The sequence below is a fragment of the Haliotis asinina genome, chromosome 4, assembly GCF_037392515.1.
Source record: "Haliotis asinina isolate JCU_RB_2024 chromosome 4, JCU_Hal_asi_v2, whole genome shotgun sequence".
Taxonomy (NCBI): domain Eukaryota; kingdom Metazoa; phylum Mollusca; class Gastropoda; order Lepetellida; family Haliotidae; genus Haliotis; species Haliotis asinina.
The window spans coordinates 58,804,377-58,948,555 of record NC_090283.1 but is presented as its reverse complement, the minus strand read 5'-3'; the positions used below and the strand labels follow the sequence as shown (position 1 = coordinate 58,948,555).

The following is a 144,179-nucleotide window of genomic DNA, read 5'->3' as shown; positions in this document are numbered from 1 at the left end:
ACGGAATGCCTAAACGCATCCGGCATTACGCAAAATGCCTAAACACTGATTTCACAGATTGACTGTAACATATATATATTTATCATTTGCACAAGTCGGAGATAATGAACTGCCCGACAAATGATCATGCCCTGAAAAATAGTTTTATCGTTATTATAGCTAAACTGGATAGAATTTTTTATAAAATAAGAATATGAAAGACACAGAAGTTTTGAAACATTTGCTGTAACTGACAACAAACGACGGAGGTCACTGGCACGCTTTTTACACATATTTTGGTTCACTTAATTTCTAAGGTCATGGCGACACTTTGAAGATTTCTAAATGTTATCGGTTATCGACGTCATCAGTGATGCTCCTCAAGCTGAAAACACAACACAGTTGATGGACAATTGTTACGGTTAGTAAATTGCCGTGACAAAAGGTATAAGAAATTCCCTCTGAACCAGAAAAATACAACACATGCAAGTCTGAAATATTCAATCATATATTGGACAAACAATGAACAAGTTACAACGAATCACAATACAGATTTCTAGTACAATGCAACCGAGTCACAAGTCTAAGGTAATGGGTCACAAATATAAAATATTCACTGACACGAATATTGGCATTTTAAACTGAGACCTGATAAACTAAATGAAGCTTGTTTAGAAAGTTAGTTGTCAGGCAGACCGTGTCAAATGATGGTGATGCACTGATGTAGACGAAGGCAAACAATCAGTGTGGACTGACGGACGACGAACTCCAGCGTAATTCCGTGTGTTAGTCCATGTATGACTCGGTGTCGGGAACATTCGAGCAAAGTGAGGCTGTTGCCATTCACTTAAAGCAAAGACGTATGTACGTCTTTGCTTAAAGCTTTCTCGAACAGGAAGTAAACTATAGATTGCCAAAGGCAGGCAACTCAACTCAAAGGCCTGTCGCTAAAAATACTATTGCCATTATACATATAAGATACGAAATGTGATCCACACATCCACGCATAAAACTCTAAACATTGTGACCCAAAGATAACTATCACTTAATCAATGATAATACAAACTACAGAAAACACACGCTATGTCACGTCAACCTGGATTGAAAGTTCTATGTGGAGCCTTTTGGCAATGATAGACATCGTACCAACAACAATCATGACACCTGGCACCATAAAACAAAACAAATTTGCAAAGAAAACCCATCCGAACATCTATGAATCCGTACGTCTCATTCAGAAAGAACATTTAATGGCTGAGGTTAAGATTCAGCAGATCCACTGACCTGTTAGGAAGAGGAAGTATCGGCAAACTGACATGAGAATCAGGGCCCTGTTTCGCAAAACTCTCGTAAACCTAAGATCTCGCAATTTTTCTCGTGGGATTTGTGTCTGGCATGCTATAACATAGCAGGTGCAAATGCTACGAGAAAAGTTACGAGATCTTAGGCTTACGAGAGTTTTGTGAAACGGGGCCCAGATCTCTAAAGGATGACTTGATCGCCCAGAGACAGTGTGAGATGTACTACACACAGATGACGTCTCAGAACTCCTTCACCTGGGATAAACATTGCAGACTATGTGGGTAGGTATAAATGCTTTTTCAGTTGTATCAATCCTAGTTTTCAGCGAAAGACCGATGTTTACAATTTACACTTGTCGATCATGCTCGCTGTATGTTTTATAAGTGTTAGAAACATTTCGCATAATCAGATTACATTAAATGTTTAAACCAGTGCTAATCCTTGTTGTGTTCACTGTGTGCCTATCAGATTAAATCAGTGGGGGTGAAACCAGCCGAGCGCAACAATAGTCCCCGATTAGAGTCGATACAAATGTTTGGGTGGTAAATGTTCATTTATCGACTTCCCGGGCTTGAACCACAGAAAGTGTGTAACAAGCTCGTCAATTTCAGTCATCCTCAGGACCAAATGAAAATGCCTGGTCCGCCCTCCCCACCATGCGTCCCAAGGAGGGACAACACACCGTTGGGAAGGGTAACAGGACAAAAGAGAGTAGCTCCGAAAGCGAGTAGGGAGCGGCGTGTCCGCTTCCCACAATGAAGACATGTAAGGGGCCGTATCCACTCCCAATGGTGAACTCAGGTAAGTAGTCGTGTCGACTCCCCATGGTGAAGTCAGGTAAGTAGCCGTGTCCACTCCCCCATGGGGAAGTCGGAGGAGCAGTAGTGTCTGCTCCCTGTGGTGAGGATGGGAAGTGGCCGAGCCCACTTCTTATGATTAAGTCAGGTGAGTAGCCGTGACTACTTTCAACAGTGAGGTAGGGGAAGTGGCTTTGACCGCTTCCCACGGTGAAGTCAGCGGAGTGAAGTCCACTTCCCATGGATAAGTCGGAGGAGGTGTAGTGTCTGCTCCCCACGGTGAGGAGAGGGGAGTGGCCTTGCCCGCTCCCCATGGTGAGGTCAGCAGAGTACACGTGCCTTCACATGTACACACACACGAACGCACGCACACACACACACGTGTGCAATGTATGTATACCATGCGACCCGAGGAGTGTCAACCCGTCACGCGTCCCAAGGAGGGACACACCAACCCAAACACAGGTCCCATGGAGGGACACACCAACAGCGAGGCAAAGCACGTGACATGATTAAATGACAGTTGATTTTGAAAACATATTTAGCTTTCATTTTTCACGACAGTTGTCACGATTTCAGGGTTAGACAAAATCGCAAACAAGATAACTTAACCCCGGAAATGTATATGAATTCTACAGAGGCCCGCATATAAGCATAACTCACAATTAAGTCACAGAGTCTCACCCCTCACATTGGTTGAAATTTCGTTCGCGGTAGAGAATTATGAACTGTTGTCCAAAAGGTCGATTTAAGGTAAATAAGTGTCGAAGTTACTAGTTTTAATGTCGGGATGTCATTTATAACGATGCCAATAAATGATATATGTATTTGTACCCCCATAGAGTACATGTGATCAGAGACCTTATAATAAGGTCTCTGATGTGATCTTTAAAATTGACTTCGTATTTCGCGGTAAATGTTCCGGTTTCTGTAAGCGAGAGGTTTCGTATTCGGTAACCACTTTACAAAGTAACATGGGATTCGCCAACAGTAGCACCCCCTTCCGTAAACTGTAAAATATTGGCTGTAGACGTGTACGCATATGAGTCAGTACATTCACACTGGAAAGGAAAGAATGTCTCTTTTTCTGCTGGTACTGACAGTACGGTTTATGGCATCTACGACTAGAGAGATATACTCTAAGTTTTGTGTCAGTGCGGTATTCTGGTTTGGTTTAGGACATTCTGCGATTCACAAACCTAATACTGACCACAATAGGTGGTGTCTAATAATATTTGTTAGCATAATTATCTCTTTCAGGAAAATAGTATCGTTAGCTGATACAAGCTCATTGCAGCGCTTTGAGCATTAATGCGTACATGGAGATTGCAGTCGGATGTATTCATGGGAGTTTTCTGTGGATTGCAGGTGCTGCAATGATAGCGAGAAGAGATGTCTGTCTGTAGCCTCGAATTTTCATTCCCACGTTCGTTTCTTGTGAAAATATACCAAAAGAGATTCAGTGCACCTTTTGTCGAATACTCAGCATCATACCTAAGTGCAAACTTCGACTTGAAGCGTTGTGCGGTAAGGACGATAAATGACGATCGTCTCGCAAAGCAATGCCAGTTGAGAACAGAACATTATGACCCCTTGGCTCAGTCGGCCTCAAGTTCTGAAGGCAAGATCGTTGTGGAATTAAGGAAACTCGCCGTAGATGTGTCAAAATCTGCAATTCGAATTAGCTTGTTTGACATTATTGATCAGCCATTCAGGGCTGAACAGTCAGACACTGACAATGAGAATACGGCAACCATAGATCGCATCAACTTTACTCTCCCACATTCCTATGTTTTGAAAAGCGTGAAGAATACGGCAGGGTCGAGTTTCCATCTTGAAGCATGGTACCTTGGTCAAGGTGGAGTTGTACTTCCTTGCATGTTGAACACAACATGCGAGTGTCTTGACGATGGAGGGGGTGAGCAGCTGACATTTGTCTTCGATGGTCTGATCTTAAACACCCAGACCAGACCTTTAACTATGAAGTTTTTATCAGCAAGTATTAATTCAAAGGACTACAGTAGTGAGAAAGCATCAAAGTCTTCACAGGGCGCTGAACTTGCAAAGATACCAAGCAACTCAGAAACTGTAACTACACAAAGAGAACAAGCATTGGATTCACTACAAAGTTCTGAAACTGGATCAGCACAGGAAGGGGAATCTCAAGTTACACCAACCTTATGTCCGTTGATCGCGTCCAGCATGACTCCAAGTGATGAGGCTGCCCCTGTTATTGACCCATTATTACAAGTATCAGCTTGTCCAAACACTTCAACAGTCGGTAGTAATGATAGTAACAGTCACAGTCCAAAAGAGAGTGATCCTACATGTGATCCAAGTTACAGCTCTCTTGTTCATATTGAAGAAATAATTGCCAATGACTTTTCTACATCCAAAACCAGTGATACAGATTCTGAGTCAGTGGAAAAAATTGAGATAATGCAGGAAAAGCCAGGTACAATTTCGGAAAGTGTTAAAGAAAATATACCTGCATCCATATCAGAGTCACAGAAAAATGGTAAAACATCTGATCAGAACACTAATGACTCTGGTTTACAAGGAAGTAAGGACGGTGATGCTGTTATTGATGTTGATCATGATGCTTCTTGTTCAGTTGAAAAGACAACTGACAAGGGAGAAAATGGCGATTGTCTCGCTAAGGGACACAGTATGGAACTTGTCGACCCAGTAAGTGGGATCATGACTATTATGAGGGTTAGTGATGATGAAGATGAGGAAGAAGTTGAAATAGTTGGTGTGGAAGACAGTGTCAAATCAAAAGAGGGTCAGAAACCCAACAAAACACCTAAAAAGGTAGCAGAGGATAATTCTGATTTACATAAGATTGTTGCCAGTATTGTTGAATCGTTAAATGTTGATAATGCTCAAAAAGGAAGCAGCTCAGTTTCAGCATCTAATGATTCCTTGATGACCATGGATTCCCGTTTGAAGTCACCAGAAGAGTGTCAGTCCACTGCTGATAAGTTAATTGGGTTGCCCCCAGTTCGTCTGGACATGTTGCCAGGTGTGATAGGGAGTGTACTTGGCCCAAGTGCAACACCGGGACAAGTGTGTCTACCACTTAGTGCTAATTCTAAACAGGATCCACTAAATAAGGGTAAGACCTCAAGATATTATGGATAGATGTCTGTGAATGGCATCGAGAAATGTTATTAAGAAGTGAAAATTTATGCAATCTCAGCTTCTTTATTTTAAGACGCTATAAGTGAAAAACATTCAGAAATGTTTGTCCTTCAGTCTGGGAATGAAAGCGAGGATGAAGAGCTGGAACATATGCATAGCTGGGGAAATCATGTAATAGTGCAATGAAGGATGACATTCACTCAATCACTGCCCGAATGTTTTCTATTCAATGTGTACCCAAGGCATATATATTTAGCAGTCATCATGACACCCTGTTGTCAAGAGTCATGGATGTGTTTGGGAGTCATCTTTAATCAGTGTTTGCCCTTGCCATAAGAAGTTAGGAGTCATCATGACTCTGGTGTCATGAGAGGGAGTCAGGGACATGTATTGGGGAGTCAAATACACAAATTTTCTGTGTCATGGGGAACACTGCTATTGAAACCCTGCAAAAGCACATTGTTTTATATTCAAAATCAAGATATTTCTTGGTTTCAAATCCCATTTAACAACATATATTACCAGCATGCAATCCCATTTTATAATTATGGCTACCATATTTACAAAATGTTTTCCATGATTTGATAATGTGCTTTTTTTAAACATAGTCTGATAGACATTGGCTCATGTCAAGTTTTTGTGTGGCGGAAACTGGTTCACAAAGTGTGAACTCACATGTTTGTATGTGTCCAAAGTAAGTGTTGATACTTTGTTGTAATAGGGAAGAGCAGCCATGTTGGAGAGTTTGATCCAGAGTGGGCAGACCACTTTCCCTGGCTTATGTATGATCGGAACCAACACATCATGTACTGTCAGGTGAGAAATGACTCATCTCAAACATATCAGTTTATATGAACCATTTTTCATCTTGCTGGTATCCAGGGATTATCAGGACGCAAATTTCTGCAACCTATACCAGGGCTCGATTTTTAAAGATGTTAACCTACATACACAAGGTGCTACCTAAGATAAAAACCTAATTGCACCAGCCAAATTTCAGTGTCAACGTAGTGTGCTAAGGTGTCAGGTTTCAGTGCGCATAAACATATTTCTGTGATGTAGTACCCATGAAACCATAGTAACCATAGCAATACATGGCTGAGATGTGTCCATATATAGTAATGTTTCGGTGCCGAACCTGTTCAAAGTTAGAAGAGAACATGAGCTGACATATTTATGCTTATGATGTTAGATTTCATGTCAATATATTTCTCATAAATTGGCTGATAACTAGGTTGCTCTTGGTAATTTGTGGTTGCAATTAAAAAAGCGAAAGATCAAGCTCTGTATATGTGTAAAAATTGACAATGAGTGCAACAAAATCTGTCACTGCATCCACAGGGATGCAGAAAAAGTCAAAATTCTTTTTGTAAGATTTCAGTTAAATAACAATAAGTTATCGAAGAGTTTGCCACTTACGGTATTATTTGCAATTCAGTGACTGTAACAGTTAATGTGATGATTATGATAACAGTGTCAATACTAATATTAACAGTTAGCATCTGGGACTCCAGATAAATCCCTGCATATCTATGTGTACAGCCAGATTAAGTGAACATGCTCAATGTGCTGTTTGACCCTAAGTCAGTCAAAATTACCTATGAAGATAGGGGTTAGAATAGGGCTTCAGTAGGAGGCAAGTAATGTGATTGGGTGGTCAGGCTTGTTGACATTATTGACAGTTAATGACACGTGTTGTCATATCCCGTTGTGTAGTTTGCAGACTCTCTAGAGTACACAACCCTGTGCACTTAAAAGAACCCACGAATCTGTTGGTATATGACCAGATGGTGGCCACATGAACACATGCATACACCTAGTTGCGGGTACAGCAACGTGCAGTAAACTTGGACAAAGTGCTGTGACTATGTGTCCCAGTCCACCCAGCTGTCAACTGGGTACCTCGTTAGGATGAGAGAGCCACAATAAACTCGGTGCGCCTAGTGGCAGCAAGAGTTGTATACTCCCCAGGGAGTTGAGATTGAATTACGATGTGCTGTTGAGATTGACATCTGGTGATCGAGGGAAAAATACTTTAGCGCCTAGAGAAATTGCCTTGCAGTTTGATTTGTGCGCTATACAAGAACACTTAACTAACTAACTAACTAGTCTGATGCTTGTGCTGTGGATAATTGGATCACTGGATTGTCTGGTCCAGACATGATTATTTACAGACAGCCGGAATATTGCTGGAATGTTGCTGATTGTGGCATAAAACAACAAACCAAACAAATAATATTAGTGAAAATGTTATTAATGTCAATAAATTCCAGTTTAAGTACTAAAGAAATTCCCAGTTTGTGAGAAATACATGCATGACTAATTTCATTGTGATAACCTGTATTGTTCTGACAGCAGGATCAGTGAACCGGGAGAGTGAGTGAGTTTAGTTTTACATCACTGTCAGCGATATTCCAGCACCGTCACTGCAGACAAACCCAGAAATGGGTTTCACACATTGTAACAATGTGGGGAATCGAACCCAGATTTTTGGCGTGAGGTGCCAAAGCGTTAGCTTAATTTGTTAAGCCTCACCAAACCTTAAACAGTAGATGTTGTCTCATTGGTTAAATCTGTTTGGCCTTGTCACATTTGATTGGATGGTCATTGGTTGCTCAAAGGTAATCTGACCCGACCTCCCATAAGGTTTTGTTAGATTCAGTAGTGGAGTGTAACATAAAGTACTGAGACTAAGTTTACTTAGACTGGCCGCTAGGCCACCCCACGGCCTCCAAACAGGACAAAGATGCAATTCTTACTTACATATGTATTGAATACAGTTTCTAAATATGGTGTGACAATCCTTTTTTGTATGATTTAAGTCAAGAGATAACGAAGAATAACTCAATTTCAACTCTTTTCAATATGTTTTTGTCCCCCTCTGTAACACGGAACAGGGGACTATGTTTTCAGCAGCGTCTGTGCGTATGTACATAAACTCATAAACTGTTATACCAAATGTCTTCTAATTTGGTGACAGTCTGAATTGAGGGATTACACAGACATCAGTCAATTTTGTTGATCTTGACCTTATTTTCAAGGTCACCTCATCTCTTTGACCACTGACCTGTGAAGGTCCATGCTTGCCATAAAAGGCAACCCTGCTTATCGTAAGAGGCGACTGACTGGATAGGGTGGTCAGACTCACTAGTTGACACATGTCATAGGTTCCCAATTGTGCAGAGCAGTGCTGATCATGCTGTTGATCACTGGATTGTCTGGTCCAGACTCGATTATTTGCAGACCCAATGCCATATGGCTGGAATTGTGCTGAGTGCAGTGTAAAACTAAACTCACTCACTCACTTTGACCACTGTTCAAACTCTTGTTAGCACGATTTCTTGTGAACTGTTGTACCCAATGTCTTCAAATTTGGTAACAGCCTACATTTAGGACTTAAGCAGACACCGGTTGATTCAGGTTACCTTGATCTTATTTTCAGTATGACCACAATGCTTTGTCCACTTTTCGAACTTACGTTAACACAATATTCCATAAAACATTGCAACCAGTATCCTCAATTTTGTCAACAGCCTACATTGGGTCATTATCCAGACACCAGTCATTTCACGCATGTTGTGTGTGAGTAAAAGCAGTGAACTTGTTATAAATATTTCATTCTTCTTTAACAGCGGGGTACATTGCCATGATAGTGGCAAACGCTTGTTAATGTCGCCTTCATGGTGACATAGAGGCAGTGAGGTAGCCTAGTGGTTGAAGCATTCGCCTGTCACACCAAAGGCACGAATTTGATTCTCCATATGGGTTAAAAATAATATGGTTAATGTGTAACATGCATTAATGGTGTCATGATATTGCTGAAATAATTCTAAAAACAACATAAAACCACACTCACTCATGCTGACATATGGAAGTCTTTCTTTCAGGTGTGCATATATTCAAAGAAGAGCAACATTTTCACAGCGGGCTCCCACTTTTTCATGAGAGATCCACTGATAACCCACACTAAGTCACAGCAACACATCGATGCATTGCGGATAGTACAAGGTTAGTGGCTGTTAAAGAATTGCTTTGGAGACTCCAGTTTTTTTTTCAAATACCAGATCAGAGCATTGGTGTAGATGGTACTTCACTGGTTCTCGGTTTTCAGAAATCATGCATCTTTAGTGTGTTGACATCTCAAGGATATTTTGTGCTTTTTCATGTGTGCTGACTATGTCTCATTTATTGATTAACATCTTGCATGTCTTTCTTTCATGAAGTTTATGTTAATATATGTACAAGAGTATGATACTTGATACCCGTAAAAAAGCATTGTATTAAATGTCTCAAAATATATAGGTGGCATGACCACCCAAAGATATACAGGACTGGATATATATATAGATAGATATAGATATAGATATAGATAGATAGATAGATAGATAGATAGATAGATAGATAGATAAAAATGGTACGACATGCCGTGTACTTTTGTGACTGTCACCAGTTTGCTTCGCAGAAACTGCTAGTGCTGGCCAGTCACCTCAGTGGCTTGAAATGGTGCACCGATGTCAGGAACAGATCCAGAGCATCATGGGATTGCAAAACGTGTTTGACTACGCATGGCTCATTGACTTCCCCTGGCTGAAGTATGACGAGGTCGACCATAAGGTATTCTGTAAGGTCAGTGTCCAACTCCAAACAACTGGCTGATCTAAAGGGTTGTGTAGGAGTGTGTACCCTCTCCTTTTGTATTGAAAGTGAATTAAATTACCACTGAAACTCAGGTGAATATGAAGTGTGCACTCCTCAATTTTCTCAGTAATGTCTTTCCCACCTTCTTCTACCACCACCACCCCACCCCCCTCCCCTCCTTGCCTCTTTCTCTTCTCACTCTCTTTCTATGAAACTAAGGCTCCAGAGGACAACTATACTAATTTCAAAGGTCCTTACAGGAAATATGATTGTTTGGTTTGTTGTTAAAAGCCACATTCAGCATCATTCAAGATTGTTCAGTGCCTACACGATGAGTATGTTTGTCAACAGCTACGAGATGAGCTGCTGAGATGTAGTGCTGAGCAGTGTTCAGTACAAACTAAGTCACATGGCCTGGTGCCTAAATTATTCATCATGCCAAAGACCTAGGTTTGATTGCGTACATGGGTGTGGAGCCCATTTCTAGTGTCCCCCGCTGAGATATTACTGGAGTATTGCTAAAAGCAGCGTAATACTAAACTAAATGTTGTTGTGTTTGAGAATGTTGAATTTCGTTATGCAATAACGTAAAGTGTATGTTAATGCTTTTCTTGCAGATCTGTCAAAAGCACAAACGAAAAACTTTGTTTGCACAGGGCGTCACCCTTTTCAGCCGACGTCGTATCCGCGAACACCAGAAAAACAAATGCCACGTGGATGCTTTGCTGTTAGAGAATGCAACATTGGAAAGTAATGGTGAGAAGGTTGCACATTAACTTGATTAAGAATATTGCAGTGATACATTTTGACAAAATGTGTCCAATATTACAGAAATACATTTGGTTTGGTGAACTTAAATGTGAAGAAAGAAAATGTGACAGAACCAAACTCAGTCCTTATTCAGTGTTCACCAAGTCCTACTTGTTAAGACAAAGAGACTGGGAGCACAAAAATTTCTCTATGAGTACATGTTTCAATTATATCAATTCATCATTTTTTGATAATAGATGCAGGATAATTATAAATCTAGGATATTTAAATTGGCACAAAAGACGTGAAGTGTGTTGTGCAGCTGAGGTCTACCATTGTCAAGTTTGACTTGAAAAGATCTTGGTCGAAATTGGTCTTTGGCAACCCATGCTTGTCGTAAGAGGCAACTAACAGGATTGAGCGGTCAGACTCACTCATTTGGTTGGCATGTAATTGTGACCCAATCAGTGCTCATGTTGTTAATCACTGGATTGTCTCGTTCAGACTCGATTATTTACAGACTGTCGACATATAGCTGGAATATTGCCAAGTGCGGTGTTAAAGAATAAACAATACCAAGCTGAATTGGTTGATCTGTCATAAATGTTCCCAACAAAAATCCTTCTCAAATTTAAGAAGGCCTCTGAAAGTGTGAAGCGAGTGCAGAACATTATCGTCATGCCTTGCAGGCCAAGTTGTGTCAGAGAAATGTTAAGGTCTTTTTACCATGCCCTGCTAGACATCCTTTGTATGGTATTGTGTGAGAAGTAACGTCTTCAAGAAAATATCAAACATTCCAACTGGTTTTAATGTTGTGTACTGGGCACACATGGGCCAGTTGTGTGAGGGTTCAAGATTGTGGATAGTTACAACTGCAGGTTTGAATCCTGGTTGGCCAGGGTGGTTTCTAGGTTTGAATCCTGGTTGGCTAGGGTGGTGTCTACGTTTCAATCCTCATCGGCCAGGATGGCTTCTAGATTTGAATCCTGGTTGGCGAGGGTGGTTTCTAGATTTGAATCCTGGTTGGCGAGGGTGGTTTCTAGATTTGAATCCTGGTTGGCGAGGGTGGTTTCTAGATTTGAATCCTGGTTGGCGAGGGTGGTTTCTAGATTTGAATCCTGGTTGGCCAGGGTGGTTTCTAGATTCGAATCCTGGTTGGCGAGGGTGGTTTCTAGATTTGAATCCTGGTTGGCGAGGGTGGTTTCTAGATTTGAATCCTGGTTGGCGAGGGTGGTTTCTAGATTTGAATCCTGGTTGGCCAGGGTGGTTTCTAGATTCGAATCCTGGTCGGCTCGGGTGGTTTCTAGGTTTGAATCCTGGTTGGCTAGGGTGGTGTCTACGTTTCAATCCTCATCGGCCAGGATGGCTTCTAGATTTGAATCCTGGTTGGCGAGGGTGGTTTCTAGATTTGAATCCTGGTTGGCCAGGGTGGTTTCTAGATTTGAATCCTGGTTGGCGAGGGTGGTTTCTAGATTTGAATCCTGGTTGGCGAGGGTGGTTTCTAGATTTGAATCCTGGTTGGCCAGGGTGGTTTCTAGATTCGAATCCTGGTTGGCGAGGGTGGTTTCTAGATTTGAATCCTGGTTGGCGAGGGTGGTTTCTAGATTTGAATCCTGGTTGGCGAGGGTGGTTTCTAGATTTGAATCCTGGTTGGCCAGGGTGGTTTCTAGATTCGAATCCTGGTCGGCTCGGGTGGTTTCTAGATTTGAATCCTGGTTGGCCAGGGTGGTTTCTAGATTCGAATCCTGGTTGGCCAGGGTGGCTTCTAGATTTGAATCCTGGTTGGCCAGGGTGGCTTCTAGATTTGAATCCTGGTTGGCCAGGGTGGTTTCTAGATTCGAATCCTGGTCGGCTCGGGTGGTTTCTAGGTTTGAATCCTGGTTGGCTAGGGTGGTGTCTACGTTTCAATCCTCATCGGCCAGGATGGCTTCTAGATTTGAATCCTGGTTGGCGAGGGTGGTTTCTAGATTTGAATCCTGGTTGGCCAGGGTGGTTTCTAGATTTGAATCCTGGTTGGCGAGGGTGGTTTCTAGATTTGAATCCTGGTTGGCGAGGGTGGTTTCTAGATTTGAATCCTGGTTGGCCAGGGTGGTTTCTAGATTCGAATCCTGGTTGGCCAGGGTGGTTTCTAGATTTGAATCCTGGTTGGCGAGGGTGGTTTCTAGATTTGAATCCTGGTTGGCGAGGGTGGTTTCTAGATTTGAATCCTGGTTGGCCAGGGTGGTTTCTAGATTCGAATCCTGGTCGGCTCGGGTGGTTTCTAGATTCGAATCCTGGTTGGCCAGGATGGCTTCTAGGTTTGAATCCTGGTTGGCTAGGGTGGTGTCTACGTTTCAATCCTCATCGGCCAGGATGGCTTCTAGATTTGAATCCTGGTTGGCGAGGGTGGTTTCTAGGTTTGAATCCTGGTTGGCCAGGGTGGTTTCTAGATTTGAATCCTGGTTGGCTAGGGTGGTGTCTACGTTTCAATCCTCATCGGCCAGGATGGCTTCTAGATTTGAATCCTGGTCGGCTCGGGTGGTTTCTAGATTCGAATCCTGGTTGGCGAGGGTGGTTTCTAGATTTGAATCCTGGTTGGCCAGGGTGGTTTCTAGATTCGAATCCTGGTTGGCGAGGGTGGTTTCTAGATTTGAATCCTGGTTGGCGAGGGTGGTTTCTAGATTCGAATCCTGGTTGGCTAGGGTGGTGTCTACGTTTCAATCCTCATCGGCCAGGATGGCTTCTAGATTTGAATCCTGGTTGGCCAGGGTGGTTTCTAGATTTGAATCCTGGTTGGCCAGGGTGGTTTCTAGATTTGAATCCTGGTTGGCCAGGGTGGTTTCTAGATTTGAATCCTGGTTGGCCAGCGTGGTTTCTAGATTTGAATCCTGGTTGGCTAGGGTGGTGTCTACGTTTCAATCCTCATCGGCCAGGATGGCTTCTAGATTTGAATCCTGGTTGGCGAGGGTGGTTTCTAGATTTGAATCCTGGTTGGCCAGGGTGGTTTCTAGGTTTGAATCCTGGTTGGCTAGGGTGGTGTCTACGTTTCAATCCTCATCGGCCAGGATGGTTTCTAGATTTGAATCCTGGTTGGCGAGGGTGGTTTCTAGATTTGAATCCTGGTTGGCGAGGGTGGTTTCTAGATTTGAATCCTGGTTGGCCAGGGTGGTTTCTAGATTCGAATCCTGGTTGGCTAGGGTGGTGTCTACGTTTCAATCCTCATCGGCCAGGATGGCTTCTAGATTTGAATCCTGGTTGGCGAGGGTGGTTTCTAGATTTGAATCCTGGTTGGCCAGGGTGGTTTCTAGATTCGAATCCTGGTTGGCGAGGGTGGTTTCTAGATTTGAATCCTGGTTGGCCAGGGTGGTTTCTAGATTCGAATCCTGGTTGGCGAGGGTGGTTTCTAGATTTGAATCCTGGTTGGCCAGGGTGGTTTCTAGATTCGAATCCTGGTTGGCTAGGGTGGTGTCTACGTTTCAATCCTCATCGGCCAGGATGGCTTCTAGATTTGAATCCTGGTTGGCCAGGGTGGTTTCTAGATTTGAATCCTGGTTGGCGAGGGTGGTTTCTAGATTCGAATCCTGGTTGGCTAGGGTGGTGTCTACGTTTCAATCCTCATCGGCCAGGATGGCTTCTAGATTTGAATCCTGGTTGGCGAGGGTGGTTTCTAGATTTGAATCCTGGTTGGCCAGGGTGGTTTCTAGATTTGAATCCTGGTTGGCCAGGGTGGTTTCTAGATTTGAATCCTGGTTGGCCAGGGTGGTTTCTAGATTCGAATCCTGGTTGGCCAGGGTGGTTTCTAGATTTGAATCCTGGTTGGCCAGGATGGCTTCTAGATTTGAATCCTGGTTGGCCAGGGTGGTTTCTAGATTTGAATCCTGGTTGGCTAGGGTGGTGTCTACGTTTCAATCCTCATCGGCCAGGATGGCTTCTAGATTTGAATCCTGGTTGGCGAGGGTGGTTTCTAGGTTTGAATCCTTATCGGCCATGGTGGTTTCTAGATTCGAATCCTTTTCGGCCCGGGTGGTTTCTAGGTTTGAATCCTGTTTGGCCCGGGTGGTTTCTAGGTTTGAATCCTGGTTGGCCCGGGTGGTTTCTAGGTTTGAATCCTGGTTGGCCAGGGTGGTTTCTATGTTTAAATCTTGGTCGGCTCGGGTGGTTTCTAGGTTTGAATCCTGGTCGGCAAGGGTGGTTTCTAGGTTTGAATCCTGGTTGGCCAGGGTGGTTTCTAGGTTTGAATCCTGGTTGGCCTGGGTGGTTTCTAGGTTTGAATCCTTGTCAGCCAGGGTGGTTTCTAGGTTTAAATCCTGGTTGGCCTGGGTGGTTTCTAGGTTTGAATCCTGGTTGGCCAGGGTGGTTTCTATGTTTCAGGTGCCATACCTATGCTATTGCAAGCTGCCAGCTTGTATATGATTTCTTTGAGTGGCCTTTATGGATATGCAATATCTTTCATACAAAGGGAGGATAGATCAGTGGATATGCAATATCTTTCATGCAAAGGGGGATAGTTCTATGGATATGCAATATCTTTCATACAAAGGGGATAGTTCAATGGATATGCAATATCTTTCATACAAAGGGGGATAGTTTTATGGATATGCAATATCTTTCATACAAAGGGGGAATAGTTCAATGGATATGCAATATCTTTCATACAAAGGGGGGATAGTTCAATGGATATGCAATATCTTTCATACAAAGGGGAATAGTTCAATGGATATGCAATATCTTTCGTACTGAGGGATATAGTTCTATGGATATGCAATATCTTTCTTACTGAGGGGGATAGTTCTATGGATATGCAATATCTTTCATACAAAGGGGAATAGTTCAATGGATATGCAATATCTTTCATACAAAGGGGGATAGTTCTATGGATATGCAATATCTTTCATACAAAGGGAGGATAGTTCAATGGATATGCAATATCTTCATACAAAGGGGGATAGTTCTATGGATATGCAATATCTTTCATACAAAGGGGAATAGTTCTATGGATGTGCAATATCTTTCGTACTGAGGGATATAGTTCTATGGTTATGCAATATCTTTCTTACTGAGGGGGATAGTTCAATGGATATGCAATATCTTTCATACAAAGGGGAATAGTTCTATGGATTTGCAATATCTTTCATACAATGCAACGTTTCAACCTCATTTCAACCTCATGCTAACCTCATTATCATTACGTTAGAAGACAGGACATATGTGTTTTGAATATATTTCTACTCAGCCTCAAGAGAGAGTGAGTGAGTTTTGTTTTATTCCAGCTATGTGGCGGCGGTCTAAATAATCGAGTCTGGCCGAGACAATCCAGTGATCAGCAGCATGAGCATTAATCTGCACTATTGGGAGCCAATGACGTGTTGACCAAGTCAGCGAGCCTGACCACCTGGTCCCATTAGTTGCCTATTTCAACAAGCATAATCGCCTTTTATGGCTAGCATGGGTTGCTGAAGGCCTATTCTACCCCAGACTTTCACAGGGTTATGACTGGTCCCTATATGTTATTGTTAATTTTCAGCAACTCAGAATGATTTCGTTTGTCAATAATTTCAGGTGAGATCAAGTCCAAGACTGTTATGAGACTGGATGCAAATTCGGAACTTATATTCAGTATGGAGACAATGGACACTGAAAAGGAGCCACTTCACTGGAACAGAATAGTTCCACCTGAAGAAGACAACAAAACTCCACAGAAGGAACCTGATATGGATATCATCAGTATTAAGAGCGAAGACTCATTCCATAGTCCCAAATTAGTTGCCTCTGGCCCATACAAAGTGTCTCCCGCCTTGTCCCCAGTTGTTATCCTTACGGACGTGAGAAAGAGTCCTCCTGATACTCCCCTCAGTGATGGCAGACGGACATCATTGTCCAGACACGGCAGCTCCCAGAGTCAGAGCAGCAAAACCAGAAGTAAACAGCCCAGAGATGTGTCCAAGAAATGTGTCACTACTGGCGACTCAGGAAGTGAAAAAAGCCTTTCCTCAAAGCGAAACAGACGTCCAGTAACACCATGTTCACCAGCTTCATCTCTTGGGAGTCCTCCTGTGGATGTGGATGCAGACATTAATACATTGTTACCTCTTGTGGTGATGGACAACGTTGACACTTTACCAAAGTCTGTGGCTAAGAGGTTGTCTTTCAATAACCTATCCGATTCCAGTCTGGCTAATGGTTTGTCCAGCAGTGATTCAAGCAGGCAGAAAAGATCTGCTGTTAATGGTGAAAAGAAGTTGAAGGAAGATCCAGATAAAATCCTTATAAACTATCTGTCTTGTACTGCTGATACTCCGAAAAAGAAGTGGTTGGAAAATGTAGATGCATCTTTGTGGAAACCAGTTGTTGTGCTTGATGACATTTCAGAGGATTTGTCCATTCTGAATGCACCTTCTGTTCGAAGAAGACATTGTAGTCAGACTAAAGAGAAAACTATAGGTAAATCCAAGAAAACGTTCAAACGGTTAGTTTCAACTGACACTGAATCTGTGGCATCCAAGAAAAGCAAGCAAGAAGATCATGATTTAGATGATGACACACCTTTCAGTGTCAGAATTGAGGCTAGTAAGGCAAATAAAAGTAAGACTACGAGAACTTCAGATCTTGTTGATGTTGGAGATAGTGAAATTGTTGGATTCAGTGAAATAAAATCAAATACTAGCAAGAATGGATTCAGTGAAATAAAATCTAATACTGGCAAGAAATTAATGAATGCAGCTGAGACTTCAGTGGATGTTTTCCTTGAGACTGGAAGGTGTCGAAGTAGTCGAAAGAAAGGTGCCATGTCTCCGCGATCAGACACAGAGTCAGTTGAACCTCCTCAATTGACATTTAGGAAAGACTCAAAGTCTCCGCAGGTGGACACAGAGACAGCCAAACCTTCACAAGTGACATTTAAGAAAGATTCAAAGTCTCCGCAGATGGACACAGAGACCGCCAAACCTCCACAAGTGACATTTGAAAACAGTTACGATATGATGGAGATTCTCGATGGACTTGATCTAACCGACATGATGATGTGTCACGTTGTCCTCAAGCGGATAGCTGTTTAATACATTCGGAGCCGTGAGTAGAGCTTGTCACAGGCCCACTTCCGGGGACAAAACCAAAGAATCGAAGAAATAGTATTTGTTTGTCAGAATGAGCTGCCTGAATATTGATCTGTTGGTTTGAATAAATTTTCTTCAATTTGTATGCCACTTAGGAATCTTCATAAATCATCTCAATAAATTAACAAACTGATTAAAAATTAATATTTTTACAAAAAATTCTGTTATTTGGTTTGTGATACTGATGGGTAGGAATATAATTCACACTTAGTGGAGAAGATAGCACTATTTTTTCTGTATTTTCCATCTCCAGCCTGCCCGGAATAAATATTTCAACATGAAATGATAATAAAGTGGCTATGATCCCAATTGCTGTTTGCACCCTCATATGATAAAAATGCAATTCCCTACACACTCAGGGGCGGTGGGATTGCCTACTGGTTAAGGACTTTGGTCATCATGCTGAAACCTGTGTTCCATTCACCACATGGGTACAATGTGTGAAGCCCATTTCTGGTGTCCCCTGCTTTGATATTGCTAACAGTGAATAAAGGCTAACTCACGTTTACACTTCTGAACAAAAGCAATGAGAAGGATCTTTCTTCATCTACATGCATTGATATGTTGTTGCCATTGGAAAGTGACATGGTCTACAACATGAATTTATTTGAAAGATTAAAGTTTATACATTTCATAAAAGAAGGTAAGAGGTAATGTAAAAATATTTTATTATTTTTTTATTTTATTTATTTGTTTGCTTTTTTTTACTGTTGTTGCCTTTCTGGTTGCTCATGATTAACACAAAAAATATTTTGACTCAGAACTGATAATTTTTATGATTTTTATCATAAAAGTTTACTTTTAAAGTGTAATTTCAATGGGTGTTAAACTGTTCACGGATATTTGTTATCACTGATACATTCTTTTTTTAAACAAGAATATTTCATGACACACTTGCAGTGCACAAAGTCTGTGGTCATTTCTGGTGTCATTCTTCTTTGTTTTATTCTGCTTCTGTTGTGTTTATTGTAATAATTATATTCCTTTAGCATGGGTGAGATTGGTCATCTGAGTGTTATTTACTCATGTTTTGTGCTCCATGGCGCAAGGCTTAGGATGTTATGCATTGATAGTTATAGATATGCGGTATATATCAAGCCCATTTCTGGTGTCCCTTGCCATGATGTTGCTGGAATATTGCTAAAACTGATGAAAAATGAAATATATTTGACATATTCCACATCAAGGTCTGCTGTTGAGATCATGTGATTGGTCCAGTGTTGTCAGCTGATTGGGGAAAGTCCAGCCTTCAGCATCAGATTATGTTGTAAGAAAGTAAAGAATGATAACTACAGTTGAAGCAATTATACTATTTCCCTGTAAACTCCAGTTTAGTCACTGTACATGTGCTGTCAATCTGAAGAAATCTGAAAATGGATAGGCAGATACTTACGTATGACCCCACTACATCTTATTGCCCTTCTTGAAATAGAGCAGGGATGTAGTTCTGGGCCCGGTTTCATAAACTCTTGTAAGCCTAAGACCTTGTAACTTTACTGTACCATTTGTACCTCTTATATTGTAAAATAGGAGGTAGGAATGCTACTAGAAAAGTTATGAGATCTTAAGCTTACGAGAGATTTGTGAAACAGGGCCCTGGACTTCTATCAACTTACATTAGCAACCACTCTGTTAGACTAACAGCTAGTCCCTGAAATGAACAGTTTTTCAGAAAATACAAGGTTTGGAATTAAAATTAAATACAATAGAAAAGAGACTTTCTTCGTTTTCCTGAAATTGCAGTAATCTAGACTTGCCACAGTTACTAGGCTTGTTTGGGGTGCATTGGGTATATTTGTTTCAGGGTCCACACAACAAACTAACTCTGGATACAAGGCAGTTAAAGTCTCAGTATTATTCATTACACTCTTCTACTGAATCCAGCAAACCTGAGTAGGAGGTCACGTCAGGTAACCTTTCAGAACACAGCTTACCAAATTGTGAAAGTGGACATTGGCTCATACCTTTTAAACTTTTACCTCTAAAAGGTTTGTATCTGAAAGATTCTGAATGCTATTTTCCATACAATCAGTTGTGGGTAATGCAACTGTGAGTAAACAGTCACTGAGAATAGTGCTTTTGTCAGTATTCAAGGATGTCTGCTTGTGGAAATATTAGCTACTGCAGGTCAAATATCTGTATTTTATGTGTATTTCCATTTGTTGAGGGTTCAGTGTCAATGACTGGGGACCTCCTTCAAGGGTTTGTTTGACTCAGAAGTAGAGTGCAACAAAAAGAACTGAGACTAAATTTCCTTATACTGTTATTCATTATTTCTTAGCTCGGATACAAGGACACGTGTGTCTTTATGGGACTTTTATTTTGACTAAGTTTGAAAACCAGCAGAAAGTATTGATTTATAGTACCACTTATGGTCCTAGTTTGATCTTTTCGACAGGAGGCACAGGACAGCTGTGAAGTCAGGAACCATTGTGGATACATGGGTGATAGTTTGCGCAAAGGAATTCATATTCAGATCAGCCTGAAAATCCAGCTTTAAAAAAGTTTTACAGAGTTATGACCCTTGTCTCTTTTTTGGACAAGGTGTGCTGTGCTCAAAATGGGACACAATTTCTTTCACACCACTTTAGAGTCAAGGATGGCATTTTACGTACATTATCTTTGAAGAAATGGCAAGAGTCATGGTCCGTGCTTTACCTATTTTGGGCTTGATGAAGAGTTCCACCTGTTTGGAAATCACTTTATACAGCATTTTGAAAAATATGAGATAAATATGTTGAGTTAAAAAATTATATGTATAACAATTAGGGCACTTATTGAAGGTCTTCCTGAGTAACAAGGCAAATGAAGGTAGTGTTTCCTTCCTGTGCCAGTCTCTGTCATTTCTCCAAGTAACCTTTGACTCAATTCCTTGAATTGCAATTAATGCGTCAACTGTACATAAATTTTGTATACTTTCTATGTACAATCATCAGTGGATAGATAATTGTCTTGCTGTGACAACGCTGCATAACGCAGATGCCCCCTCGCATGTCTTATCGGGATCCTCTAAATATGAGTTTGAATCCCAGAAAAACTTGTATTATAATCCATGGTTTGTGTGCACCAAACTTCACCCAGGTGAAAATAGTGAATGACATGATCGTGTTGGACTTGACTACTTGACACTAATGACAGGCTGCTATGGATAAAATCTGTAAGCAGAAAAAATAATGGTAAGATAGTAAGGTCAGTAATTTTGTAGAAATAACTAAACCAGGCTAGCTATTCTCGAAACGTTCCTGTGAACTTCTTAATCCCATTCTTAACACATTGGCTATGATCAAAGTTAAGAATTTTTAGGGCTACGAACGTTTTGAGAATAAGGGCTCAGGTGTGTCAGGGAGTATTCTGGTGAAACTTTTAAATCAAATATATATATTTATCTTTGTACTAAACTGATAGATCTGTCATGATTATTTCTATGTAATTGTCTGTCCAAACGAGTGTAACCATTACAGGTTCTCATCAGTGCATCCTGCTTTTTACTGAGACGGATAGTTGTTAAACCGATTGCTTCCAAATAAAAAAAAATCAAGTATAAAATAAGGCTAATTTTATGTTATGGATTGTTTGCATAAGTAAGATATGCGTAAACTTGAATGAATTAATTTCTGTTGTAGTAACCATGGCAACACTTCTCAGAAGTTTTCATAGTCGACCTGACAAGGATATTTTAGGATTCTTGTCCAAGCATCTCCTCTGTTTTTGTGTTCGATGTAATTGTTTTTAATGTTCATGTTCTAAATCAGATCTGGTGACATCCACGAAGGTACTGTTTATGTTCCTGTGAAATGTTGATTTAACTATTATTATGAATAAATTTTGAATATGAATTAATTTTGCTGCAAAATGTATGTATCATGTAAGTGATGTGTAATTGTAGATTTTTACATCCTGGAAGCATCTCAACCAAATGTGGTGTTCATATTTTGTTGAGTATCTACAATTAAAGGTGTGCGTTATCTCTTTGTGTGTGTGATGAAATAAGACTTGTCCCAGCAAAGAGTCTGTCTTCATTTGAATCTAAAACGTCAATGGTTAAAATACACTGCCTTGAAAAGCTTAAAGCTGACTGCCATTTTGCCCCAGGTTTTAGCTCATTTTTCAGAGTACTCTGTAGTTTGCAGGCAAAATGTAAATGTAGACTTTGCCAGTCACCTAAAAAGGTACTGGTGCAAGCAGGAGTCTTTATCAGTACTTTTCGCTACCCTCCACTACTGAGTTTAACAAAACCTTATTGGAGGTCGTGTCAGGTAACCTTTGAGATTGACCAATCAGAACAAAACTTACCAAATTGTGAAAGTGGACATTCCAACATGCCTTTTGAATTTTTTATCTTGAAAAGGTTCGTGCCTGAATGATTCTGCATGCTGTTTTGATCGCTTGTGGGTGATGCACATGGTGCATGTTACAACCATGATAAGAGTGAGTAAACAGTGTTTTGGGGCAATATTCAAGGATGTCTTCTTGCAGAAATATTAGTTAATGGCATCCATGTCAACAGAAACCACAAGGCGTATATACTGCAGGTCAAACAACTTTGTTATTTGCGGATTTTTGTTTGTGGAGAGATGTGTGTCAGTGACCTGAATATTTTGTAAGTCCCTCCGATTTCTAAGTAGTAGGCGTTGTCTGATTGGTTAAATATATTTAACCGTCTCGCTATTGTTTGGATGGACGCAACCATCTACTAGGGTTTGTTAGAGTCAGTGGTGGAGTGTAACGAATAACACTGAGATTAAGTTTACTTAGACTGCTTATTACTTGTTCGTTATTCTTTTTGTCAAGGATTGTATGAAACCATTCTTCCTTAAAAAATTGTACAGAGCTATTCTAAAATGCAAAGTTTTGTAGTTTTCATATTCCTTAACTCATTACAAAACATAGTGTATCATAATGACAACCTTTAAAACTGATTTATATTTGTCTGCGACAATATTTTGTATATAATAAACTTGGAGGTCAACTTCTATCTTTACTTGTCTGCAAAAATGTTCTGCTTCAGAGCTTTGAAGATTTTAATGATATTTGTTCATAAGGAAATGCCACTGGTCCTATATGATGTACTTGTATCTGACAAGGGGGATTTTGTTACTTTAAACTCTGCTTGCAGCCGTATATCATTCAATTCTTCCTAATTATTGTCAAAGATCAGGATTCAGAAGTTACTTGGCTTAAATTTCAGTAGCCATTTGATTAGGAACTTAACTATTGTTGTAGGCTGTGTAGGTTAAACTGCTTTTGATGTTGAAATTAAGTAAAACTGTCTTAATCAAAATGATAGATGCAAGTAAAATTGTCTATGCCAGCATTGTTTAGTTTAACATACACTGAGAGAGGTATTATCCTTTTCCAAACATCTCAAGGGGAGGTTAGATGGCGTAGTGTTTAAAGGCATTTGCTTGTCACTCCAAAGACCCGGGTTCGATTCCCCACATGGGTACCTGGTAGTATTATATGGGTGGGTTTTACTCTACTTTTATCAATATTCCAACCATATCATGGCGGGGGGACACCAGAAATGGGCCTCCACATTGTACCTTGTGGATCATTGGCATGACGAGTGAATACTTGAATCACGAGACTACCCTAGTAGTATTGAAACAAATGTTCCCAGCCATGATATTACTAGAATACTGCTACTTTATTGTCGTGATAAGTTTGGATTATAGATCGCAAGGAATGGTGGGGTAGCCTAGTGGTTAACATGTTCGCTTGTCATACTGAAGGCCTGGGTTCGATTGCCCACCTGGCTTTTAAGTGTGAAGCCCATTTCTGGTGTACCCCACCTTGATATTGCTAGAATATGGCTAAGAGCGATGTAAAGTCCTCACTCACTTACTCAATCTTTTTCATCTCATGTTCCCAAATTCTGTTATCTAGCAGGTTATCAGTGAAGAGTTGGCTCCCTTAGACGTATCGCACAAATGATTGTGGGTTTTTAAGGCCAGACCATTTTTTTTTTTTTTTTACGGATTCCCGCTTGTATTTTTTCATTAAGTGGGGGCAGGGTAGGGTGTGAGAAGTACCCGCACAAAATATCAAATCCTAATGTTAATGTGATACAAGTGATATACTCTTGAAATCAGTGTGAAACTTTAACTCACTTAACCTATTTTTAGTTGATACAAAAAGATTTAACATGGAAATTCTTGTGGCATCTTGCTTTAAATGATTTTTTAATTATAGTATATATAAGATAGATAGATAGATACCCTTCGGCCTTTATGTTAATTTATAATGCAAGAAATAAGATTGGTTTGACATAGTATGAAATTTGTGCTAAATCTGTTTCTGGTTTTGTCAGTTACATCACACACACACTGTGATACGACTGACAACTGTGAAATGACTAGATACTGTGAAAATAGCCTGAAGTCAAACATTGTCACTCGCCCTGAACTTACAGCGTGCAGATTAAAAGGAGTTCACTGTATTAGTCATGTGAGTATATTTTAATTTTAGATATCCCGGTTAAACATCCCAGTTATACATACCATGGTCTGTAGTCATTTGTAAATGGAAATCTCTTTTCTCATCTGAACATTAGTTGTGATTTTGAAGGACAGTTTTGCTGTTGAATGTATATTTTGAGTTGGTTGTGAGGAACTGTCAAAAGTTCACTGTGATAATGTTTCAAAAAGGACTACTATTGCAGTTTGAATGAGACAAATATTAATCTGTGCGTCGTCATCATAGATGGCTTGCAGTGAGACATTAAATAATGTGGCTTAAAGTCTAGTTACGGTTATGTATATCTGGTCTTGTCAACTCGCGTAGGCAAGATTCGATGGTCAAGTTGTCCAGATGTAAGGCAACAGCAATTCATTATGGGATTGGGTGGGTCAGGGGTTCATCAGAAATGACTGCTACAAGAATCCATCAGTGTGTTGAAACATGACGTAACACTACATTACAGTCTGAATGAGACAATGTTCCTATGTACATTGTCATCAAAGATGACAAGCTGTGAGATATTTGACATTATGGCTTAAAGTCTAGTGATAATGTATGGTCACATCAGGATATAGGTGCATGGGCAAGAATAGATCATGATTGGTCCCAAGCCCATGTCAGTGACACAGATTTTAAAATGTAGACCGATGTGTTCCTTGTGTGGAGACAAAGAAAAGATGTTGTCCTTGACTCCTTGTCGGTAATTGAAGTGATACAATCAAAGTGTAAACCGTGTGTGTACTACAGGCTGAAGCAATAATCATGTTCTTCTTGTCAAAATAAATATATGGATATGAATGATGTTATGTTGATAATGCAATATATGCTGCTTGTGAGAGATAATTTTGTGAAAGACGTTAGAATATTTGTCTAGTGCTTTTAGTTTAGTATCCATACATATTACCAGTACCCAATGTCTCAGTATGGGTTGAATTCTGTTAATATTCCAAAAATTGGATCAGACTTTGCAGCCATGTTATTTGTGTATGTTTGTGTCAGTACATTTTTCAATGATTTTTGACATTGAGAAATGTTTGTGAGGACCACAAAACAGGCCAGGCAAGAAGGACAAGGTTGTGATAGGATGTGAAAGACATGTGACAATCTTGTCTGTCTAACCCTGAAAGGAAATTGACCCAATTAAGTTACTGTACACAGTGAGGATGGTGGGGTTGCACATTGATTAAAGCATTTGCTCATCACATTGAAGACCTGGGTTTGACTCGCCACATGGGTGCAATGTGTGAAGCCCATTTGTGGTTACCCTGATTTGATGAGGGAATATTGCTAAAAGCAGCTTAAAACTAAACTCCTTCACACACTAATGCACTTGCTATGATGCCCACATTTCCCTGAGATGACTTCAGGTTTTAATCTGACATCAAACTAACATGCCATGATATATCTTTCGTCACCATGCAAAATTGACATTCATCAGTATCAGAATAGCGGTCTTGAATGTTTGTGGGACATGGAGAAAAAGCTTTTTCTTCCTTGAATTGTCTCATTTGAAGTCATTTGCCAAACATGTGAAGTTTATGTTGAATGGAAGCAAGCTGAAGGACTTGCAGTTCCTTTTACTAACTGACAGGAAACTTAAAGCCCAAAGTAAATCCAAATCAGTTTCATGCACCTATTCAACTTACCGTGTTGTGTTCAGCTATAGCACTTTTCTGTTTTACCTTTTTATGTTTGTAGCTCACCTTCAGTCAAAAGGGCTTATGTTGTGGCTTCTTTCTCGTGTGTATATACTTTCCAGAAACCTCTGACCTTGACACGCTTGATGACAATCCATTTTTGTCTAGACATTGTCATGCCCAAGACCAAGGTTCATTCACCACAAGGGTCCGATGTGTGAAGCCCATTCCTGGTGTGCCCCACACAGATATTGCTGGAATATTGCTAAAAGCTCTTTTCACAGTGAAATTTGGTATGTGTCGTGGGTACTGGGCCTCAACATGCAGGGTTAGGTTTGTAAGTGTTTTACTTGTTTCCTCCAATTTGATCTGACCTTTGTCAGCTGGAAAGTCAATGTTTGTTCCAAATGCAAAGTAATCTGGTATTTGTTTCTTGAAAACACATTCCATTTTGTGGAATTTTTTTTTTTTTTGACCTTGTTTTCACCCTTCTCTTAAATTGCCTCAGAAGAGTTATTTGGTTAGAGAGCTGATGGATCTTCCTATGAAAGGGTACACTTTATTCAGATCAGATATGCTTCGTTCGGATCCACAGTTTTAGTCTTCTGCATTTATGAAGAACATGTTGAATATTAATTTTGACATATTTGTTATGTGGCTTCTTTGTTGACATTTTACCCTGTTTGCTACAGTATTTTTGAATTGTGATTTTTACATGCATTTCTGTAGCATGAACCTCTTCAGTATTAATATGAGAACGTGAGCTAAAACACCGTGCAGAACTTCATCTCATGAGTATGCCAGGACCCTGTGGTTCTGGTTTGGTTTTAGTTTTGTCAGCAGACTCAGCACCATATACCTGCGATTTTAGGTTTTTACATCTTATCAAACGTTCCTCCCATGTTGTGCCTACAGGTTGTTATGTAACTGTACTATTGTACTATTGTTTCACAGCTGTGTTAGTCCCACAAATTTTAACAAGGCATTTTTGCATTAGTATGGCTGCAGCTGTCATAAGAATTTTAAAATATGCAGATGTTGAATGTCAGAATTAAAGAATTCAGACTTTATGAAAGTCTCTTCATTGTTGTCTGCGTGAATGCATTCAGGATGACAAATTCAGTGATGTTATAATCTTCTAGTATTTTGCTTCTTTCATCAGAGCCAGTATTAATGTTTCCTTCACGTTATGAGCCAGAAGACTTGTTTCGAAAAAGCAGGGAATGAAATGAGCGACTGGTCATTGATGCAGCATAGGGTGGACATGAAAGATGACACAGATCACATCTACATCAGGGTGGGTACCTGGTAGTATTAAAAGGGGGGGTTTACTCCACTTTTATCAATATTCCAGCTATATCATGGCAGGGGGGACACCAGAAATGGGCTTCACACATTGTATCCATGTGGGGAATCGAACCTGGATCTTTGCCATGACAAGTGATTACTTGAACCACTAGGCTACCCCATTAGTATTGAAAAAATGTTGCATGTATTGGTCTTTCTGCATAGTAGGTGTCCTACAGTTTTTATACCCTTGAAATTGGCCTCATTTTATCAATTTCTCTGCAGTATATATATGAGCTTTAGAACAAGCACATTTTGAAGAGAAAAGAAATGTTGTTTCAGAAAGTTTCAACATCCAAATTTCTGGGTTTCTTTGAAAACCAAGGAGCAGGAGGTAGTGGTTTGCTCATTTTGGGTGAACACTGGGTTCGATTCCACATACATTTCTGGTTTTCCCCCTCCTTGATATTGCTGTAATATTGCTAAAAGTGGCATAAAACTATTCTCACTCACTCACTCATGTAACACCTCACTCTTTCTGTTCTGGGTATGTTTTTAATCACTTTACTTCGACATTATTTTGTATATTTCTGGTGAAGATATTTGTCACATGTTACATGTTTTTGTGGTGATAATAATATTTACCTCACAGTGGGTAAGGATGACATCAGTTGATATGACAGGGTTAAATTTAAGGTGCAAACTTAAAATTTCGGTAGATTCTGTTTTCAGTGTTATGTTTTTTGACAGAAAAGTCAGAACTGGCCATCAGGGAAACTGTACCTCTTACTTGCAAAATTATTTTAATAATGAAAATAATAAATCAGGATAGTGTAAAACAATATGGCATCTTACAAGTTTTGGCAATTTATTACACAAAATTGTAAAATAATTGAGCTGGATCAGTTGCCAAGGTGCTGTTGTAGACAACAACCTTAGCACAAAGATCACCTTAAGGCTTTGTTAGGGTAAGGGAGTTACAGTCATCTTAGTGTTAAGATCACTTTGTACAGCTGCACTCAAACCTGTTTCTGAATTGTAGGTATTTTCTGTATGTAGTGTACCAATACTAAAACAGGTTTTGGTGTAGTTGCTATTTTTATTCTCATCATTGAGTGACAGTGATTACTTTACTTCTGAATGCTCTCTTTTCCTGAAAACAGTTTCTGGATATCTGGAAAACAATGTTTAGCTAACTTTTGTGTGATCTGTGAGAATGCTATTCAATGACAGAACTTAAGAATGAAATTTTATATAGAGGTTATGCTCTTCAATTGTTCAGGATGGTAAATATCTTAGGATATTGGATATAGCCAAGGCTCCATTAATATGGTGTTTGCTTTTAATCCAGGATGTTCACTATTCCAAATGTCAGTTATGTGATAACCTCCATAGATTCACTGGTCAGCACTTGCTGGTGTATAAGACAACATATACAATGCATTTTATGTGAAGCATGGGGAAAATTCAGTTTAACACTGAATCATTTTAAAATGCATCATGAAATATTTCTTATGTAAAATATATGACTTTATTCTCTTTTTATCAGTCCTGAGATGGTTACAGAGAATGGCCCAAAGTTTGAGACTATATTGCCATCTGTGGAAACACTTCTGTCAAAGATATATTTTTAGAATGTTCGTATTTCATGGTTAGAAATCAACATTTTGTTTAAGTGTTGTAAGCTGCTTGAAGACTGCAGTGTTAGAATGTGATGCTAATTGTTGTCAAACATTTGGCTGAGAAAAGCACTAAGTTTAAGTTTGATGGATCACAAATGTTTACTGAATGGCGGTGTACGCCATTGTGATATTATAGGAATATTGCTGCAAGTGGCATGAAAGTAAACTCATTCCTAGATGACAAGGGAGATGTTTCAATAGTAAGCTGAAAGCTTGAGAAACATTGCAGTATATTAAATGTTGTCAGTCATGGTTGAACAATTGTATAGCAGAGCAAAGCATTAAGTTTGGCGTTGTTGGACCACATATTTTTCTTTTGAAAGTTCAGTTAGATCAGAGATATTTTCAGACGTTGATCCTCTGGAATGTTTGTGACAGTCTACACATTAAGAGTGTCAGACCTTAAGGGTAGTACACGGTGACCAGTTATTGCTGATCAACTTGAATATGAATATGTAAATACAATTTGAATGTCAGTGAACCAACATATTTATTATTTTAGGATACCAATGGGTAAACACACTGTATGTTTCCATGTGATGAGTCAGAAAGGAAAAGTAATGCAACTCTCAAATAATGGAATTTTTTTTCTTGAAAATCATTGACTATCAGTGATCCAAATGGACAGTTCATGGCCTTATGTTGCCTTACCTGAAGAGATGAATGAATGAGTTCTTCAGGCAGATCCCTGTACACAGTTGTAGTAAGCAGCAAAGACTTGGGACTACAGTGCACTCTGTCCAACTCTGACTCATTCTTTCTCGGATTGCAGAATAAACTGGACTGAATTTACAGTTTGAACCTTCCGGCATAAATATAAGAAACTTTTGTGTAACTTGGACTGCTGTCTAATTTGCACTTTTCAGTTGGTCCCAAGCTGGTCCGAATTAGACAGAGTGCGCTGTAATCAGCAAACTCGGCTACCAACTGATAACAGTATTATGTATTATGAGCTATGTTCTGGTACTTGACTGCAAGGTTTGGGAACGGACTGTATATATACATATTGCTTATGTACATGCACGTCCACTTGTGTATACTATTTGTTGCTTGATATTTTAACTGCTGGCTTAAAGCGTCATCCTTAAAAATAAATAAATCAAAATACTTATTTTGTTGTCTTATTCCTTGCATATCAGGTAGGTCCTGCTCATCAGAGGCAGTGACTATCACTACCAACTGACTTGAATATCGACACAATGCACTTACATTGCTTTGACTGTTTAAACTACAGTTAGAACTCAGTAGTTGACTCAGTGTCAGATAGACCTACTGATCACCATGTCATTAGTTAACCAGGTCTCATGTCAAAACACGGAGTCTTGCACTTCGCTTCACACAATCGGTGGTAGATCAAAGCTTCATGTGGATACATGAGCCGATTGTGTGTTGATTTCACTAGCTGGTATGTAAAATTTACTGTCCGTTAATGGAAATCAAACATCCATTATAGACAGTCATTTTTATAACATGAGAGATTGTTTTTTAATAAAAATTGACTGGAAAGAGATGTTTCCGGATGTCTTGAGTAGACAAGGTCTCACTGTACTGAATTTTTTTTGTTCTTATGTCAAAGTCTTACTTGTTTTTTTTTTTGTTTTTATTCATTTCTATAATATCAGTTGTGTATGACTGAAAACCATATTTTAACGTCTTTTGGTATGTCAGCCAGGGATCAAACCTCTGACGCCCCAACAACTATAGAACAGAGGCTGTCAGAGGTAAATGAGGCCAAAAGTGCCTGTGAATGTAAATTAATGTTAAGTTTTTAATGTCTTCACACAACAAAACTTGAAGCAGAGCGAGAATGAACGGAATGCTGATATTGTAATGGGGAATTAAGAAAGAAAGTATGAGCTTGTTGAAAAGAAAGGTGAGCGATATTTGTAAAACAAACTAAACACAATGATGTCTTGGTATCTTGAAATGTATTAAAATATGGTACTTGTTGGTGTCTGCCTGGTGTTCGGTATTAGTGGGTACAAGGACCGGTCACCTCGGAGTCAGTATACTGTGTCTGAGCAGAGTATTCGTGCCAAACTGTGACATGGTATCTCAATGCACTAGCGCCCCCCCAAAAAAGCTTAAGTCTGGGCTACTATCAGGCTAAGTGAAATGTTTCTCAGGCATCGACGCATCACTTTTATTTGTACGTGTTATTTAAAAAAATAATTTTGACGTGGCCGCATCACGATCATCCATTTGTCCACTATAAGAATGAGTATCTGTAAGAACTAGTATGACTGAATCTTATACTCATTAACACGTACTACACTTCCTAAGCTGTATTTCTGAGAGTGAAAAAAAATAGAAATAAAAATGAAAAATTACAGAAAAAGTCCTACCGTCCTCGTCACTTTTGAAAAACTGAAAACATTTAATTTTTTGTGCAGCCTAAGTGTGCACATCATCATATGAGCAAAATATTCTTAAGTGCGTCACCTCATGTCATCCAGTACCGGTCATTGTAACATAAGTTGTGAATGGTGAGTTAGATGTTTCAGTATTCCAGCTTCAGGACGACAGATAATCCTGAGATGATATGAGTATCGAAATGAACCGAGCTACCAAGTCAAATATCATTTAAGAAAGCTTAAATGTTTATGTAACCACAACAGACACAGAATAAGCAACCTTTTAAAAAAGACTGCCATTCATCATGAAAAGTTCTGCAGGTCTGAACTTCCCTCCTCAGACTTCATGTCAGCGTCATAATGGCCTCTCTCGTGAAGCCAAAGGCCTTCCTTATCATGGTACCCTTTTCCACAAAACTTACAATAGTACTCAAAGGGTGTCCCATGTACGCGCTTCACATGGATCTTCAGTGTGCTGACGGTGAAGAACTTGGCTTGGCAGAAGTCACATGTGAAGGCTTTGACTCCAGTGTGTATGACCTCGTGCCGGTTGAGGTCGTATCGACTGTAGAACTTTTTGCCGCAGTGGTTGCAGAACAAGGCTGGGTCAACGTGATATCTCTTCACGTGTTGGTAGTAGGAAGACTTCAGATGGTAGCCCTTGCCACATTCCCTGCACACATAGGGCACTGAAACAAACAGAGTCAAAGTCAAGTGTTGAAGTTAAAACCATGCAGGCTAAAATGCTATGTTGGAAAAATATTTTATATTGAGAATATTACATAATAATGGTCCATTTTCCAATCTCATAAACCTTCCATGGCTCACATTGATAATGTTCATCGAACATAATCCAGGACCGGTATCTGGTCAACTTTTTTTCATCGGTTCCCAATTGTGCAGATCAATGCTCATGTTGTTGATCACTGGATTGTCTGGTCCAGACTTGATTATTTACAGACCGCCGCCATATAGCTTGAATATTGCTGAGTGCGCATAAAACTAAATTCACTCACTCACTTACAATGGATTAAGCTAACAGGGTTTGTTCATTATACGCTTATCATACATTCACTGAGTCAACTCATGAGGATCCTTTGGAAGAACGGGCCTTTAGCAACCCATGCTTGCCACTGAAGGCAACTATGCTCATTGTTAGAGGTGACTAATGAGATCAGGGCCTACTTGCACAAAGCGATCTTAGCTCTATGGCTATCTTAATGTTGGAGAATGGGAGTTACAATCATTGTAGCGCTAAGATTGCGTTATGAATGTGTGCCCAGGCAGTCAGGTTCACTGACTTGTTTGACACATTTCATTAGTTCTCAGTTGCACACATCGATGCTTGTGCTGTTGATCACTGGGTTATCTGGTCCAGACTATTTATAGATTACTGCCATATAGCTGGAATATTGCTGTGTGCCACATGAAACTCACTCATTCATTAAGTCACCTACCATGTGCACAAATGTGGCATAGGAGCTGAGCAGAAAATCTGATTCTTATTGAACTTTACCTATAAACACTGTTACCATGAATAAACTCATCAAAATACTTTATGATTTTCTGTTGAGATTGAGTAACTTAAGTTCACAGAAACAGTCGTCTTAATCAGGTGAAAATTCTTCAAAGCATTTAGAAGTGGTGTTCATGTTTGTGTGTGCTAATGCAAGACAAATCTTACTGATAACAATTTCTTGATTTATTTTTCATGTTTCTTGGCTAGTTCTTGCCTCTTCTTCAGGTTTAATGATCCACCTGACTAAGGGGCAAAAACTAGCGAAGAAATGTTAAAAAATAAATCAAGAAGTTGTTATCCATGAGATTTGTCCTGATTATCTTCAGGTAATAGGGTTATCTGTAGATACTGGATCATGTACATATGATAATCTTAATCCCTGCATATAATACATTTCCAAGCAAAAAACAAACTAGAACCAAAAAGGTGTTGCCTTGTGATAATTAAAAATGTATTCACTGACAAAGTTGTTTTCTCTTGTTCATCCATGTGAAAAAAGATGCTCTCATCTTCCTCATCACCAGAAAAAAAAGTTTCATGAAAGTTTTTCCTGCAGATAGCTGACCACCTTCTTCAGGCTGGTTTTTTGGGGGGTCTTTACAATATTGGTATAGAAAAACGAGGTGAATTTCAACCAAAAATTTTGTCATTGAGACCTTGCAGGCTGAACGTGTGGAGCTCAAAGATCCACTTCAGCTCTGTTGAGCGATGGAGTTTAGTGGTGGTCTCCTGCTCAGGATTTGCCTTTAGCTGAGTTATAATGGTGTATTATAGATCACTCTTGGTTTGATGAGTCCAACCTAGACATAACTAGTCACCCCTGCGCTAGCATCACAGCCCCACCTCGCCTACCCCGGTCTCTACCCTTTTTTACGGCTATATACAGTTTAGGCTATTGAATCTTAAATATACTACCGACAGAAAATAAGGGAACCAAGAAACTGAATGTAGATGACTTTGACTGTGACAGGGTCCGTTATCGTGGCGTATCTCCCAAACGCAACATCCAATGACAATGGAATTTTGCATAATGCATGCCCAGCACGTGCTACATGTGCATACAGAAGTTAACTCCTGTAAATGTACTGGAGAAGTCGCAATCACTAATGCAATAGAGATTGACACTTACTGACAGAAATGCCTCTGAGGCAGTATCTCGGTGAAGCAACAAAATGGAGAATTGTGGGGATGATAGAAGGGGGGGATATCATTATGTGAAGTTGCCCGGCAGATGGGTAAATCAAAAAGTGTAATTTCACGCCTGTGGGATAAGTACCGTCAAACGGGTGTCGTTGCAATGAGACCTGGGCGTGGTAGACAAAAATCAACGACACCACGACAGGATCGTCTCATTACGTTAATTGCTCTATGCGATAGGTTTAAATCGGCCCCTGCTATCAATAGAGAAATCCGCACACTCACTGGAAGACGCATTTCAACCTTTACCGTTAAAAACCGACTCTGTCAAGCTCGTCTGAAAGCAAGACAGCCTTTTAAGGGTGTCACCCTTTCAGCTCACCATAAGCGCCAAAGACTGGCATGGGCTAGGCAGCATCAGGGACGGGCTATGCGCCACTGGCGTTACACCATGTTCTCTGATGAGTCAAGGTTTTGCCTACGATTCACAGATGGCAGAAAACATTGTTGGCGTCTGAGCGGGGAGCGATATGCCAGAGCAGCAATTCTTGACCATGATCAATATGGAGGTGGTAGTGTCATGGTGTGGGGTGCAATTACACATGACAGACGATCAGATTTGGTCATCATTAACGGAGCTAAGGCTGGTCAGCGATACGTTGACCAAATATTGCGTCCTGTTGTGGCTCCATTGGCTAGAGTTATCGGCCGAAATTTTGTATTCCAAGATGATAATGCCAGACCACATCGGGCCCAAATTGTCTCCACTTATCTCCGACAAGAAGGTATCCAGACATTGGACTGGCCCTCTAAGTCCCCAGACCTGTCCCCAATTGAACATCTCTGGGACGTTCTTGGTCGAAGGGTGTACGTCAGGGACCCAGGACCCGCCAACCTGGCCCAGCTTGGTGCAGCTCTCCAAGAGGAATGGCGGGCAATACCACGGGCAACCATCCGGAAATTGATTAACAGCATGCCATCAAGGTGCTGTGAATGTGTTGCCCAACATGGTGGACACACCAGATATTGAACTTGACGCCTAAAATTGATTTAGTGGATATTTAAAGCACTTTCAAATTCGCTCTTATTTCATTAGTTCCCTTATTTCTTGTCGGTAGTATATTTGCTATTTAATCTTTACTTTATGCTGTTGAATCTTAACTTTATGCTGTTAAATCTTACTCACATGCTCTTATGATGTTGTATAAATGATATTTTATGCTATTAAAACAGGTTTTAAATCTCAACATACAGTGGAAGTTGTCAAAACCAGCATATGTCCAATCTGGCAAGTTGCCTATATGATCGTATAACTGTCTATGCCTGCAGGCTTATGTGGAACATGCCTTATTTTATTTCAGATATAAGATTAATAAATACACATTTCAGATACTCTCAGAATACTGCTGACAATTGACAAAGTTCTGTTCATCTTAGTTGTTTACTTGTTAAGATGTATTGTACAACCAACATAACATTTACCTTGTGTAATTCTCACTTATGTTCTTTATATATATACTGAGGGAAAAAAATAATGGATCACATGAAAGCACAAGAGTTGATCCCTTATTTCTTTCCTACAGTATATATAAAGTCTGCTTGATTATCAATATTTCCGTGTAATTTTTCACTATCTGTTAAGATGCGAGTTGTAGGTGTGAAACTGAAATTTCACACGCGTGTTCATAACCTGGCTGTTCTAGTAGCAAGTAGCTCCTCTTAATAAAAATAGAGAAAAGTGACAACAAAATAATGATTGTTTGTTAAACAATAGTTTTATTCAGGTGTCCAAATTTGTGAGACAAGTCATCAGAGTTGGCTTTGTTGCAATTATTTGATTTTGAGTTAATGAGTAATTCACTGTCCTCAAATGAGAGCAAATGGACTGTATCTACTGCTGGTTGCAACATGCTGTAAAACATGACTGTAAAGACACTATTGTTGTCTTATCATGTGCACTATTCTGGGACTATCTAAATCATGGTTTATTAACCAGATCGCTTGTCGTTCCTTTGGCTTGGTCGTGTGCAGAAGTACTTCTTCTGTGCAAGCTGATTCCCCAAACTCGCATTTCAAAACCTTATAGCCCAAACATCATAAATTATTTTATTGAATAAAAAGAAACTGTCATTTTTTTTCCCACTGTTAAACCCAGCATATCCTTGTTACGGCTGCATGGTATTACTGGTATATCTGTATATCACAATAAGCTTTTTAAATAATGCACATTGCAACATTTTTCTCTGAGAATTGGTATATTGGGTAAAGAACTATACTGAAACATATGTCATATTTGGGATTTCACTTTCTTAGTAATAGAAGTTTTTGTGATAATCTTGATGGTTTCAATTAAAATCTACACACATTTTATTCACAACAGAGATTTTCCTTTGTTATTCAATGACAAAACTGCACACAACTGTAAATTGTAGAAAAAGGAAAATAGTATCCATGACTATGAGATTGTTGTTAAATAAGAACCATAACATATGTTCAGGGACTAATAAAGTAGGAAAAAGGATTGGCATGCATAATTAGTGCCACTCACTGTCAAATAATTAAGATTCCATACATATCGGAACATGGATACTTATATCGCAATATATTGCACTAGAATTTTGGTGCCAATACACAGCCCTAATCCTTGCGTGGGTATCTTCCCAAATGTCACACGGGTAATTATCAGATTAGTCATGGCTGGTTAGTCAAGCATTAGTTACCTTTTTACCTTTCAGTAAAATGGAACAGACCACAACAATAAAAACTTAGTAAGTCCCAGGAAAGTTTTAATAACCTTTGCTCTTTTATTATTTACATATCAAATTATCAAATGTAAAATATGGTAAAATCTTGTTAAGAAATGTACGTATAAACTTTATTATTTAACAAAGGTATAGCAATATTTACTATTTACATATATGTCAGTCAGTAACGGAGTATTGAACCCAATAATTATAGCACTATTCACTTTACTTGCTGGGTTCCTCCCTGAGAATGAATAAATTCCACTCTGCATATGCCAGTCATAGCAGAACTGACTCTAAAGTTCATGTTATATATCACATGTGAGATTCAGCTTGAGTTGCGGAGAACTTTAAACCACTTACTCAAGCATATACAAAGCAGTTAAAGCTTATTTAGTAATGTTTGCAGCATTCCACATACTTCCTGTATTTCATATAGTTGAACAAACTACTACAAAGTCACATGCCTCTCCACATACTGATCAAAAGCAGCGGCAACAACAACAAATACAAAAAAGTTTAATCTGTTTCAGTTAACAAACTTGAGTGGCTCGGATCAGCCTAATCACCCTGCCCAGAGTTTGTAGCAGTTCATTAATTAGTTGGTAAGGCCATGCAGTTACACTGGTAACACTTGACCTATTTGTCTAATGATTGAGGTGTCTGACAATTGGAATCTGGAATCTGATGCTTGGGAGTGATCTTCTAAAGTGTTTTTCAGGGGACAATGGATTAGCCCAGTGGTTAAAGCATTTGCTCATCACTGAAAGGCCGGGTTCTATTCCCCACATTGGTGCAAAGCCCATTTCTGGTGTCCACCGACGGGATGTTCCTGGAATATTGCTAAAAGCATCATAAAACCACACTCACTCTCTGTCTTCTTCAGAATTTAATTGCGACAAATACACGGGTTTTATTGAAGGAAAAATGTTACTGCAAAGTCCCTGTTGTATGATTGCTTACAGTTATAGTATATCTGAAGCCACGTCCACCTACCAGTGCAATACACTGGCAGACAACAAGCAAGCTGAGAGGTGAGATCACATGGCTGAACTGTACATCCCACAGTAATACTGGTGTTATAGTGATCAATTCAGGACAGCCATCGTCAAAATATTTCTAAAACACCAAACTATGAAACCAAGCCACGTGGGACTTATTTGTTATTTTTTAATCTACATTCTTAATCCATATCAATACCGACGCATGCATTGTCTTGTCAGCTACCTTGTTCCTGTTTGTCACTTCCATTAATTACTGTATATGACATTTATGGCCTTTATTGGTCAGCCCACGGCTGTGTCTGTCATCACATCAACTGTAGAAGGAAGTGCTCTTGTTACTCTGTCCATTGTTGAACCATTGCCTGTCCATTGTTGTTAAAAACTGTATATATATGTATGCTCACATCTATACTTAATATGTGAGTGTGAAGTCCGACATGCTGACTGTCTTTGTAGGGACGACCGCGAGCAGGATTATGCCGCTCGCACGAAAGGCCCGGGGGTTGAGCTGGATGTCCGCTCACCTCATTCATGTATACTTGTTTGTCATGTCTTGTGAAACCAACTAAAGAAGTTCAAACAAAATTCTGCCTTCGTCTTCATCAATGTATTCATTTGTCTTCGTCAACGTAATGTTCATCTTAATCATGAGCCAATCACCATCGACGTTATCCACCCGGTGATACAGGCATGACAAATTATGATGATATATATTATGATACATGTATAAAAGACTTGTGATCCTGCCAAACAGGATGATGATGCTGTTCAAGTGTTACTGTGACTTTACAGCACTGGCCCACTAAGACACTGGAGCTAGGATGTGTTTATTCCCTTAATGCCAAGCGCTTGGCAGGATAACAGCAATTTCATAAGGTTTAACATACATTCATTATCATGGATTGTCACTGGGTTGGACCAATGGCTTTCCGCTCTCCTGGCAGATGCTTTAGAAATCTGCATCAGTGTTTTCAGTTCACATCGGTATCATAATCATGAATCTCCCCCCTCTCCCCCCTCTCCTCCCCCTTCCCCTTAACACACACACCAATCCCTGCCCAAACACACAAATATACAGACACAGTTGTACTTGATCACAATCATTTAAATGAATCTAGGAAACCAGCAGCATATTTGGTTACTCAGAACGACAGTCAGAGGTGAAGGTCATGTGCAGTTACTATCCTGTGTGCCCTGCCTGAAGTCATCACACTTCCTGCCCAAGGTAGCAATGACCTTCAACAGTGGCGGTCCACTAAGCCTTCAGTCTCTGTGATTCTGACATATTCATGATTTATGTATAAAATATTCTGACATATATTGACGATCCCTATTCTGATTGCATCTTTATATTTGCATCAAGTGCAAAGAGGAGCCAGTCAAATATTACAGAACCACCTCCATGCGAAACCATAACTGACAGCCCTACATGGTCATCGTTCCATAAGAACTGAGTGAGTGAGTTTGGTTTTACGCCGCTTTTAGCAATATTCCAGCGATATCATGGCGGGGGACACCAGAAAATGGGTCTCACACATTGTACTTACGTGGGGAATCGAACACGGGTCTTTGGCGTGACGAGCGAACGCTTTAAGCACTAGGCTACCCCACCGCCCCCACCCCTTAAGAGCTGACTTAGGAATTGCGTATATTGTTGAACGAAGCAAACAACAAAACAAAAATATATACATAACTATGCAAAATCAGTTATGTCACTTAGGCAATAATAAAACACAATCTCCGCCCATTATATTATCAGGCATCCAGAAAACAGGAGTCGTCTATTTCATCTTTTAAACTGTGGCAACATGCAGCAGTCCACATCAAGACTTCACTGTCTGGCAGGATACAGCAATCAACACTGTTTTCATTTCTCTTTTGTTCAATGCACAGAATTTATGTACATGTACAGATTGCAAATAGATTAGGATTTGTCATAAAAGACACCATCTTATAGAAATATGTGAATGAGTATTCTTCTATTGAGCTATCCAAATAATACCAGATTTTTATGTATGGGACACAATATATGTCCGACATCCATAAGGAACCAGGCTAGCTATTCTCGAAACGTTCTTAGCCCTACGAACTTCTTAAGCCTATACTTAAGGCATTGGCTATGATCAAAGTTAAGAATTCTTAGGGCTACGAACGTTTCGAGAATAAGGGCCCAGGGCTCGGATCCACAAAAGATTTGTAACGTTATGACATATCAGAACTCAATAGTTTAGCACAGACTTACTAATGTCGAAATACTATGTTTTGTGGATCACTACCCTATAGTATTATCTCTCTTGTACTGTTAGCCCGGATCCTTCCCAGTGTCTCCTCTGGTCCATAAATGTCATCAAGCAAAGTTTTCCGGACGACATTTCATGTAATGCACTGCAATCTCTTATTATCCTCCGTGTCACTCCTCCTCACAGTATGAGTTGTCCTATGTGTGGTCATTCTGATATTACGTCTTAATTCAGTGTGCATTCAACAAAGTCACAGCGAAACTTCACCAAATGATGTTTCCAGTAATGAAACTTTAACTCTGATTTTGAGACACGTATGTCCTCTACTATGTAAGTTATCCAAAAGGTATTTTCAGTAATGCAACTTTAACACTTGCCCATCCTGAGCCAGTTCGCTGAATGGTGTTTCCGTTGATGCACTTTTAAGCTACTCTCATATGAGAATTCCTTGCAGCAGACATCACATCGGAACTGCTTGATGTTGCTGTGACTATTCACGTGGGACATGTAGTGCTGTTTATGGATGAACATTTTCTCACAAATATGGCACTTGTATTTGGTGGAGGCCTGGTGTTTCAGACGCATGTGCTGGTTGAGGTTGGACACAGTCGAGTAGGAGGACCCACAGATGGAACAGATGTACCTTCTCCTGGTCTCTGGGTTGGAGAACCTGTATTCTTCTTGGCTGTCCATTGTGGCATCATGTAACATAGTGCCATAGTCCTGGTAACCTGCATAGAAATAAGCTGGTTTATAGAAGTGTATGTTTCCAGCAACAATACATTTATACACATGTGAAACATCTTTCACAGCATCAAATGGTCTATACAGCTTATATGTAGAAGCCATGCCTAGAGGGAATCCATTTGTCCAAAGTGTGTTGCAATGACATCATTTTCCATTTCGTAGAGTGAGGAGTATCAGATGGTCACAATGGTCCAGTGTGAGAAGTATCAAGTGGTCACAGTGGTCTAGAGCAGGGAGTATCAGATGGTCACAATGGTCTACAGTAAGGAGTATCAGATGGTCACAATGGTCTAGAGTAAGGAGTATCAGATGGTCACAATGGTCTAGAGTAAGGAGTATCAGATGGTCACAATGGTCTAGAGTAAGGAGTATCAGGTGGTCACAATGGTCTAGAGTAAGGAGTATCAAGTAGTCACAATGGCCTAGAGCAAGGAGTATCAGATGGTCACAATGGTCTAGAGTGAGGAGTATCAGGTGGTCACAAAGGTCTAGAGTAAGGAGTATCAGATGGTCACAATGGTCTACAGTAAGGAGTATCAGGTGGTCACAGTGGTCTAGAGTGAGGAGCATCAGGTGGTCACAGTGGTCTAGAGTGAGGAGTATCAGGTGGTCACAAAGGTCTAGAGTGAGGAGTATCAGGTGGTCACAATGGTCTAGAGTGAGGAGTATCAGGTGGTCACAAAGGTCTAGAGTGAGGAGTATCAGGTGGTCACAGTGGTCTAGAGTGAGGAGTATCAGGTGGTCACAATGGTCTAGAGTGAGGAGTATCAGATGGTCACAATGGTCTAGAGTAAGGAGTATCAGATGGTCACAATGGTCTAGAGTGAGGAGTATCAGGTGGTCACAAAGGTCTAGAGTAAGGAGTATCAGATGGTCACAATGGTCTACAGTAAGGAGTATCAGGTGGTCACAGTGGTCTAGAGTGAGGAGTATCAGGTGGTCACAGTGGTCTAGAGTGAGGAGTATCAGGTGGTCACAAAGGTCTAGAGTGAGGAGTATCAGATGGTCACAAAGGTCTAGAGTAAGGAGTATCAGGTGGTCACAGTGGTCTAGAGTGAGGAGTATCAGGTGGTCACAGTGGTCTAGAGTGAGGAGTATCAGGTGGTCACAAAGGTCTAGAGTGAGGAGTATCAGGTGGTCACAATGGTCTAGAGTGAGGAGTATCAGGTGGTCACAAAGGTCTAGAGTGAGGAGTATCAGGTGGTCACAATGGTCTAGAGTGAGGAGTATCAGGTGGTCACAAAGGTCTAGAGTAAGGACTATCAGGTGGTCACAGTGGTCTAGAGTGAGGAGTATCAGGTGGTCACAATGGTCTAGAGTGAGGAGTATCAGATGGTCACAATGGTCTAGAGTAAGGAGTATCAGATGGTCACAATGGTCTAGAGTGAGGAGTATCAGGTGGTCACAAAGGTCTAGAGTAAGGAGTATCAGATGGTCACAATGGTCTACAGTAAGGAGTATCAGGTGGTCACAGTGGTCTAGAGTGAGGAGAATCAGGTGGTCACAGTGGTCTAGAGTAAGGAGTATCAGATGGTCACAATGGTCTACAGTAAGGAGTATCAGGTGGTCACAGTGGTCTAGAGTGAGGAGTATCAGGTGGTCACAGTGGTCTAGAGTGAGGAGTATCAGGTGGTCACAAAGGTCTAGAGTGAGGAGTATCAGATGGTCACAAAGGTCTAGAGTAAGGAGTATCAGGTGGTCACAGTGGTCTAGAGTGAGGAGTATCAGGTGGTCACAGTGGTCTAGAGTGAGGAGTATCAGGTGGTCACAAAGGTCTAGAGTGAGGAGTATCAGGTGGTCACAATGGTCTAGAGTGAGGAGTATCAGGTGGTCACAAAGGTCTAGAGTGAGGAGTATCAGGTGGTCACAATGGTCTAGAGTGAGGAGTATCAGGTGGTCACAAAGGTCTAGAGTAAGGACTATCAGGTGGTCACAGTGGTCTAGAGTGGGGAGTATCAGGTGGTCACAATGGTCTAGAGTGAGGAGTATCAGATGGTCACAATGGTCTAGAGTAAGGAGTATCAGATGGTCACAATGGTCTAGAGTGAGGAGTATCAGGTGGTCACAAAGGTCTAGAGTAAGGAGTATCAGATGGTCACAATGGTCTACAGTAAGGAGTATCAGGTGGTCACAGTGGTCTAGAGTGAGGAGAATCAGGTGGTCACAGTGGTCTAGAGTGAGGAGTATCAGATGGTCACAAAGGTCTAGAGTAAGGAGTATCAGATGGTCACAATGGTCTACAGTAAGGAGGATCAGGTGGTCACAGTGGTCTAGAGTGAGGAGTATCAGGTGGTCACAGTGGTCTAGAGTGAGGAGTATCAGGTGGTCACAAAGGTCTAGAGTGAGGAGTATCAGGTGGTCACAATGGTCTAGAGTGAGGAGTATCAGGTGGTCACAAAGGTCTAGAGTGAGGAGTATCAGATGGTCACAAAGGTCTAGAGTAAGGAGTATCAGGTGGTCACAGTGGTCTAGAGTGAGGAGTATCAGGTGGTCACAAAGGTCTAGAGTGAGGAGTATCAGGTGGTCACAATGGTCTAGAGTGAGGAGTATCAGGTGGTCACAAAGGTCTAGAGTGAGGAGTATCAGGTGGTCACAATGGTCTAGAGTGAGGAGTATCAGGTGGTCACAAAGGTCTAGAGTGAGGAGTATCAGGTGGTCACAATGGTCTAGAGTAAGGAGTATCAAGTAGTCACAATGGCCTAGAGCAAGGAGTATCAGATGGTCACAATGGTCTAGAGTGAGGAGTATCAGGTGGTCACAAAGGTCTAGAGTAAGGAGTATCAGGTGGTCACAATGGTCTACAGTAAGGAGTATCAGGTGGTCACAGTGGTCTAGAGTGAGGAGTATCAGGTGGTCACAGTGGTCTAGAGTGAGGAGTATCAGGTGGTCACAAAGGTCTAGAGTGAGGAGTATCAGGTGGTCACAATGGTCTAGAGTGAGGAGTATCAGGTGGTCACAAAGGTCTAGAGTGAGGAGTATCAGATGGTCACAAAGGTCTAGAGTAAGGAGTATCAGGTGGTCACAGTGGTCAAGAGTGAGGAGTATCAGGTGGTCACAGTGGTCTAGAGTGAGGAGTATCAGGTGGTCACAATGGTCTAGAGTGAGGAGTATCAGGTGGTCACAAAGGTCTAGAGTGAGGAGTATCAGGTGGTCACAATGGTCTAGAGTGAGGAGTATCAGGTGGTCACAAAGGTCTAGAGTGAGGAGTATCAGGTGGTCACAATGGTCTAGAGTAAGGAGTATCAAGTAGTCACAATGGCCTAGAGCAAGGAGTATCAGATGGTCACAATGGTCTAGAGTGAGGAGTATCAGGTGGTCACAAAGGTCTAGAGTAAGGAGTATCAGATGGTCACAATGGTCTACAGTAAGGAGTGTCAGGTGGTCACAGTGGTCTAGAGTGAGGAGTATCAGGTGGTCACAGTGGTCTAGAGTGAGGAGTATCAGGTGGTCACAAAGGTCTAGAGTGAGGAGTATCAGGTGGTCACAATGGTCTAGAGTGAGGAGTATCAGGTGGTCACAAAGGTCTAGAGTGAGGAGTATCAGGTGGTCACAGTGGCTTAGAGTGAGGAGTATCAGATGGTCACAACGGTCTAGAGTGAGGAGTATCAGGTGGTCACAAAGGTCTAGAGTGAGGAGTATCAGGTGGTCACAAAGGTCTAGAGTGAGGAGTATCAGGTGGTCACAATGGTCTAGAGTGAGGAGTATCAGGTGGTCACAAAGGTCTAGAGTGAGGAGTATCCGGTGGTCACAGTGGTCTAGAGTGAGGAGTATCAGGTGGTCACAATGGTCTAGAGTGAGGAGTATCAGATGGTCACAATGGTCTAGAGTAAGGAGTATCAGATGGTCACAATGGTCTAGAGTGAGGAGTATCAGATGGTCACAAAGGTCTAGAGTAAGGAGTATCAGATGGTCACAATGGTCTACAGTAAGGAGTATCAGGTGGTCACAAAGGTCTAGAGTGAGGAGTATCAGGTGGTCACAGTGGTCTAGAGTGAGGAGTATCAGGTGGTCACAAAGGTCTAGAGTGAGGAGTATCAGGTGGTCACAAAGGTCTAGAGTAAGGAGTATCAGGTGGTCACAGTGGTCTAGAGTGAGGAGTATCAGGTGGTCACAAAGGTCTAGAGTGAGGAGTATCAGGTGGTCACAAAGGTCTAGAGTGAGGAGTATCAGGTGGTCACAATGGTCTAGAGTAAGGAGTATCAAGTAGTCACAATGGCCTAGAGCAAGGAGTATCAGGTGGTCACAGTGGTCTAGAGTGAGGAGTATCAGGTGGTCACAGTGGTCTAGAGTGAGGAGTATCAGATGGTCACAATGGTCTAGAGTAAGGAGTATCAGATGGTCACAATGGTCTAGAGTGAGGAGTATCAGATGGTCACAAAGGTCTAGAGTGAGGAGTATCAGGTGGTCACAAAGGTCTAGAGTGAGGAGTATCAGATGGTCACAAAGGTCTAGAGTGAGGAGTATCAGGTGGTCACAAAGGTCTACAGTGAGGAGTATCAGATGGTCACAAAGGTCTAGAGTGAGGAGTATCAGGTGGTCACAAAGGTCTAGAGTGAGGAGTATCAGGTGGTCACAATGGTCTAGAGTGAGGAGTATCAGATGGTCACAAAGGTCTAGAGTGAGGAGTATCAGGTGGTTACAAAGGTCACACCAAAGACCCGGGTACAATAAGTGAAGTCCATTTCTGACAATAATTAATATCAACACATAGAGATGTCTACTAATTTATTGTGAGAGTTACACATGTTACATGCAAAAATCAGAAGGGGAGGATTCTGTAAATGATTACTACTACAACCTGATTAACTTCTGACCAAATATGAATGATTAGCTGACAACTGAAAAGATCTAAGTTAAAAAATAGTCCAATTTATGAAAGCTGATCATACAAGTTGTTTGTCTTACAGCACAAAAAAATATGTTTGTATTCTATACAAATGCAGACAGAAAATATCGAAAACATTTGTCAGAACCGAACGAATAAATAACAAACAAAAAAGTCACACCCTACAGGCATTACACTACCAGTAGGGATAGTTCAATCATATTTACAGTCAAACAGAGTGGTGAAGTTGAAAATATTTCAAGGTGTGACCGAAATGTAAAAGGATGACAAAATAAGGGACCAAGGTTTTGGTTCAATCCAACAAAAATTACTTCTTTGAGAGGCATTTAAAAGTTGGAGTAGTAACGAAGGATGACAATATATGGATGAACAACTTCTTGATTGCGTTATCAAACAAGAACCTACACCGAAATGTCACTCTCATAGCAATGAAGAAGTTGGTCATCCATATATTGTCATCCTTCCTTCCAACAAGAATTAGACACATCAAAAGTGGATACAACACAGTTTGAGTGTAACTGTCTTCAAATCATCACATATTTAGAACAAGAGTCATCAGAAGATGACATCTACCCCCGGCCCCCACATGTTTGAAAGGACAAATCGTCTGACAGTTACTTCTTGTTTTTTTAGACTAAGTTTGAATTGTTTCCATGGAATTCATGAAAAATATAAATGCCATATATCTGTAATCAGCAAAGGTCACCATTTCAAGATCTGTCTCATACATCTGCCAAGATCTGTTGAAAGATATGAAATGGTTTTCAAGGTGTGCTACGGAAACAAAGCCCATCCCTCCATTTTGAAACTAAGTCCGAAATGTGTCCATGGAAGCGAGAAAATAACAAATCACAAAAACCTGTACATAGCAAAAGGCACCACTTTAGGTTCTGACTGATATATCTCCTAAGTTTTGCAGAAAAATATTGAACGGTTTTTGAGTTCTGCTCCAGAAACGAAGCCCATCCCTCCATTTTGAGACTACGTCCGAAACGTTTCCACAGAAACTGAGAAAATAAAAAATCACAAAAACCTGTACAAAAAAAAAGGCATGGAAAAACAAAAAAGATAAAAACGTCAAAACTCTGCAAAAGGCACAACTACAGGTTGAGATTATTATATCTATCAAGTTTGGTCTAAAAATATTGAACGGTTTCCGAGTTATGCTCTGAAAATAAAATGATTATGGACAGACGGACGGACAGACAGACAGACGAGGCGTCGACTATGTCCCCCTGCATTACATGACGGAGGGCTAAAAAATCAACCAATTAACAAAGATGTGTTCCAGAAATTAATGTAAAAAGGGAAAGAAAGAATTCTTTCACCAGATATGCTTGATTTCCTGGAAAAAATTACAATATCATGCTGTTACTCCTGACAGATAAATATGGCATGCTGTGACGGGTATCCACCAAACATCCAAAAGCTTTACCAAGTATATCTAAAGGCAAGTCTCATGTCAATCCCGCTCCTCAAAAAAAGATCTGGTACATCACAAAAGTCTGAAACATGTCATAATCAAATCAAACATTACAAGGATGATTTCCATTTCAACACCAACTTTCTCCAAACAAATAGTCCATAACAAAGTATGTGATAGTGCTTGTGTCAACCACTGTTACAAACAAACACTAAGTGAACTGGAGTCCAGTGTTGTTTCAACAGTATATAAGCCATCTCATCGCCTTTCAGTTTAATATCAAAGAAAACACAAATATCAAAGAAACACAATGGCATTGTTCTAATTTTCTGACAAAGGATCAGATGAGCCATCGTATAATAGAACCAATTGAGTCAATTGGGACTGAATGACTTGTCCATTCAGGCTACCAACACAGTGGCAGGTGAAAAAAATAAATCCACACAAAAATACCATGCATGTTTGCATGTTGAAAAAGTCTGGGCTTGTATCGCCTTTCCACAACATCACTGTTTAAGTTCTCTCAGAGACAAGTCATATCACATGTGTCTGAAAACATCCTCCCACAACCTTGACACTTTTCCTCTTCAATCATAATATGTGCACGGTGTCTCAGTCAAAGATGTACCATATCCTAATTGTTATTGACTGATTTGTAGCACAGCTGATTCAAGATAGTACCATGTCCCGAATGAACTAATGTCTATAAACAACTGACTGTCTGTCTGAAAAATCAAGATGTCTGTCAACATCTGATTGTCTTACTGGTGAACCAAGACTTCCACCAAGAACTCTCTCTCTGGAGATCAAGATTTTCCTTATTAAGAGTCTCTTGGAATACCAAAACTTCACTCATCAAGTGTCTCTCTAAACACCAAGACCTCACCCAACAAGTGTCTCTCTAAAGACCAAGACCTCCTTCAACAAGTGTCTCTCTGAAGACCATGATATCACCCTACAAGGGTTTCTCTAAAGACATAGATATCACGTATCAATTGTCTCTCTGAAGACAAAGATGTCACAACAACATCCTAGCGATGAGATAAGTAACTCTTCACATCTTTGAAGTATATCTTATACAATATCTTGCAGATAACCTGCATAAATGAGATAACCTGCATGTTCAAATGAGATAACCTGCATGTTCAAATGAGATAACCTGCATGTTCAAATGAGATAACCTGCATGTTCAAATGAGATAGCTCTACAATCTATACCCAAGAGCAATCCTCAAACTAATGTGTATTCATCTTACATAAACTGAAATGTTTCAATGGACATGTGTAAAATATGAGTGTTACCGTAGCAGAATATATTCTGCTCATTTTCAACCAGCACAATGAAGAAAATGTTGCAAGAGGCTAACATTATCTCAATTCTTCATACAGATTACATACTGTGACCCTGCATCGGACAAATAAAGTCATTGTATGAAAATGCTGTTTTCCTTCCTTCCACATGTCCAATGTTTTCAATATCACTGTGTCATTGAGAACTTCTAGAAGATGAAGAAACTCCAAGTGTTAATGCAATCCATCAGTTACAATTACCATCAAAATGCAAAAGTGACCCGACAAACTACTGTGACCCTGCATCTGACAAACAAAGTCATCATATGACAACACAGTTTCCTTCAACACGTCAATGGTTTATCAATATTACTGTGTCTGTATCAATTTCTACAAAATGAAGAAAGCAACAAGCTTTTCAGAACTTAAAGCACACCACCAGTTTCATTTACCATCATAAATACAAAAGTAATGGACTCATTGAATCTGCAGACAATGTTGATGATGAGTATCGTACTACATACACATACATATATGTATGTTTATACACATATGCATTACTTGGTCGCCCTGACTGACTGACAAACTCTTTTGTGCGCCATCAACCCCGTCTGGAAACGAAACACCTGCCCACAGGCACACTTATGGTTAAACCGCACATGCATGGCCATGTCAACTGTGGAGGTGAAGCTCCTGTTGCACTGGGGGCAGGAGAACTTCCTGTTCTGGCCGACGGTTGATGCTACCACGAGTTTCTTGGCACTATCTCTCACAGCGGTAGGGCTGAGAGATGCACGTCTTGACTGGGAAGTTTCCAGACGGCTTTTCCGTGTCCTCCTCCTTGTGGAAGGTGTGCAGAGTGATTTCACGGAGAGCATTGATGTTGACCTTCCTGAAAGCAACAAAAAGTTCTTCACAAATGTCCTTGCTTCCTCACAGTGATATTTATACATGCAGTTGTGGAGAAACCAGATGGAACATTTCAATATGGGCTCCTGTCCAGTTCCAATAATTCACAGTAACACAAACAGCAATGAATGCTGTTCCTTTAGGTCATGACAGTATCCTGTAACCATCTTTAAGTAGGTCTTGATCATATAATCTTTGGGAGACGGATACGTATGTTTGTAGATTCATACATATGATTGAACTCTTCAAATGCCAGCATTTGTTCATATATTCACAATTCATGGTTTGTTATTCATAAAGTCTGTATAGGCCTCATCAGTCTGTGCACAGTGAACACATACATGAAGGTGATCTTCAAGAGAAATAACACTTTCAAGGCCAAGTGTGTAATAACACCTTATGCAGCATGTGATATAGTAATAGTTTTGGGCTAAACAAAATCCTTAATGTAGTTGATGAATTCCTCAACTCATATCTGAAGCTTTGAAATCCACAGAGCTCAAATACAGTAAGTTGACGGATGATCCATAGCAACAGACAAATCTAATCCATCCAAGATGATTATATGTACCAAACCACAAAAGATATCCTCCGAACAGATTCACCAGAGTCAAACCTGACTCTTCCTGATCAAGTAATGTTATTCAGGGCTAACATGACTGGACAACTGCGCCTATGAGCAATAAGCCCTGTGTTGTATTTGTAGGTCTTTCCACAGACACACTGGTGCACTGCTCCTTCGTGAACAGACTCCCGATGGTATTTCAGTGCACTCGGGGCAATGAAAGTCTTATCGCAGTAGGAACATGCCAGTTTCCTCCTGTCAGACCCACTGTCCACACCTTGGCCTGACCCCATGCCCAAACCTTGGGCAGGACCCATCTGAGGACCCATCTGAGGATCAATCTGAGGACGTCCTCCAGCACCATCTTGACCTGTCCACAACCCAGACCGCATTTGAGGGAAATAAATCGGCAAACTGGGTGTGTTGGAACTACCTGAAAATACAAAACAAAGTGGGATGTGGTTGCTGGAAACGTACAAACAGCTTCTTTACACGGCAGGTAGACATGAAACTTGAAACCTTATACTTTTAAGTCACAATGTTTTACCTAAATGCAACTAATATAGCATCAAAATGAATGCATGTTCCATTACAATGATCGCACACTGACAGCTAATTTTGTTTCCATAAATATGCTATGGCTGATAACCCAATCATGATTGTGGGGACACAAGAAATGAGCTTCACACATTGTATCCATGTGAGGAATTGAACCCAGGTCTTCAGCATGGGGAGAGAATGCTTTAACCACTAGGCTACCCAAAGATCCCTCCTTAACAGATCTACTACATGCATTCAAAGACTAACCCTTATGTGAACAACAGTGTTAAGAAGTACAGAGGAAGCCCTCAAAACTGGCATCCCTCCAATCCGGCATGTTCTCAATATTGGCACTAGAATTTGGCAGGCAGAAGCTAGTTCTAATCTGGCTTCCTCTAATCTGGCTCCCTCTAATCTGGCTCCCTCTAATCTGGCACAATAACAACCGCCCAATTGTCCATGGAAACTGTGAGGTAGTTAACAGTCACAATCAGGAATCCACTATCTTGTTGATTGGATGAACATGAATTAACAACAGAGTGGATTACAGTTAAGTACGGTGGTTAAGCATAAGTAGGCTAGGTAAATATTGGTGAGCATCACATGTCACTTGGCGTCACAGTCGTTCAACATGTCAAGATGGCTAGACCAGTCAAGTAGGCAAGATTGGAAGTACCAAATTGGCAGGCAAACAGTTTTGGACATTTTGAGAAAGCATCAAGTGTATGAAACTTAATTTGAAGAAAACATGAATTCAAAAACAAAACATATGAATGAAAACAGTAAATTTGACAAAATTGACACACTGACACCTGATCGGTTTTTTACTGCACACAGTAAAAACATGCCAATTTCTGGTCCAATATTGACCATATGATGACTATCGACACATTGTTCAGCTGTATTTTATGGCACACAGAATATCATTCTCGGGTTGAATAGGGAAACGTTCGCTAAACCAGCATGCTCACTATAACGGCATATTTTGCCAGTCCAAAAGCATGCCATTTACGAGTCGTTCCACTGTATTTACAACTTCAAATACTGGTAATACTGAAAATGATTAGACTACAGCATAGAAACTAGAGAAAAGTTTCTAGAAAAAAGAATAGTTCTTGCTTAATCTTTCACATACAGAAAAGAAGCAAAGTTTTCCACCTTGCAAAAGCACAGGCAGCAGCTATGTGCTGATATCTGTATGACTACTAAAGTTCTTATGTTAAAAATCGAAACACTGAGTTATAATGTGATGATAGATAAAATACAGGATAACGCAGTTAGACAAATAATTGTTTACATGAACACTGAACATTGCATTCTCAAAGATAAATAACATGTTCCCATTAAATGTATATTTCTAGAATCAATAATTCCGATTACTCAAAAGATGCCAATCCCCACTGCATTGTCCATTGATGGTCATCCTGTCTGAGCAAGACGTGCAACAAGTCTCATTACTTTTACTGTTGTGTTTATCTGCGACTTATCAATTTCAGACTTCGTGTGTGTACCGGCTGTGGTCCACGGACAAAATATTGTGGTCTTATCACTAGCCTCATAGGGTCGGTGAGTCAATATGTTTTTACCCTGCTTTTAGCCATTATTCCAGCAATGTTGTGGCATGGAACACCAGAAATGGGCTTCGCACATTGTACCCATGTGGGGAATAGAACCCGGGTCTACAGCATGACCACTAGTCAACCCCACCACCCCACTGTACTTTGAAGAAAATCACCTGGAACTGATCTGAAACAAATACTCCTAGTTGATATAAGATACCAAGCTAAAGCTTCTACAACTGACCAGAAACAACTGCATCCACTGTCTGGTCAGATACAAATACATCCAGGTTCTGACCATCAGAAACTGAGTCAAAGACAAGAGTTGTTGTTGAACCATAGTGTCTGTTACAAGTTGAGTGAGTGACTGAGTTTAGTTCTGCACAGCTTCATGACATCTAGTGACTTAATTTATGAGATAGCATGATAATTACCACAATACAGAATCAAGTTTCCATGAATTTAGGTTACAGTTCTGTAGTTGAATTATTATTTTTCTTGACGTCAAAAATGATGACAAGACCAATTTTGCCAGTCCGTCAGCTACAACAATCGTTGACAAGTATAACTTATTGGTGTGATGACAGCAATGAAAACACTCTATCTAATGACATAATCAAGTGTTAGCTATATTTCTACAACATCAACGACGGCTACTGATCTAGCATCAGGACGCATTACATCCACTTTCTAATAGTAAGGTCAAGGTCAAGTTATATTTCTGTGGGTAAGATCAACGATAGATAAACGTGAAACTACGAAGCCCCACTGTGACTTTCACATAGGTGGCAACTTTTATTGCGAGTGAATCTTGGGCCAAATAAACAAAGTGTTCATAACGTTAAGACCTGCAATATCTATTCTGTCTGACACAGGACCCCGTTTCACAAAACTCTTGTAAGTCTAAGATCTTGTAACTTTTCTAGTAGCATTTGTACCTCTTATACTGTAACATAGGAAGTAGGAATGCTACGAGAAAAGATACAAGACCTTAGGCTTACGTGAAATGGGGCCCTGGTCTGTAAATAATTGAGTCTGGACCAGACAGTGAAGAGATTGACAACATAAGCAATGACCTACGCCACTAGGTTACCATTACTTGCACCAAAAGTGAGTGCACTTGACCCCTTAACTGTAGTCGGACTTTATGGCAAACCACTTACGGCAAGCATGGGTTGCTAAAGACTGAACCTTCACCAGTTCTAACTGAACCTTCACCAGTTCTAACTGAACCTTTACCGTTGGAAAGACATGCTTGTGAGGGTTCTGTGGTTTCAGGGACGCAAGGCTAATTGTGTGAAGGTGAGCTAGAATGGTGCTAGCAGCAGTCACTTAAACCATCAGCCCTTCGGGGAAACAACTTGCATCTTTGTCGACAACAATTATCTGCCTTCTGCTGGCATCTGTCTACAAGCTGTGCCAGTTTGTGTCACTCTCAAGCTGATAAACAATAGCTTCTGTTCTATGTTCTATTTCTGATTTGTTTGAGTGGCATTCTAGAAGCTGCTGGTACAGAGATGACGCAACTTTATGGATGAAAAACTTCTTTTTTATAATAATGGCAACATTTCGGTATAGGTTCTTACACCATTCTCATGTATGTTCTATTTCTGTCTGAGGTAACATGCACTTTCACAATACAGCCAGCTGACTGAGAGGCGCTTTAATGTACGGTCAAGCTGAACCGTGTCACCTTAGCCATCCCTTGATTCCTAAAAACCTTACTGAGACTTAAAACCCCACACTGGAGTAGAGTCTTATTCATTCTGACATCTGCTAGATTTTTATGGTACAGGATAACTTAAACTGACAATTTCAGCACCAGATACTGATTCCATTAAACCCATGCTGCTGGTAAACAAGGATAAGTTGGACAGGCACAGAGTATGTATTTATGAGAATTAGCCAGTGCATGGCACTCAACAAACCAATTAGGTGAAGACCAGATGAAGACTAATGTACATGATCTTGTACCACTTGGGGCCCCTTCACTCACAATGGCAAGCGCCAGTGGGCATCACTCACACATGCTAATACGGGTCAGTTGTCAGGTTGGAACTCAATTTATCCTTATTTGCCTGTAGAGATTAAATGAGAATTGGCTGGAGATTCCTACAAGCACCTTCAAAATACTTTTTGAGGCATCTGTTTGAGATCCCTTAAAGCACCTTCTAAAGACTCCTTGAAGCACCAATTAGTGATTCCCCATAACACCTGTCAGAGGTTCTTGAAAGCACCTGCCAGAAATTCCTGAAAGCACCTGCCAGAGATTCCTGAAAGCACCTGCCAGAGATTCCTGAAAGCACCTGATGGAGTTTCTATCACTTGCCATAAAGGCATAAGGCATACAATAACATACAGATTGGTTCATTCTAATCACACACACGCAAACAAGCACACACACACACCCTATGTAGCATTTGTTTTTAAGATAATTCATACGAGGGGATGTCAATAAGTTTTGAGCCTTGCACAGAAAAACAAAAAATATTGGTATGAACCACATTTATTTTTCAACATGGTCCCCTTGTGAGTCAAGACACTTCTTCCATCTTTTCTGTCAGACGCTGATGCAATCTCTGCAGAAGGCGCCATTTTGGTCCTCAAACCAAGCCTCAGTAGCAGCAATAAACTCATTATCATCCTGAAATCTACGACCTAGCAAGTGTATCTTGAGATTTGGGAACAGATGGTAATCACTTGGTGCCAGGTCTGGAGTGTAGGGGGGATGTGGCAAGATTTCGTACCCGCATTCCTGGACAGCAGCGGCTGCAACGCGAGAGGTGTGTACTGGAGCATTGTCTTGATGTAGAAGAATACCACGTCTGATCTTGCCCCGGCGCTTCGCCTTGATTGATTGTCGCACTTGCCTCAACAAGTTAGCGTAATATTCCCCATTCATTGTTCTTCCTTTTGGTAAGTCATCTATGTGGATGACGCCTTTGCTATCCCAGAAGACTGTCGCCATTACCTTCTTCACTGATCTGGAGGCTTTGAACTTTTTGGTCCCGGGAGAAGTGACATGTTTCCATTCCATGGATTCTTGTTTGCTCTCAGAATCATAGTGGTGGATCCAGGTTTCATCACAGGTTACTAGCCTAAAGTGAAAATCTTCTGGATTCTTGTTGTATCTGGTTAGCATGAGTTGCTTATGGTGACCCTTGTTTACTTCATTTCATCTGTAAGCATTCTTGGCACCCATCTTGCGCACACCTTAGACATGACGAGATGTTCATGAAGAATTGTCTCGATGGATCTGTGTGAAATGCCTGTGGTCTCCTCTAACTCGTGGAGTGTGATTCGACGATTTTCCAGCACAAGTCTATGCACTCTGTCAATGTTTTCCTGACTAGTGCTGGTTGTTGGGTGACCTGGACGGGGGTCATCTTCAAGACTCTCTCTACCATGCTTACATTCATTGACCCATTGTCTGATGGTAGCAGATGAAGGGGAAGACTTCCCATAAACTGCTGAAAGCCTTTCTTCAATGTTCTTTGCCGAGTTTCCTTCAAGAACTAAAAACTTAATTACTGATGTATACTCAATTTTATTCATTTTCACTGCAGTGAGGGGGGTTTCTTTCTGTCAATGTGAGCTGTTCAACAACTTCTGAGAGTAGGATACTGAAACTTAAGAGTTAAAAAAATGTACGGTGCAACATTGCGGTGGATAGCACAGGAGAGTCAGCACTTAAAACTTAATTCTGTCCTCAACTTTGAACCAATGAGGATCTTGGGTGTGATATGTTCTGATCATCTGGTTCTTTTGATTTATAAGTCTTTCATCAGAATCCTCACTTTCTGAAGTAAAGATAAGACCAGTGTGTGAAATGGCCACTTGCCCACTAGCCAATGTCTAAAAATCCATCAGACCGGTAATCTCCAGAGTCACTGGTCCGACTGGCTAGTGAATTTCCTAGGGTCATTTTGTAAACCTGTAACATTCTCTCCAACTTTTTAAGTCTATACACGCCTGAACACATTGTTCATAATATCAGCAGCTTAATGACTGAACCCGTATGATGCCAACATTATCTTATTCTCATCTATTTTCACAATCTTTTGCTCACATTAGTCAAGTTTTACTCTGCCTTTACAATACTCCAGCAATAACCCGACAGGAAACACCAGAATGAGCTTCACACATTGTACCCATGTGGAGAATCAAACCCGGATCTTCGGCGTGATGAGCAGATGCTTTAACCACTAGGCTACCCAGCGACAATATGAGGAGAAAGCATTCAGTATGAGGATGACAACAAACCTGCAGTCATCACCTTGGTCTGCCCTGTACATGCATTTCTGTTATACAGAACATAGACATCTGCATAGAAGTTATATGAAGCATCTGTGTTCAGGACCGTCTGCCCTGTACATGCATTTCTGTTATACAGAACATAGACATCTGCATAGAAGTTATATGAAGCATCTGTGTTCAGGACCGTCTGCCCTGTACATGCATTTCTGTTATACAGAACATAGACATCTGCATAGAAGTTATATGAAGCATCTGTGTTCAGGACCGTCTGCCCTGTACATGCATTTCTGTTATACAGAACATAGACATCTGCATAGAAGTTATATGAAGCATCTGTGTTCAGGACCGTCTGCCCTGTACATGCATTTCTGTTGTACAGAACATAGACATCTGCATAGAAGTTATATGAAGCATCTGTGTTCAGGACCGTCTGCCCTGTACATGCATTTCTGTTGTGTGATGCAACTGCTGTACAACTATGACAAGAACATAGACATCTGCATAGAAGTTATAACTGAATGAAGCATAAACAGACAGATAAACAGATAAACAGATACCCTCTCTTGCCTGGTTGATCTTTATCACCGAGATCTACCACTGACTAAGTAAGGTTTTACATCCCAGATTCCAGCACTATCATGGTGGAGGATACCAGAAATGGATTTCATACATTGTACCCATGTAGGGTATAGAACATGACTTGTGGGCCTGATGAGCAAATGCTTTAACCACTAGGCCACCCCACCACCCCTGATTATTGAGAGAGAGAAAGAAAGAAAGAGAGAGAGGAGAGAGAGACAGCGAGAGAAAGCGTTTAGTTTTATGCCACTTTTAACAATATTCCAGCAATATCATGGCATAGGATACCAGAAGTAGGTTTCATACACTGTACCCATGTGGGGAATTAAACTTTGGTCTCCAGAGTGTGCAGTAACACTTTGACCACGAGGCTACCCTACCATTCCCTGATCACTGACAAGGAAGCGAAAATAATGCTTTTATGTCATGTGAGCAGTCAAGCCAGGTTTGAACAGCATCCCATCTTATTTGCATACACTGTAAGAGGTCTTTGAATGGCATTAAGAGTCACACACTTAGGAAGAGAGTTTTGTGAATGCCACCTCCTTATTATAAAGAGCATAACGTTTTGGAAAATACCCTTACTCCTTCATCAGGTGAATCAATACTATTAGGCAGAACATAGAAACAATAGGTGGCCATAAGTGAGTCATTATTAGTGAAATTCAATAGACTTACATGTTGCAAGAATAATTTTCATAAATTAAGTAGAAGTAATTTTATTTTGATATTTTGAAAACATACTGGAAATCATCTTCAGCTACATATAGATTCTTTTCTTTCATCTTTCCGCTGATTAGGCATCAAATGACACCCGATTAAGTACAACTTACTTTTAATCTCTCCAACAAACAGCCAAGTCTAATAGTATGTCTAATACATGTTGTTAAAATAGTTGCAGTTTTCTTAATAAATATCGAAAAATTATATGGAATTACATGTATGTAGCTGAAACGATTTCCCAGCTGGTAGATAAGTACTGAAAGTGATTCCAGCACAATTTAATTTATGGAAATCATTCTTGCAAGAGTTAATTAACATGCAAGTCTATTGGAATTTCACTAATGATGACTCACTTATTGCCAGCTACTGTATGTTCATGTAAGAACAACATAAATAAATGACAACAAAGATGGAGGCTTAACAAGGGAAGTCAAGAGTTAACCAGCGTTGACAGGTGATATACTGTCTCTGTCTCACAGCACTCATTCATTTACGTGATGAATGAGGTATTTACTCCAAAACATGTTCCTCATGATAAGAAATTGACATCTTACATGTAAAATTCTCTTCCTTAAATTGTACGAGACATTATTTTATTCTTAGCCTAATCATACATATGAGAGGGTATTTTGTGTAGACAGTGAACACTACACCACCGCCTTTAGCAGTCTTTAGGGCAGACCAGTTTTATTTCTTGTTTTACGGATCTGCCTGACATACTTTTTCAAGTATAAGGAAAAAAAAAAATATACACTCTCAAAAAGTAAATCTTGATGTTTTTATTTGCCAAAAATGTAAACTTACAGGAAAAATAATTTTGATTGTTTTTTTTGCCCCATATACACTTCATAAATTGCTCAAATTTAAATACAATGAATATTCAGTATGAATATTACTTGATTGGTGATTTTTATTTTTTTTTTTTTTTCCCTACTGCCTTTAGGTTTTCTAAGGACAAAAATCTGTAAAACAATAAGTAGAATTGGTCTGGCCTTACTGAAGTAAAGTAATAAACTCCCATTCTAATGCATAGCTCTAAGGTTGCCTTGGTGACATATTATCACCTTAGTGCTTTGTGAAAGGAAGCTCTGGTCGTACATGTACTTATTTATTTTATCTGACCATAAGGTAACTACCAGAAAATACTGAAACCAAATTTATGCATATTACTGGCAAACAAGGATAAGTTGAGCACAGTGCTGACAATTGACCCGTATTAGCATGTATGAGTCACGGCAACTGACACTTGCTTCTGTGGGCGAAGGACCCCAGGTTGCCTATGATCAAGTGAGAGTCTTATGAGCAAAGCGTGTGCACCTACACGTGGAATCAATTTCAATCTTATGCACTGCATGTGCACTAGCCTACATCTGCTCTCACTTTCACAAACCAAATGGGTTTGTTGCCATGCACTGCCTACCTCTCATAAACACGTTCTTTGAGCCAGCTCAACTTATCCTTGTCTGCCAGTAATACTTTTTGGGTCATAGTAAACACTTGTACATTTCTGATAATATTAGCTTACAGCAGTGGAGACACCTGAAGGTCCTCGGGTAGAGTAATGGATCGGGAGGTCAGGCTCGCTGACTTGGTAGACACATGTCATCGGTTCCCAACTGCACAGATCGATGCTCAAGATGTTGATCACTGGAATTTCTGGTCCAGACTATTTACTGGGACTATTATTTACAGACCGCTGACATATGATTGGAATATTGCTGATTGCGGTGTAAATCTAAACTCACTCACTTACTCATTACTGCAATGGAGTCGTGTCAAGTCTGTTTTCAATATGTAAAAACCAGTGTTAGTTTAGCTAGTTTGGGGAAAAGTTACCCTAGTGCCTGAGTCTGGACATATTTTTCACAACCTGGGTCCTGAATAAACCACCTGAAACTGTTGTGTCGCATGACTGGTCACATGGCATGTAACTGATGGTCTGATACACTTTGTAAATTCATCAAACTGAAATACTGAAGCAATCTTACAATTTAAATTCATTCTTCAAGAAATGAAACCAGCATGAGCTAACTGCCCATTCTTTTTTTTTTTTGCATTGTCAACAGGTACATTTAGGTTGGGGTGAATCTCGAGTGCTAACTGTCAGCTGTTTGCAATTGCAGCAATCTCTGGATGAAATCACATCCCATCACCCTCAGTTTCTTCAACAGTTTCAATGTGGTCATCAACGATCATAAATTCATCACTCGTCATCGAGACGTTCTTTATTAGGGCATTATCGACTATATGACATATTTATGACATATGTCACATACAACTCATATCTAGAGAGATTCTCATGTATGACTCAGCAACTTGGATTCGTCCAGTGAAGAAGAAACACTAGCCGTGATAATGTTGGTGTACATCACACTCGCTACAAAGAAGAGAAAGCCTACATGGGTGAGGGTCCATAACTAGATTCTTAGGCAAAATACGTCTGTGGCGTATAATTTGCTTCATTGGGAGGCTGAACATAAAGATCCATGGTCACTGAAGAATTTTCTCCATATGGACAAGGCAAATTTTGACATTTTGTTGGAGAAAATTTCTCCATACATTGAGAAGAAGTGTACCCCAAGAGAAACAGTATTCCTGCTAGAGAGACGTTGGAACTCACCTTACAATATATTTGGCAAGCAGTAAGTTATGTGGTGTATGCATAAAAAACACAGATAGTGCCATTTCATCTTGCAAAGAATCCAAACTATTCTGTTAGATTTCAAGCAAGTATCAGTGCAAAATATTATCAAAAGATAATACTTCCACAAGTTGACAACCTTCAACTAAGGAAAAAGCACTCTGTGAAAGACACAGATCTCAGCGATTTGATTGGTCGAGAGCTTGCAACTTACAGCAGAAAATAGGACAAGTCCTTTATCATGCAACCAGTTGTATGCAACTTCATATCATTTTGGTGTTATCACATTGCAACTATGTTGCATGCTAGAAGTTGTTACTACTAGTCACACCGTGAGAACGCATCTTTAGACATATGTCACTCCCTAAGTAACAGCATCAACTATCTGGATGATCATTTCTTTACAGACTGTGACACTAATGCACTTTCAAAATGTACATTTATCTTTGCATCAAGACAGCTTCCGTTCAATCTGAGCGTTTCCTCTAACCAGGTCTTGTTACACTTTTACCCTTGACAGAATACACAAGATTTTTTATCTCATAACGACCTCTATTATTTCTGTGTTTCATTAAACCAACATGCTGTAACACAACTGGAATGGAGCTCCGAACAAAATTAAGCTCACAGACACTCCTAAAACAATGCGAGCACTGAAATATCATCATTAAAGCACAGTTTTGTTGTCTCTGCCAGAGCATTACCTAACTGAATTGTTCTGTACACTGAAGGTATGAGTGTGCTGATAGCTAGTCATTAAAATTACTCTCTCTAAATCCAGGTAATGTTTGATCATTACAGGTCTGACCACATGGGTATTGTATATTCAGGTGTCTGATAAACATGCTTGGGTTGGCCCACCACACTTTGTGTACTTGCCCCAGGAAAGTGTATTGAAATATTCACCTTCCAGGATCTAAATATCAGTCAAATGATTTAGCTGACAAATAATTTGCAATCAGTAGTTATGGATTCTTGTTCAAGTTCCACATATGGGCAAACGTGCAAAACCTACAACCTCAGTAGCTATGTCACATGTAGCTAATTAGCAATTCTTCTTGTAGGTCCGTGGCTATGTCACATGTAGCTAATTAGCAATTCTTCTTGTAGGTCAGTGGCTATGTCACATGTAGGTAATTAGCAATTTTTCTTGGAGCCCAGTAACTGTCACATGTAGGAAGTTAGCGATATTCGTGTAGCTAGTAGTTTCATTTGTTGTTAAGTAGCAATTCTTCCTGTAGCTAAGTAGCAGGTTCATATGTAACTAATTAGAAATTCTTTCTTTAGCTCAGTAGGTCGGTAGTCAGTAGCTAATTATGTAGCACAGTAGCTATGCCACATGCAGCTATTTAGCAATTCTTCCTGCAGGTCCACAGCTATATCACATGTAGCTAATTAGCAATTCTTCATGAAGGTCAGTAGCTATGTCACATGTAGCTAAATAGCAATTCTTCATGAAGGTCAGTAGCTATGTCACATGTAGCTAAATAGCAATTCTTCTTGTAGGTCAGTAGCTATGCCACATGTAGCTAAATAGCAATTCTTCCTGTAGGTCAGAGGCTGTGTCACATCTAAAGATGTAGCTGTGGCACATACATTTGCCTTTCCAAATGCAATTAAGCAGCTGTTTCATGTAGCTGAGAGTGTGTTACATGAAGTGTGGGTGAGTTTAGTTTTACGCTGCACTCAGCAACATTCTTGCTATATGTCGGCAGTCTGTAATCGAGTCTGGACCAGATAATCCAGTGATCAACAGCATGAGCATCACTCTGCGCAAATGAGAACCTTGTTACTTGTAGAGATGTTGCTGTTATATATAGCTATCTCAACCCTGAAGATCAGAGTTTGAATTCTTTTTCACCAACCAACACAGGGCGTTAGAGGCAACGAACAGGATCAGGGGGTCAGGCTCACAGATTTGGCTGACAAATGTTCTCCTATCCCATTTGTGTAGATCGCTCTCATGTTGTTGATCACTGGACTGTTGAATCCCATTTGATTATTTACAGACCGCTGCCATGTAACTGGAATATTGCTGAGAGCAGCATTAGACAACAAACAAAATGAACCAATCTCATATGCAGGTATGTCACTGTGTTACAAGCAGCCAAGTAACGATTACATGAAACTATTCTATACATAGCTACATATCTGTGTCATATGTAGCCAAGTATCTATGCTGCTTGTGCTGATCAGCTATTTCTGCTGTTCAGTGATATACAAATCAAGACACTTATAAGTGTTAAAAAATCATTTTTATGACCATGAACAGAATAAATTACACAAAAATACAAAATAACTATTATGCATACTTTATGATACAATATTAACATCCACTGTTGATTTTGAATAACACTGCAATGTTACCGTCACTCATTGAACACAACAATTACAAAGTCTCTTCACAAAACACGAAACACTTGCATGTGGTCACTGAAGTCATCCAAAATACAGCTAAAATAACAAACTAATTCCTAATGATGTTTCTGGAATGTCATCCACAAGATGTCATCATCATCATCATCATCATCATCATCACTGTCGTCATCATCATCATCACTGTCGTCGTCGTCATCATCATCATCATCACTATCGTCGTCGTTGCCAGCTACTGTATGTTCATGTAAGAACAACATAAATAAATGACAACAAAGATGGAGGCTTAACAAGGGAAGTCAAGAGTTAACCAGCGTTGACAGGTGATATACTGTCTCTGTCTCACAGCACTCATTCATTTACGTGATGAATGAGGTATTTACTCCAAAACATGTTCCTCATGATAAGAAATTGACATCTTACATGTAAAATTCTCTTCCTTAAATTGTACGAGACATTATTTTATTCTTAGCCTAATCATACATATGAGAGGGTATTTTGTGTAGACAGTGAACACTACACCACCGCCTTTAGCAGTCTTTAGGGCAGACCAGTTTTATTTCTTGTTTTACGGATCTGCCTGACATACTTTTTCAAGTATAAGGAAAAAAAAAAATATACACTCTCAAAAAGTAAATCTTGATGTTTTTATTTGCCAAAAATGTAAACTTACAGGAAAAATAATTTTGATTGTTTTTTTTGCCCCATATACACTTAATAAATTGCCCAAATTTAAATACAATGAATATTCAGTATGAATATTACTTGATTGGTGATTTTTATTTTTATTTTTTTTTCCCTACTGCCTTTAGGTTTTCTAAGGACAAAAATCTGTAAAACAATAAGTAGAATTGGTCTGGCCTTACTGAAGTAAAATAATAAACTACCATTCTTCTGTATAGCTCTAAGGTTGCCTTGGTAACATATTATCACCTTAGTGCTTTGTGAAAGGAAGCTCTGGTCTGTACTTATTTATTTTATCTGACCGTAAGGTAACTACCAGAAAATACTGAAACCAAACTTATGCATATTACTGGCAAACAAGGATAAGTTGAGCACAGTGCTGACAATTGACCCGTATTAGCATGTATGAGTCACGGCAACTGACACTTGCTTCTGTGGGCGAAGGACCCCAGGTTGCCTATGATCAAGTGAGAGTCTTATGAGCAAAGCGTGTGCACCTACACGTGGAATCAATTTCAATCTTATGCACTGCATGTGCACTAGCCTACATCTGCTCTCACTTTCACAAACCAAATGGGTTTGTTGCCATGCACTGCCTACCTCTCATAAACACGTTCTTTGAGCCAGCTCAACTTATCCTTGTCTGCCAGTAATACTTTTTGGGTCATAGTAAACACTTGTACATTTCTGATAATATTAGCTTACAGCAGTGGAGACACCTGAAGGTCCTCGGGTAGAGTAATGGATCGGGAGGTCAGGCTCGCTGACTTGGTAGACACATGTCATCGGTTCCCAACTGCACAGATCGATGCTCAAGATGTTGATCACTGGAATTTCTGGTCCAGACTATTTACTGGGACTATTATTTACAGACCGCTGACATATGATTGGAATATTGCTGATTGCGGTGTAAATCTAAACTCACTCACTTACTCATTACTGCAATGGAGTCGTGTCAAGTCTGTTTTCAATATGTAAAAACCAGTGTTAGTTTAGCTAGTTTGGGGAAAAGTTACCCTAGTGCCTGAGTCTGGACATATTTTTCACAACCTGGGTCCTGAATAAACCACCTGAAACTGTTGTGTCGCATGACTGGTCACATGGCATGTAACTGATGGTCTGATACACTTTGTAAATTCATCAAACTGAAATACTGAAGCAATCTTACAATTTAAATTCATTCTTCAAGAAATGAAACCAGCATGAGCTAACTGCCCATTCTTTTTTTTTTTTTGCATTGTCAACAGGTACATTTAGGTTGGGGTGAATCTCGAGTGCTAACTGTCAGCTGTTTGCAATTGCAGCAATCTCTGGATGAAATCACATCCCATCACCCTCAGTTTCTTCAACAGTTTCAATGTGGTCATCAACGATCATAAATTCATCACTCGTCAACGAGACGTTCTTTATTAGGGCATTATCGACTATATGACATATTTATGACATATGTCACATACAACTCATATCTAGAGAGATTCTCATGTATGACTCAGCAACTTGGATTCGTCCAGTGAAGAAGAAACACTAGCCGTGATAATGTTGGTGTACATCACACTCGCTACAAAGAAGAGAAAGCCTACATGGGTGAGGGTCCATAACTAGATTCTTAGGCAAAATACGTCTGTGGCGTATAATTTGCTTCACTGGGAGGCTGAACATAAAGATCCATGGTCACTGAAGAATTTTCTCCATATGGACAAGGCAAATTTTGACATTTTGTTGGAGAAAATTTCTCCATACATTGAGAAGAAGTGTACCCCAAGAGAAACAGTATTCCTGCTAGAGAGACGTTGGAACTCACCTTACAATATATTTGGCAAGCAGTAAGTTATGTGGTGTATGCATAAAAAACACAGATAGTGCCATTTCATCTTGCAAAGAATCCAAACTATTCTGTTAGATTTCAAGCAAGTATCAGTGCAAAATATTATCAAAAGATAATACTTCCACAAGTTGACAACCTTCAACTAAGGAAAAAGCACTCTGTGAAAGACACAGATCTCAGCGATTTGATTGGTTGAGAGCTTGCAACTTATAGCAGAAAATAGGACAAGTCCTATGTCATGCAACCATTTGCAACCAGTTGTATGCGACTTCATATTATTTTGGTGTTATCACATTGAAACTATGTTGCACGCTACAAGTTGTTACTACAAGTCACACCGTGCGAATGCATCTTCAGATATATGTTACATTTCATCACTCTCTAAGTAACAGCATCAACTTTGTTGATGATCATTTCTTTATAGACTGTGCCACTAATGCACTTTCAAAATGTACATTTATCTTTGCATCAAGACAGCTTCCGTTCAATCTGAGCGTTTCCTCTAACCAGGTCTTGTTACACTTTTACCCTTGACAGAATACACAAGATTTTTTATCTCATAATGACCTCTATCATTTCTGTGTTTCATTAAACCAACATGCTGTAACACAACTGGAATGGAGCTCCGAACAAAATTAAGCTCACAGACACTCCTAAAACAATGCGAGCACTGAAATATCATCATTAAAGCACAGTTTTGTTGTCTCTGCCAGAGCATTACCTAACTGAATTGTTCTGTACACTGAAGGTATGAGTGTGCTGATAGCTAGTCATTAAAATTACTCTCTCTAAATCCAGGTAATGTTTGATCATTACAGGTCTGACCACATGGGTATTGTATATTCAGGTGTCTGATAAACATGCTTGGGTTGGCCCACCACACTTTGTATACTTGCCCCAGGAAAGTGTATTGAAATATTCACCTTCCAGGATCTAAATATCAGTCAAATGATTTAGCTGACAAATAATTTGCAATCAGTAGTTATGGATTCTTGTTCAAGTTCCACATATGGGCAAACGTGCAAAACCTACAACCTCAGTAGCTATGTCACATGTAGCTAATTAGCAATTCTTCTTGTAGGTCAGTGGCTATGTCACATGTAGGTAATTAGCAATTTTTCTTGGAGCCCAGTAACTGTCACATGTAGGAAGTTAGCGATATTCGTGTAGCTAGTAGTTTCATTTGTTGTTAAGTAGCAATTCTTCCTGTAGCTAAGTAGCAGGTTCATATGTAACTAATTAGAAATTCTTTCTTTAGCTCAGTAGGTCGGTAGTCAGTAGCTAATTATGTAGCACAGTAGCTATGCCACATGCAGCTATTTAGCAATTCTTCCTGCAGGTCCACAGCTATATCACATGTAGCTAATTAGCAATTCTTCATGAAGGTCAGTAGCTATGTCACATGTAGCTAAATAGCAATTCTTCATGAAGGTCAGTAGCTATGTCACATGTAGCTAAATAGCAATTCTTCTTGTAGGTCAGTAGCTATGCCACATGTAGCTAAATAGCAATTCTTCCTGTAGGTCAGAGGCTGTGTCACATCTAAAGATGTAGCTGTGGCACATACATTTGCCTTTCCAAATGCAATTAAGCAGCTGTTTCATGTAGCTGAGAGTGTGTTACATGAAGTGTGGGTGAGTTTAGTTTTACGCTGCACTCAGCAACATTCTTGCTATATGTCGGCAGTCTGTAATCGAGTCTGGACCAGATAATCCAGTGATCAACAGCATGAGCATCACTCTGCGCAAATGAGAACCTTGTTACTTGTAGAGATGTTGCTGTTATATATAGCTATCTCAACCCTGAAGATCAGAGTTTGAATTCTTTTTCACCAACCAACACAGGGCGTTAGAGGCAACGAACAGGATCAGGGGGTCAGGCTCACAGATTTGGCTGACAAATGTTCTCCTATCCCATTTGTGTAGATCGCTCTCATGTTGTTGATCACTGGACTGTTGAATCCCATTTGATTATTTACAGACCGCTGCCATGTAACTGGAATATTGCTGAGAGCAGCATTAGACAACAAACAAAATGAACCAATCTCATATGCAGGTATGTCACTGTGTTACAAGCAGCCAAGTAACGATTACATGAAACTATTCTATACATAGCTACATATCTGTGTCATATGTAGCCAAGTATCTATGCTGCTTGTGCTGATCAGCTATTTCTGCTGTTCAGTGATATACAAATCAAGACACTTATAAGTGTTAAAAAATCATTTTTATGACCATGAACAGAATAAATTACACAAAAATACAAAATAACTATTATGCATACTTTATGATACAATATTAACATCCACTGTTGATTTTGAATAACACTGCAATGTTACCGTCACTCATTGAACACAACAATTACAAAGTCTCTTCACAAAACACGAAACACTTGCATGTGGTCACTGAAGTCATCCAAAATACAGCTAAAATAACAAACTAATTCCTAATGATGTTTCTGGAATGTCATCCACAAGATGTCATCATCATCATCATCATCATCATCATCATCACTGTCGTCATCATCATCATCACTGTCGTCGTCGTCATCATCATCATCATCACTATCGTCGTCGTTGCCAGCTACTGTATGTTCATGTAAGAACAACATAAATAAATGACAACAAAGATGGAGGCTTAACAAGGGAAGTCAAGAGTTAACCAGCGTTGACAGGTGATATACTGTCTCTGTCTCACAGCACTCATTCATTTACGTGATGAATGAGGTATTTACTCCAAAACATGTTCCTCATGATAAGAAATTGACATCTTACATGTAAAATTCTCTTCCTTAAATTGTACGAGACATTATTTTATTCTTAGCCTAATCATACATATGAGAGGGTATTTTGTGTAGACAGTGAACACTACACCACCGCCTTTAGCAGTCTTTAGGGCAGACCAGTTTTATTTCTTGTTTTACGGATCTGCCTGACATACTTTTTCAAGTATAAGGAAAAAAAAAAATATACACTCTCAAAAAGTAAATCTTGATGTTTTTATTTGCCAAAAATGTAAACTTACAGGAAAAATAATTTTGATTGTTTTTTTTGCCCCATATACACTTCATAAATTGCCCAAATTTAAATACAATGAATATTCAGTATGAATATTACTTGATTGGTGATTTTTATTTATTTTTTTTTTTCCCTACTGCCTTTAGGTTTTCTAAGGACAAAAATCTGTAAAACAATAAGTAGAATTGGTCTGGCCTTACTGAAGTAAAATAATAAACTACCATTCTTCTGTATAGCTCTAAGGTTGCCTTGGTAACATATTATCACCTTAGTGCTTTGTGAAAGGAAGCTCTGGTCTGTACTTATTTATTTTATCTGACCGTAAGGTAACTACCAGAAAATACTGAAACCAAACTTATGCATATTACTGGCAAACAAGGATAAGTTGAGCACAGTGCTGACAATTGACCCGTATTAGCATGTATGAGTCACGGCAACTGACACTTGCTTCTGTGGGCGAAGGACCCCAGGTTGCCTATGATCAAGTGAGAGTCTTATGAGCAAAGCGTGTGCACCTACACGTGGAATCAATTTCAATCTTATGCACTGCATGTGCACTAGCCTACATCTGCTCTCACTTTCACAAACCAAATGGGTTTGTTGCCATGCACTGCCTACCTCTCATAAACACGTTCTTTGAGCCAGCTCAACTTATCCTTGTCTGCCAGTAATACTTTTTGGGTCATAGTAAACACTTGTACATTTCTGATAATATTAGCTTACAGCAGTGGAGACACCTGAAGGTCCTCGGGTAGAGTAATGGATCGGGAGGTCAGGCTCGCTGACTTGGTAGACACATGTCATCGGTTCCCAACTGCACAGATCGATGCTCAAGATGTTGATCACTGGAATTTCTGGTCCAGACTATTTACTGGGACTATTATTTACAGACCGCCGACATATGATTGGAATATTGCTGATTGCGGTGTAAATCTAAACTCACTCACTTACTCATTACTGCAATGGAGTCGTGTCAAGTCTGTTTTCAATATGTAAAAACCAGTGTTAGTTTAGCTAGTTTGGGGAAAAGTTACCCTAGTGCCTGAGTCTGGACATATTTTTCACAACCTGGGTCCTGAATAAACCACCTGAAACTGTTGTGTCGCATGACTGGTCACATGGCATGTAACTGATGGTCTGATACACTTTGTAAATTCATCAAACTGAAATACTGAAGCAATCTTACAATTTAAATTCATTCTTCAAGAAATGAAACCAGCATGAGCTAACTGCCCATTCTTTTTTTTTTTTTGCATTGTCAACAGGTACATTTAGGTTGGGGTTAAAATCTCGAGTGCTAACTGTCAGCTGTTTGCAATTGCAGCAATCTCTGGATGAAATCACATCCCATCACCCTCAGTTTCTTCAACAGTTTCAATGTGGTCATCAACGATCATAAATTCATCACTCGTCAACGAGACGTTCTTTATTAGGGCATTATCGACTATATGACATATTTATGACATATGTCACATACAACTCATATCTAGAGAGATTCTCATGTATGACTCAGCAACTTGGATTCGTCCAGTGAAGAAGAAACACTAGCCGTGATAATGTTGGTGTACATCACACTCGCTACAAAGAAGAGAAAGCCTACATGGGTGAGGGTCCATAACTAGATTCTTAGGCAAAATACGTCTGTGGCGTATAATTTGCTTCATTGGGAGGCTGAACATAAAGATCCATGGTCACTGAAGAATTTTCTCCATATGGACAAGGCAAATTTTGACATTTTGTTGGAGAAAATTTCTCCATACATTGAGAAGAAGTGTACCCCAAGAGAAACAGTATTCCTGCTAGAGAGACGTTGGAACTCACCTTACAATATATTTGGCAAGCAGTAAGTTATGTGGTGTATGCATAAAAAACACAGATAGTGCCATTTCATCTTGCAAAGAATCCAAACTATTCTGTTAGATTTCAAGCAAGTATCAGTGCAAAATATTATCAAAAGATAATACTTCCACAAGTTGACAACCTTCAACTAAGGAAAAAGCACTCTGTGAAAGACACAGATCTCAGCGATTTGATTGGTCGAGAGCTTGCAACTTACAGCAGAAAATAGGACAAGTCCTTTATCATGCAACCAGTTGTATGCAACTTCATATCATTTTGGTGTTATCACATTGCAACTATGTTGCATGCTAGAAGTTGTTACTACTAGTCACACCGTGAGAACGCATCTTTAGACATATGTCACTCCCTAAGTAACAGCATCAACTATCTGGATGATCATTTCTTTACAGACTGTGACACTAATGCACTTTCAAAATGTACATTTATCTTTGCATCAAGACAGCTTCCATTCAATCTGAGCGTTTCCTCTAACCAGGTCTTGTTACACTTTTACCCTTGACAGAATACACAAGATTTTTTATCTCATAATGACCTCTATCATTTCTGTGTTTCATTAAACCAACATGCTGTAACACAACTGGAATGGAGCTCCGAACAAAATTAAGCTCACAGACACTCCTAAAACAATGCGAGCACTGAAATATCATCATTAAAGCACAGTTTTGTTGTCTCTGCCAGAGCATTACCTAACTGAATTGTTCTGTACACTGAAGGTATGAGTGTGCTGATAGCTAGTCATTAAAATTACTCTCTCTAAATCCAGGTAATGTTTGATCATTACAGGTCTGACCACATGGGTATTGTATATTCAGGTGTCTGATAAACATGCTTGGGTTGGCCCACCACACTTTGTATACTTGCCCCAGGAAAGTGTATTGAAATATTCACCTTCCAGGATCTAAATATCAGTCAAATGATTTAGCTGACAAATAATTTGCAATCAGTAGTTATGGATTCTTGTTCAAGTTCCACATATGGGCAAACGTGCAAAACCTACAACCTCAGTAGCTATGTCACATGTAGCTAATTAGCAATTCTTCTTGTAGGTCAGTGGCTATGTCACATGTAGGTAATTAGCAATTTTTCTTGGAGCCCAGTAACTGTCACATGTAGGAAGTTAGCGATATTCGTGTAGCTAGTAGTTTCATTTGTTGTTAAGTAGCAATTCTTCCTGTAGCTAAGTAGCAGGTTCATATGTAACTAATTAGAAATTCTTTCTTTAGCTCAGTAGGTCGGTAGTCAGTAGCTAATTATGTAGCACAGTAGCTATGCCACATGCAGCTATTTAGCAATTCTTCCTGCAGGTCCACAGCTATATCACATGTAGCTAATTAGCAATTCTTCATGAAGGTCAGTAGCTATGTCACATGTAGCTAAATAGCAATTCTTCATGAAGGTCAGTAGCTATGTCACATGTAGCTAAATAGCAATTCTTCTTGTAGGTAAGTAGCTATGCCACATGTAGCTAAATAGCAATTCTTCCTGTAGGTCAGAGGCTGTGTCACATCTAAAGATGTAGCTGTGGCACATACATTTGCCTTTCCAAATGCAATTAAGCAGCTGTTTCATGTAGCTGAGAGTGTGTTACATGAAGTGTGGGTGAGTTTAGTTTTACGCTGCACTCAGCAACATTCTTGCTATATGTCGGCAGTCTGTAATCGAGTCTGGACCAGATAATCCAGTGATCAACAGCATGAGCATCACTCTGCGCAAATGAGAACCTTGTTACTTGTAGAGATGTTGCTGTTATATATAGCTATCTCAACCCTGAAGATCAGAGTTTGAATTCTTTTTCACCAACCAACACAGGGCGTTAGAGGCAACGAACAGGATCAGGGGGTCAGGCTCACAGATTTGGCTGACAAATGTTCTCCTATCCCATTTGTGTAGATCGCTCTCATGTTGTTGATCACTGGACTGTTGAATCCCATTTGATTATTTACAGACCGCTGCCATGTAACTGGAATATTGCTGAGAGCAGCATTAGACAACAAACAAAATGAACCAATCTCATATGCAGGTATGTCACTGTGTTACAAGCAGCCAAGTAACGATTACATGAAACTATTCTATACATAGCTACATATCTGTGTCATATGTAGCCAAGTATCTATGCTGCTTGTGCTGATCAGCTATTTCTGCTGTTCAGTGATATACAAATCAAGACACTTATAAGTGTTAAAAAATCATTTTTATGACCATGAACAGAATAAATTACACAAAAATACAAAATAACTATTATGCATACTTTATGATACAATATTAACATCCACTGTTGATTTTGAATAACACTGCAATGTTACCGTCACTCATTGAACACAACAATTACAAAGTCTCTTCACAAAACACGAAACACTTGCATGTGGTCACTGAAGTCATCCAAAATACAGCTAAAATAACAAACTAATTCCTAATGATGTTTCTGGAATGTCATCCACAAGATGTCATCATCATCATCATCATCATCATCATCATCACTGTCGTCATCATCATCATCACTGTCGTCGTCGTCATCATCATCATCATCACTATCGTCGTCGTTGCCAGCTACTGTATGTTCATGTAAGAACAACATAAATAAATGACAACAAAGATGGAGGCTTAACAAGGGAAGTCAAGAGTTAACCAGCGTTGACAGGTGATATACTGTCTCTGTCTCACAGCACTCATTCATTTACGTGATGAATGAGGTATTTACTCCAAAACATGTTCCTCATGATAAGAAATTGACATCTTACATGTAAAATTCTCTTCCTTAAATTGTACGAGACATTATTTTATTCTTAGCCTAATCATACATATGAGAGGGTATTTTGTGTAGACAGTGAACACTACACCACCGCCTTTAGCAGTCTTTAGGGCAGACCAGTTTTATTTCTTGTTTTACGGATCTGCCTGACATACTTTTTCAAGTATAAGGAAAAAAAAAAATATACACTCTCAAAAAGTAAATCTTGATGTTTTTATTTGCCAAAAATGTAAACTTACAGGAAAAATAATTTTGATTGTTTTTTTTGCCCCATATACACTTCATAAATTGCCCAAATTTAAATACAATGAATATTCAGTATGAATATTACTTGATTGGTGATTTTTATTTATTTTTTTTTTTCCCTACTGCCTTTAGGTTTTCTAAGGACAAAAATCTGTAAAACAATAAGTAGAATTGGTCTGGCCTTACTGAAGTAAAATAATAAACTACCATTCTTCTGTATAGCTCTAAGGTTGCCTTGGTAACATATTATCACCTTAGTGCTTTGTGAAAGGAAGCTCTGGTCTGTACTTATTTATTTTATCTGACCGTAAGGTAACTACCAGAAAATACTGAAACCAAACTTATGCATATTACTGGCAAACAAGGATAAGTTGAGCACAGTGCTGACAATTGACCCGTATTAGCATGTATGAGTCACGGCAACTGACACTTGCTTCTGTGGGCGAAGGACCCCAGGTTGCCTATGATCAAGTGAGAGTCTTATGAGCAAAGCGTGTGCACCTACACGTGGAATCAATTTCAATCTTATGCACTGCATGTGCACTAGCCTACATCTGCTCTCACTTTCACAAACCAAATGGGTTTGTTGCCATGCACTGCCTACCTCTCATAAACACGTTCTTTGAGCCAGCTCAACTTATCCTTGTCTGCCAGTAATACTTTTTGGGTCATAGTAAACACTTGTACATTTCTGATAATATTAGCTTACAGCAGTGGAGACACCTGAAGGTCCTCGGGTAGAGTAATGGATCGGGAGGTCAGGCTCGCTGACTTGGTAGACACATGTCATCGGTTCCCAACTGCACAGATCGATGCTCAAGATGTTGATCACTGGAATTTCTGGTCCAGACTATTTACTGGGACTATTATTTACAGACCGCTGACATATGATTGGAATATTGCTGATTGCGGTGTAAATCTAAACTCACTCACTTACTCATTACTGCAATGGAGTCGTGTCAAGTCTGTTTTCAATATGTAAAAACCAGTGTTAGTTTAGCTAGTTTGGGGAAAAGTTACCCTAGTGCCTGAGTCTGGACATATTTTTCACAACCTGGGTCCTGAATAAACCACCTGAAACTGTTGTGTCGCATGACTGGTCACATGGCATGTAACTGATGGTCTGATACACTTTGTAAATTCATCAAACTGAAATACTGAAGCAATCTTACAATTTAAATTCATTCTTCAAGAAATGAAACCAGCATGAGCTAACTGCCCATTCTTTTTTTTTTTTTGCATTGTCAACAGGTACATTTAGGTTGGGGTTAAAATCTCGAGTGCTAACTGTCAGCTGTTTGCAATTGCAGCAATCTCTGGATGAAATCACATCCCATCACCCTCAGTTTCTTCAACAGTTTCAATGTGGTCATCAACGATCATAAATTCATCACTCGTCAACGAGACGTTCTTTATTAGGGCATTATCGACTATATGACATATTTATGACATATGTCACATACAACTCATATCTAGAGAGATTCTCATGTATGACTCAGCAACTTGGATTCGTCCAGTGAAGAAGAAACACTAGCCGTGATAATGTTGGTGTACATCACACTCGCTACAAAGAAGAGAAAGCCTACATGGGTGAGGGTCCATAACTAGATTCTTAGGCAAAATACGTCTGTGGCGTATAATTTGCTTCATTGGGAGGCTGAACATAAAGATCCATGGTCACTGAAGAATTTTCTCCATATGGACAAGGCAAATTTTGACATTTTGTTGGAGAAAATTTCTCCATACATTGAGAAGAAGTGTACCCCAAGAGAAACAGTATTCCTGCTAGAGAGACGTTGGAACTCACCTTACAATATATTTGGCAAGCAGTAAGTTATGTGGTGTATGCATAAAAAACACAGATAGTGCCATTTCATCTTGCAAAGAATCCAAACTATTCTGTTAGATTTCAAGCAAGTATCAGTGCAAAATATTATCAAAAGATAATACTTCCACAAGTTGACAACCTTCAACTAAGGAAAAAGCACTCTGTGAAAGACACAGATCTCAGCGATTTGATTGGTCGAGAGCTTGCAACTTACAGCAGAAAATAGGACAAGTCCTTTATCATGCAACCAGTTGTATGCAACTTCATATCATTTTGGTGTTATCACATTGCAACTATGTTGCATGCTAGAAGTTGTTACTACTAGTCACACCGTGAGAACGCATCTTTAGACATATGTCACTCCCTAAGTAACAGCATCAACTATCTGGATGATCATTTCTTTACAGACTGTGACACTAATGCACTTTCAAAATGTACATTTATCTTTGCATCAAGACAGCTTCCATTCAATCTGAGCGTTTCCTCTAACCAGGTCTTGTTACACTTTTACCCTTGACAGAATACACAAGATTTTTTATCTCATAATGACCTCTATCATTTCTGTGTTTCATTAAACCAACATGCTGTAACACAACTGGAATGGAGCTCCGAACAAAATTAAGCTCACAGACACTCCTAAAACAATGCGAGCACTGAAATATCATCATTAAAGCACAGTTTTGTTGTCTCTGCCAGAGCATTACCTAACTGAATTGTTCTGTACACTGAAGGTATGAGTGTGCTGATAGCTAGTCATTAAAATTACTCTCTCTAAATCCAGGTAATGTTTGATCATTACAGGTCTGACCACATGGGTATTGTATATTCAGGTGTCTGATAAACATGCTTGGGTTGGCCCACCACACTTTGTATACTTGCCCCAGGAAAGTGTATTGAAATATTCACCTTCCAGGATCTAAATATCAGTCAAATGATTTAGCTGACAAATAATTTGCAATCAGTAGTTATGGATTCTTGTTCAAGTTCCACATATGGGCAAACGTGCAAAACCTACAACCTCAGTAGCTATGTCACATGTAGCTAATTAGCAATTCTTCTTGTAGGTCAGTGGCTATGTCACATGTAGGTAATTAGCAATTTTTCTTGGAGCCCAGTAACTGTCACATGTAGGAAGTTAGCGATATTCGTGTAGCTAGTAGTTTCATTTGTTGTTAAGTAGCAATTCTTCCTGTAGCTAAGTAGCAGGTTCATATGTAACTAATTAGAAATTCTTTCTTTAGCTCAGTAGGTCGGTAGTCAGTAGCTAATTATGTAGCACAGTAGCTATGCCACATGCAGCTATTTAGCAATTCTTCCTGCAGGTCCACAGCTATATCACATGTAGCTAATTAGCAATTCTTCATGAAGGTCAGTAGCTATGTCACATGTAGCTAAATAGCAATTCTTCATGAAGGTCAGTAGCTATGTCACATGTAGCTAAATAGCAATTCTTCTTGTAGGTAAGTAGCTATGCCACATGTAGCTAAATAGCAATTCTTCCTGTAGGTCAGAGGCTGTGTCACATCTAAAGATGTAGCTGTGGCACATACATTTGCCTTTCCAAATGCAATTAAGCAGCTGTTTCATGTAGCTGAGAGTGTGTTACATGAAGTGTGGGTGAGTTTAGTTTTACGCTGCACTCAGCAACATTCTTGCTATATGTCGGCAGTCTGTAATCGAGTCTGGACCAGATAATCCAGTGATCAACAGCATGAGCATCACTCTGCGCAAATGAGAACCTTGTTACTTGTAGAGATGTTGCTGTTATATATAGCTATCTCAACCCTGAAGATCAGAGTTTGAATTCTTTTTCACCAACCAACACAGGGCGTTAGAGGCAACGAACAGGATCAGGGGGTCAGGCTCACAGATTTGGCTGACAAATGTTCTCCTATCCCATTTGTGTAGATCGCTCTCATGTTGTTGATCACTGGACTGTTGAATCCCATTTGATTATTTACAGACCGCTGCCATGTAACTGGAATATTGCTGAGAGCAGCATTAGACAACAAACAAAATGAACCAATCTCATATGCAGGTATGTCACTGTGTTACAAGCAGCCAAGTAACGATTACATGAAACTATTCTATACATAGCTACATATCTGTGTCATATGTAGCCAAGTATCTATGCTGCTTGTGCTGATCAGCTGTTTCTGCTGTTCAGTGATATACAAATCAAGACAAGTTAATAAGTCAATAAGTGTTAAAAAATCATTTTTATGACCATGAACAGAATAAATTACACAAAAATACAAAATAACTATTATGCATACTTTATGATACAATATTAACATCCACTGTTGATTTTGAATAACACTGCAATGTTACCGTCACTCATTGAACACAACAATTACAAAGTCTCTTCACAAAACACGAAACACTTGCATGTGGTCACTGAAGTCATCCAAAATACAGCTAAAATAACAAACTAATTCCTAATGATGTTTCTGGAATGTCATCATCATCATCATCATCATCATCATCATCATCATCATCATCACTGTCGTCGTCATCATCATCATCATCGTCATCATCATCATCATCATCTGATCGGTTTGGACGTGGAAAGTACACAATTTCTATACCAATAATCATCAGATAACTTTCACTATGGTCACATAAAATGTGTGTTTCCTCAAAGAAATCTTCTGTTTCCTGTATGTCCATTGAGAATTTCCTACCTGACAAAAGAGACATTTCCTGTCTGTCTCGCAATACACTTCCTGTTTGTCTGTCAGATTCTTCCTGTCTAATGACATACTTCCTGTCTTTTGATAATCATTTCTTGGAAAAACTAAATGATTGTATTGCTGAACAGTGCTGTCTGTCATGTAAACTCTTCCTGGTACATTTACATAGCCCATGCTACTTGCCTGAATACTGACATCTATTACAACAAACCCAAGATTTTAGACTACGGCATATCCATTCAATTTTCAGCCTGACATAATCTGGTAGGTGATCAAAAATATAGTCATAGGAAAAAAATGTCCTCAGAAAAATAGCCATGATAAATTCCCCTGTTCTCCAGTAATTACTACATTGTCAGAAATAAAATCATCCTGTTTATATTGTACTTTATAAATACTATTTCACTTTCATCATCAGAAATAAAAACATCCTGTTTATATTGTACTTTAAAATACTATTTCATTTTCATCCTTAGTGAAACTAATTAAAAAACAAAAGTCATATATTGGTTCTGTCCTCCATTTACTGTGTTTATACTATTTCATAACTTTTTCCTACCCAAATCCAAGATTTTTTTCATGTGACATTTTTCCTACAACCATCTGGTACACCATACAATTCTTAATATGAAGCCACAGGCCTTTCCAAGAGTTATAAATACACTTTCCACAGTGACAGTCAAACGTCATATTATTATGAATTAGGGCATATCCATTCGATTTTCAGTCTGACATATCTGGTACACAATACACTTCTTCCTATGAAGCCACAGACCGTTCCGAGACTTGTAAGACTTTCCACACCGACAGTCAAACGTCACATTATTGTGAATGGTGGCGTAGTGGTTCTGCATGGCCCGCATACTGAGGAAAGACTTGTCACATAGGGGACAGGCCACTTTATATACAGCCCCACTCCCCAAGTCTGCAGACCCACCGGGGCCAGACACAAGAGTCCTGCCCTGACCTGCTCCCATACACCTCGTAACATCAATCAGGGCAGGGAAGGAAGGTTGAGTGGTGGGGTCTTTCAGCAGGTCAAAGTTCAAGGCTGAACCTCTGAGAGCCAGGTGATGCTTATTGTCATTTTGTTCATACAGAGAACTAGCTGCCGAACTGAAGCCAACTGAACTCTGTTGACCTGAAAGTAACAAGAGTTCACGGTTGAGTCCATGTTTCATACTGGCGAGACAATTAGCATTCAAATCAGGGAAACAAAAAATCCAAAATAGGTAACAAAAAATAATATCAAAATGATGCACAGCAGTTGCAAAAAAAAATTTAAAAAATTAAAACTTCTTTCACATGCCATGTATTAATGGACAGTGAATTTTGATTGATGGTGTATGTAGTGATATATTCCCGAATATGGTCAAATGTCACTTTGACCCTGATCAACACTAATGGACCAACCATCAAGAGCAACTCTGCTTCACTGAGTTGGGGATGAAGGTGATGTGATTTTTCCCCCGAATATGGTCAAACAAGTAACCTTCACCCTCACAAACAGTGGTGGACCATCAAGATCAATTCTGCTGCATTGAGTTCGGATTTAAGGTGCAATAAGTCTTTTTCATTATGGGTCAAATATATGACCTTGATCTTGAACTTTGACACTAATGGACAATCAAGACCAACCAAACTTAACTGAGTTCTGAAAAAGGTGTAATGATTTTTTTTCCAAATATGTGACCTGACCCTGAAAATCACTGATCAAGACCAACACAGCCTCAACCTGGGTGTCACTGTTGAACAATTGGTTGGTTTCACATTAATGTTCGACTCGCTGTGTGCATGAGCATCTAAAAATATCTACTGCCTACCTTCCACTTTTTGTGAATGCTTTACTGATAATGTAAAGATGTTCTGAAGAAATCACAACCCAGTTTCATATCGAATGCAACTCATCTTAATTCATTTATTAACCAAAGACCGGGAGTAGTGAAGTAAATAGCTTCATCTATATCAACATGTTCTTGTATAAACACATCTCACCACCACTGTCTTTCCCGCACATTCCCTTCTCACAACTAACAAAAAACACATTTCTGACGCACCTGCAACCAAATTAGACACACACATCAATAATTGAAAAGCATATGCAGATCAATGTATTAAGTCAGCTATGAACAGGTGTCACAGGTAAATAAGTATTTATTTAATTATTTTATTTTGAGTGTATTAACACTATCAATAAACATATGACCAAAGTGGAAGTTCACCAGTAGATATTTTTTTTTGCACGTTATGCGCATTCGCACAGCGATTCTAAAATTAATGTGAAACCAACGAATATGCAAGATTAACAAAAAGTTGTGTAATCATGATTGTTTGGAATCAGAACTTTGTGGCAGACGTCATCAGACAACAACACTTAAATAATCTCGTAGCTGTCACCATCAGATCCCCAATGTAATCATTACTCATTCAATAAAGTACTTTCATGACCTATCACAACAAAAAACCACTGTCGTTGTGTTCTCCAGACATTACATAACTGGGCATGACGTGTGATGATGAAACACCATCAACCACCAGAAAACAACTGTCAGTGAAACTGTTATTTTATGCTTGAACCTCATGAAAAATAAAACGTCTGATGTACAGGCCTTTCCACATAAGCTTATTTCAACAAAAGCATCATGTAATTTTCCCGATGTGTTGAACAAGATCAGTTTTGTTCAGCTTATAAAAATCACATCTAATATTTCGCCTGAGTCAATAACTTGAAGGCTGAAGCTATGGGTTACATTAAATGTAATCTGTACTACTGCGGTACTGGGATAGCAAAGAACGCTAGGATACCATTGCTATATACCATGTTAACTATAATAAACACTCTAGACATATAAAATACGAAAAAGGGAGCAAAGGGGAGCTGAAATTAAAACCACATACAAGTTATCTGTACATCTTTATGGGGAAAGTGAGTGGTAACAAAACCTTCATTTGAATCTTAATAAAATTAAAACTTTTCCAACAGAGTTATAAGTTATACAGGACAAATTTTATGGATAGCAACTTCTTGGGTGTAAACCCAAACCAAGTTATCCATAAAATGTGTCCTGTATTACTATGCCAACTTCTAAATGCCTTTGAAGAATCACAGAGTTATAAGTTGATTAGATGTAACTTATGTGTTACTGTTGTGTGTAAAACATTTGTCACGTACAATAGGACAAAATCAATCACGTAACTTTTCAGTCTTGAAGGGTATCATTATGAAGATTTCTTACAGACTGGTCTAGAAGGTGGTCAGGGCTACTTTTTAGAGGTGGGTGCTTTTTAGTGTTAACATGGTATCTCCACGGCTGCTATGAATACACTATGAGGCAAATATATTACAGATCATAAACACTGGGCAACGAATATGAACTGTTGATAACGAATACACTAACACGTCTTCAGCTGATATATTATTTATTATAGTCAGTGAAACAATAACAAAATATATTCTCTGACATATTTTGATCATGTCGACAGTGTTAATTTATCAGGACTATAACCAGCAACCCCATTACTGTCAAGTGATATATACTACCAATCAACACTAAAATAAATATAGCAACTTACTTCAGTCAACTTTTCTAAATTAGATATTGTGAATATTCCATTCTGTTAAAAGGTACCGTTTACACATGAACGGATATTCTCAGAAAAAAATTGTAACAATGAACATGTTATTGTCATGAGTTCAATAAATGAATCCCAGTGAAAACTGACAAATTTTTAACAAAACTTTACATCCAAATGCAGCTGTTCACAGTGCGCAATATTTGCATATGTTTTGAAGGATCGTAATGGATGATCCACGTCAAATTGATCCATACAAGGCATGCATATATTTCACCAAAGGTAGTTGAGAATTCTTCTTTGATGTAATTATGTAATCACATAACGTATAGTGAGTGCTACAAGTCAATCTTAACTTTAAATGGACAGTATATATTTGCGTGAAGTCTGTTATCCTGCCTGACCTTGATGTATTCCAGTTTTCATTTCTTGCTTTAATAAAAAACACCAAATTTTTACTAAAAGCACACATTAAACTTTTCCAGATATTTGAATAAAGTGATTGCAAATAACGACTTGAATTCATGAAAAATACACTTTGGGTAATCGAATACTGGTATGTGAATGGATCATAACAACCCTTGCAGATACAGCTATCACTAGAGTGCCACAACAGTGTGATGGCTGTCTTAGCTTCCTGCAACTACGGATTCTCATTCTTCATCTCCCATGAAGACAAAGCTGAATGCATCCCCCAAGACTCAGCTGACTGCTTTGGGAGGTTATCATGACTTCGATACCCAAAATAATTATCTGATAGGGAGGACGACAAAGAGAGACATCAGGTCAACAGGAAAAGTCAAACAAAAAAGGCGCAGTAAAATAGCAGTAGAAATTATCAGATATTTTCAAACAGTTGGCAATGTATTTTCCTTGCAAGTTTGGACTTCTCATCAAATACAAAAGTATAGTAATGATAGAAAAAACAGTTTTTAATCTAATATAGACAAAAAGAGTTAGGGATACATGTAAATTTTGAAATTCTGAATGATGATCTAATTCTTCACTGACACTAACAAAATATCAATCCTAAAATACCAATATCCCTAACTTATTTTGTCCTGTATAAATGAAAATGTAGCAGCAGCAAGCGAATTACCCAAGTCAACATTACCAAAGTTCGGTAGTATTTATCTTAAGTCAAAAGGCTAGTCCTGTTGAAGTGTTACAAAAATACTTCCTGAAAAAAACCCTGATAAAAAAAGAAACACATTATTATGTTTAACATTATTTTTCATCTTATCACATGTATCAATACACTACATTAACCTTAGCTGTTGATGTGGTAACTTGCCCAAATCATTATACCTCTAACAAAATGGCTGATTTTGACACGCACCAGACCCTAAATAACACGCCTTCTTGATCTGAGGAGTGAGTGATCAATTTTAGTTTTACACTTGCAATAATCTGACAATATCATGCCAGATAACACCAGGCTTCACACACTGTATGCATGTGGGGAATCGAACCCGGGTCTTTGGCGTGACAAGCAAATGCTTGAACTACTATGCTACCCCATCGCCTGCAATCAGTAGTAGATATAGAAAATAAAAGTGAAGAGATTCTTCTCACAATGTTATCCTTGATTTACAGAGATTTAAGTGATAACTAAATTCAGATTACACAGAAGTCAATGCCAAGGGCCACATAATACTGTAGGCTGATTGACAAACATAACATCAGCATTCGCAAAAATCTTTATAGAAAGAAAAACATTTATATTCTAGAAATTTGTCAAATTGACAATGTTTTTCTGTTTTGATGAACAGAATATAAAGTGTCTTTATTCCAAACAGAGCACCAAAGTTTGTATGGCAGAAAGACGAGCAGTATTCTAATAGCAGTCAGCATCTATCTTTCTTCCACACAGGACATCAAAGTCTGTTTTACTTCAAGCCAGATGGGTACATGTACACCTTGCCACAGACAGAGTGGGTCATGCTATCAGTCAACAACTGTCCTTCCACAGAGGACATCAAAGTCTGTTTTACTTCAAGCCAGATGGGTACATGTACACCTTGCCACAGAGAGAGTGGGTCATGCTATCAGTCAACAACTGTCCTTCCACAGAGGACATCAAAGTCTGTTTTACTTCAAGCCAGATGGGTACATGTACACCTTGGCACAGACAGAGAGAGTCATGTTATCAGTCAACAACTGTCTTTCTTCCACAGATGACATCGAAATCTGTGATACTTCAAGCCAGATGGGTACATGTACATTTTGACACAGATAGAGAGAGTCACGTTATCAGTCAACAACTTTCCTTCTTCCACAGAGGACATCGAAATCTGTGATACTTCAAGCCAGATGGGTACATGTACATTTTGGCACAGATAGAGAGAGTCACGTTATCAGTCAACAACTTTCCTTCTTCCACAGAGGACATCGAAATCTGTGATACTTCAAGCCAGATGGGTACATGTACACCTTGCCACAGACAGAGAGAGTCATGTTATCAGTCAACAACTGTCTTTCTTCCACAGAGGACATCGAAGTCTGTGATACTTCAAGCCAGATGGGTACATGTACACCTTGCCACACACACAGGAGTAAGTCACTTTATCATGGACAGCAGTCTTGTGATACAAAAATGCCCGTCTGCTGAAGAACATTTTACCACACTGCGGACAAGTGACATCTTTGGATCCCTGAGGAGGGTCCATGAACTGGTCCTGCTGAAACTGACCATACATGAAGCCGGATTCATCACGGTCAGGATCACAAGGTCCAGACAAATTTTCTGCATGAGACTGACTGAACCTGTTTGACCTTCCAGCATCTGAAAATAACAAAAAGATCTGGTTTCAGTCAGTTCCCAGCAACGCTTCAGAATTCCATTTATTTCTAAACATTAGTCGGTCACAGGCATGGACATCATGGCTGTTTGGAGATGAGCATCTGTTCGTGAACTTTCGCAAAAAAATGTTTTCATCACGGTCATTTCTGACAGCAGACGGCTGAAGGAAGACTGATTTTACTGTCAATCGTCATGCTTCAATCAGTTTCAAGAACACGATCAAGGTTTCACAGCATTCTGTAAGGAAACACTTTGTTTTCAGTATCATCCCGTGTGAATTTTACATCTATCAGTAATAAGAGGAAGGGTGGGGGGAGCCTAGTGGTTAAAGCATTCATTGGTCATGTTGAAGACTCAGGTTCGATTCCCTGCATGGATACTATGTGTGAATCCCATTTCTGGTGTACCCAGCTGTGATATTGCTGGAACATTGCTAAAATGGCTGAAAACATAACTTGCTCACTCAGTAACAAGAACTCAATGAGGAATTCACAAATGTATGAACCACAAGATGAAACAGGTTGTGAAATTGGATGTTTGAAAGTTTTGAGAACTACATTTATCAACCAAGGATACCTTACATTTCTGTGAATGTTATCAAATGTACAACAGTATGCCATACTGATTCAAACTGTATCCTTCAACATGATGTGTAAACATACGAGGCGAGATCACCTGACAATGAACTGACCTATCACTGAGATTGTTGTTGAAGCAAATGAAGCTTCGCACACATCCTCTTATGTTTCCGAAGACTGGGTTTGTATTTGTATGCCTTTCCACAGATACAGGAATGAGTGATGTTGTCATGAACGGCATATTTATGATCCAACAGCGTGCTGTACGCAGTGAACATCTTCCCACATTCGCGACATACAACACCTCCTTCAGACCGGTAACACCCCTGAGATGACCTCAAGGTCTCGACACTACCTACAGAAGAAACTATTGGCAGCACTGGCATTGTACGATCAAACCCCACTGGCTTGAACAATGTACTGTCTGCCATAGGTTGTCTGATCATGACTGAACTTCCTGCATCTGAAAGAAACAAAAAGTCCAGTCAGTTGTCAAGGCAACCATTTCATGACAACCAGCATCCATTCTAACGTTCAATTCAAACTGTGAAATTGTTCCAGCACTAACTCGTGAATGCTTGGTTTCACTTTGAACTTAACAGTCAACTAAACCCTGCTTTTCACAATGAATATATGACTGTAGATAAGCTGAGGTGATAACCTAATTATTAAAAGGCTATATCTGGTACATAAACTTAAGTAGTGAGTGAGTATGATTTTATGGCATTTTTAACAATACTGTAGCAAGATCATGGCAAGGACACCAGACATGGGCTTCACATTTGTACACATGTGGGGAATAGAACCCAGGTCTTCGGTGTGACAAGCAAACACTTTAACTATTAAGCTACCCCTCCATCAACAACCTGGGTCATCTTGATCAGTGATAGAATATAGCATATTGACAAAACCACACTGAAATACAATCATTGTTGTCTCCCATAAGATATCTTCACTGCATATCTGGGTTTATATTTCTAACACACATTAATAATTCAATTCAAAGTGTCATTCAAGTATGTTTACATTCATAGCTGCAAGATTGTGTGCCCTTTAATACGTATAACTTGATTTGGCCACTGTGGTGTACCAAAATTAATTTAGTTTCCGTTTTTGACTAATGTCATTGTTCAGTGCAGGCATAATTCCTTCTCAGCTACAGATGTTGTGTTAAGAATACAGTCACGAAAGATACAGCTGACTTTTGAAACCTTTGTGAAATGTTTCATTATAAATCTATATATGAGATAGTTTACTAATCTTCTTCAGATTGTCATTCAAACATCATGTGTCATTCAGATACTGCAACTTGACTTGACCACAGCAATGCAGAAAAAAAAAAACAGGCCTCCTTGTTGACTGGTATCACTGTTCATTGGGTTTACTAAGGGCAATAATGTGATAAAACAATGCTAATATGTTCCAGTTGAGCGAGTGAGTTCAGTAAAGCTGCACTCAGCAATATTCCGGCTATATGGCAGTGGTCTGCAAATAATCGAGTCTGGATCAGACGATCCAGTGATCAACACCATGAGCATCGACCTGCACAACTGGGAACCGATGATGTGCCAACCAAGGCAGTGAGCCTGACCATAAGTTTCCATTATTTGCCAGAATAATGGAAACTGAGTTGTTAAAAAATATATCAGAAGAAAGTCATCGTTCTGTTTACTTGTTTATTACATCCAGTCCATTCCACAATGGACATGGTCAGACTGACAATCTCAGGTCAGCATATGGTCACCCAAAAAGGGTAGAAAAGTTTGCTTGTTTATTTGTTTAATGATATACTCTGCAATATTCCACCTATGTGGTGCAAATAAATCAAATCTGGACCAGAGAAGCCCGTGATTGATACTATTATCATTGATTTCTGCAACTGGGACATGTATCCTGTTAGGTGTCAAGTTGTATTATCATGGCCGGAGACAAGAATATATGGGTTGCTGAAAACCATCTCTAACCGGGGTCTTTATTATTATACTAACATTTGCATGCATCAATATCGAGCTCACCATCGAACACTGGATCTCAACTTCCATGGCCATATACAACTCTTGCTGCCACCAGGTGCACCTACTTAATGTGGCTTTCCCATCCTTACAAAGTACCGATTCACAGCTGGGTGGACTGGGACAAATAGTCACAGTATTTTATCTAGGTTTGCTACACTCTGCTGTATCCACAACTAGGTGTTTTTCGCATGTGTTCCTGTGGCCACCATCTGATTTGTCGGTTCTTTTAAGTGCACATGGTTGATCTTAAAGGTTCATATTGAAAGACAAAGTATAAATATAGCTGCGAGCAGCGATGAGGGCTTCTTGGATGTTATGCAATACATCCATTTGCATCTGTGACGTACTTCCAATAGTAGTCATGGCTACAGATAATATTGATACATACTACTGTCAGTAATGGGAAATGCATAATTCTTTATGTTTGAATTCATGTTGGGTTTGAAACAGATGCTACCTCTATTAAAACATCAAAAGAAAAAATAACTTTGTGGTTGTCCATTCAGTAATCAAAGAGTGCATACGGCACAGCGATCTGTTCAAAATATCCAAAACATAAAGCTATAGCTTAAGCTGAATGTGATTCAATGCTGGTACATTCCAAGTCGGTTTACACAGTGCACACACTCTTTAAAAAATGAAAATATTTGTCAAAACGTCTTGAGCAAGAAGAATTACAGAGATATAGCACCCACATGATTGAATAACTCAACCTATTGATGGTGTGTGATGAGTGAGTGGAAAGCTTTAATGTAACCTCTCCAAATGGAGAAATCCTAGTATATTACTCCAGGACAAAAGATATTAAAGCTATAGAATTCCACTGGAATTTCTACACCGCATCTATACTAAGGAGGAATTAATGTTTATGAACTAACGATGATATTTGCTCTTTATGTAAAACTGACCAGGGAGACTTGTCAATGTGAATATGTAAAACAATATGGGAGAGTTTGGGACTATTTTTGAATAGTCCTCATAAAATAGGATTGAGACGCTAAACGTCTGTGTATGCCTTTCCACACCTTGTGTGCTAGCTGAACTACTAACATCTGTAAACTCGTTAATAAAAAATATGAGTTTAAACATTGAAATAATACGAGCAAGTGGGCCTATCACACCGCTGCTTTGCGAGACGCTGTAGATTTGTTTACTCGCGACTTGGAACGAATTTCACGTGCTTTTCATGCTCATGCAGAGACAATGAGGGTGAAAAGGAGAGAGATGCAAGTAAATGGATTTTTAATTAGTCTTCATCTTGAAATCTATTTAAATGCATGTAAAATCATTTATAATATAGAAAGAATACGGAAGCTCGACCGGAAATAGAGTATAAGTAATTATAAGTTATATTCATGGTTTCCTCGCTGCATCGGTAAATATTTCTACTGTTTTAGACATGGAGACGCATCGGAGGCCCCACGCCTAAACAGAAGGGATATTGACTGATACACATCAGCCTTTGCTTGTTTTGAATTTTACGTATGCACTACAAAACACACAAATACCTTTCACTTTTTCGCATTTTGAGTTTGCTGTCAGAAACAGTCTCTGTAAATGGAGTTGCAGCAAATAACTGTAGGGAATTTCAGCTGAAGTTGAGATAAAATGTATCCGGTAACTGTTAGTACTTTTGACATAAATAAAGATACATATTTATATACACAGGACTCATACAACTTTGAACGGAACAGTTGAACTTAGAAACAACAATGAGTGCTGGTGTACGGTCTTGTGAGACAGGTGTTTGAAAAAGCGGCCGTAATCGTCTTCCCGCTTTCCTTCAGATTTTCGTGCTCTTTCCAAGTGTTAAACGTGAAATGCTGCACCAAGTTTTGGCACATACCGCCGCGTATTCCTGGGCCGTCGGTGATAAAAAGTAGTGCTTATTTCCTTAATATGCAGAAATTTGGGGGTTTTGATGGCTAGTATTGTTTATGGTGACGTGTACATAGAGGCAAGCACTTTCGATAGATATTTAAAGCGGTCTAAGAAGAAATATTAGTAAATTTGCTGCGCACTGTTTCCTTTCATTAGGGGGCACGTCTCAAACGTTCTGTCTTCGTTTTAGCTAATACAGTCTGTATCGCCGTCAAAACGGTGTATTTTAATAATGATGTCGTTGCGTAGGGAGGTGCCTAGAGACAAAGTATGGCAAGTTTGAAAGCGGTAGCTGTTGTAGTTGTAGTGCAGCAGATTTTGGGAGCAAAGTAGTCAGAATTGGGCTGAAAAACAGCAGCAAAAACTTCAATCGCAAATAGCGGCCAAACGGTGCATTTTAGCGACTCGACCCGTCCAGGCGAAATTGTAGACATTTTGATTGCGCATCTGCTCAAGAAGTTTGGTAGTCATTGCAGCAGTAGTTTTGGAGATATTTGCATTTCAAATTGAAAATTTTGAATTAATTTTGATTTATCTGCCCTTTGCTATTGGGCCCACAGCCTAGAGATTTTAATGGGGAATATCTACACCTCGGTGCGCATCTGCCTGATTTTTTTCAAGCGATTCTGTCCACTGGTGCTCTTTGTAGGGCTGGAACAAAATACGGCGGAAAAATAAATAATAATAATAATAATAATAATAAAAACATCAGTAATTACAATAGGTCTTCTGCCTTATGGCAAGAAGCCCTAATTATTTTTGAGTTTTTCGAGGTTTTGACACTTGCATTTGATAGCATGGCAAACAAACATTGTTTTTTAGTCAAGGTCACCAAGGTCACGAGTCAAGGTCATTTGACTGGTTAGACACAAGAAAAAGACCTTTCTTTCGCGAGCTAAGACGACATTGTTATTGCATCTAGGTTGAAAGCAATTAGTGTTTCTGATTTGCCCGGACCCGCTGTATCATATGCGCTGGTTAGATTTGCTGACAAACTTGTCCGTTGTCTGTTCGTATGTCTGTCCGTCAAAATACTGTATCTCCATTATCTCGGGAACTATTCAACGTACGGAGTTGAGATTTTGCACATAGCATCCCCTTGACTGTGCGTAACAATGCTGTAAAAATCAAGTCATTCGGATTTCAACTTTTGTTGCCATGGCAACCCCGACAAACGAAAAACTTCAATCCAAGATGGCGGCCAAACGGTTAGAGATATCGAATTTTGACCCCCGCCCAAAAATGTTCGCCTTCACATGACCAAGCCACATGCAAAATATGGAAGCGATTGGATCAATAGTAATGGAGTTATATGCTGTTTTATGCCGTTTTAGACGCATATTAGATTTCTCCCATTTTCAAAGCCACATGGCCGTCAAACGATGCAACTTTTGATATACATGTAAGAACACGAAATGTGAAGCATCTCATGCTGATGCACTATGCCGATTTTCACATCATTCTGTGTAAAACTCTAGTAGTTACAGCGTTTCAAATGCAGTGTCATAAGAATCTGAGAAAATCCAATATGGCCGCCAAACAATTCACATTTTGACATGCATCAAAGAACAAAAAATGTTCAACACATCAAGTTACAAGACACTGCAAGATTTTAGCTGCGTAGCTGTAATAGTCATGGTGCTGCGATTTTTTGAAAATACATCTGAGTTGAAAATAAACAACAAAAGTAAACATCTCCATATGCGTAACTAAGCAAGATATCGCAACAAACTTTCACTTGCGACATATTTTAGGTAGGTATTCTATATCTGCAAAATTTCAATGTTCTGCTGGCAAAACTTTCAGAGTTATGGATTGCGGAAAATGCGTACTTCACAAAATCTGCAAATTTCCTTTCAACAGCTTCAATCCAATATGGCGGCCGCATCACGTGACTTTTGATATATGACTAAGAACAAAAATTGTTCACCAGCCAAAAGCAACTTCAGAACATGTATTTGAAGTGTTGTATCTGCTACGTATGGCTTGCAAAAAAATTCAGAGAGAAGCCTGTTTACGTTTTTGTAGTCAACTTTTGAGCCGAAGTAGCATCCAATATGGCGGCCATCGAATCCACATTGTCGCATTTGACGATGTCGTTGCGTAGGGAGGTGCCTAGAGACAAAGTATGGCAAGTTTGAAAGCGGTAGCTGTTGTAGTTGTAGTGCAGCAGATTTTGGGAGCAAAGTAGTCAGAATTGGGCTGAAAAACAGCAGCAAAAACTTCAATCGCAAATAGCGGCCAAACGGTGCATTTTAGCGACTCGACCCGTCCAGGCGAAATTGTAGACATTTTGATTGCGCATCTGCTCAAGAAGTTTGGTAGTCATTGCAGCAGTAGTTTTGGAGATATTTGCATTTCAAATTGAAAATTTTGAATTAATTTTGATTTATCTGCCCTTTGCTATTGGGCCCACAGCCTAGAGATTTTAATGGGGAATATCTACACCTCGGTGCGCATCTGCCTGATTTTTTTCAAGCGATTCTGTCCACTGGTGCTCTTTGTAGGGCTGGAACAAAATACGGCGGAAAAATAAATAATAATAATAATAATAATAATAAAAACATCAGTAATTACAATAGGTCTTCTGCCTTATGGCAAGAAGCCCTAATTATTTTTGAGTTTTTCGAGGTTTTGACACTTGCATTTGATAGCATGGCAAACAAACATTGTTTTTTAGTCAAGGTCACCAAGGTCACGTGTCAAGGTCATTTGACTGGTTAGACACAAGAAAAAGACCTTTCTTTCGCGAGCTAAGACGACATTGTTATTGCATCTAGGTTGAAAGCAATTAGTGTTTCTGATTTGCCCGGACCCGCTGTATCATATGCGCTGGTTAGATTTGCTGACAAACTTGTCCGTTGTCTGTTCGTATGTCTGTCCGTCAAAATACTGTATCTCCATTATCTCGGGAACTATTCAACGTACGGAGTTGAGATTTTGCACATAGCATCCCCTTGACTGTGCGTAACAATGCTGTAAAAATCAAGTCATTCGGATTTCAACTTTTGTTGCCATGGCAACCCCGACAAACGAAAAACTTCAATCCAAGATGGCGGCCAAACGGTTAGAGATATCGAATTTTGACCCCCGCCCAAAAATGTTCGCCTTCACATGACCAAGCCACATGCAAAATATGGAAGCGATTGGATCAATAGTAATGGAGTTATATGCTGTTTTATGCCGTTTTAGACGCATATTAGATTTCTCCCATTTTCAAAGCCACATGGCCGTCAAACGATGCAACTTTTGATATACATGTAAGAACACGAAATGTGAAGCATCTCATGCTGATGCACTATGCCGATTTTCACGTCATTCTGTGTAAAACTCTAGTAGTTACAGCGTTTCAAATGCAGTGTCATAAGAATCTGAGAAAATCCAATATGGCCGCCAAACAATTCACATTTTGACATGCATCAAAGAACAAAAAATGTTCAACACATCAAGTTACAAGACACTGCAAGATTTTAGCTGCGTAGCTGTAATAGTCATGGTGCTGCGATTTTTTGAAAATACATCTGAGTTGAAAATAAACAACAAAAGTAAACATCTCCATATGCGTAACTAAGCAAGATATCGCAACAAACTTTCACTTGCGACATATTTTAGGTAGGTATTCTATATCTGCAAAATTTCAATGTTCTGCTGGCAAAACTTTCAGAGTTATGGATTGCGGAAAATGCGTACTTCACAAAATCTGCAAATTTCCTTTCAACAGCTTCAATCCAATATGGCGGCCGCATCACGTGACTTTTGATATATGACTAAGAACAAAAATTGTTCACCAGCCAAAAGCAACTTCAGAACATGTATTTGAAGTGTTGTATCTGCTACGTATGGCTTGCAAAAAAATTCAGAGAGAAGCCTGTTTACGTTTTTGTAGTCAACTTTTGAGCCGAAGTAGCATCCAATATGGCGGCCATCGAATCCACATTGTCGCATTTGACGATGTCGTTGCGTAGGGAGGTGCCTAGAGACAAAGTATGGCAAGTTTGAAAGCGGTAGCTGTTGTAGTTGTAGTGCAGCAGATTTTGGGAGCAAAGTAGTCAGAATTGGGCTGAAAAACAGCAGCAAAAACTTCAATCGCAAATAGCGGCCAAACGGTGCATTTTAGCGACTCGACCCGTCCAGGCGAAATTGTAGACATTTTGATTGCGCATCTGCTCAAGAAGTTTGGTAGTCATTGCAGCAGTAGTTTTGGAGATATTTGCATTTCAAATTGAAAATTTTGAATTAATTTTGATTTATCTGCCCTTTGCTATTGGGCCCACAGCCTAGAGATTTTAATGGGGAATATCTACACCTCGGTGCGCATCTGCCTGATTTTTTTCAAGCGATTCTGTCCACTGGTGCTCTTTGTAGGGCTGGAACAAAATACGGCGGAAAAATAAATAATAATAATAATAATAATAATAAAAACATCAGTAATTACAATAGGTCTTCTGCCTTATGGCAAGAAGCCCTAATTATTTTTGAGTTTTTCGAGGTTTTGACACTTGCATTTGATAGCATGGCAAACAAACATTGTTTTTTAGTCAAGGTCACCAAGGTCACGTGTCAAGGTCATTTGACTGGTTAGACACAAGAAAAAGACCTTTCTTTCGCGAGCTAAGACGACATTGTTATTGCATCTAGGTTGAAAGCAATTAGTGTTTCTGATTTGCCCGGACCCGCTGTATCATATGCGCTGGTTAGATTTGCTGACAAACTTGTCCGTTGTCTGTTCGTATGTCTGTCCGTCAAAATACTGTATCTCCATTATCTCGGGAACTATTCAACGTACGGAGTTGAGATTTTGCACATAGCATCCCCTTGACTGTGCGTAACAATGCTGTAAAAATCAAGTCATTCGGATTTCAACTTTTGTTGCCATGGCAACCCCGACAAACGAAAAACTTCAATCCAAGATGGCGGCCAAACGGTTAGAGATATCGAATTTTGACCCCCGCCCAAAAATGTTCGCCTTCACATGACCAAGCCACATGCAAAATATGGAAGCGATTGGATCAATAGTAATGGAGTTATATGCTGTTTTATGCCGTTTTAGACGCATATTAGATTTCTCCCATTTTCAAAGCCACATGGCCGTCAAACGATGCAACTTTTGATATACATGTAAGAACACGAAATGTGAAGCATCTCATGCTGATGCACTATGCCGATTTTCACGTCATTCTGTGTAAAACTCTAGTAGTTACAGCGTTTCAAATGCAGTGTCATAAGAATCTGAGAAAATCCAATATGGCCGCCAAACAATTCACATTTTGACATGCATCAAAGAACAAAAAATGTTCAACACATCAAGTTACAAGACACTGCAAGATTTTAGCTGCGTAGCTGTAATAGTCATGGTGCTGCGATTTTTTGAAAATACATCTGAGTTGAAAATAAACAACAAAAGTAAACATCTCCATATGCGTAACTAAGCAAGATATCGCAACAAACTTTCACTTGCGACATATTTTAGGTAGGTATTCTATATCTGCAAAATTTCAATGTTCTGCTGGCAAAACTTTCAGAGTTATGGATTGCGGAAAATGCGTACTTCACAAAATCTGCAAATTTCCTTTCAACAGCTTCAATCCAATATGGCGGCCGCATCACGTGACTTTTGATATATGACTAAGAACAAAAATTGTTCACCAGCCAAAAGCAACTTCAGAACATGTATTTGAAGTGTTGTATCTGCTACGTATGGCTTGCAAAAAAATTCAGAGAGAAGCCTGTTTACGTTTTTGTAGTCAACTTTTGAGCCGAAGTAGCATCCAATATGGCGGCCATCGAATCCACATTGTCGCATTTGACGATGTCGTTGCGTAGGGAGGTGCCTAGAGACAAAGTATGGCAAGTTTGAAAGCGGTAGCTGTTGTAGTTGTAGTGCAGCAGATTTTGGGAGCAAAGTAGTCAGAATTGGGCTGAAAAACAGCAGCAAAAACTTCAATCGCAAATAGCGGCCAAACGGTGCATTTTAGCGACTCGACCCGTCCAGGCGAAATTGTAGACATTTTGATTGCGCATCTGCTCAAGAAGTTTGGTAGTCATTGCAGCAGTAGTTTTGGAGATATTTGCATTTCAAATTGAAAATTTTGAATTAATTTTGATTTATCTGCCCTTTGCTATTGGGCCCACAGCCTAGAGATTTTAATGGGGAATATCTACACCTCGGTGCGCATCTGCCTGATTTTTTTCAAGCGATTCTGTCCACTGGTGCTCTTTGTAGGGCTGGAACAAAATACGGCGGAAAAATAAATAATAATAATAATAATAATAATAAAAACATCAGTAATTACAATAGGTCTTCTGCCTTATGGCAAGAAGCCCTAATTATTTTTGAGTTTTTCGAGGTTTTGACACTTGCATTTGATAGCATGGCAAACAAACATTGTTTTTTAGTCAAGGTCACCAAGGTCACGTGTCAAGGTCATTTGACTGGTTAGACACAAGAAAAAGACCTTTCTTTCGCGAGCTAAGACGACATTGTTATTGCATCTAGGTTGAAAGCAATTAGTGTTTCTGATTTGCCCGGACCCGCTGTATCATATGCGCTGGTTAGATTTGCTGACAAACTTGTCCGTTGTCTGTTCGTATGTCTGTCCGTCAAAATACTGTATCTCCATTATCTCGGGAACTATTCAACGTACGGAGTTGAGATTTTGCACATAGCATCCCCTTGACTGTGCGTAACAATGCTGTAAAAATCAAGTCATTCGGATTTCAACTTTTGTTGCCATGGCAACCCCGACAAACGAAAAACTTCAATCCAAGATGGCGGCCAAACGGTTAGAGATATCGAATTTTGACCCCCGCCCAAAAATGTTCGCCTTCACATGACCAAGCCACATGCAAAATATGGAAGCGATTGGATCAATAGTAATGGAGTTATATGCTGTTTTATGCCGTTTTAGACGCATATTAGATTTCTCCCATTTTCAAAGCCACATGGCCGTCAAACGATGCAACTTTTGATATACATGTAAGAACACGAAATGTGAAGCATCTCATGCTGATGCACTATGCCGATTTTCACGTCATTCTGTGTAAAACTCTAGTAGTTACAGCGTTTCAAATGCAGTGTCATAAGAATCTGAGAAAATCCAATATGGCCGCCAAACAATTCACATTTTGACATGCATCAAAGAACAAAAAATGTTCAACACATCAAGTTACAAGACACTGCAAGATTTTAGCTGCGTAGCTGTAATAGTCATGGTGCTGCGATTTTTTGAAAATACATCTGAGTTGAAAATAAACAACAAAAGTAAACATCTCCATATGCGTAACTAAGCAAGATATCGCAACAAACTTTCACTTGCGACATATTTTAGGTAGGTATTCTATATCTGCAAAATTTCAATGTTCTGCTGGCAAAACTTTCAGAGTTATGGATTGCGGAAAATGCGTACTTCACAAAATCTGCAAATTTCCTTTCAACAGCTTCAATCCAATATGGCGGCCGCATCACGTGACTTTTGATATATGACTAAGAACAAAAATTGTTCACCAGCCAAAAGCAACTTCAGAACATGTATTTGAAGTGTTGTATCTGCTACGTATGGCTTGCAAAAAAATTCAGAGAGAAGCCTGTTTACGTTTTTGTAGTCAACTTTTGAGCCGAAGTAGCATCCAATATGGCGGCCATCGAATCCACATTGTCGCATTTGACGATGTCGTTGCGTAGGGAGGTGCCTAGAGACAAAGTATGGCAAGTTTGAAAGCGGTAGCTGTTGTAGTTGTAGTGCAGCAGATTTTGGGAGCAAAGTAGTCAGAATTGGGCTGAAAAACAGCAGCAAAAACTTCAATCGCAAATAGCGGCCAAACGGTGCATTTTAGCGACTCGACCCGTCCAGGCGAAATTGTAGACATTTTGATTGCGCATCTGCTCAAGAAGTTTGGTAGTCATTGCAGCAGTAGTTTTGGAGATATTTGCATTTCAAATTGAAAATTTTGAATTAATTTTGATTTATCTGCCCTTTGCTATTGGGCCCACAGCCTAGAGATTTTAATGGGGAATATCTACACCTCGGTGCGCATCTGCCTGATTTTTTTCAAGCGATTCTGTCCACTGGTGCTCTTTGTAGGGCTGGAACAAAATACGGCGGAAAAATAAATAATAATAATAATAATAATAATAAAAACATCAGTAATTACAATAGGTCTTCTGCCTTATGGCAAGAAGCCCTAATTATTTTTGAGTTTTTCGAGGTTTTGACACTTGCATTTGATAGCATGGCAAACAAACATTGTTTTTTAGTCAAGGTCACCAAGGTCACGTGTCAAGGTCATTTGACTGGTTAGACACAAGAAAAAGACCTTTCTTTCGCGAGCTAAGACGACATTGTTATTGCATCTAGGTTGAAAGCAATTAGTGTTTCTGATTTGCCCGGACCCGCTGTATCATATGCGCTGGTTAGATTTGCTGACAAACTTGTCCGTTGTCTGTTCGTATGTCTGTCCGTCAAAATACTGTATCTCCATTATCTCGGGAACTATTCAACGTACGGAGTTGAGATTTTGCACATAGCATCCCCTTGACTGTGCGTAACAATGCTGTAAAAATCAAGTCATTCGGATTTCAACTTTTGTTGCCATGGCAACCCCGACAAACGAAAAACTTCAATCCAAGATGGCGGCCAAACGGTTAGAGATATCGAATTTTGACCCCCGCCCAAAAATGTTCGCCTTCACATGACCAAGCCACATGCAAAATATGGAAGCGATTGGATCAATAGTAATGGAGTTATATGCTGTTTTATGCCGTTTTAGACGCATATTAGATTTCTCCCATTTTCAAAGCCACATGGCCGTCAAACGATGCAACTTTTGATATACATGTAAGAACACGAAATGTGAAGCATCTCATGCTGATGCACTATGCCGATTTTCACGTCATTCTGTGTAAAACTCTAGTAGTTACAGCGTTTCAAATGCAGTGTCATAAGAATCTGAGAAAATCCAATATGGCCGCCAAACAATTCACATTTTGACATGCATCAAAGAACAAAAAATGTTCAACACATCAAGTTACAAGACACTGCAAGATTTTAGCTGCGTAGCTGTAATAGTCATGGTGCTGCGATTTTTTGAAAATACATCTGAGTTGAAAATAAACAACAAAAGTAAACATCTCCATATGCGTAACTAAGCAAGATATCGCAACAAACTTTCACTTGCGACATATTTTAGGTAGGTATTCTATATCTGCAAAATTTCAATGTTCTGCTGGCAAAACTTTCAGAGTTATGGATTGCGGAAAATGCGTACTTCACAAAATCTGCAAATTTCCTTTCAACAGCTTCAATCCAATATGGCGGCCGCATCACGTGACTTTTGATATATGACTAAGAACAAAAATTGTTCACCAGCCAAAAGCAACTTCAGAACATGTATTTGAAGTGTTGTATCTGCTACGTATGGCTTGCAAAAAAATTCAGAGAGAAGCCTGTTTACGTTTTTGTAGTCAACTTTTGAGCCGAAGTAGCATCCAATATGGCGGCCATCGAATCCACATTGTCGCATTTGACGATGTCGTTGCGTAGGGAGGTGCCTAGAGACAAAGTATGGCAAGTTTGAAAGCGGTAGCTGTTGTAGTTGTAGTGCAGCAGATTTTGGGAGCAAAGTAGTCAGAATTGGGCTGAAAAACAGCAGCAAAAACTTCAATCGCAAATAGCGGCCAAACGGTGCATTTTAGCGACTCGACCCGTCCAGGCGAAATTGTAGACATTTTGATTGCGCATCTGCTCAAGAAGTTTGGTAGTCATTGCAGCAGTAGTTTTGGAGATATTTGCATTTCAAATTGAAAATTTTGAATTAATTTTGATTTATCTGCCCTTTGCTATTGGGCCCACAGCCTAGAGATTTTAATGGGGAATATCTACACCTCGGTGCGCATCTGCCTGATTTTTTTCAAGCGATTCTGTCCACTGGTGCTCTTTGTAGGGCTGGAACAAAATACGGCGGAAAAATAAATAATAATAATAATAATAATAATAAAAACATCAGTAATTACAATAGGTCTTCTGCCTTATGGCAAGAAGCCCTAATTATTTTTGAGTTTTTCGAGGTTTTGACACTTGCATTTGATAGCATGGCAAACAAACATTGTTTTTTAGTCAAGGTCACCAAGGTCACGTGTCAAGGTCATTTGACTGGTTAGACACAAGAAAAAGACCTTTCTTTCGCGAGCTAAGACGACATTGTTATTGCATCTAGGTTGAAAGCAATTAGTGTTTCTGATTTGCCCGGACCCGCTGTATCATATGCGCTGGTTAGATTTGCTGACAAACTTGTCCGTTGTCTGTTCGTATGTCTGTCCGTCAAAATACTGTATCTCCATTATCTCGGGAACTATTCAACGTACGGAGTTGAGATTTTGCACATAGCATCCCCTTGACTGTGCGTAACAATGCTGTAAAAATCAAGTCATTCGGATTTCAACTTTTGTTGCCATGGCAACCCCGACAAACGAAAAACTTCAATCCAAGATGGCGGCCAAACGGTTAGAGATATCGAATTTTGACCCCCGCCCAAAAATGTTCGCCTTCACATGACCAAGCCACATGCAAAATATGGAAGCGATTGGATCAATAGTAATGGAGTTATATGCTGTTTTATGCCGTTTTAGACGCATATTAGATTTCTCCCATTTTCAAAGCCACATGGCCGTCAAACGATGCAACTTTTGATATACATGTAAGAACACGAAATGTGAAGCATCTCATGCTGATGCACTATGCCGATTTTCACGTCATTCTGTGTAAAACTCTAGTAGTTACAGCGTTTCAAATGCAGTGTCATAAGAATCTGAGAAAATCCAATATGGCCGCCAAACAATTCACATTTTGACATGCATCAAAGAACAAAAAATGTTCAACACATCAAGTTACAAGACACTGCAAGATTTTAGCTGCGTAGCTGTAATAGTCATGGTGCTGCGATTTTTTGAAAATACATCTGAGTTGAAAATAAACAACAAAAGTAAACATCTCCATATGCGTAACTAAGCAAGATATCGCAACAAACTTTCACTTGCGACATATTTTAGGTAGGTATTCTATATCTGCAAAATTTCAATGTTCTGCTGGCAAAACTTTCAGAGTTATGGATTGCGGAAAATGCGTACTTCACAAAATCTGCAAATTTCCTTTCAACAGCTTCAATCCAATATGGCGGCCGCATCACGTGACTTTTGATATATGACTAAGAACAAAAATTGTTCACCAGCCAAAAGCAACTTCAGAACATGTATTTGAAGTGTTGTATCTGCTACGTATGGCTTGCAAAAAAATTCAGAGAGAAGCCTGTTTACGTTTTTGTAGTCAACTTTTGAGCCGAAGTAGCATCCAATATGGCGGCCATCGAATCCACATTGTCGCATTTGACGATGTCGTTGCGTAGGGAGGTGCCTAGAGACAAAGTATGGCAAGTTTGAAAGCGGTAGCTGTTGTAGTTGTAGTGCAGCAGATTTTGGGAGCAAAGTAGTCAGAATTGGGCTGAAAAACAGCAGCAAAAACTTCAATCGCAAATAGCGGCCAAACGGTGCATTTTAGCGACTCGACCCGTCCAGGCGAAATTGTAGACATTTTGATTGCGCATCTGCTCAAGAAGTTTGGTAGTCATTGCAGCAGTAGTTTTGGAGATATTTGCATTTCAAATTGAAAATTTTGAATTAATTTTGATTTATCTGCCCTTTGCTATTGGGCCCACAGCCTAGAGATTTTAATGGGGAATATCTACACCTCGGTGCGCATCTGCCTGATTTTTTTCAAGCGATTCTGTCCACTGGTGCTCTTTGTAGGGCTGGAACAAAATACGGCGGAAAAATAAATAATAATAATAATAATAATAATAAAAACATCAGTAATTACAATAGGTCTTCTGCCTTATGGCAAGAAGCCCTAATAAATTGTCGATATTTACATGTTTTAATTTTTATTATTTTATTCTAAATGCTGACCAGCTAATCAATGAGTCCCATTGCTATCACATGCTATCACATCACTGGTTTGTTCAAATGCTGCTGTTTCAGCGTGCAAGTCTGGCAACTCTTATTTTCTTTATGCAAACTGTGAGCAGCAAACACTACTGGTAAGGCAGGACGCACTAACCTTTTTGAAAACACCTGCGAACATGATTATTATCAGCTATGCAGTCAAATAACTTTGCCATTTACGCCCAATGGAATCTGTTTTCAGACAGATCATAAACACCAGTTATTCTCTAGCACTGACAGTATATGTTGAGAACAATGAGCTGTACATGACTTCTCAGATCGATTACAGCTTGTAATCTGGACAATAGTCTCAATTCGGTGATCAATATGTCATTACGCAAAATCACAGAAACGGCGTAAATATGCCATATCACCACGGCTCTGGTACAAGAAATCATCAAATCAGTTGATTCAGGAAGTAGAATCAACAGATGGAGAGATTAGTCCATTATGGAACTTTAATTTTCAGATCATCTGTCCATCATGACAGAATGCTGATGGTATCCAAGCGAAGGATGAAGCTGGGAGCATTATTTACACAGAAGCATTAATCTATAATTTCTTGCAGTGTGTTAGTCCTGTTAAATTGTGTCATGGCTGTAATATAAGATATGCTTAATTGGACAAAACAACTTCAAAGCCGTTCAATAACAAGACATTCTCTTTATTTAGTCTTCATTTTACAACGACAACATGAACTGCTTGTCTTCAATAATGATGAGACGACTCAGCAAGCATCACCATGACAACCCAGTAGTATCCAAGTAACTATGCAGTATTCTGCACCATCTCATGTTAACATGTTTTTCAGCTGGTCTACATCAATCAAGATGGCTTCATTAGATACAAACATTCATATCCTAAAGGATCTGACATAAATACTTTCTAAAGAATTGAAGGTTTGTTTGGACAAAGTCATAAAAGAGAGACTGATTCAAAACTGATTGTTAAGCTGTGTCAACTTCAGTGATTGTGCTACTTTCATAAACAACAAATGATTCTTATCAGAAGGTCTAATGAAGAAATTTGCTAACAAACTGATGTCTGTGTGGATGATTTCATAAAAGAGAGACTGACATAAAAGTGATTGTTACACTGTGTGAACCTCAGTTTGTGTTGCTTTCATAAGCAACATAGGTTTCCCTTCCAAAGAGTCAGAAGAAGAATTTTTCTGAACATCTGCTTGGACGAGTTAAAAAAAAAGTTGGTTAAACTGTGTGGACCTCAAAGGTTGCATTGCTTATGATGCTTTCATAGTAAAAGTAATGAAACAATAATCATCTATTTGAAGGTTTATTGTCCTTCAGAGTACTAAAGATGGGTAGCCCTTGGGCTAATTTACTTACAGAATGTACCATGACCAAAACTGAAATCTAGAAACAGCACCTGAGTCTTGAACTGATCGCTTTGCTGATAGCTAGTTTCCAAACAATGGAAAAAAATCAATTATGGCTGAACATCTTTGAGTGGAAATCATACATTCCAAATCCAACTGACAACAGCACCTTCTTGTGCCAATTACTCATTAAAGTGTATGACAACAGAAATGAAAACCTAACGCATGTCCTCTTTGACCAGCTGCAGAGGTGTCAGGTTAATAGCAGTGTTTGAAATAACCCCCAAACCCAGCCATCAAGGTCGGTAACAATAAAATATTATGAGCCCCAAATGGATTTAACCAGATCAGACAAGATATGATGAATTCACTTAGATATATGGAAAACATTTCAATTTGTTTGAAAGACGATCGGGTTAGCGAGCTGCAAATTAGACGGTCCATCTAACAGGCCTTATTTCATTCACTAAATGGCATATTTCTGTTAGGATTTCAAGCGAGGAACATTTTTGGTAGCTAGGAACTTTTCTGTTACAATTTCAGCCTGGGCAGACATGTGTTACAATTTAAATCTGGGTAGACATGTGTTATAGTTTCATTTCTGGAGTGCCCAGGTGAAAGGCACCTTGGGTACACAGCTATGGAATTCTACACAAAATCACATCTGTCAGTATCAGTATCATTCTGAGAAGACAAATGTTGACATCTGTCCTGCTTACTGAAATACATGTGTCCTCTCAGAAACACAAAGTAGTTTCCAAGCAACTAGCTTTAATCTGTGATGTCACTGTCTCAACCTATTTCCACAGTGGCAATAACATAAGACTTTTTATAAACATTATTTGTCAGACTGAAAGGTCTGGGAGATGAGAAACTAAACAAAATACAGACATCATTGCGAGTCAACGTCTACTGTTGTCCTCTAAAACAGTCTCTCAGTCACATTCACACAAAGCCTTACCAACTTTGTGAACAGCATGCCTTTGTGTTCTAAGACACCATATTTACACCTGCTGCACAAAGAAATGGTAGTTCTAAGGTTACATTCACCTTAGAGATAAGATCACAGCTCCAACCAGATTACCAGAGAAAAATATAGCCTTCAAGAGTCTTTTCATAATAGTTCCTCAGTCATAAAGACAACACACATTTACATTCTGTTAATTATGTTAAGCATACAGCATGTGTTGTCACAGAGTCTATCTCAAACAGTAAATGTCAGTTTCTCCACCTGGTGGAAGTCGTGGTGGCTGAGTGGGTTAGGCGTCTGACTTTGTGTGCTGGCGATTAGGTGCCTGACGCTGAGGGTGTCGGTTCGAATACTGGATGGGACTAGACTCAAAAAGTACTAGAATTTGTATTTTACCAAGAAAGTGTAATCCCAAATATGACATATGTTACATTTGACCACGTTCTAAATGGCATTGTGTAATCATAGTTTCTCCACCCCCATGTTATGTAAGCAAGATTATGTTTATGGTTTCAGAGTGTTAGTTTCAGTCACTAAGGATTGCCATCTCTATAACGGGACTTAACTGGTTGTGGTTTCCAGAGCAACCTTTCAGACACACCAAATCAAGTTATTCTCAAACACTGAAACAACTTCTCCCTATTGTTGAAAACGCAATTGTGTGTGTGGTTTCTAGAAAAGCTTATCAGACTTCCACGAGTTCATCTCAGACACTACAACAAGTCCTGCATCCTAGTGGCTGGTCAAGTCTGTAAGTGGTTTCTAGACAGTCTTTCAGACACTCTGACTTCATCTCAGACACTAAGACAAGTCCTGCATCCTAGTGACTGGAAAAGTCTTCTCAGACACTCCAACCTTAATGACATGACAAGTTTGCATGTGGTTTCTAGGACACCCTCTCAGACTTTCACGGGTTCATCTCAGCAGGGATAATCTAAAACAGGGATAGGTCACTCGCTCGCTTCCTTTACCATTTGTACTAATTAACGTGTGTCTCCACATGCTCCAACACACACAGTGATTCGGCTCGCTCCCAGCGCAACTTTAGCTGTGTTTAACAGAACTTCAGCCAGTTTATTGTATCAGTCAGAATTTTATAATGAATGAATGATATGAATTATAGTCAGAATTAAGAGCAAGAATTATGTGAATGAAAGAATGAAAGAAAAAAATAAAGAAAGAAGTACATATGTGAATGAATGAATGAAAGAATAAATGATACATCACGACCTTCCCTCCTAAAACATGTTAAAGAATGCAAAAGTATCTCAAAAACACATGTGTGAACATCAACTGTCCTTTTTAAAAATCTACTTTGAGACATTTTTGTTTACACTGATAATTAATTCAGATATCTTATTGCACGTGGGGAATGGAATGGACATTAACAAAATGTTAACTGACACTGTCACACACCCCTCAAAAACAGAAAGTGTAAAACTGTAACAAAGCATTCTAAACATCTTTCCAGTTTTTCAAGTAATAAGATCAACAAGAAATAAAGAAGTTATGGAACTATAACTCTCAAACACATATCACATGATAGCATATTCCCCTCATAAGAATTAATGGTGTATGTGAAAGATGCTTTTGAAGTAATTACCATAAACAAATGGTGGATCAGATCAGATCAGCGATATGTCACGTTTTTCACACACCTCAAATAGTCATAAAACTATCACTATTACTTGCAAATACCTTTCAACAAAAAGTATGTTTCCCTTCTAATAAGTAAACAAATGTGTGAAAGAGGTTTTTATCTACACAATTTAGTCTATCTTCGCGGTGAATTGAGAACAGAAGACAGTAAGCTATAGCATACCAACTTGAAACTTTACTACAAATCTTGTCCTAATACGGACACTAATACAAATTATTTGACTTAAACTGAAGTGACAAAATAATTAACTTATCTTCTACACATAGGATTTCAGTTCTTACAACAACAGTCAGGGACTTAAATCAGCTGTAGAAAATAAACCAGACTCAATCGAAATACTGCGCTGCCATCATATTGGCTACACTGGTTACATAACGACCCGCAGCATATGTTCAGGGGCTTTTCCAGGAGTTTCTTCTCGCTCTATATAAAGTCTCCCTGATCTCAGACACTAAGACAAGTTCTGCATCTTAGTGACTGGTCAAAGTCTGCAAGTGGTTTCTAGACAGTCCCTCAGACACTCTCATCTCAAACACTAAGACAATTCTCCATCCTTAATAACTGGATAAGTCTGCATGTGGTTTCAAAGACACTCAGAGTTCATCTCAGACACTAAGACATCCTACTAAGTTCTCCATCCTACTGAGTGGACTAGTATGCAAGACACCCTCTCAGACAGACACTATGAGAAGTTCTGCATCCTAATGACTGGACATGTCTGCTTGTGTCTTCTCAGACCAGGTTTGTACTTGTATGTCTTGCCACAGACACACACATAAGACACTTTATCATGAATGGCTGCCTTGTGGTCCAGCATAGAGCCATGGGCAGAGAAGACCTTGCCACAAATTGGACACGCCACACCACTTGACTTGTCTGTCCGAGGTGTAGAGTACACGCCTAAACCTACAGGTCTTGTTTCAGGATAGTTTAAGTCCACTGGCCAGACATGTCTGACAACTGATCCGTCCTCAGACAGACTGAAACCGACTGAACCCCTCTCACCTGAAAGCAACAAAAAGTTCGGTCTAGTTTCAAGCTGTCTCTGGTAGGATACATAAAGAATACAGTGGTCAAATGTTCTTGTATCAGATAAAAAGACACAGTTAAAGTAAGTTCCCAGAGCAGAAGGTGCTTTAACATTATATAATACTCCTCAAAAAAAGTAGAGGATATTCATTTTTTTTTATTTACAAAATTTCAATGTTTGTATGATATTATTGAATGTTTTATTGTTAACATAAAATCAATTTTGATATGATATTATTGCATGTTTTGAGAGTGCATCACCGTTTCCTTAGAACCATAGTTATTTGGAATGTAGTCGCTTTTGAAAAACGATGTAAATGTCTTGTAAGAGATTTTCATTTTAAAATAAACTAGAAACAAAAACTAACAAATGTGTGATGCAAGATGAGTGTCAAAATTAATGTTCTTCGTGAATTCTTGACTTTCTTGAAAAAACATCAAAATCAAGAATAGGACCCCATTCACCTGTATGGGGCTGCTGCGCTGTGCACATGCATGTCATACGTTCCGTTTAGGGGTGGTAATAGAGGGAAATGATAGTGCATTCATAAGATATCTGTCCTTGAAACGTTTGTTAACGTTTACACTTCCTATGCAAATTGAAAGTTCATTATCCCCTACTTTTTTTTAAGAGTATATTAGAGATGACTAAGGAGGAAACAACTATTGGGATAGCAATAGTCTCTTGGAACATAATATTGTGACCAACTATTGCAATACTATTGCAATTTATTTTGCCTTCTTGAATTGTCTCCTTTTAAGTCATTTCCCGAGTGAATGTACAGTTCATATGCAATGAAAAGAAGCTGATGTAGTTTCAGTCTCATTTAATAACTCTCAAGAAGCCTGGAATCCAGATCCAGATTGCTAAAGAGATAACAGGGCAGATAACTCTAAATCAAAGTGAACTAATCTGGTACTTACTGCAATTTGCACTGTGCATGTATCAACGGAGTGTCAATTACACACTTCAATAGTCACACATGCTACCAATGCATGGATAGTTTTTCGTTTCTCCCATCGATTAATCATTATTTGAGACTCAACAACTGCAATCCATCAATAGTTCTATGCATCATTACAGCAGTATTTATATGTGGACATTTTGTCACCAATTAGGGAACAGTTTGGGGCATCAGTACCTCAGTTAACAGTTTTGAGTTAGTGATTGAGTTTTATGCCACTGTTAGCAATATTCCACCAATATCACCGCAGACACCAGAAACTGGCTTCACACATTGTACCAATGTGGCAAGTTGAATTTTTCAGCCAAAACAAAAAGTAAGAGACCAGCATGAAAAAACAACAGTTTGTTATGTGTCAGTTCATGGTAAGTGAGTTCATGATAACTATGGTTTAATGCATCTTGTACACCATGTTCTAATTGATTATGAGATCAGAAGTACTCAGTCGCAAATACAACAGTCCAAGTAACTAAGTAAGATGCTACAAGTAAATAATTCAACCATTACTAGTAATATAGCAAACACAAACTTGACAAGGAGATAAACTTCATTGTCACAAACTACCAATACTGCATTAAAGTGAGACACTGCTAACAAAGAGGAAAGAGTTTCCCGCCTTGCTCATGTGCAGCAGCCTTGGGTCATAAGATACTACGTTTTGCACAACTGTTTATGGATAGCTGACATGATGAGGACTTCAGAACTTCAGAACTTCAGAACTTCACAGTGTGATGACAGTCAAGCCATAGATTTACCACAATGATTCTGTCTGGTTTATACATCTGTATTATTTGCTGAATCCTGACAGTTCATTTTTGTTTTGGGTCAGGTCAAAGTGTTCATCAACTCATTCAACTGAGTCTTCAACACGTGACATGAACGTTTGTGTCTGAGTAGACCCGGCCTATACTTATAGCTGTTGCCGCACACACAGATATAGGCCACCTTGTCATGGATTGCTGCCTTGTGGTCCATCATGGAGGTGTGAGTCGTAAACTCACGACCACAGTCCGGGCAAGTTGTGCCATCAGGTCTCTGGACATGCCCTGAGCTGGTGCTAAGGTTGAAGCACATGTCCAGAGATTTTGAGTTCATGTGCCCAAAAGGATGTGCCATGTCTGTCATCTGTCCGATTATCAAGCCTGGGTAAGGTGACGACTGACTGAAACTTGCAGAACTTTGTATACCTGAAAGTAACAAAAAGTTCATTCTAGTTTCAGTCAGTTGATGAGAGTCACCTAAGGCTGCAGTGAGTGAGTTAGCGCATGAGTTGGGCTAATGGTGCCTTAAGAAAATAAAACATAGGCAGTTCTTCCTACGATAAGATAATCACTTCAAGTTCCTCCATAGCTACACTACTGATAACCGTGAGTGAGTGAGAGTGAGTGAGTGAGTGAGTGAGAGTGATGTTGCCTTGATGCTAATGTCAGTTCAAGCCCTGTCAGCTTCAGCTTGGGGTAATGGTGGTCACGTATTCACCGCATCGGTGAAAAACATCAGCAGATGTATGGATTATAAGCCAAAAATATGGCTGGTCAAAATATATTTATTTGACTACGATGTTTGCACAGCTAGTTGTAGCAGTACTGCCAGCGTCATGGGAGCTGCGTCAGCATTATCTGTAAAGTGAATTGGAGTTGACGTAATGGTCACAGCTGATTGTCCAGCATCACGTACTTTCAGTCAGCTTTGAAGCAAGTCCAAAATGTTAAAGCGTGTGTTCAGTGAAACAGGTGAGTAAAGGTAATACATGTATAAGAATGACTATGGTATAATTATTGTTAACACTTCTCCAGGCAGATAGTAGTGATCCTATTGGGTAGATATGAGTTACACAACATGTCTACAGCTTATTTAGCAACTTCAGAGGTTTACATAACAGAACCAGATTTCAACAAAAATCAACTCTCATTTGTTTGAACCATGACTAAGGTCCTGCAAGTGGGTAGTATCTCAGTCCTTCACCAAGAACTGAGTTATACAGTTGGGCAGTATCTTTCTTCTGAATCAAGATTCTTGTCTTTAATGGGCAGGACTTCTGTGCTGAATCAAGACTCCGACCCTAAAATGGGCAGGACCTTAGTATTGAATCCAGACTCTGACCCTCAAATGGGCTGGACCTCAGCCCTGAATCAAGACTCTGGCCCCGAAATGGGCAGGATCAAGTCCTGAATCAAGTCTTGCGTCTTCGTATGGGCAAGCTCTCAGTGCCGAATCAAGACTCTCGACCCTCTAATGGGCAGGACCTCAGTCCTGAATCAAGTCTTGCGCCTTCGTATGGGCAAGCTCTCAGTGCCGAATCAAGACTCTCGACCCTCTAATGGGCTGGACCTCAGCCCTGAATCAAGTCTTGCGCCTTCGTATGGGCAAGCTCTCAGTGCCGAATCAAGACTCTCGACCCACTAATGGGCTGGACCTCAGCCCTGAATCAAGTCTTGCGCCTTCGTATGGGCAAGCTCTCAGTGCCGAATCAAGACTCTCGACCCTCTAATGGGCAGGACCTCAGTCCTGAATCAAGTCTTGCGCCTTCGTATGGGCAAGCTCTCAGTGCCGAATCAAGACTCTCGACCCTCTAATGGGCTGGACCTCAGCCCTGAATCAAGTCTTGCGCCTTCGTATGGGCAAGCTCTCAGTGCCGAATCAAGACTCTCGACCCTCTAATGGGCTGGACCTCAGCCCTGAATCAAGTCTTGCGCCTTCGTATGGGCAAGCTCTCAGTGCCGAATCAAGACTCTCGACCCTCTAATGGGCTGGACCTCAGCCCTGAATCAAGTCTTGCGCCTTCGTATGGGCAAGCTCTCAGTGCCGAATCAAGACTCTCGACCCTCTAATGGGCAGGACCTCAGTCCTGAATCAAGTCTTGCGCCTTCGTATGGGCAAGCTCTCAGTGCCGAATCAAGACTCTCGACCCTCTAATGGGCAGGACCTCAGTGCTGAATCAAGACTCTCGACCCTCTAATGGGCAGGACCTCAGCCCTGAATCAAGACTCTCGACCCTCTAAATGGCAGGACCTCAGTGCTGAATCAAGATTCTGGCCCTCAAGTGGATAGTAATTGCACTCCTGAATCAAGACTTCAAGACAAATGGGCAGTTTTCCTTGTGGCGTCGGAGCCCAGTCCTATACTTGTATTCCTTCCCACAAACACATGCATATGTACGCTTATCATGCTCAGCCTCTTTATGGTTCTGTCGGGAAGTCGAGTCCAAGAACACTTTCCCACAAACAAGACAAGGGAATGGACCCTTCCGCTTATACAGACTGCCTTCCATATTAGTGTTGGAGGACCCATCAACTCTAGAGGCAAGTGCATCTAAATCCAAGTTGCCTTGCATTAAAGAATTTTCAACCACATGATGCCTAAACGGGCCAGTGATTCCATAATCTGAAAGCAAACAAAAGAATCAATGTAGTTAAGCGCAACCAGGGAATGGCTGTCTTACTCTCAGGTAGTAACGGTGGTACTAAATTCTGATTCCTTTATAGCCAACTGGTACCCACAAACGTCATGTGATTCACACCAGGGACTGACCTTACACTAAGATTTGCACATATGACACAATCTATGTAGAAAATACTCAGGTTAATTTCTGTTGGGCTGATTTGATGCAACAGCAAGTCAATCAATTCTCATTAAAATTTATTGATACTTGAACCCAGTATCAATAGCATATGAATACCCAATGTCAGCGAGGATGGTTTTGTGTCACTTTTCACAATATTCCAGCCACATCATGGGTGGGGAATACCAGAAATGGGCTATAAACATTACCCATGTGGGGAATCTGAAACTTTATCCGCTTAGGCAATGCCGGTGCCCCAATATGACTCCCATATTCAGGATAATCTCGTCACATTCGTGAAAGCCAAGTCTTAACTTCACTTGTGTAACTTGCGCAACAGACAAATTCTTTAATGGAACTGGTTGGAAGTGCATGTTTACAAGACACTTGTGACAGCCTTGACCTTTCTTGCATAATTATATTCCTTCTAATTAGTATATTATTTTCACTTGTGGATACATTACATGTGGGTTGTTGTCATAACAAAACTACCACATAACATGTGCACTTATCATCCCCGGTAAGTAATAGTGCCGTGTCAGATTTTTAAGCACATTAGAAATACGACAACCTTCATCTCATACTTAACAGAATGAGTAAATATGGTTTTACACTTGTGAATATATACTGCCATTGTTTTACATCAGTCTTAGCAATAGTCCATCAATATCATCGAAGGCGCCACCAGAAATGGGCTTCATATGTTGTACTTATGTGTAGAATTGAATTTCTGTCCACATATTCTGCTATATCTCATAAGGCACATATTTTGGGATATCTTGTGGGGCATGTGTCAGCATACTTCGTACGGCACATATTCTCGCACATCTCATGTAACACATTTTCTGTCACACAAACTGGATGTGACACAGCACAGTAGATTGTGAACCAAAAGTGACCCTCAGTAATGATGGTCACTCTAGCTAAAACCGAAGAGACTACTGGTCAATCATTGCCTTTATTCAAGTCATAACAGTAACAGTCTCCATGATAGGAGTAAACATCCACATTTACAGGAATACAATAACAAAAAGGAGATTGATAATAATAACAGCAATCTTACATGGTGCTTAACTCACATCCAAGTATACTCCAAGTGTGAACAGAATTCCACAGTTCATTATTACTGCATTCATACTGCCTGAGGGCACTAGAACGTTAAAAAACATGACTTTACCCACAAGGTACCATAGGCAACTATCGTGGAAACATCAAAGATGAACAGTTATTTGACATCTGTATTATTCATGAAATCAGGTTTAATGTGGCATTCAAGATTATTCTGCATATACAGCAGCATGCATGCTAGGCAACTTGGTTTTAATGTGGCACCAAAAAAAAAATAAAACAAAAAGAATAAAATCCATGAAAAGGCAAAAATATAACAAAACAGACAGACAAACTTGGTTTTAATGCCAAGCACCAAGAGAAAGGAGATGGGCTCCACATTCAGAAATACTCCCACAACATCTTGTTGGATGACACGTGAAAGGGCTCAAAACATTTTAACTGAGAGATATATCAAACCCTTGTGCTAATGGTGATGAGCGAACACTTAATAACCAAGATACCACAGGCGAATCAGCATAATTTAAGTGTCAACCTTTTTGACCGATATGGGAAGCAAGTGTTGCCTGACACGAGACAATTTTAATCATGAAGACTTGGGCAAAAATGGTTCTTCAGTAACCTATGCTTGTTGTAAGAGGCAAATAACAGGATCAGGTGGTCAGGTTTGCTGACTTGGTTGACACATTTCATCATGTCCCAGTTACACAGAGATAAATGTTTGTGAAATTGATCACTGGATTGTCTGGTCCAGACTTGATTATTTAGAGACTGCTGACATATAGTTGGAATATTGCTGCATGTAACATTAAACCACGATCAACAAGACAGCTAGGATGTCAGGCTTGGTGACTGCTGACACTCCTGATGACAAAAGACAATGCTATTACACTGAACAGCAAAAGAATTCTGAAGAACTATGGTTCTTGTCAAGTCTACAAACAGATATATAAAACAACGCATACTTTTATGGGATTTCAATTTTTAGAAAATTGCATTTCTTTTGCCATTCAGTACACAATGTAACACTGGTTTGTCTGTCACATATCTGATATTAGTCGATGTTTGTAAAAGAACATGAACAAACTCCAATTATGAAACCTGAAAGTTTTCTCAGCAATGAGAAAAAACACCAACCAAAGACACACCAAAAGTCACACAAACATACATCTATCAATGTACCCACATGGCTACAATGTGTAAAGCCCATTTTCTGGTGTTCCCCACCGTGATATTGCTGGAATATTGCTAAAAGGGGCGTAAAACTAAAACTCACTCACTCTATCAATGTATGTAATACAGCCTGTCTGACCACCAAAATTTTGACAATTAGCTAGCCCAATGGTCAGGTAAAAGTTTTAGATGTGCCATGCATCTGAGTAACTTCCCCATATCTTAGTGTCTGGTCTGGTTACATCCACTTTGGGATGGTAACATTTCCAAGTTACCAGCCCTGATGTCTGACTAGGTTTTTCGTACAATGTATCTATCACTGGGAAGCTGAAAAGATTTTACAAATCTTCTGATGCGACAGTAATGTTTTCTTCAGGGTGTAGATCTTGCCACACACACAAGAATAACGGACCTTGTCATGAACAGACTCCTTATGCAACTTCCTTGAATTCGGGTGGGTGAACACCTTCCCACACTGGGGGCAGGGCCAGTAGTTGCCCCCGCCGCCCCACCTGTCCTTCCTTGAGGCAACAGATGGCCTCAAGGTTTGGGTCAGGGAGTTCCCTGCGGTGGTGAAGTCCAAATGAAGTCCAAATCCTCTGTCCACTGATTCAGTTTCAACTCCAAGAAGACGAGCTGGACTGGCCAAAGTTGAGAAATAATCGTTTGTGTCATCAGGATCTGCAAGGGAGAAGGGTTCAAGCTCTAGATTGGGTATGGCCAGTGTTCCATTCCATGTAACGGAAGTACTCAATGGCTGTAATTTCAGAACCTACTCAATATTTCACTTTATCATTGACAGACGAAGATCAGTTGTCCATCTTTCACAACCCAACAGGAACCATACCAACGAGTCTGATGTCAGAATCAAGGAAGTTACTAGTCCACAAAAAATTAAACCTAAAGATTGCGACAGATCAATCTGGGCCTCATACACATCTCTACACAGAATGTTGTGGGCTTCAGCAGGAAGTGCTTCAACACAACATACACGACTGAAACTGCAGGAGAGAGGAATTTACAAAGGATAAAAATGATAGATACATGCACTATGTATAGTTTTATGAGTGTTTATTTTCATTCCTGCTTTTAGCAATATTCCAGCAATATCATGGCCCCAGAAATGGACTTCATAGTCTTTGTACTGACAAATGAACACTTTAACCATTGGGCTACCCCACAATCCTTATATTTCAATGAAGTGTATTCCACTGTAGGCAGTCAGGACCATCTGCTTGTCAGACCTCCTCATCAAGCAGTTGTCACACACCATAAATGTATAGAAAAGCCTAAGCGAACAGATCAGCAACACGGTTCACCTGCCCGAACTGCCAGAGGGACGGTCATTCCTGCATCAGCTTGACCAGCCACACCATACAATGCTCCGTCAACCAGAGTGCAAGAGCACAGTCTTCTGAGACTGACAGACGCCAACAACAAAATGTATAGATCATATTGCATGCACCTAGTAGTTCAGACATGGTGATAGTTTCACTGCAGTGAAGCTATCACATCTCTGTTGGTGAAATGAAAACATCACTTTTCTCAAATTCAGAAATCTCAGGATCTCACTCTTAAGAAAGAAAAAGCCACAAACAGCAAACAGGACATGTGTTGAACACATTTTTATTTGGAACATATTTTCAGATCTTATGGTCAAGTGATTTACAATGTTCTACAATACAAAGCCTTGCTCAAACTGCCATTTCAGGACATAAGTTTCTTTAACGGTACAAAAGAAGCTGTCTAATCCTGTACTCATTGGTAATGAAGAAATACTTTTAAACAAATGGGAAGAGATATCACTAAAGCCCATCACTGCTGTACAGGTGTTCAGAAACAAATGGGAAGAGATATCACTAAAGCCCATCACTGCTGTACAGTTGTTCAGAAACCATAATGATCTGATCTTCAACAATATCACCATGGGCGGACACAAGAAATGGGCCTCACACATTGTACCCATGTGGGGATAGAACCCCAGTCTTCACTGTGACGAATGAAACACCTGGACAGATGGACCCCATCATCCTGCACATCAGAAAGCAAAGTCTGATTTAAAATGACTTTCAATTAAATCAGATTTAGAGCATCTAGTAACAGAATGTGCGTGTGGCTCCTTGTACTATTCCAGACAGTAGATGTATTGCGCTTCCCATTCAGATACCATGCCACTGTTAAACATGGACACTGTTGCCACAGCTTAACATGGACACTGTTAGACATGTGCTGTAATACCCTAAAAATGGCCTCACGTATGTAGTGTTTGCCCTGAGCAATAAAATCTAGGAGTCATCATGGCTCCCAGGTGTCATGAGAGGGAGTTATGTTTCAGGAGTCAACTTCAGTTTGGAACTATCATCAAGACATCAACTGTGACATCAACTGTGACATCAACTGTGACAATGACAAAAGGCAAGGTAAGGCAGGTCAGGTATTTAATCAACACTGAACAGTCAAATGGCAAACATTAAGTTTTAGAACTTCAGATTATCTGAACTAATGACCCAGTAGCATTGCATCAACAATGATGCAAGCTTCTAAATTTACTGTATATTTGGGACAATTTCTCCATCAAATACGCAGGTTTCTGCCGCACGACAAACACTGCGTACGGTTTTCCAGAGCGTCACAACACATCTCCCTGAGTAAGCAATATCACCGTAGCCTCAAAAACAGCTCTGCAGAAAGGTTTGATGAAGTTGTGATGCATATCCCTACAGGCTGAAGTGATCTGTATTAATGAAACAAAGCAATGGACAGAATATGTTCTTGTAAAATGTTTCCATAGTTTTGCCTCACTCAGAACCTTGACCACCTTTTTGTTCTAAACACTAAGAATGCAAATCTATGTCACTAACAATCAAACTAATGAATCAAGATCCTGTGTTTGCTACAACAGGGCAATTCTTCCTATGAGCCAATAAGCCAGTATTGTAAGCATAGGATTTGCCACACAAACAATTATATGTTTTTTTATTGTGCACAGCTGCCACATGATTGCACCGAGCTCCCGTACTGGCAAAAACTTTGCCACATTCTGGACATGGGTAAGAGCCACCAACGAGTTCAGAACCTGCTCGAGAACCACCAACTTGACTAGAACTGATCATTCCTGGGTTGGGAATATTAAACTGGACAAAATTCTTGTCAAATGAAAGTGAGTTTTCGTTCCTTTTTCTGATTTTTGCACCATACCACTGGCTGACATTGCGATTGGGCTGAAGGCTTGTCGAAAAGTTGCCACAACCTTGAAAATCTGAAAGAAACAAAAGATTTGTTCTAGATCATGTCAGAGAGGATTTTCTACGTTCTAAAACTAGGGAAATGTTTCAGCCAGTGGAGACAAGGAGTCCTATATATCTCTACCAATAGTCTATGACAGATCAGGAACCCACAGTAAATGTCTCCTCTTTGAACAGAAAAGAGTACACCAGCAATTTTGCACAAATCTTGCCTTGGAATTTACCAGAGTCTAATGAGGAACAAACACGTATTCAACAATAAGCCAGATTTTAACAATATCGATTTCTGAAAAATTCATTCATCATGAATACTTGTTGCAAAATCATTAACTGCATGTCTTTAATCACTTCCTCATTTTCCACTTGCTTCCCGAATGCCATACTACTCACATGCTCGTAACAAGTTTGTTTAACAAAAGAGACACTGGAGACACTGAAAAATTTAAATAATCTTCCAAACAAAACACAATGTTACCACTTTTCATAAAGCAATGTGTGATGTATTCCTAACCATGAAGAACACTAGTCCTTCTGACTACATATATTTTTTTTCAGAAGGATTGATGGACATATTCCTATAGATAAGCCCAATCTAACGAACCTATGTATGATATTAATAAAAGTTACAAACACATGTCCAGTTATCATAAAACACATGCAAAGGTTAATCAAACATTTGCCTGAAATATCACTGGAATACATGGCAAGAGTCAACATAGCGAATAACACGGGCCCGTTTTTCAATGAAATGTCAAGTTTGAAACTGCCTTCCACATGTCTACCCTAACGTTATCTACTATGATTGTAAGAAGTGTCCATGCGCACAAGGGCAGAAGGAGGAACTAGTATGACAAGAATCTACCTGAGACCATGACTGTTTATTGTCCTGTCAAAACAGAAAATGCAGACTTGTCACAGTAGTATGTTTTCAGAAATAACCTAAAGTCCAGTCTAATGCATTACATTACAGTGTTACCAGTCTACATTAAACACTTGGATGGGGATATCTGCAGAAGTTGTTCAACTGAAACACAGAGGACTGTGATCTTCCCTTAGACATGGAAGACTACGTGCCTTGATCTCTCCAGTAAAAGCACAGGAGACTGTGACCTATGTAGGAACATGAATTGGATGAGACTTGATCCCAGTCTTTGAATGAAACAATTGGATTGTGACCTTCCAAAGGACATAAACAGGATGTGCCTTGATCTCAGAATCTATGGCTGAAACACTGGGATTATGACCTTCCCAAGGACATGAACAGGATGTGCCTTGAACCCAAGGATTCTAAAGTCCATGATCACCACCATTCATTGGAACAATAAATCCACTTATTCCTCCTTGAAAAGGAGATAAATATCAGGTGCAATACGGACAAGTCTTCCTATGTCTGATAAGTCCAGGTTGGTAGCTGTAAACCTTCCCACAAACACACGGGAAAGTCACCTTCCCATGAACAGACACAATGTGGTTCCGCCTTGAGCCCTGACTGGTGAATGCCTTGTCACAATGTGGGCAGTAATAAAGTCCACCAACTGGTTCAGGTAGATTCCTTGTGGACACGGACTGATCTGGATCCATTGAAGGCTGGTCTGATGTCATTGGATGCATCTTATCAGACAGCCTTTGTGAGGACTTATAGGCTGAACAAGCTTCGTAATAACTGCCATAACCGTGAAATCCTGAAAGGAAGAACATCTTGAATTGGTACAAGTCTTCTCCATCATTAGGTGTGGAAATCATTCATCCATCCATCATTTACAACATTAATATGTTCAAAACTGTCAGACGCCAGCATAACTGGTACCTAGCTACAACTTGCCTGTGACTTTAGCCACTTGCCTTAAGCCCCAGTGTGTAAGACTGCATCATCAAGTAAGCCCAGCTATTGAAAGTCCACAAAAGCACCAAATTCTCATTAGAATGATGCTAGTTCAGGCTTGTCATCTCAGGATGTTTGGCACAGATTGCCATTTTTTTAATATGTGAGGAGACAAGAGCTGATGTCCTGAACACCTGGTGTCATCACTTGTTTTCCCGGATCTATCCACTTATATTTCATCACTACTTTGCTTTAACTCAAAGAAACCCATTTCAGTAGATGATAAACATTTCTTATTCTTGAAAAAATATGGCAGGCGGATCCGTAAAACATGAAATAAAATTGGTTTGGCCGTAACCGTACAAAACACCCATGAGGCAGATCACATGACATGTTTGTTCGTATTTCTCTTGTGTCACAGTAAGTAGACCTCTTACAATACATTTACAAAAGCAGCATTTTGAATTGAACATATTCAAGCCACACATACATAATAATGATAGTCAACATTTGTATATAATTAATGTGACGGTAGGTGGTCACTTGTTATCATAAATTCACATTGTTAACTTGGTCAAACATTCTTGCTGTTTTCCTGGATATAATCAAGGCTCGTTTTAAGAGATGTTAACCTGCTTGCACCAGGTGCAACCTGTTGGACTGCCTTTATTGGAACATGCAAAGACAGAAATATGCTACTGCATTATTTAGTTTACCTACTGGTGCAATCTAGACCTGGTTGCACTTTGTAATGTTGGGTTACACCAGTGCAAATAACAAAGAACTAAATTGAGGGCTGATAATAAATAATATATCAGTTTCAAAGTTACTGTAGTCGTTACCCAATGTCTGTAATGATACACTGCAGTCCTAGTACTGAGACACTTATATTGCTGACCTGGCTGTCATGCTGGTATGCCATGTACTCCTCTTTTCCAATCATAATTCATGGCAGTATTATACCAGTGAGTCAGTCAGTCAGTCAGTCAGTCAGTCAGTCAGTGAGTCAGTTTTACCCAGCTTTTAGTAAAATTCTAGCAACATCACAGCCAGGACACCAGAAATGGGCTTCACACAATGTACCCATGTGGGGCACAGAACCCGGGTCTCTGGTGTGATGAGCAAACGCTATGATCACTTGTTACCCCTGCTCCATTCAGAGATGGCTGCTAGCCTTTGATGACTTACACATCATTTCAGGTGATTAACACTCGTAAATAGGTTCTTATTGCAGAAGGAGCCAATCAACAGCCAGCCATGTTTTCATGCAGGGCCAATCAACCGTCCACAATGTTTTCCTGGTGAGCCAATGACAAGGCAACAAAACAGCACATAGTGAGCCAATGATTGGTTGCTTACAATGCATGCTGTGATCTTCCCTTTTCAACATCCTTAATGTTCAATACATTAAACATCTCCTGACTTGGATCATGTACTTATGCAACGCTTGTTTCCTGTTCAATAATCTAAATCAAAAGGCACCTTCAGGAAATAAAAAATTCATATTCAGTTTCATTTGCCCAACCATCAAATCCAACACAGTATAGCGAGTGAGGAAGTGACTATTTTTACCGCTTTTAGCAATATTTGGCAGGGGACACCAGGAATGGCCTTCACACATTGTGCCCATGTGGAGAATCAAACCCAGATTTTGGGTGTGACAAGTGAACCCTTTAACCACCTGGCTACCCCACCCCACCCCATCAACACATTGTAAGTACATTATGCAAGATAAGTCAAACAGCATTATCTTTTCACCAATAAAAGAACAGACTCTAACAACTTCATGCCAAACATAACCAAACAACTTTAAGCCAAATATAATCAAAATACATCAGTTATCACACTAGTATATATTTATTCTGATCAACATTCTGATTGGTTAGCAAACATGTGGCCTTGTGTTGCCTCAAGTCATGCCTAACAAGGACATATGGGAATAAATGAGTGAAGCTATATGACGGCAGCCTGTAAATAATCAAGCCTGAACCAGATAATCAAGTGATCAACAGTATAAGCATCAATTTATGCAACTGGGCTACAACGACATGTGTCAACCAAGTTAGCAAGTCTGACCATCCGATTCCTTTCGTTGCCTCTCACAAGCTTTCATTACTGAAGATCAATTTTAACCCGGATCTTCACCGGTAGGAATAAGTGACAGACAAGTATTGACACATACAGTTTTTATTAATAAACTGAATCCTTATCTACAGAATGAGGTTCAAAGATGCAACTTTTGCCAGGTATAAAAAATACAAAACAAATTGAACTGAAACATCTGTGAACACACTTGGACTTTTGTCACATTGTTTAAAATCATTAAAATGACATAAAAAAAACTCTTTATCATTTATTCTCAAGAGTGAAACTATTGTGATGATGTCATTCTATTGTTGTTGATGATGTCTGAGCCAGGATTGCACTAGCTACTGAGCGTGCATTTTGTGCTTGCAAAATTATTTAAGTTTATTATGCAAATTTTACAGAAAAATAAAAACATGTTACAATTCACATGCATCTTGGTGTCTCAATCCATAAATGAATTCAAGTCATTATTTGCTATTACCAGAATGAAACAATCATGAATTCTTTAAAAAGGAGAGTTCATATTTACATTTTGGTGTTATTTACCAAAACGAGATATGCAAGATGGAATATATCCAAACCAGTCAGGTTTATGATCATCACTGTAACATATTCAATTCGACAGTAATGTGACCATTCGTCAGCAGCGCAACAAATTAACTCTCTTTACATGGACAAAACAGGCCATTCAAAAATACTTCTGCAATTTGTACAGGCGCTGGGGTAGTCTAGTACTCAAAGCGTTAAAACAAAACTCACACTCTCACTAACCCAAGTGATTTTCGCAAGTGAAACTTGGACAAAAAAGAAACCCTGGCGCATGAAAACTTGACATTATTAAACAGCTTCCTGCATGCATGTCTGCATTTTCACACACATTACACAGATTTCCTCCATGTGGGATTGAGTAATTCCCTAAAATACTCACAAAAGTATTTTCTCATACAAGTTTTGGCTGATACAATAAATTAGCTTTAAGGAAATATTAATTCACAGAGTGTAATTACCATACCTCATTTAAAATACTGTTCACTACACAACTAGTTGTGTAAATGACAAAATCTTTAAAACCTCATGCGACTACAGTAATGATTTAAATGTCAGAATTGTACAATCTTCTTCATCTTTAGCAGAGATTTAGGGTGTGAAAAGGGTTTTGTCCCTGTTTTTATGTGTACCTATTTTGGGAATGATGTTGTCACAATGCTTATTGTCCAATGTTTACAAGAAAAAACAGATACGTTAAGAAATTTAAAGTGGCAAGGTGAAATGCTTCATTAACACCATCAGTTATTATGCTGATAGGTCTTACAGTGTTGATGCAGTGTGGCATCCAGGAATAGCCACATGTTGGTTACACAACTCATCAACTTGGGGAATCAAATGTGGGTACCAACAGAGTTGCAGTTATGCCAACGCCAAAGTGTTGCAAAAAGTAGTTTCAAATTTCAAAATTAGTAGTTTGACCATAAAATTAGTAGTCAACTAAATAAACAAAACCATGATGGATTCTGAAAAGAAAATGAATGATATTACGGTCATGTGGTTAAATTATTTCAGCCGGAACTAAATGTTTCAAATCGCAAAGGTATTGAAATCAGCTTTGATAAAATTACGTTTGTTACGTGCAATAATTCCAGTTCAAATATGCACTTAAATATGATGAACGGAAGATTCGTGAAGTCCAAAATGTATTTCATCAGTGAAAGTATATGTTTCTGTTTATATATCTGAATTTTAATGCATTTCATAGTATAATCGTATTGGCATAGTTTGAAGTTAAAATTCGCGACTACGATAAAATCATAGAGGTTGGCATCTCTGGAGTTGTGACATAACAGCCAATCAAGACTACTACCTCTTCACAGATGTCAGTATCATATCTCGTGCAAGCCTTGTAAGTCTTTTTTTCCCGTAAAACTGCTGTAATATGTATGTAAATAAAATAACAGTTGTAATTAAGCCATTATGGCACACTGATATTTCAGACTTCTTGTTATTTTTCATGTTATTTGTCTCTAAACAAATAACATTGTTTTCAGCCAATTCTGTTAGTGGGCTAAAAGCCACCCTTATCATACCTTGTCCTTTGATGTTCATTTGAAACATTTGATACTTGCTTTCACCATAATTTTATGGTAAAAATTACAAAGATTACACTTAATTATTACAAAAGTGTACACATAATTTTAATTTTATGTGACACGTGATGCATCCAATATAAAATAGCGTTTCAGTAACCTGAGTTTAGTAGAAACCAAGTAAATTATGAAATTACACCACCTACATACAGCACTGGTGATGAGCGTCAATACTCAAGCAACTAAGGATTAATTTACCAATGGTGCCCTATTTTTGGCACTATACACAAATGCACAGACCCCAGTGAATCCACTGGTAAAATCAATTCAGTTTTTAGGGAACACAGCCCTCATCATTCAGGAGCAAATATCAGAACTATCCTATACATTGTGTGAGTGGATGAGTTTAGTTTTACTCCACAAACAAACAGTATCACTTCCCATTTGGGGATTCAAACCCAGGTCTTCAGCATGACAAGTGAACGCTTTAGCCATAAGGTTTGAAATCTTGCACAGCGACAAAACAGCAGTTGTGCTGTGCAGTGGAAAGTGGCACCTTGGTTGAACCAATGACAGGTCTACTGTTTCTTGAGCTCTTCAAAACTTGCTGCCTGGGACAACAGCCTGATAATGTTCACTGGCATTTTCCTTTTCGTCCAACATAAATTTAAGCACACAACCTGTTCTGTTCCAGCCTTGATAATGTCAAACACATTACATTCTTCAAGATATTTTTCAGAATGATATAATTCTGGCTTGATTGGAACAAACCAAATGACAAATATCCAACAAATCCATAACAAATCTTCATTTGATTTGAGGAGCAAAAGAAATAAGTCCTCCCGCCATGCGGATTGTTTTAGCCACCAGTGGCTGCTCATTTGGCCTCTTCAGGCCAGAACTGGGTTATAAAAGTGAGTTTTCACAATGCTTTCAGCATATTTCATTAATTACATTAATTTAATTACTTAAGGTGTGAGTAAGCTTCATGGGTGTAAACGTGTATGAAGTGCAGTAGGTTGAAAGTGTTTCCCACCAAGAAAGACATAAACAAGGAGGCAGGTTCAGGACTACTGGTTCCTGGCACATCAAAGGGAGGCCACTAAACAGTATGAACTGTTGCACCTTACACAACTGTGACCAGAGCCCTGTAATGGCAGCACTTCTTAAGTGTCATTTTCTGTTTTGACATCCTTGGAATCTGTGTCACTAAGAGCTGATGGTGAATCTGTGACATGGGGGGCCGACTGAGAATCCAGAGGATGTGAAGCTGGAGAAGCCCTAACATCTGATGCTGATTGAGAACCAACAAGATCTGAAGCAGATTGAGAACCCCCAAGATTTGCCACCGATTGGGAACCAACAAGATTTGAGGCAGACTGAGATTCCATGAGCTGAAGTGCCCATGAGGAGCAAATCTTTTTATGCCGCTGTAATCCCCCACTGTACTGATACACCTTGCCACAAACACAGGAATGAGACACTTTGTTGTGGATGGCGTGGATGTGGTTCCACCGGGACCCTTTGCCTGCAAACATCTTGTCACAGTAAGGGCAAGCATAGCTGCCTGATACGTCCACCACAGTGCCAGCGTTCGGACTAAACCCAGAAAAAGGCCTGGATGCAGACCCAGGTTTGCTCCGCCCCCTTGAAGCATGATGGAAACGGTCTCCTGTTAATGAGGAAATGAAGATTGGGGTGTTCAGCTGCTTGCCGAATCCGTGAAGAAAATCATTCTTTGGGTGATCAACTCCAACAAAGCCTCCATTACTAGACAGATCTGAAAGTAAGAAAAGGACGCTCTAGTTTCTGTTCATAGAATATATTGAAAGGTGTTTGTGACAAGATGGATAAGGCTGAAGATACTTTACAATAGTTTGTATTGAGTTAAATATCACTTCCATGCTTAATAAGTAAGGGTGTTTCAGATAGTCAAATGAGAGGACCCTTCTATGGTCTTTGTTCACCTGGAAATCCGGTTTCCTGATGATTTCTTACTGAAGGCTTCACTAGGTCCATGCATGTTACTTTCAAGCAGATTCCAAGAACTTTTCAGCAAAGGACTTTTATCAAGAGAAGAGCATCCAGTACGCACAACTGCATACATGCAGGTAGGTTTGCCAGTTGAAAATGAGTTTTAACAATACAACCTTAACACCAATTTAAAGTAGCTGAGTATGGTCATACGCCACTTTTAGCAATATTCCAACAATATCATGGTGGAGGACACCAGAAAAGGGAAATCAAACCTGGGTCTTTGGAATGACTGGGCTACTCCACCATCCCCAAATTGATCATTGGATTGTTTGGTCCAGACCCAATTATTTACAGGCTGCCACCATATAGCTGGAATATTGCCAAGTGCAGCATAAAACTTAACTCACTCGCTCACAATCCAAAGTAATGTAGGTAATTTTAGGTGGTGCCAACCCAGCAGTAAAATTGAGTCGCTGGTATAATACGATGGTAGTCTGAATTTGAACCTTGAACACCTGACAGGCAACCAGTTGTATTCTCCACAGGGAGTGTTCTGCACTCGTTGACCCAGGGTAATATGTCAGCACTTTGAGCATGCACTGTGCATGAATGAATTCACAATGTAAATGGACTATTATTATTAATAATATTCTGTCATATCTTGACCATTGTATCCTTCATTATTTGTGGAGATGATTTCCCTGGCCACATGGCCATGGTAACAGTGTTTCATTGTCTTGGTTCCTTATTTCATCACACGGTGGTCAAGCTGGCTAAAGCGCCAAGCTGGTGATCCAGCAAGTTTTCAGGTGTCAGGATTGAGCCCACCTGTCACCATGTGTAAAAAACCTTGGCTTCAACCACCTAGTTACAGGTAAAGTAACATGCAGTAAACTTGGACAAAGTACAAAGTGTGTGTCCCAGTCCATCCAGATGTGAATGGGTACCTTGATAAGAGAAGACAGCTCCAAAATACCTGTATACTCCCCAGGGAGTTGAGACTGATAATAGGACGGGCCGTTAATACTGACATCCAATGATCGAGGGAAATATATGTTAGCGCCTTGAACAAGCACGAGTTACCTGGATATGTGTGCTATAAAAATATGCTGCAATAATAATAATAGATCAGATCTTTGATCAGATGGCATCAAGGCCACCATGTTGGTGTCTTTTTACTGCTATAATCATACTTTCATCACTGAAGTACCCCTGGAGACCTGGCTAGCTATTCAGAAAGCGTTCCTAGTGCTGATGTTCCATGTCCTAACTTAATCATATAGGCTCTGGGTTAGAAATTATCCTCAGCAACCAATGCTTGTCACAAAAGGTAAATAACATGATCGAGTGATCAGATTTGCTGACGTAGTTGACACGTCACCCTATCCCATTTGCATAGATTGATGCTCATGCTGTTGAACACTGAATTATTGATCCAGACTCCATTATCAAAACACATTGCCTGCTCACTATGGCGCTATGTACGTTACTTTACAGATGGCCGTTGCGAAGCTTGAAAAATACTGAGTGCGGCGTAGAACTAATCTCACTCACTCCCTCATCACTAAAGCATAACTTGTGTTGGGAGTTTTTAACTTTGCGGATCCCTTGGAAAGGAATTCAATTTGTTGTAAACCTGCCACGCTGATAGACAAGAAAAAAAAACACAGTATGTGTCACCTCTTCCTTATAAACATAGGAAGTACACTTTGTAACAAACATAATTAAACACAAAAGTTTCTTTTGATTGGATAATATACTTTCGGTAGTTTTATTAAACTGGCTTGCAAGCGTATTGCATATGCATGTTAAATGAGCAGACATACAAATGTTAATCCATAAAATACAGCACTCACTGTTCTTAGAAAAGAGAAATTAATGCAGGTATAAAGTAACAAAAAAAGAAAATCAATGAATAAAAATGATAATTCAGGCAACTTGTGATTGCAAAGGTAACACTGGAATCATCATACTCTGTCAGTCAAGTTCCACAAATTCTCACATACAAACTAGTCTTAACAACAGACAGAACTCCCTATGTCACAAGGCAACGTGCAATGGCAAGAATTACAATTGAATCCTGATCCTTTGAAGTTCCAGAAGTACTTCTCTGACTCACATAACAAAGTTCAAGGACTGAGCAACACCAGACCTGTCTTCTTATGCCAGATCAGTCTGTGTTTGTAGGCATACAGCTTCACACACACACACACAGGTGAACTGTGAGCTATTTTTTGTTAACACAAAAAAAGTCAAGAACTGTCAATAGGCAGGTTTTCTTATGTCAGACCAGACCATGTTTGTAGGCGTACTGCTTGCCACACACAGGTGAACTATGCCTACTTCTAGTTACCAAAGCTCAAGGTCTGAGCAACAACGGACAGGTCTTCTTATGTCGGATCAGACCCTGTTTGTAGACACACTCCTTGCTACACACAGGTGAACTGTACCTATTTCTATTTGAGCTCAAGTACTGAGTAACACTGGGCAGGTCTTCTTATGTCGGATCAGACCCTGTTTGTAGGCGTACTGCTTGCCGCACACAGGTGAACTGTACCTATTTCTATTTGAGCTCAGGTACTGAGTAACACTGGGCAGGTCTTCTTATGTCGGATCAGACCCTGTTTGTAGACACACTCCTTGCCACACACAGGTGAACTGTACCTATTTCTATTTGAGATCAAGTACTGAGTAACACCGGGCAGGTCTTCTTATGTCGGATCAGACCCTGTTTGTAGGCGTACTGCTTGCCACACACACATGTGAACTGTACCTATTTCTATTTGAGATCAAGTACTGAGTAACACCGGGCAGGTCTTCTTATGTCGGATCAGACCCTGTTTGTAGGCGTACTGCTTGCCACACACACATGTGAACTGTACATTATGGTGGACAGATGCTACATGGTTATGTCGAGCCCCGGCACTGGAGAACACACGCTGACACTCGGGGCACGGGAACTTGCCCGCTCTGCCCACTGACACAACAGTCCAGGAGCTGTATTGCTCATCATTTGGGCTTCCATAACCATGATCACCTGAAAGTAACAAAAAGCCAGATCCAGTCTTGATGCTTTTCAGTTTCAATGAGTCAGTTTAGATGCTTTTAGCAACATTCCAGCAATATCACAGTGGGCAGCACCAGAAATAGGCTTCACACATGGCACCCATATCACTTAGACGTGACAAGTGAATGCTTTAAGTACTAGGCTACTCCATCGCTCCAGTTTCAATGAACAACCACCAGCTTTCTTCCTATTTTTGGTTTAGATAAGGTTTAACAAACACACCCAAAATTATTTTTAAGGATGTCGATTTGGATCAGTGGGAGCAAAGTAGGTAACTACACAGGGCCCATCGGCTAATGTATATTATTACATTTTGAAATCATAATGCAACTCAGAGACAACCCAGACTCTGAATCAACCACGAACAAAAGATCTCTTGAAGTAAGGTGGATAATTGAGCTCCGTACGTTCCAGACGCAAGGACTCAAAACGACAGGATAGCAGGCTGAATATCCCTTTCGCCTTTTTCCTTGGATCAGCTCGAGATACAGAAAACGTATGCTGGCCTGAGCAGGTGAGGGAGTTTACTTTCATGTCACTTTTATCAACATTCCAGCAATATCACAGCAGGGTCACCAGAAATGAACTTCACACATTGAGTCTATGCGGGTAGTAGACCCTGGTTCTTAGACCCTCACTACTAGGCTACCCCGCCTACGTAAACCAATATGAAGTCCATGACCGAGTAGAACATCAACGTTGCCGACTCCCCTTCAAGTGATCTGTAGGGGCAGTGGGGTAGCCTTGAATGCTTAACTACTTTGCTTTTAAGAAATCACCAGGAAACAGGATTTTCAAGTGAATAAAGTCCATACATGGGTCATAGGCAGTAGGAAAGACTAGTGGTTAAAGCGTTTTCTTGTCACACCAATGACCTGTGTTCAAATCCCCACTGTGTACATTTCTGGTGTCACTTCAGTCATATGGCTGAAGTACTACTGAAAGTGGCTTAAATCCAAACTTCCTCTGTCACCATATGAATAACACTGACTGAATAACATATACAAAACTCAAATCGCAGTAAAGGACATTTGTTTCCATTGTCTCATGTCAAGGAAAACAAAGATAAGAATCAGATTTGTTTATTTATTGTACTTAAACAAATATAAAATGAGCACTGAATACAACCTTCCCACAATGGTAACCATCAGATAAACAAACAGGTTTAGTGGAATGTATTTAAATGAATATAACCCTTACATCTCACTGCTACGAGTGAGAGAAGACAAACTAGTTCACTCATAATCCTTCAGGCTTACTGTAAAACAAGCCTATCTTTTATGTAAACAAGTTTTGATATTTCAAATGAAAGGCCATAAAGAAACTGAATATCTGCTTTATGACTAAATAACTGAACTTGACATATTGTGGAGTCGGGTGTGTCAAACTGGATATGTGGACATGGAATCAGGTGTGTCAAACTGGACATGTGGACATGGGGTCGGGTTTGTCAAACTGGACATGTGGATATGGAGTCGGGTGTGCCAAATTGGATATGTGGACATGTGGATATGGAGTTGGGTGTGTCAATCTGGGTATGTGGACATGGAATCAGGTGTGTCAAACTGGATATGTGGACATGTGGATATGGAGTCGGGTGTGTCAAACTGGACATCAGAGAAACAATCAATATAAAAAATTCAGCTGCCACGGTTAAAACATTTCATCTTTGGAAAACGTAGACTAATAAAACTGGTCAGCCTCTGTTCTCTGTGAAGTTTACAGATTGGACAGGCTGATTCATTTGAACATGGAACCCTGGCTTGGCTATCCATCTGTTTGAGTGTGGCGAAACATGATGAAAACCAAAGACATTAATGTGCTCAGCTCCTAATGACCAATAGCAACGTTCAAATGTGACACAGCAACCTCAACATCCTCAAGACTCGAGAACGGAGACAAGTGACACCCACGCCGATCGACACCACAGCAATACCTCACAAAGAAACCACATCACTGCTTCAACATGGACCGATGCAAGTAACACTTCTTCTGGTGGTTGTTCAGACTGGGCCTATACTTGTAGGCCTTGCCGCACACACACGGAAAGGTGACATTGTCATGCACAGCTTGCTTGTGGTAGTACAGACCGGAATCGTCAGTAAACTCTTTATCACACTGGGGGCATTTTTTCTTTCCCCAGTTCTTGTCAGTGATCCCACCGTACCCGGTCTGACAGCTCCCCCCACCCAGGTCATGTGACCCCATAGAGGGGCACCTGCTTCCCCTGTATGCTGTATCACACTGATAGGAGATGGAGGAGAAGGGGCCATTATAGCCATAACCTGAAAGGAACAAAAGTCATAGCTGGAGTTGGGGTCTTTGAAGGAAACAAAATCACAGCCTGAGATGTTGGACTGTGGTCTAACAATAAACTCAGGTTACGAACATGCTACTAGCAGCTTTTTCACATTTTAATGATATGTGAACACTTGCATGTCAAATTTACCTCACCTAACTGATTTTTACTTGACTTCAGACAATGGGCTATACTTGATTAGTTTATAAACTTTCACAACTGCTTGCCTGTATTGTCAAAATATCCTGTATATATAATGACTACGTCCTAGACCGACCAATAGTCAACTGAGCGACTGAGCTATTCAAAAGGGTGTGGTAAATTACTGGTCCTTTTCAGCAACAACTGCAACAAACTGATCTCCATGCAAGAGATAGCATACTTTTGATTCTTTTGTCATCGTCAATCATCACTGAGTTTGTGTACGTGCCGTCATTGGTGCCCAAGTGTGTATACAGGCATTCATGAGTAGTTTAACGACACACCAATATTCACAGCGAAGAATGAGGAAAGATGTATGAATATACCTCTGTTATTAATGAGAGACGTTTCAGTGTAGCTACTAACTCCGTTATCACGCAAGTAATGATAAGCGTTAGTAACTACCATGCAATGTCACACATGTTCATAATATAGAAGTGGTATATTCATACAACTCTCCTTGTTCAAAACACTGAGTGAGTGAGTTTAGTTTTGTGCCGCACTCAGCAATATTTCAGCCATATGGCGGCGATCTGTCAAGACCAGACAATCCAGTGATCAGCAACATGAGCATCGATCTGCGCAATTGGGAACCGATGACATGTTCAACCAAGTCAGCGAGCCCAACCACCCGATCCCGTTAGTTCGAAACACTGACTTCTAAATGCCACACAAAGAAGCTATATCACAGTGGACTGTTAACTCTGGACCTGACTATCCAACTATGCAGAGTTACTTTTTCAATGTTGTTACCAACAACCCATACCATCAGCATACTGAGAGAGCGAGCGGGTGGGTGGTGAGAGAGTGAGTGAGCGAGTTTACACCACTTTTAGCAAATATGCCACCAATGTTACAACAGAGGACATCAGAAAAGGGGTCCATGCATTGTACCTATGGGGGAATGGAACCCGAGTCTTCGGCATGATGAGTAAATGCTTTAAAGACTAGGCTACCTTTCTACCCTCAGTATACCCAGACAGAACTGACCACTTCATCTATAAAGTCTACCCTCACAACCTGCAGGAGACAATTTCTAAACTGGACTACCCACAGTGGAATCATCTGAGCTAATTAATCAAGATTGTAACAGTATAAACATAGGGTTTATTTCAACATTTCCGCACAATTTCCACACAGTGATCAGGTTCCAATGACATTTAAACAGTCTTGTCCGCCTCAGAATCATTTTCTTCCAGCTTTGACAGATACTGCCTGCAATTTTTTCGGTGAAAAACAAAGTTCGGTCTGTACTTAAATACAAACCCACATACACATACATATGTGACTTTGTCATGGATTGCCTTCTTGTGATAGTACAGACCACTCCTGTCCCCAAACACCTTCTCACACTGAGGACACTTATGCACCTTGTGAGGCTGAGAGCCATAGTTCTGTCTTAAACCAGGCTGTCTAAAGTAAGCACTGTTAAAACTCAAGTCTGACTGGACTGGGGCAAGTCCTGCCGAAGGAACGTGGCAATAATCCATGAAGGATTTCAATCCTGATTGTCCGTAATCATGTGAACCTGAAATCAACAAAAATCCAATTTCAGGTACAGAAAAAAAAGAACGAGATCCAAGTATCCTTTAGTTACACACGCCATCTATGAAAACAAATTTCCTCGCAAATTTCCGTGGTGGCCAGGGAAACAAACAATACAAGAAGTGTCTCTTGCGTCAAATGGTGCAAATTCCAAGGGCACTGTGGTCGTGTTGTATGTTTTCCCATCTGCAATAGCACAATTGTACCGGTAGAACAACTGTCTATGGGCATGACATATTCTCTGAGGGTGGACACCATTGATATCTTGGGTGATATCAATATTAAACAACTGCCACAGTTCCTTTTGACATTTTCGTGTGGAACATCCACTTCCTGTGCTCTTGCCACAAATCCGACACACTTTCCGCAATCGCATGACATGGAAGTCGAAACTATGCTGCCCAGCAACTGAAGAACAATGGAGAACCATTGTCAGTCATAGGTCCACAAATGCTTGACAACAGATGAAAGGAAGACAGTACAGCACATTTAAACATCTTTTAAAGCAGCCCAATTAAACATAAAAATTAGAGACTTCCCTAAGCAAAATTCTGAAGAAATTCATGGGTTCCCTATATTCAAAACTACAGTGTTTCTCCACATTCTCATGAAGCACTGCAAGACATGTATTGTACTAAAAATTAGGTAATACTGTCATCGACACACAGACTGTCTTAGTTTAGTCTCATCTTGCCTTTAGCAATATCCCAACAACATCATGGCAGGGGACATCAGAAATGGGCGTTTCACACTGCACCCATTGGGTTATCAGACCCAGGTCTTTGGTGTGAACAGCAAACACTTTCATCACTAGGCTACTTGATCACCCAATTAACACAGGCGGGAATTTTAAAAAATGGTCATCAACGTGAGCCAAACATCTGACCTTGGGTCTTGGCATCTAATTTTAGACTGTCAACATATGAACTGGATCTGACAAAAATTAATAGACTCTAAACTGTAGATTCTGCACAAGTAGATCGATCACAAGTAGATTAATCTAGCGTAAAATCATGTTGAGTTAGTTTTATGCTGCTTTTGACAATATTCCACCAATATCACGATAGAGAAATCAGAAATGGGTTTCATACTTTGAACCCACGTGGGAATCGAACCTGGGTCTTTAGTATAACGAGCAAACACTTCAACCTGTAGGCTACCCAATCACAACTCAATTTGAATCATTACTGTAGTGGTAGGTAAATTTCTATTCCATAAAGTCATGACCATAGCAACAAGATGACCATGACTCCAATACCACAGTTGTACAACCCCTTTGTACAATGGCTTGCTTGTCTGAAGAAAGGGGAATATTTCACTCCCCTGACCAATTGTTTGTATGTATCACTTTGAATAGGGAGGAAAGTCAAAATATCAGATTTTAGGTCAGAACAAGGGAGGTAACTGTGCACAGCAAGTTGCACCAGATGCAAGGGACACTCGAGCTGGATGTTGTCAAAAAAATAGCAACACAAAGAAAAGGTCCATTGTAATCATACTCGTTGTGAAACAAACTAATTTACTCTGATAACAAGGTTTATATGAATCATTGATGGCTGATATAATACTACAAACTGTCTGGCGTGTTTCAGGTTTAAAATGACAACCAAAGAAGGCAGACGTTGGGACTAACCACCAGTATCAACTTACACAACCTGTCCCAGTCACACATTTTAAACAATATGATAGTCCACTGTTTATCTATCAAAACAATACAACAAGAATAATTAGTAAATAAATCCATGATGTTTTCTACGACAACTCATCTGAAGATTTAACCACATTAACACGTACCTGACTGAACAGCCGAAAGTTTCTGATGTTTAATGTAGAGCCATGATAGCAAAAAACTACAGTTCTTACTGTATGATCTTACACATAATTATTTCAAAATACAATTTCCCAGTGATGTAGGTTTCTTCTCTCAAAAATACCCAGATCACAACCATACTAACATGATCGCATACTGTGATGTCCTTTTTGACAAATTGTTGATGGTATAACTTCGAACAATAATTGGGCCTTCATACAAGTTATACTTGTACAAACCAATATTCAAAATGTCCTTTGCAGTCTCTAAATAAGCACAGTGTACATGCTGATTCTACATATGAGAAACAACAATTACACTGTTTAAAAAGCACTGTCACAATGGTGACATAATCCACAGCCGCAACTTATCAAATCAAACTTCATACTGAAACCTTCAACAAGTCGCAGTGACCTTGAAAATGACATGAAGATCACCAAAATTGACGAAGTTTGGTGTTAAATATGAAGAACATCCAGTGACTGGTTCTTGAGATACCTTGCTGACAAGCTAAACATGCATGCGAACATGCTGAAACGTTCAAATTGTCGATGTGACCTTGAAAATGATGTGAAGGTCACCAAAATCAACTGGGCCCTATGCCATCCATAGATAAAGCTTGATGTCAAATATGAACAAAATTCAGCAACCAGTTCTAAAGATATCTCACTGACAAGGGTAAAACATTAAAATACCCTTGTGACCTTGAAATGAAGGTCAAGGTCACCAAACCTGACCAACACCTTTCGCATAATGTGATGGCCCTAGGTACCAAATATGAAAAGAACATAGGCAACCGTTCTTCATTTATTCCATTTCGTTTATACGTACATATGGATGTACGGACGGAGTCTAAAACTATATATCCCTGCCATGCGATAATAAAGAGGCACCTCTTGTCAGCATGTCCTAATGTTTACATATTCTTTGTTCAGCACAACACAAAAACACATCCTCAGTCCCCTGGAGAGCAAACACCACACATTAATTTACTGCTCATGTGAGCACAATACACATCTTCTGTGCTCTAAAGAGCAAGAACATTATTAGTGTTCCCCTGGGCACGTTTAGGAGGGTGCAGCACCCTGCCCTTTGACTTTTGCGCACTGCCCTTTTCATTTTGCGCCCTGCCCTTTTTCGCCTACTATGACGAGTGTGTATTTTGAAGATTTGAAATGCTATTTTCAAATTCTAATCTTAAAATACAAACTGAGAAGAGTGTAAACCAACTTTAGGATTGAAATTATAAGACAATTCGACTTCTTACACATTTTGTTGTTTTTTTTCAATAATCCTCACCAACATGCCTTTTGAGGTTATGAAGTGCCCTTTTCCACGAATTTACCCTGCCCTTTCTGAACCCTAGGGGGAACACTAATTCTCATTTCAACATAAGGTAAGGTTTTCAAACTTATTTATTATTTACAACACAATGTTTCTGGGCTACGTTTTGCCCCTCCATCTGGTGATGTGGGAAAAGTAGCCCAGATAAGCTGTTTCTTGAATATTTCTTAAAGACGCTGTAAATCACACGATACATTGTTATGTTACCTTCCAACTTCTAAATGCCCATCAAACACATGACCATTATTATCATTTACTGCTTAGCTTTGCACAAATCACATCTCCTTCATTCCTAAGGTAAACAGGATTCATAAGATCATTTTCTGCTTTAGTTACAAAGATCCTGAATTATTTTTGGGTTTGTCCAGCAGATAAAATGCCATGCATTACTGCTCACGTAAGTAGAAATCTCATCACAATTTACTGTCAATGGAAGCAGGAACTACGTCTTCTTTTTACAGCATGGGTAAAACCACTTCACCACTGACTGACGTTTTTCAATCTGACATGAAATATTGGCCAATATTTCATCAGCGTTTTGTGTCATTGTTTTTCTTCAACTTCAAACTGGCAAATTCACTATTCACTTGTAATAATTAACATTTCAGTGTGTAAATTCTGTACCAAAACATAAATAGAAGTACTTACAGAAAACAGTGCAACCAGTTGGAGTGAGTGAGTTTAGTTTTACGCCGCACTCAGCAATATTCCAGCCATATGGTGGTGGTCTGTAAATAATCGAGTCTGGACCAGACAATCCAGTGATCAACAACATGAGCATCGATCTGCGCAATTGGGAACCGATGACATGTGTCAACCAAGTCAGCGAGTCTGACCACCCAATCCCGTTAGGCGCCTCTTACAACAAACATAGTCACCTTTTATGGCAAGCCTGTGTTGCTGAAGGCCTATTCTACCCCGGGACCTTCACGGGTCTATTCTACCCCGGGACTTTCACGGGTCGCAACAAGTTGGAAGCCATCTCTTTCTTGTGAATATATGATATATTTCCATGTATTGCACAGATCTTGCAAGGACTTTAACCACCACAGGTAATAAATATCTGAACCTTGGGGGGGTGGGGGGTGTGTGTGAATATGCAAGTTCAACATACCAGTCATCAGGCTACTTGTAAAATCAGGCAAAACATCAGTTACCCCCAATAATGGTAACACAAGTTGAATATATCTGTCATCTGGCTACTTAAACCATCACACAAACTGTCAATGTACCCCTGTAGTGGTAACGCAAGTTCAATAAACCAGCCATCTAATTACCTAAGACATCAGTAAAAAACATCAATTAACCCCCACAGTGGTAACACAAGTTCAATATACCAGCCTCCAGGCTACCTAAAACATCAGTAAAAACTGTCAATAAAATCCCAAATAAGTGACACAAGTTCAATATACCAGCCATCTAGCTACATACAACATTAGGCAGATTGTCAATCTACCCCAGTAGTGCTTACACAATTTCAATATACCAACTATCAGACAAACTGTCAATGAACCCCCTTAGTGGTAACACAAGTTCAGTTTACCAGCCATCTGGTTACCTAAAATATTAGGCAAACCATCAGTTAACCCCAACAGTGGTAACACAAGTTCAATATACCAGATATCTTCGGCTCAACAGGCCCAAAACAGTTACCAAGACAGGTAACAAATCAGTCTACATGTAGGCATGGTGAATATACTGCAGCATTCCAGATGAAACAAGGCAGTGGGTACTTAAAATAATTTCACTGCTGAAAGTTTTAGAGTGAAGTTTCCCCTCAATTCAATACATTCAAAGCCCCTATGGCCCCAAATTTTGAACACTATACAAGTGAAAGAAAACAATGGTAAAATCTGCTTCACAAGTCCAGTGTTTACCAGAATAGATGGTCCTAGCTTATGCGAAGGAACAATTTATCAGATACGTGAATAATAAAACATCACTTCAGTTCAAAAACAAACACAAATTCGCGTATCATGAATTTTAACCATGAAGGCAATGGTTAGCCATGTCTGGCTCTGTCCATTTTTGAGAAAACGGTTACAAAGCAGATCTTGTCACAATGATACCAAATCCATGGAACTGTTGGCATTTTTATCAGAGACTTTGGGATTCGAATTAACCTGAAACCTTCATAGGTCTGATGAGGTCGAGTAACATTGACAACACAAAAAGGCACATCATAAACCTTTGTTAAATTTCAGTAGCCATTGAGAAAACAAACTCACTATTCTTATCTCACAGGCTAGAGTCAATATACCTTTGTATCAGAATACAAAGCTTAATCTATATTTTTAACATTTAATTCTTAATCTCATACTCCCTGTTGTGCATGGCAAAACGTAAGACCTTATTTGGCAGTATTTTACCATTATTTTCAAACTGGTCTGTCATTGATGAGCTTGAGAACGTCCTAGCCCAGGCCACAGTTGAGTCAGGAAGCCAGTGTGTGGACTTACCTTGTAATGCCAGGAACCACAACCCCATCATCGCTGTACTGTGGCACTGGGTGTGTGTCAACATGGCAAGTGACAAGATGGATACAATTTCTAACTAACTCAAGAACCATAAATTCAGTGAATCACCAGTCAATATTTAAAGACAAAAAGTACCTACAATAGAAATTTTTCTTTTCCATGTTAAGAATTAGCCGTATTTCATATCAATCTTGTCACTTACAATGAGAAATGTGGATGTTTAAGAAACAACTAACTGTGGCTTTCCTACATTATCTTAAGAATAAACATAGCAACATAACAAAGTTTGCATCAAGGTGTCCAACAGTGCTTGATCATTCAACGAATTTCAAGTCCCTCAACAATGTCACAAAAATAGTTGTGAAGCCAGACTTCAGTTAGGAAAGTATGATAATGAACTTACGAATGGCAAATGGTATCAGCTATTAAGGGAATTCAAAATACTTGTCTTTTCCAATAAACAAAAAAAAACAGCTTGTTATGTATGAATGTGAAACTAATGCTCATGATGTGTCATAAAGCTTTTTGAGATGATCAAATGATCAAACACTGGTACACAGAATTGCCGGTTATTTCCAACTGTTCAGTCTAATAGTAACAAAAACACTGACAATGTGTTGACTATTGAATAATAATGAACACAAAACAGGTTCTGTCACAGTCCCTTGGATGTTTTAAAGAAACATCAAGGGCTACTCATCCCAAATGGGATACCAAGTGTCACACTACAGTACTTTACACTACATTAGACAGTAACCCACAGATAAGGGTGAATACATGTGCTCCCTTGTGTCTCTACCAGTGAAAAAATACAGCTGAACCAAATGATCATGCTTCATATAAACTGTCCACAGTTAACATACCTAATTAAGAGGGACCTTGAACAGTTCTTGTTTAGCATATGAGCAAAAACATGTCTCATGCCTTCAAAAAAGATGCATAGTTGTCTAGTGATATATTTATTGTGACTTAAGGCTTATTTTCACAATTTTTTAATAAATGCTTTTTCAATTCCAACAGTTTTGTTTAATCCATCTGTCAATGATTTTGATAACAGAACATAATGTTCATTATGAACGCTTTTATGTTGACCATTTTATCCTTACCTTTTCCTTAAACTGTGACTTAAGCTCATATTGCTTTTAACTAAAAATTGTCAATATCTTGTGGTAGATATTTTGAACAAAGCTACTGCATAACGGAGTGATTGGGATTTTACCCCACAGTAAGCAATGCTGAAGCAATACCACAGTGAGGGAGAACAGAAATGGGTTTCACAACTGTACTGTTTGGGGAATGAAACGCACCTTTGATATGGTAACCAAATGCTTTAACCTCAAATTATTTTTCTGATGCAATGACAGTTCATAACACAAAACAAGTACTCATCATGTACATGTGCTTAGAAATACTTCGAAAGCTTAAATGTAATATGCTTTATATGTTTAGATTGCCCCAAAATGTTGAACGTTCATTCTTTATTTAACATTCCCTACACTAATAAAAATTGTGTAACTATGAATGATGGAAGTTGTCTTTCCATATTTAACTCTTCTGGGCACTGGTCTGTAGCGAATGACTTCAAACCTAGGTGTACCCTCCTGAGCCAAGAGTGAAGTGCTGGCTTCCTTGCATTATCCTTGGGTATATATTCCACACAAAAATTGGAAATAACTGGCAATTCTCACAAAGAAAGATGTAGAATATGATAATTACCATCATTTCCGAAATCAGCAGAGTTATCATTGTCTTCCCCATAATCATCATCTTCTTGTTGGTACACTACATAGTCGTCTATATTTTGGTCACCATGTTGATCTCCTTGGCTTGTACTGGGTTCGGCATAATCTGGCACATGTGGAACGTTTTGATGGAAGGATGAGGACGAAGATGCTGATGACTGAGAATGTGATGACTGTGGATGAGAAAGTCTATCTAATGCTGCTTGCGTATTATGTCTCCGATCTACACTTTGATTAGATTCATCTCCAAATTGTTCAGAATCAGGTTCAATTTCTATTAAATCTGGTTCCAGTTTCACACTCACAGTTTCACTCTCTGATTTTGATTGCAAAGGGTCTGGTGACGGTTGAGGAATGTCTTGATGTTTTGTCTCTTGGAAAGAACTTCGGCTGGTCTTGGATGGAGGTGATTTCATTGGTGATGGACGATCTCGAGATCTCTTGACAGGTGCAACATGAGGGGATGAATAAATAGGCTGTGAAACCATTTGAGTAACTTGTTCATATTCTGCCCCAGACAATGAACAGTCAACATCGAATACAGATAATTTCAATGTCTTGCACTCACTCTTTGAGATCATACTCGAATTTGACGACACACCGTCCACTTTGAAAGTCAATTTGTTTGATCTTAGAGCTACCTGAATGTTGGCATCTTGTGTTGTGCCATACGAATTCACAGACGCAGGGAATTCTAAATTAGATCTTGGACCCCTTTTCAAAGTGGAAAATAGGTCACACAAATCTATCGGGATTGTGAACTCAAGCGTTTCGATGAACATTGTGATTGATCAAAATTTAAAACACCGTGTCTAGTAAACTTCGCTTATGCACACTCACAATGAATCTGTAGCGTTGTTCTACTGTTTACGTTAAATCTTCGTAAATAAAAAGACGAGTTCCGACATATCCCACGCTAACCCTTTCTTGCCGTATTTCCGGTCCACATCTGTGTCATTTTCTCACACGACAACACGGTGCTGTGCGCATTCGCTGTTGCTACAAACCCCAGCGTACATGAAACGGTGTCTCAATAAACTGTTTAACGACAAAAATATTTGCAAATAATGAGGTGGTTCACCGGTAATTTCAGGATTTGAGCACACTCCTTACTGAATTTTCATGTCGGCGCAATTAACATTGGAGCTCTACTACACTGTTTTGACAATAATGATCAATGAGTAGGATGCAAAACCGACAGAGTGAGGAGTCTACCACTAATCAGCCATCTGCTGTTTCTTGACAACTATTTTCATTACTTTATCCTCTGGGAGACCGCCTGCCGAAAACTGAACGAGCATAACAACTGTGACAGCAGGGATTCCCTTGGAGCGAAAATGAAAATTCAAAACCGACACATTTTGTTTCTATTTCAAATTTTGACCACATTTTATACAATTCTGTAGTAACCCATCATATCAGTCCACCATCACACGAATTTTAATGCTTAACTTGAGTACCCTGGTCTCTTGAAATATTTGATACACTTGACCAAATGAAAATTTAAAATAATCTAACTTCTTTGAGGGGCATTTTAGACATTGGGATTACATTCAGTAAACAAGCTTAATGGATGACAACCTTTTTTATTTCTTTAAGGAATGTGGCTAGGGGAAGTGATGATGATTTTTATGCAGAAGCAAGTACAATGAAACACACAGAGAGACACAAACACACGCGCACGCACGCACGCACGCACGCACGCACGCACAAAAAGTGACCAGCACTTAAAATCACCATCACCCCGACCACCCCTTACCCCTCCCAACCTCTTGCCATTAATTATTATTCCGTATACATCCATCTCTCTCACTTCGTGTTGCATTCAGAATTCGGCAGCATATAAAACATATCAAACTAATAGTACATAAAGAACTGACAACGTTACATTTACTTTCAACTTCCATACTCATTCATTAACAAATTATCATGTAATGAATGTTATATTTGGGATTATACTTTAAAAGTGTAGGACAGATCCTAGCAGTTTTTTGAGTTGAGTCGCATCCAGGATTTGAACCTACAACATCAGAGTCAGGAACACAAAACCGCTTGGCCACTGCAGCTCTCACTAAATAGCAAAAGTGCTAGATTCTGTACTTTTCTAAAAAGTACCAAACATAACGTATATTACATCTGACCACTTTCTAACTGGCAATGTGTATTCAAATTATTTTTTGACTACATGTTTTGATAATGAGAGGCTAAATGTATCATGGCCATGTGTACACAACTTGTTTAATGACACCTTGGTTGAAGACTACACATGTTCATCTACAGTAGGAACTTTGCAGGTTTGAATCCCAACCGATGCCAATTATTTATCAGGTTCTACTATCCTGAAATGAAATGAGAGCTATGAAATAATTGCAAAGCGTTATCAACCAACTCTGTTATGAAAAGTTTTTTTGAATAAAATTAGTCCATTAGGCCAGACCAATTTGATTTCTTGTTTTACAGATTTTCATTCTAAGGAAACCCAAAGACAGGAGGGGAAAAAAGTGTATAAAAATAAAATCTTAATTAAGTAATATTCCTTCTATATACTCAAATTATTTTACTTTTGGCAATTTATGAAGTGTACATGGGGCCAAAATAGTCTAAAAAATAATATTCATGTAAGTTTACATTTTTGGCCAATAAAAACATTATGATTTTAGTTTTTTAAAGTGGGAAAAATGAAATTTTACTTTTGTTCTTATCCTTGAAAAAATATGGCAGGTGGATCTGTAAAACAAGAAATACAATTGGTCTGGCCTTATATTACTCATGCTAAATCACCACATCATTGTTCTTGTAGCTGATTCTGAACCAGAAATTCACTGGCTGTCCTAGTTTGCATTGTACAACTTTTAAACCTCGAGTGAGTGAGTATGGTTTCACTATTTTTTTTGCAATATTTCTAAGCAATATCACTGTGGGGAAGACCTTAAATATGCTTCACACATTGTACCCACTCTTGGAATTGAACTCGGTTCTTTTAGGTGTGATATGCAGATACTTAAACCATTGTGGTACCTCCATGCGCCTACAGGTATTTATGCAAAATTATCTAGATATTATCACCGGCGTACAGTTGTTGATAACAGGGTTGTCACCTGTGCTTTTTTATGTAAGCGGTAGAAGTTTCTAAAATTTTTATTTCTTAACTAATTTCAAATTTGAAAGAAGTGGTAATGATGGAGTTTGATAATGGAAACTGTGTTACAATTTGTTACAGATTTATGGGTTTTGTCATGTGTTTCTATACTTAGAGCACGGTATCCCCAATGGGGACAGATTTTCTCAGAAACCATTATAGACACATCCTCAATATCTCCAGGGTATAAGTTCCGAAAAGTCTCCACTATATCCTGGATGCATCTACGACCCTGCCAGACGAATTTATTATCTCCCTTGGCTGGCATTTTATCCAATCAGGTGTCTACGCTAGGAAGTTGAGCGCACCAATCACAATTCACTTTCGCTTTTAAAATGATCTAACCGATTAAACTTGGCAGTACAAATGATGTGGAGGTACTCTGAAAGAGGCAGAAGTAGTTTGTGGTGAAAGTTTTTGTAAGGTTCAGACTTGTCAATTTGTCTCCATGATTTCAAAAAAAATCTGAGTCACACTACAAACAAACCTTCACAGTTGCAACTTTGTTGACACTGGCAAGCTTGGTTGTAAAGGCAGCTTAGCTGACTGGTTACTGTGAGGATGCAGAGCCAGCCATGGGAGGTAATAAAGCATCCAGATCATCATAGATCATAAGCATCCAGGGTATAGTGGAAAATTATCAGAACATATACCCTGGAGATATCAAGGATGTCATAGATAGGGAAACCAGATTTGGTAGGTTGGTGTATAATGGCTGTTACTTTGCACTCAAACATGAACATGAAAGTATCACCTACATAGACATAACTGGTATCTATACAGATCTTAATTTGCTAAGCTGTGACACCATCCAAAGACTGAAAATAAAATTATGGTTTGAAGATGCTGAAAATATAATGTCAGTGCTTCATTTAGGCTGTTTGTCTGTTGTTCAACAGCACACCTAATATTCCGAAATAATAAAAGAGGCAGATTGTCGGTATAGCTTTCTAGTGTCGAATTTGTATCCTTTCAACAATAGGAGGATGACAATCTTCTATCTACAATTGTATTGTTCTATTTCCTGCATTTTGTTTTACAATATCTTGACACTGTGTCGCTCATGCGCATGGGAGAGTATGAGTGATTGGCTGCAACAACGTTTCATGACCTCTAGTATCTCGTGGCATTCTTCCTTAATGAACAGGGGCGGTGGGGTAGTCAAGTGGTTAAAGCGTTCGCCCCGAGTTCAATTCCCCACATGGGTACAATGTGTAAAGCTCATTTCTGGTGTCCCCCGCCGTGATATTGCTGGAATACTGCTGAAATCGGAGTTAAACTAAACTCACTCACTCACACACCTTAACTAACATGTTTCCTTGGGCTACAAGGGCTAGAGCTACTTGAACCCTTTGTTTTAAGAAATACAAAAACACAAAATGTGTTATTCTGATCTGAAGAAAAACAAAAACACAAAATTTGTTATTCTGATCTGAAGACTGTCGGTACATCTAGTCTGGATTAGACAACCAAGTGGTTAACGTTATGAGCAATGTTTTTTTATTGTCTGAATACAGTGAAACACCTTCAACCAAATTACTGAATCTGACCATACTGTCTCTGACTGAGGCTGCTGTAGTTCAAGGGTGCAATTGTGGAGCATAATAAGGCAGTGGCAAAACCTCTGCCTATCACACTGAAGGCCCAAATTTGATCCCTGTTAAAGGCACCCATGTTCAGGTCCTGAGGTGAGCATGTTTGCATAGTATCTTTGAAGAGGATGCTTAGTTCCACAGTGTCTCTATTCGCCCAGCCGTATACTGGGTACCTGTGAGGATGTGGTGGCAATGTGAGTGAATAGTAGTGAGTGAGTGAGTTTAGTTTTACGTCGCACTTAGCAATATTCCAGCTATATGGCGGCGGTCTGTAAATAATCGAGTCTGGACCAGACAATCCAGTGATCAACAACATGAGCATCGATCTGCGCAATTGGGAACCGATGACATGTGTCAACCAAGTCAGCTAGTCTGACCACCCGATCCCGTTAGTCGCCTCTTACGACAAGCATAGTCACAGTGAATAGTAAATTGCGCTAACAGGCAGCATGGCTGTATACTCCCTTTGTGTATCACAAAGGATGACAGTGCCCTTTGACTGTAGATAGTAATGCATGTAATGCCATCACCACAAAATAATAATATAAAAAAAGATATGATGTTTATTTCATACTTATCTTCTGATCACGCAAATACACGTATATGTGTTACAATCAGTATCAAGCCAAAATCATCCGTGTCCAAGATTCGCAAGTTTCCCTTCATGCTACAGATGAAATGTGTGCCTGCCAGGTGTACTGTGAGCACCTGGTATTCTGATCTCATCTATGAGTGATATGTACTGTAAGCGCCTGGTACTCTGACCTCAGGGATATCCCTGTGTATCCAGTGTACTGGAAGCACCTGGTGTTGTTATTTATCAGACCGACGGATGTACTATAAGCACCTAGTGTTATGGGTCGATATCATGTCATTTGGTGAACTGTAGCACCTGGTGTTATGAGCTGATAGACTGTCAGATGTACTATAAGCACCTGGTGTTATGGGTCGATATCATGTCATTTGGTGTACTGTAGCACCTGGTGCTCTGAGCTGATAGTAGACCATGAGATTTACTATAAGCACCTGGAGTTATGAGCTGATATCAGACTGTTGGATTTACTGTAAGCACTTGGTGTTCTGAGCTTATATCAGACCGTCACATGTATTGTAAACACTTTTCCCTCTGATATCTCAGAGTGTGTCATGTAGTGTCTGCACTTGGTGTTCAGACCAGTGTCTGAGAATGAGATGTACAGTGTGTACCTGGTGTTCTGACCCCACCCAGCTCCTGACAGTGTTCTGAACGATAAGTTCTGTCATGCACCCAGAGACACCACTCATACACAAACTCCTTGCAGCACATGCCTCACAAATGATAAGACTTCATGTCATATCAGCATAGACTACCCCATCCAACTCCTGACAGTGTTCTGAATGGTAAGTTCTGTAATGGACCCTGAGACTGCTCTCATACACAAACTCCTTGCAGCACATGTCACACTGAAACTGCTTGATGTTTGCATGGCTGTTCATGTGGGCAACGTAGTGCTGCTTGTGCAAGAACTTCTTCTGGCAGACATCACAACTGTACCGCGTCCGGGCCTCGTGCTTGAAGCGGATGTGTTGACGCAGGTTGGAGCGGGAGGTGTAGGCGGAGCCACAGATGGTGCAGACGTGGCACCTAGCTGGGGTAGACTGGGAGAACATCTGTAGCCGCAGGTCACTGTCCACCAAGTGAGAGTCGATGCCTGCCATACTGGGACCTAAAAGTTGACAATTCAGTTTTATATGATCATCATACAATATGTATATCTGAGTAATGATTGTACAGGAAATATGTATCTATATTCTGGAATGACATAAACTGAAACACTACGAGAATGGATATTAGATTCGTTGTAATATTTGGCAAGCAAGGTAGCAACAAAAATGAAAGCATGTTATTGTTAAATAGGAGCAAATGATGATGTCCCATCTTATTATTCAATACAAACAATCGAGTTTATGTGGAAATTCAGGCCACATAGACATAGTGTAAAATAAAGTATATTTAAATATTTAAATAGCTTACATAAATATA

The 144,179-nt window shown here is 39.6% G+C and overlaps 2 protein-coding genes across 11 annotated transcripts; one reads left to right on the top strand and one right to left on the bottom strand.

Annotated features, from left to right (window-relative positions):
• Positions 1–3,118: 3,118 nt before the first annotated feature.
• On the top strand, positions 3,119–17,860 carry LOC137282619 (uncharacterized). Its single transcript, XM_067814399.1, has 6 exons — positions 3,119–5,196; positions 5,944–6,038; positions 9,110–9,230; positions 9,685–9,848; positions 10,478–10,616; positions 16,149–17,860. The coding sequence occupies exons 1-6, from the start codon at positions 3,471–3,473 to the stop codon at positions 17,642–17,644; spliced, it is 3,741 nt and encodes a 1,246-aa protein (XP_067670500.1). The 5' UTR covers positions 3,119–3,470; the 3' UTR covers positions 17,645–17,860.
• A 12,819-nt stretch (positions 17,861–30,679) lies between these two features.
• LOC137281728 (zinc finger and SCAN domain-containing protein 31-like) lies at positions 30,680–138,601 on the bottom strand. Of its 10 annotated transcripts, XR_010956761.1 has the most exons (3): positions 137,397–138,585; positions 105,881–107,108; positions 104,092–104,932 (listed from the first exon to the last, which is right to left on the bottom strand). XR_010956761.1 is itself a non-coding variant. In XM_067813304.1 (2 exons), exons 1-2 carry the CDS (start codon positions 138,202–138,204, stop codon positions 31,424–31,426), a joined length of 1,194 nt encoding a protein of 397 aa, XP_067669405.1. In that variant the 5' UTR covers positions 138,205–138,578; the 3' UTR covers positions 30,680–31,423. The 10 variants fall into 10 exon arrangements, 9 of the variants coding, with proteins under 9 accessions (XP_067669405.1, XP_067669404.1, XP_067669403.1 ...); XM_067813304.1 differs by lacking the exons at positions 104,092–104,932; positions 105,881–107,108 and adding an exon at positions 30,680–31,809 and having other exon boundaries at positions 137,397–138,578; XM_067813303.1 differs by lacking the exons at positions 104,092–104,932; positions 105,881–107,108 and adding an exon at positions 76,627–78,260 and having other exon boundaries at positions 137,397–138,601.
• Positions 138,602–144,179: the final 5,578 nt, after the last annotated feature.

Bases quoted from the DNA above. Each gene is read 5' to 3' on its own strand.
- LOC137282619 (XM_067814399.1), top strand. From the start codon at position 3,471: ATGTCTGTCTGTAGCCTCGAATTTTCATTCCCACGTTCGTTTCTTGTG. The intron at 6,039-9,109 runs GTGAGAAATGAC...TCTTTCTTTCAG, and splicing joins AACACATCATGTACTGTCAG to GTGTGCATATATTCAAAGAA. The intron at 9,849-10,477 runs GTCAGTGTCCAA...CTTTTCTTGCAG, and splicing joins ACCATAAGGTATTCTGTAAG to ATCTGTCAAAAGCACAAACG.
- LOC137281728 (XM_067813301.1), bottom strand. From the start codon at position 138,204: ATGTTCATCGAAACGCTTGAGTTCACAATCCCGATAGATTTGTGTGAC. The intron at 122,741-137,396 runs GTAATTATCATA...TCTTACTTTCAG, and splicing joins TGCTGATTTCGGAAATGATG to ATCTGTCTAGTAATGGAGGC.